This window comes from Poromitra crassiceps, assembly GCF_964638095.1.
Source record: "Poromitra crassiceps genome assembly, chromosome: 13".
In the NCBI taxonomy this organism is placed as follows: domain Eukaryota; kingdom Metazoa; phylum Chordata; class Actinopteri; order Beryciformes; family Melamphaidae; genus Poromitra; species Poromitra crassiceps.
In genome coordinates this window covers 22,764,807-22,908,985 of record NC_139644.1, presented here as the reverse complement: position 1 = coordinate 22,908,985, position 144,179 = coordinate 22,764,807, and the positions used below count along the sequence as shown (strand labels likewise).

Genomic DNA, 144,179 nt, shown 5'->3' with positions numbered 1-144,179 from the left:
CTTGATGTGAGAGGTCAAGGGGCCTATTTGAAATAGTCATGCCCATTTACCTTTGTCAAAAACTGCAGAATTCGTAGCCATTTTACACCAACTTGCCAGTGAGCTAGTATAACATGGTTGATAGCTCCGCGTGTTTTTCTGGATTTCTACAGTAGTTTCCGCCAATACCAGAATCTTCACTGTACCTTAAAAATTTAGCACGCTAGACCTCATCAAACACGGACTCACTGCCCACAAATTTTCTGAGCTTGCCTGAAACTTGGAAGTATTTCGCGGCCCACTCGAGGGCGCTCAACACCGGGCTAGAGAGAGAGAGACAGTAGGTGGGACCGTGGGGTTGCATCATCATGACACCGAGAAAGTAGTGCGGTTGTTTTTGGGAGATGCGTCTGTTTGTCTGCCTGTCTGTCTTCAGGGGGTTCTCTGGTGAGATTAATGTCCCACCATCAAATCCTGGACTCCCTCCTGTCAAACACGCGCTCCAAAGCCTATTTATAACCAGACGCCCACTCACAACCACTAATGAGTCTCAGGCTGACAAATGGATTTGGAGGACACCTTGCACACCCTGTTTCCCTCTCTCCACTCGCTCCTCTCTCATCGCTCATCCGGCCTCTGGCTCCAATGCCTGTTCCTTCTGCTTTTTAGGCACTCTTATCCCCGACCAAGCCCACGCCTCCTCCTGGCCCACTTCTCCCTGCTCCTGCTCCTCCTCCACCTCCCCTTTTCACCTGCTTTTCATCACTTCAACTAGCCTATCAATTTCTTTCCTCTGTCTCCACCAACCTCTGTATTTCCGTTTTAGTCTGTTGCTCTCTCATTTTTATCCACCTACATGCTTTCCATCCTCTGTTTCTTAATAGACTCTTTCTAGCTGTCTCTCTCTCTCTCTCTCTCTTTCATTGTCTCTCAATCTGTCTCTATCTCCCTCTGTCTCTCAGCTAGTTGTGAGTCAGCGCTACTGCTAGCTAGATTAGCCGTGGGCTGCTCTGCCAAGTGCTACGGGGCTCTGGGGCAGAACGTTCACGATTGTCGGGATCACAGCTTCGGTCGGCCAGCAGGGGGGCAAGACGTAAGAGGAGGAACAAAATGGAGAAGCTCTTGATGCCTCTTTTTCCAAATAGTAGGAAATGAGAGGTATTGTACCACCCTCACTCATTAAAGAGAGTAGGCCCCACAAGGATTTCGCTCCAAAAGGGTGATGGCATCTAGGCATGTGTGTCCTCCCCCAGAGAGAGGCAGCTTTCCTGTGGGTGTGATTGGCAGCATGGCTCCCTGAAGGGAATGCGTCCATATTGTCCTTCCGACTCATCAGAAATGTCACTTTTACTTGGGTAAATATGTTGCGCAGTGTTCATAATAATGGACGACTTGTTAGCTTGGCTGCCTCAAAGCCCGACGCCATTCAGCTTCATACAATATGTGACTCAGAATGAAAAGAAAGAGGAAGAAAGCACATTGTGTGAGAGATTCTTGAGGTTTAAAATTGTTACATAAAAAGTGTCAGTAGATTATTTGCATTTTGCTCCAACTTCTTTGTGATATTCTGATGGGTTTCCGCCTATAACGTTCAATCTGGGGTCATGGTGGTCGGTCACATGTATTTTTTTTTTTTTTTTTTTATACAGGGAAGGCTCTTGAGCAAGCTCTCATTTTCAAGAGTGCCCTGTTACAATGAACATATACAAGGGTTTACAGACAGACAAGATAAGAGCAATAAGAACAGATGATAATCAGCTAAAACATGTGCATTCCTCATGCAGTGTGCTCTCGAGGAGAACTCTAAATGAGTCCAGAGAGATCCATTTCTCCAGCTTCAGAGTGTCCTGGAGTATATTCCACTTGTTAGGGGCATAAAATGAAAAAGCAGTCTTTCTTTGTTCGGATCTCACTCGTGGAATACGCAGCCTGAGGTGAGATTGCGAGCGTGTACAATAACTGGTGTTGATGTGATTAAGAAGTGAAGACAGATACAGTGGAAGCTGTCCAATCAAGGCTTTGTAAATAAATAAGAGACAGTGCTGTTCTCTTCTAGCTGTCAGAGAGGAGCCAGCTCACTTTTTCATACAAAATACAATGATGAGTAAGAAAACAATCACCTATTATGAAGCGCAGGGCGCTGTGATACACAGTGTCAAGCGACTTCAAAGCAGTTGATGAGGCATGCATATATACAATATCTCCATAATCAAAAACAGACAATATTAGAGATTGAACAATCGATCTTCTAGTGCAGAATGAAAAACAAGATCTATTTCTATACAGGAAACCAATTTTCCTCCTTAGTTTCTGTACAAGGTGATCTATATGCACGGTAAAGGACAATTTGGCATCTAGCCAGATGCCTAGGTATTTATATGAATTAACACGTTCAATTGGATCATTTTGCAAGGTAATTACACTCAAGAGGAGATCTCGAGAAACGCATCCATTTTGTTTTATTTTAATTTAGGACCAATTTAAGGACAAACAAGGACCGCTGTAGAGTATTGAATGCGGCTTGTAATCTCTCAACAGCCTGAGCAGGGGTGTCCCCGACACAATATAGGATTGTGTCATCCATGTAGAAATGTACGCTACAATGCTCTATTCACCTTATGTAGCCACGCCCATTTGACCCGGTTCTGTGGCCGTCCTACGACTTCCGGCTAAAAATAATAATAAAAATAAATAAAAAATGGCTGCGCTGCTCCAATATCATCTAACTCTGAATTAACTAATAATTTAGCCAATTGTATGTAACATACCAAATAAAAGCAAACGGCAATGTCTAAGAATGCAACGCCATGTAACTGGCTCGTTAAGTCTCGCATTCCAGGCTGCGTATGGAGTCACTCTCCGCTAAACCTGCCTCATTAACGGCTCTCATTCATTGCCCCCTTAATTTTTCCTCCTCTCCCTATTCTAAAAATGTATTAGTTAAGTCTACTTTGAGGATCTGGAAGCAATTCCGACGCCATTTCGGTCTGCAGACCTTTTCATTTTTAGCTCCAATAACGGCTAACCCGATCTTTCATCCATCTCTGGTGGATAAGGCCTTCTCCTTGTGGTCCAACTCAGGAATTAAGACTTTTAGTGATCTATACATTGACAATACCTTCGCATCCCTTCAGCAGCTCTCTGAGAAGTTTCCTCTACCGAGACATTCTTTTTTTAGATATTTACAGATCCGCAGTTTTGTTCGTAATTTAAGCCCTCATTTTCCCAACCTCCCGGAGCCCTCACCTATTGACTCTTTTTTAACTCCATTTTCTTTTGTAAAGGGCTTGATTTCTTGTCTGTATCAACATATTCATTCATTGCGCCCAGCCTTACTACATAATATAAAGACCCAGTGGGAGGAAGATCTGGGTGAGGAGATTTCCGAGGAACTGTGGGAGGACATTCTGCATCGGGTTCACTCCTCATCTATTTGCGCTAGATTCGGTCTGACCCAATGCAAAATCCTTCACCGTGTTCACTTCACTAAGGTCAGACTTTCTAGGATTTATAAGGATGTTGACCCTACATGTGACCGATGTCGCCGGGCTCCTGCTACATATATTCACATGTTTTGGACTTGCCCTTCCCTGTACAGTTATTGGCTGGACATTTTTAAATCAATTTCAGACTGTACTGGGACCCAATTTGAACCAACAGCTATTACAGCACTGTTTGGGGTTCTGCCTCACACTCTGCCGCTTCCAAAATATAAAGCAAACTTTGTTGCTTTTGTAACTTTATTAGCTAGACGTCTGATTTTGCTTAGGTGGAAGTCAACTGCACCCCCCTCTCATCCCGCATGGATCAGAGACATTCTGTATTTTGTTAAAGTTGAAAAAATCAGGTGCTCTGTAAATGGCTCACTTGCCAAATTTGATCAAACCTGGGGCCCCTTTTTTACACACGTTAAAAAGTTGGAGTTTACTGTCATTCCAGAGTAACAGTCTCTCATGCACAGATGGTGGATTTGGAATGTATCATTCTGTATTATGTAAATTTAGTATAGATTTTTTTTTCTTTTCTTCTTGGTGACCAATAGGTACGTTTTGTGTTGTTTTTGTGTTGGTGTTGTTTTTTATGTTTCTGTCATTGGATTGTGCAAGATCTTGTTCTTTTGCATACTATATTTGACACAATATCAAAGCGTGACAAATTACGTTTTGAACACCTGTATGTTGTTGAAAAAACTAATAAACAAATCTGAGAAAAAAAAAAAAAAGTCTCGCATTCCAGGGAATTACGTTAACGTCTGCGGGTCTTTATTGACGTTGATGGCTCGCGCTGCTATCGCGCTGCCTCGGAGGAGAGAAAACTATCCGAAGCTTGCTTTGTTGAGTCCAGGTATGTTTTACAAGAAAGTGCTCGTCATTGTCGACGATAACGTTATCTGACCTGGCTAACAGTGGATACTCGCTTGCTTGCTGTGTACCAGCTCATAGGGGTGTCAAAAATAATCGATTATAAGATGCATCGCGATGCGGACGTGCACGATTCTGCATCGATTAACAAATATCAAAAATCGATTATTTAAAAAAAAAAAAATATATATATATATATATATATATATAATCAAATAAAATAGAATGTAAGTACATGCAGTTGTTTATTTTAATTATGGATCATAATACAATGCAATTCCAAATGCACTTTTATTTTAAAAGTAGCCACACAGTGAGAAAAAAGAAAGTGAGAAAAAATAAATCATGTATTGCGGAAAAAGTGATGCATCGATTTAAGATGCATCGCGATGCATCGTGATGCATCGTTTAATCGAATCGAATCGAATCGTTGACAGATGAATCGTAATCGAATCGAATCGTGAGGCCAGTGAAGATTCACAGCCCTACCGGCTCAAAGTAGTAGGCTACGTTATTTATTTTACCCCTTCACTGTCCGCTCCAAAAACAACTCTTTTATTTTGCGCCGTGACCGCCGGAAGTGTTAGAAGGACCCGGAAGAATTTGGTCCACTGTTAGGTCTGAACATAAGGTGAATAGGGAAAAAAATATTGTTTACGTAAAGGGTGAACAGTATTGGTCCAGAAATGGATCCTTGGGGGACCCCCTTACCAATAGATAGGGAGCTGGATCTTATGTTGTCAACGTCAATAGATTGTTTTCTACCGGAAAGATAGTTTGAGAACCATTTGAGTGAGTGGTCGTCCAGTATTCCAGTATTCTGAGGATAGGAAATGTGGACATAGTATATGGACGTTGGATGTCTCCAAGATTAGAATATTTTATGAGATACACTATAAAAAGACTAAGCGAATTGGGCTATGCTTTAGGGTGTGTGTGTGTGAGAGAGAGAGAGAGAGAGAGAGAGAGTGGGGAAAGGGATGTGTTTATCGCTTCGCTGAACACACCCCCAGTGAATGTGATTTCCTGACAACACCAATAAAAGTCACAAACAGACTAAAGTAATAACTAAATTGTCACAGAATATATTTGAGCTTGAGTACATTTTAACCGGCGTGATTGATTGCAGCCGCTGCAGTTTTAAGGAGGAAAGTTTTGATGCAGCATTCTCTAATCCGTGGCCTGCTGCGGTAAGCTTCTGTGTCGCGGTCACTTCTCCCACTGCATTTTCAGCCATTTGGGAGTGAGATGATAGATCGAGGCTAGTCTGGAAGGTTGACAGTGAACAAGTAAAACCGCTCATAATTTACAGCACAGCCTTCCTTGCCCTCCTTTGGAAAAGATACAGGTTTCATTAATCCCCCCCCCCCCCCAGACACATTAATTTTAAATTAGCTGAGTGCCCTGTGGTTTGTACCTATCGTTTCTGGGTGGGACAATGGTGGTTGTTTATAATAGCAGGCTTGTCAGGGGGTTGTCATCACTGTTGTTGTTGTTGCGGTGGGTGCTGTCTGTGTGCTGTGTTGCCAGTGACAGCTTGTTAACATCTAACTCGTCATCACTCCTCCCACGCATCCATCTGTACGCCTGCCCCGCCCCTTCCTCCTTCCACACAGCAACCACAGTGAGACGCCCGCAACTCATGTGATACTGATGGAAGGAAGGAAGGAAGGGAGAGAGACGGAGAGGGAAGGATGAAGGACAGGAAGAGAAGGGAGAGAGACGGAGAGGGAAGGATGAAGGACAGGAAGAGAAGGACGTAGCTGCGGTGCTCCAAGCAGAATGAGCTAATACCATTTATGCCTGTGTGTGCCAAGATCAATAGCCCTGTGATCAATGAAAGGGAAAAAAAACCTGCATCCAAACATAGATACACACGCTATGTATGGTGTGGTATACATTACTGCATGCCCATTAGCGTCTGGACTAATGTAGTGGATACAAGGACATAATGACCAGGCTGTCAACGATACAATCACAACACACACACACACACACACACACACACACACACACACACACACACACACACACACACACACACACACACACACACACACACACACACACACGTCACATACACACACACACACACACACACACACACACACACACACACGTCACATACACACACACACACACACACACACACACACACACACACACACACACACACACACACAGATGTGACGGAGGGAGAAGTGATGAATGGGCAGGATTAACCTGACGCTGCTAGATGCACTAGAACAGGCACTTTCAAAAAATACCTGGCTGGTGATTGGATGAACCATCTGTCCATCACGTCTATCACGGGCTCGCTCTCGCTGGCGTCACACCCAAAGCCCGCCCGTACTGTAGCTGCTGATTGGTCCAAACCACTGATGGTTTAGATTCAAACCAATAGATTGGAGTTTGGTAAGCTGGATTTGCCATGTGGGAATCATAGACATAAATAATCTGGACGTAGCTATCCCATTATATTTCTTCTTCCTGGCGGAGTTCAAACGTTGGCCGTCACCATCTTGATTTTTCATCAGCAGAGTGGGTTGAGTCCTTCCGCACCTCACGTGAGATGGGAGTTTCCCAGAGCTGCAGCTCCACCTGCTATTGGTCCAGTGATCGGCAAGCTGCGTGATCACTGGACAGGTGATCTGTCAATCACCCCCTTTTCTATCATCTATTTTACTCCAAACGGGCGAGTTATATAAGATATGACCCCCCTACAGTTGTTATGAAAAGGTGAAATTAGCTATATAGACAAAAACCGTGTTTCGGTCCAGGCTGTAAAGATGTTTAATTACTGTTACAAAGTGGGGCATTTTAACAGGAATGACGGGACTTCTGACTCCTGCCTCAAGTGGCCATTTGAGGAATTACAGCTTAAACAAAGACTTCCGCATCTTCAGGCGAAAGGGGGTGGGCTTGCCCACTGTTGCGAATCCAGCTGCCTCACAGCAAGGTTAGGGCAGGATGTGCAAACCAAGCAAATTTCTCAGAGTCTGGTCATTAGGGTCAAGGCATTACAATAGCCTAAAGGCATTACAATAGCCTATAATACAATAGCTACATAGACATTTTACAAACAAAAGGACATGGAGAAATGGTGCATATACTGTAGCAGAAAATGCAGGATATTAAATCGGGGGGGGGGGGGGGGGGGATGCTAGAGGTTGCAGTTTTTCATCAGAGGGAAAAAATGTGTTGCCTCTAATGCCTCTAAACAAGCTATTGTGCTGCTCTGTGGATCCTCACAGGCCCAGAGCACTTCACTATTGAAAGAGAGCAAACACATTATGCTGTTGTTGTTTTTTCAACTGCTGAGAAAGAATGGTAGAAGTCTAGATATTGCATTGATATTGTTCACATTTATCACAATCCGCACAGCACAATCACAATATTCAGGAACATTCATAAGATAGAAGACGTTTCGCCTGTATTATGCAACCCTACCAAACATTAAGCCAAAGGCAAATAATTAAATCATTGTGAAATCGTCTGACAAACCATATTTTCACAATGCATATATAATGATCCAGATAATACTGATGATAATGATAGTGATTTTTGTGCAGAAACAGGGGGGAAAAGCAAAAACAAAAAAGACGATTGACATGCAGCATAACATACATTTGCCAGACTTTTGCCTTCAAGTTTTTGTTTTGAGTTTTCTTGAACTTAACACTCGTCTTCTCCCAGAGTGGTTGAACATCTTTTGCTCACGCAGAGTGTCAAGAGAGAGACAGGCAGGGAGGGAGGAGACGGTGATGGGAGATGGGAGATGTAAGGCAGGGGGCGGGGTTGCTGTTTTGCAGGCTGTTGCCAAGCTCTGCTGCAGCCCATTTTGTGGTACTCTCTGGGGACCAGTGGAACAAGCAATTACAGCAACACCCCACTAGGGACTGCTGTGTGCCGCTCAGTTCAACAACCCCCCTCTCATACTGGGATGACAACATGCGTGACAAGCCGGCAGAAATACTCCTTAACAGGCTACAATACTAGACCTCAGATTTTTTCTCTTTTTGACATTTTGACATTGTTTCAATATGTGTAGCAAGCAAATGCAATGGTCTATCTGGATTTATGTTGGACAAGAGTTGTTTTTTCATTAACACAAAAGAAAATGTGTTTTTGTAAATCTCACAGCGTTCTCACAGCGTTCTCTGACTCTGACTCTGACTCTGCGCGAGAAAAGCCACAACCTTTCCTCTGGAGCATACTTCTCCTCTGTACTCTCCATCTCCTCCCCCCCGAGCCCGGTTAACATAGAGCATTTTGTAGAGTGACACTTACTATGTGCATCATAACACAGAGCGGTGTCATGTAGAGTGACACTTGACTATGTGCATCATAACACAGAGTGGTGTCATGTAGAGTGACACTTTTACTATGTGCATCATAACACAGAGTGGTGGCATGTAGAGTGACACTTGACTATGTGCATCATAACACAGAGCGGTGTCATGTAGAGTGACACTTGACTATGTGCATCATAACACAGAGCGGTGTCATGTAGAGTGACACTTGACTATGTGCATCATAACACAGAGTGGTGTCATGTAGAGTGACACTTACTATGTGCATCATAACACAGAGTGGTGGCATGTAGAGTGACACTTGACTATGTGCATCTTAACACAGAGCGGTGTCATGTAGAGTGACCACTTGACTATGTGCATCATAATAACGCAGAGCGGTGTCATGTAGAGTGACACTTGACTATGTGCATCATAACACAGAGCGGTGGCATGTAGAGCGGTGGCATGTAGAGTTGACAACTTGTAATCTCTCCTGTACTGCTTGAGCCACATCTGTCACTAGCTGTGTCTTGCCATAATGCCTGTGCAACCTTCAGCTGTATGCATGTTCTTTATGTGTGCGTGTGTGTGTGTGTGTGTGTGTGTGTGTGTGTGTGTGTGTGTCTGTGTCTGTGTGTGTGCGCGTGTGTGTGTGTGTGTGTGTGTGTGTGTGTGTGTGTGTGTGTGTGTGTGTGTGTGTGTGTGTGTGTGTGACATGTGTGTGCACGTGCCCGCCCACGACTAGCGACTGTGAGGAAGCTGACTGCAGACAGCTTTGTATAACAGCTGACCTGTTGCCAAGGCGACCGATGTTCAGTGACAACCACTGTCATGCTCGTCTCTCCTAATGACCGACTGGCTGTTTTGATTGATCCTTTTTTTAATTTCTTTTCTTTTTCTTGCCACCCGCTCTTTTAATTATTGGCAGCCAGCATTCCAATTAAACTGTCAAGGTAATTCCCGCCGAAGAGGAAAATTGCTGCTGTTATTCTCCTGATTAAAGTACTTCTGCAACTCCTGCTGTCCTCCCCCTCCAGGGAGCGCAGGAGAGACTCATTTATGTGAACCCAACTTCTCTCCGGGGGCGGGGGGGGGGGGGGGGGGGGGCTAAAAACTCCTGTACTATTGCAGCAATGAGGACGACTGTGCTAAAGCAGAGTTGTAAACGGAACGTTTTGCTTCTAACAGTGCGCCCCCAGGATCTCCACTCATTCATCTTCCCCCGCTCTATTCTGACTCCGTCAAACTACAGTATCATCCCCATTTGTTCTCGTCAATTTTGTCTTCCCTGCTCTCCCTGAGGTCCTGGTGTCTGTCTTCCCTGCTCTCCCTGAGGTCCTCGTGTCTGTCTTCCCTGCTCTCCCTGAGGTCCTCGTGTCTCGCCTTGCTCCATTGCCTCAGCTGGTGTTGTGTAGTTTGAAGTGCTAATCACATGTACCCCCGTTATACCTTTGCAGCCCACCCTCCCTCCCCACCACACCTGTCACAGATAGCTCCCTGCCTCCACCGGAAAGCTACCTCTCAACATGCTCGTTAGTTGGCTACGCACAAACGCACATATTAGTAACTGCTTATGGGCATTTTAAAGCTCAAAGGTCACATGACTTGCTTTGATTGCTTTGATTTGAATATTGAGTAAAACTTACACCCATAAATGCTGTAAACCCCTTAAATGATAATGCTAATAATTAATATGCTGTGCAAAGAATACTTTGGTCACACCCGGAGATCAACTTTGAAGTGATTTTTGTCAATTTGACTGTTCACGCAGTCGGTGCCGTTTGGCTCGCGGAGCATAATTTGTCCTCCCTTTTACATTCCCCTTGTCTTTCAGTGCCTCTCCATCGCCCTCGCCCGCATCTGCTCTGCTAAATCATTTAATCAGCTGATGTAAGTGATGAATTTCACTGTGTAATGTAATTCAGCATTGTGATTGATAGCCCCTGGCTAGAGCCCAGCTAGTCTGACGACAGATGTTCCAGTGGGAGAGCGCTTGTTAAGTTAGCCCGTTGTAGCTCTGTCTGGAATGAGAATGGCAACACGCTAATGCTACGGCGTGCTTGGCAGCGGGTCTGCAGGGAGAGGAACTACATGTCAGAGCCCGCTCAATAATCCCACCCCGTAAGAAGTAGCCTAAACAGTGCTGCTCACCCGGCTGAGATCGCCTTTAACTAGCAGCGACGACAAGATTTACTGCCAAATAATTACACGCCATTACACAATCATTAGGAAACCTCAAGCTCCCATACTTAGCAGTGCAAATTGGGTTTTGGCTCTCACTCCAGTCCACTCAAATGATATTAGAATAATAATAATCTTGTTAAGGGCATTATTTTGGTGCTTTAGTAGGTCAACAAAAAATAATACAAAGGTACATCTCATTTTCAATTAACATGCACTTCTACTTCAGTGCTGTGTGTTTGACTTTGGCAGTGGAACCTGACTGGATGGTGTGTTGAATCCACCTGGGTAACAGTAGCCTCATTTTCATGAGGTCTATAGAGAAAAAACAAGCCCAAAATGGGTCAGTTGTTCGGTGTTCCATGTTGGCAGTTAGCCTGTAAACTTAAAGGGATATGCTGCATTCATTTGTTTGACCTGACAGACCAGACAAGCAGTTGTTGTTGGAGGATGGAGGAGAGGAGGAGGAGGGCGTTTCAGCTTCAGGACACTGTCACTAAAAACGAATGTGCTTTTTGGCTGCGCCACCTTGAAGCATGGATGATATTTGCTTTGTTATTGTTTAACAGCAGCAATTGAATCTCTCAGTGTCTCCACCCTGTCACAGCAGCAAAATAAGACGAGTTTTGTCTGCTGTCTCTTCTGAGTGCCCTCAAGGCATTTTCCCACCGCAGAGACTTAACAATTCCATTCTCTACGCCAGTCTCGATTCTTCAACGTACGACCTCTTTTATTCCACTTGACTCTCCTCATTATTTACTTGTTGGCAGAGGGTTGGCCCGAGGTAGCATTTAAAGAGACTTAGAAGTTGGAAGTTGTTCTTTGCGATATCTCATTAAAAAGCCATTGCGGCTCTCACTCTCATACCTGGAAGGTTTGACACCTCTAGTTTCCTGTTGACGGGCTGTGGCCTTGGCAGCGCGCCAGCAGAAGGGCTGTTGCGTAATCAGCTTGACGCTGTCAGTACATCGGCCTCTGGGGCCGCGCAGGAGAGAAACAGACCTTAAACACATCCTGGCCTGTTCAGAGTCAACTCAAATTTAATGAACCCACAGTATATATTTCAGGCACAGGCCCACTCACGCACGCACACACGCACACACACAGACGCACGCACGCACACAGACACACGCACGCACCCACGCACGCACGCACACACACACACACACACACACACACACACAGCAGAAGCACAATTGCGAGAAGATTTATAGCTCCCCCGCTGGCTGCCTTCATCCTCTGGCTTTGCCCCCGCCCTCATAATAACCCTGCTCACCTCATGAATATGCAGTGTTCATATCAGCGCAGAGATGGAACGCTCCTTAAATCCTCCGTTTATGGCCTCAGATTTTCTTTGCTGTTTAAGTTACTAGAGCAAAATTCACTCAGATTTCAGCTACTGGGTACTTTGAACATTTCCATGCACCGACAGGCGTGTGGGAGATGTAATGACCTATTACACTTGAATGATTGATTATGGACTCCTTGGCAGCCGTCACAGGTGCATCTCTATTAACAGTGACCTCCACCTCAGTGTTTTTCTTCTCTCATTTCTCACCGGCAGCTGTGGCAGTTCTTATTATCTGTGTCTCCCCCTATCTGCCACGCGCGGAGGTGCACTTTCAAGAGGCAGTGCTTTCCAAGCGCTTCTCCATTGCTTTGTTATGCTGTGATCTGAGGCAGTGATCCCCAACCAGGGGTACGCCCTAGGGGTACTTGAGCAATTTATTTACAAAATGATTAAAAAAACAATATTCAAAGTAATTTCATAGGCCCATCTTGGTAAAACTAATGACTTCTTCAATTGAAAACTGTCAGAATTGTATTTTCATTTAATAATCGATGTGTTAGAGAAGCCAACTAAAAGTTTAATAGAACACATTTAGGAGATCATGAGTGAGGGGGTATTATTGGCCTGGGCCGTACATAGCACAAAAACAGCTCAAGGGATACATAGCACAAAAAGGGTTGGGGACCACTGATCTGAGGCACACATGCATGGATGTGTAGAGTAGAGAATAGAGATAATAGCAGCATAATCTGTCATTGTGAGGGTACAGCTGGCAGTGTCCTGATTGGACGGGTGTTTTTATCCACCTGCCTCCACCAGACCGGCCTGTTGGCATGAGAAACAGTTCATGTTCAACACCCCTCAGGAAAGCCTATCCTTAGTTTGCTTCTCAACCACCCCGCCCCCTCTCTCTTTTCTCTCTCTCTCTCTCTCTGACTCTCTCTCTCTCTGTCTCTCTCTCTGACTCTCTCTCTCTCTGTCTCTGTCTCTCTCTCTGTCTCTCTTTCTGACTCTCTCTCTCTCTGGCTCTCTCTCTGACTCTCTCTCTCTCTGTCTCTCTCTCTGACTCTCTCTCTCTCTGTCTCTGTCTCTGCAACCAAATTAACTTCTTTGCTCATCCGCAGACCGCAGTAATCATTTCATTATAATTAACAGCTGCTTGTCGGGTGTTTGTTGTGTTTAGTTTGGTCAGAATAAATTAATATTTTGTGATGTAGGAAAGCGATTTTTAAGCTTTAAAGCCCCAATCCAGAATGCTATTGAGAATATAATTTATTGATACATACATAAAGGTTCCAACTTTAAGTGGAAGGACTTACCAGTAGAAAACACACTTGCCATTTTCATATCACACTGTAATTCAAAACGCAGGCCTATAATTCTTAATTAAAATGATGCAACAAAACAAAATGTGCATGCAAGCATAAGAAGGTCCTACAAATAAATAGAGTTGCAATGCAAACAAAACATTTGATACCTAACTTCCAGTGAAGTTACTCTAATGTGTCACTAAAAAGTCTACTGAGTTTCAAGTGTTGATACTCATAGTATGAAAAGCAGGCTTTCAGACTGGGCTAGGCTTCATCTAAAGTGACACTTCTACTTTTTGTCACCTGGCCCAAATAAAGTATTACCAAAATCATCAAAACACATTTAAATTGTACTTAAATGTATTTATCCGTCACACACTGTCAGTCTACGGTCTCAAGAGTTCAGTGAATCCATTAAGGGGAGTAGACTTAAGGAAAGCTGGTTGGATGGGGTGACCGTGGCAGCACAGGTGATGCTATTCTCCGATTCCGAACGGGTCTTTTAATGCTTTGTTTCGTTAGCGCTTTCATGGCTTGGCTGACTGGCTCACTAGTGTTCTGTGTCGTGCTGCTCCACTGACTCCATTCAGATTAGCTGGAAAACACACAGTGTGCTCTTTCTCTCTCTTCTCTCACCAGCTCTTCTTTCGCTCTCTATCTCTCTCTCTCTCTTGCATGCACACCTGCTGAGACAGACAGACAGACAGACAGACAGAGACACACACACACGCACACACACACACACACACACACACACACACACACACACACACACACACACACACACACACACACACACACACTGGAGCAATACCTGCCTGTGTGTGACCGAGGCAGGATTAATTAATTTGATCTGTACAGATACATATTAATGTGTGTTAATCTTTCTCTGTGCATATTGTTGTTTTCGTGTGCTCAAATGTGAATGTGTGTGTGTGTGAGTGTGTGTGTGTGTGTGTGTGTGTGTGTGTGTGTGTGTGCGTGTGTGTGTGTGTGTGTGTGTGTGTGTGTGTGTGTGTGTGTGTGTGTGTGGAGCACTTTCAGAGTGTAAGGAACACCGAGTGAAATGAGCTAGAGATAAATCAATGCAGCTTCTCATTTATCCAGCCAGGTATAGTCGACACAATTACCCACCTGTCTCCACTCTTTCAGCCACACTTTGTTTCAGACCGTGTAGTGATTAGTCAGAAAGGCCTTGAAATTGAACTAGAGGATCTGAATTGGAGCCTCTGTGTCGGCCGGGACCCGCCCTTCTAAAGTGTCTTGATGCCGGGGGGGCGGTTTGGTTCCCACCCTGTACTCCCTGTCCTCCCTGTGGGAGGGGCCAGTCAGAAAGAGAATATATTCTAATACATATATTCTAAAACATATTGTATTAGTATTGTAATGGTATTGTATTGGTATTGTAATGATTACCAATAATTAGAACTCTGTCAATAATATGGGATGGTCATTTAGCATGTGATTCGGCAGGTACAGTTTCGAGAAAAATATTGATGTTTGCAAATTTCTATGTCGAGCTCTGTGTGTGTGTGTGTGTGTGTGTGTGTGTGTTCACTTTGGAATTGGATACACAGGGCAGTGGGCCAAGCATATTATTACAATAATAGCCTATGTGGTTTGTAGTGTCAGCAGCAGCGTTCTCACGTTATTGTGATGACTCAGCCCTGGAAAGCCCAGCGTCTCTGCTCTTAGCGCTTAACGCCGACCCTGTTGTCATTCAGGTGCGCCTAACATTCACAGCATAGGAAGCAAAGCTTAGAACCACGCACAGTGAATGAAGAGGTGGGGGAACCCTGAAATGCAGGTGCTCATCACCATCACCACAACACTGTATGACCAACCACTACATCAGAACTTATGTATTCATCTAATGTGTTGTTTCCTCTTTTCAAGTAACAGTTATCTGCCAGATGGTAGCCTACTTACCAGAGTGTATAATATGACTTTATAACATAACAGGTGGAAAAGGTGGGCGAGCTGAGATGAGGTTGATTCTACAGTAGTACACCGTGTTACGATCCATTCCTCACCATGCATGCACCACACGGCTCTTCCACTAAGGCACCCTGCATCTGCGCCTGCCGCTCAGTGATGCCCCCCTGTGGAGTTCAGAGGTGCAGGCCCCGCTGTCAAAGGAGGCGGGGCTCTTTTGAAGTAGTGCTCGCTCGCTCCGCACTCTCTCTGTATGCAGGCCGGCGTGGAGCCCCCCCTCGCTTCCTGAACATTCCCCTAGCGACCATCTCTTAAACTCTTATTACCTCTGTCGGTCCCCATCCAGCATCTTATTGAAGGTAGCCTCTGCCTCCCCTGTGTGCTAAAGTGAGCAGCGCTGATGTAATGAGGTGTGGCCGGAGTGTCTTGTTCACACCCAGTGGCAGTGCAGTGTAGTGGGCCGACTGACCTGGATCAGCAACAGGCTGTAATTAAAAGGCCTTCTCACCCGCTGTCAGACTGCTGTTATTAGAGAGACAGAGACAGCCGGCTGCTACCGGGATGACTAGTGAAACAAGGAGATGCATTATGCTCACTGCCTCTCTCTCTCTCTCTCTCTCTCTTCTTCTTCTCTCTCTCTCTCTCCCGCTCTCTCTCCCTCCCTCTCTCTCCCTCTCTCTCTCTCTCTTTGTCTCTCTCCCTCCCTCCCTCTCTCTCTCTCTCTCTCTCTCTCTCTCTCTCTCCTTCTCTCTCTCTCTCTGTCTCTCTGTCTCCCTCTCTCTCTCTGTATACACTATACGGCATTTTTTGCAGTCCTCCAGTTGGGTACACACACACACACACACACACACACACACACACACACACACACACACACACACGTGTGTTGTTTGCAGCTCCAGCAGGGCCCTGAGGAAGGCACCGGGGGGCTGTAGCTTGCTCTAATTGTCTGAGCGCAGGCCGTGGAGTATTAACAGGTGCTGGGATGGATCCGCACTACTGACGCATTTTTAACTCAACTGCCTCCACAGAATTCCCCAGCTTTACCCAGGGAACCAAAGTTGTGTGTGTGTGGGGGGGTTGTGTGTGTGTGTGTGTGTGAGAGAGGCAGATGATGGATAGACTGAGGCAGAGGAGAAGGTGAAAAGAGGGGTGCGTCATCATAATGAGATTGTTCTTGTTTTAATGAAAGAGGAGGCGTCTCCCACACCTTGCACGTTGCACTTGTCTCTGTCAGTTTTGGGTGAGGCCGCCATGGAGCCCTCCTCCTGAGCCCTCTCAGCTATCATCAAGTCCAGCAGCACAGACCTCTTCTTCTGACCTGCTGCTGATGGCCAGCTCTCACTGCCCCTTTTAGCTCTCCTCTCCTCGGCCCGCAGCACTCAAAGATCACCTGAACGGAGAGAGGGAAGTAGAGTGCACATGCCTGCTGGCTTACAGCATGTGTCTTTTTTACCCAGAGATTCATTGTTTACGTTTTGAAGTTGTAAGTAGAGTGATAGTACACGCAGCACAGGTGACCGTGCTAAAAGAGGGAGAAAACACAGATGGAAACCAAACTGTCTGTTTGGAGTTGAAAGCACTGGCTATCTATAACAAGACCATATTTGCTTGAATGCAAATGTCTGCCTTAATAGATCTGCAGAATGTACAGGTCTGTGTGTCAGCTCTAGCAGCCAGTAGGAAGAAAGTCGCTGGCCAGGCACTTGTTCCTGTTGGAGGGTTGGTAATTACTGTATGCAGCAGCAGCAGCAGCAGCAGCAGCAGCAGCAGCAGAGAAGCTCTTTGTATCAGCGCTAACACCGAGACAATAGCCAGCACACGAGCTCGGTTCAGCTTATTAACCTAACAGGCTTTGTACAGTAACTATACCCATATGCCCGCAGGAAATATGGCTCATAGCTGTCAACTTAGGGTTTAATATATGTTTAACTGCGGTCCCCTGGTTGGCTCTTATGTTGTGACCTGCAGTGATTTGAGCTTATTTAACTCTGCCGTGCCCCTGCTCTGCTCCTGGTTATTTGTGTTAACTGTTCCCACAGGAGCGTAGAGTAACACGTGCTGTAGGCCTGGCCAATTGGCTCATTTCCTGTTTCCTGTAGATGTGCCGGATTTGTATTTTGCCCTTTTCACTTATTTCCACTTGATTGTGCCTCTTCCACGTCTTGTTAGTATTCAGCTGCTCTGTCCCCCTCTGTGCTGTCACAGCCTCTGTGCTGTCACAGCCGGCATCCCACAAGGAGCTGTGCCGAGCTGGCAGTAAATTAGCCTGTGTGCGCTGGGAGAAGGTATCAGAGGGGAGAGCTTGCAGGGCAACGCCACAATGAACAATACAGTAAATACAAATGAAATGGAACAGAGACAGCTTTGCGGTGATGTCCGATAAGATTACGATTATGTAGGTTTTTTTATTTGAAAAAGTTTTATCAACTGATTGCAATAATGTAAAAAAAAAAAAAAAAAGTACACACAAAGGCTAAACTTGCACATATAAAAACTTCTTAGTATTTCTGAGTTATCAGTGACTTTAAGAAAACTAAGTTAAAGTAATACAAAAAAAGGAAAAAGTATAGATTCTTGGAAGTTTTGAATCAATTCCGAATTGTGGAAGAAGAATCACGATTCTTACATAAATGGATTTTCTTTCCTGACACCCCTATCTGACAGCCTCCACCCACTCTGACCCTCTTGTTTAATATAATATAAGAGCGGCTGCCTCTTCCAACATCCATCTGCAGTGCGCAGCACAGCACACACCACCCCCCTTCACCTCCCCCTCATCCCTGCCTTATGCCCATGCATGCATATGAGGATCAGGAGGACCTTGTCCTCCACAGGTTGAAAGCACCACTCAAAGGATAGCTGGAAAAAAAGAGACAGGATTCAGCTGTGAGGATGCAGAAGAAGATGCTTGTGTGCGTCTTGGTACTTGTTGTGGGTGGGCTGGAAAAGGCGGTGCGTCATAGATAGAATCTGACTTAACATAAATAACACTGAAGGCAGTCGAGCCCAGGGACTCGAAAAGCAAATGAGCTGAGGAGGACAGGACTTTGGTCAAATGCAGGACAGGGATCGGGAATTTCGCTGTAAAATGATACAGCCCAGAATTGTATGGCTGTGTTTGTTTACTGGACGTAATACTAAACAATCACATAGAATAAGTTTTCAGGATTATTGTCCCTATATGGATCATCTTCCCTCTATGGACCAGCCTCCTCTGACTGAAGGAGTGTTCGCTTTGGGGGTGTAGAGAGTCAGTTATGTTCTGCAACAGCTCAGTCTACTTGTACATAAGGCCAAAGATACAATGAGAGTCGGGACTATTTAACCAGGCTGCATTGAATGCTAGAGGTTGTGCTTTTGTTTTGTTTGTTTCTGTTTGCACACAGTAGCCTTTTCTCTCCAGGTTATTTGTCTACTTCCTGTATTTGTCTTGTCTTATCTCTCACTGCCTACCACAGAGAGGACCCTTTTTATTTAGGCGGGTTAATGCTCTTGAATGTGTCCTCTATCTTGGTGGTGCAGCCGACGCCTCATTGGCTGTGCTCAGAGATCTTATCCGCTCTGATTGCAGGCTCCCGCTGCCATTCAGCTCCTGTATTATTTAGCTGACCAACGTGCCGCACCTTTGCCGCACCTTTGTAGTGGCAATTTGGCGCGCTGCAGACGCACACTTGCTGACAGACATTGCTTTCTCATGATAAAGTATTCATCAGAAATCTGCCCCATCGTGGCTCTTTTATGTAGGTTTAAATGGCGCTGGCGGCGCGTGGGCTAGCACAGATTGTTTTGGCTGTCAGGGTTATTGTCTGCCACCTCATGTGGAAATATATTTGCTGTGTGAATGACAAGTAAAGATTAATAACCTGTTCCCATTTTCTATTCTTATTCTCCTGCCACCACAACTCTTAGCTTGCTGTGTTCAAGATGAGTGCTTTGTGTACAGCTTTGCAAAGTATATAAATCCACCAACTGCAGTTTGTCAAGTTTTTTTAGGTGTCGCTCCAGCCCAGTGGTATGGAGAGTTGCAGGATAACCAGCCCAGTGGTATGGAGAGTTGCAGGGCTCCAGCCCAGTGGTATAGAGACACTGCGTAACGCGTCATCATTCAGAAACCACGCCCAAGACGGGGGAAAACAGAACCCCCCCTCCAATCCTGGCGTTCCCCTATGTCACGTGCATGGTTGCGTGTTGCACACAAAGATCGTATATACAGAAGATGAACACTCCAACTTACTTCCTTGACAGCTAAATCCACATTTTCTTCTCGCCAATTCTCAATGGCTTCCTTGTTTTGCTCGGGAGTACAAAAAAACTTTAATTGGCGATTTTTTACATTTGTTGTCTGCGCAGCCCACCACACAACAGCTTTTAGCTATGTTTAATTCAAGGAAAATGACGCTGGTGAATGGGAGTGAACGGACCGATTTCCCCCGTGATGGGCGTTGCCTATTTCTTGCAGTGTCTCTATGGAGAGTTGCAGGGCTCCAGCCCAGTGGTATGGAGAGTTGCAGGGCTCCAGCCCAGTGGTATGGAGAGTTGCAGAATAACGCAAAGTTGAATTCAGTTCAGTCCTTTTGCCAGTTATTTTGCCAATTGTTAGCAAGCCATTACCATTATGGATCATTATTTATTATATATACTGTATATATTTTTAATGTTGTGTTGGTCTGGAGGCAGTGCCTACTCAGCTTTTTACTGTTGTTGTGGATGCTCAGTCATAATAATAGGCCATAGTACATAGGCCCAGATTGGCCAGGCATTGTAATGGGGCCAGGGACCTAGAGTAAGCTCCAGTTTAATGAAGTGTAAAGCAGAGATCTGGGAGGCTGAGGAGGGGCCAGATGAATACATCCAATGGCCTTGTTCTCAATGCTAATGCTATTAGCCAGGAGGTCAGTCCATTTAGCCTCGCCCCGGGGCAGTCTATCAGCGCTTTATAGCATGGTGCATGTAAGGGCAGGGTGTTAAAACGGCTAATCACACTTGTGTGCGATATCGCTTCTAGAAGGAATAGAGCGAGAAAGAGAGAGCTTCATTGCCGCTACGTTGGAATGATCACAGACGTTCTGCCCCTGACAGCCTTCCTCTGTGTTATGGGTTGTAGTTGTAGCGCTGGTCTTTTGGGGCCTCCATCTGGCCAGCTTCCTCCTGTCTTCCTCTACGTTCATTAACAAAGCTGCCCTGAGGAGCCTTCCTCTGCTGATTCACTCTCAGCTCCTCCTCATGATGCTGAGGAGCCTCTTCATTCCATTCAGCCCTCTGAAGCCTCAGCACTTTTGATACTTTCACTTCAATCCTTCTTTTTTCTGTTCTTTTGCTGCTCATATCTGAATTGATTATTTTTCTACCTGCTTGAAGTCCAAAGTTAACTGGGAGTTAATTTGCCATTTGTTCAAATGGGATCAATGAGTAATTGATTTAAATTTAAAGGAACATTGTCTATGAGATTTGTGTTGTTGTATATGAGCCTTTTTTTTTAAAGCACATTGAACATTTTCAAATACACGTTTACCATTCCTTGTAAGACACTGTTAGCATTCATAGCAAACCACTGCCCCATGTGTAAACCTTTATGAACACATTATAATGCATACACATAATGCATTAACCAACAGTGATTCACAGAAAGTGTTATCATTTGATGATAGCTCTGTTCTGGTGGGCACGTGACGTGTCATGTGACGTGTCCGGGTGTGTTTTCAACACACAAATTAACCCTGGGCATGTTTCTCTTCTAGCCAACGCCGGGGCCTGTTTTCCTAAGCAAGGTAACTCAGTGGGCGAATGGCTCCGCCATGTGTTCACGCTTTCAGTTCATTCGTTTTCCTGTCACACATTCTCCGTGTCACCATGCTGTCTCCTCTGTCCCCCTTCCCTCCCTGTGTGCCCTCCTCCTCGGGCTGTGTTGTCTGTGTCACTTTAGAGGGCCGATAAAAGGCCACGGGGCTGTCACAGGGACGTGCCTCCTTAAAGCTGGTCTTCTGCAGCAGCATCATCACCCTCCAGATGTGAGACAGACAGAATATACAGAGAGCACAGGGTCAGCAGCAGCATCAGTACCCTCCAGATGTGAGACAGACAGAATATACAGAGAGCACAGGGTCTGCAGCAGCATCAGTACCCTCCAGATGTGAGACAGACAGAATATACAGAGAGCACAGGGTCTGCAGCAGCATCACCCTCCAGATGTGAGACAGACAGAATATACAGAGAGCACAGGGTCTGCAGCAGCATCAGTAACCTCCAGATATGAGACAGACAGAATATACAGAGAGCACAGGGTCTGCAGCAGCATCAGTAACCTCCAGATATGAGACAGACAGAATATACAGAGAGCACAGGGTCTGCAGCAGCATCAGTAACCTCCAGATATGAGACAGACAGAATATGCAGAGAGCACAGGGTCTGCAGCAGCATCAGTACCCTCCAGATGTGAGACAGACAGAATATACAGAGAGCACAGGGTCTGCAGCAGCATCAGTACCCTCCAGATATGAGACAGACAGAATATGCAACACAGTCTCACAGAAAATTGTATAATACCAACGATATGGACCAACGTTGCTATTTTACAATTTCGGCTCGAAAATTGTAAAATAGTAACGTTCTGAGATTTTAGGGTTAGGATTAGAGTAGGGGGAGGGGTTAGAAACAGAAAATCTCCGTAAAACACGCCCAAACCACGCCCACCGCTGTAGACGCATACGTTCCCATTTTACAATTTCTTAGCCGACATTGTAAAATACCAACGTTTGTCCACAAACGTTGCTATTTTACAATTTGTTTGGAGATCGGGTTGGAATATGCAGAGAGCACAGGGTCTGCAGCAGCATCAGTAACCTCCAGATGTGAGACAGACAGAATATGCAGAGAGCACAGGGTCAGCAGCAGCATCATCACCCTCCAGATGTGAGACAGACAGAATATACAGAGAGCACAGGGTCTGCAGCAGCATCACCCTCCAGATATGAGACAGACAGAATATACAGAGAGCACAGGGTCTGCAGCAGCATCATCAGTACCCTCCAGATGTGAGACAGACAGAATATACAGAGAGCACAGGGTCTGCAGCAGCATCAGTAACCTCCAGATATGAGACAGACAGAATATGCAGAGAGCACAGGGTCTGCAGCAGCATCAGCACCCTCCAGATGTGAGACAGACAGAATATGCAGAGAACACAGGGTCTGCAGCAGCATCACCCTCCAGATATGAGACAGACAGAATATGCAGAGAGCACAGGGTCTGCAGCAGCATCACCCTCCAGATATGAGACAGACAGAATATACAGAGAGCACAGGGTCTGCAGCAGCATCACCCTCCAGATGTGAGACAGACAGAATATACAGAGAGCACAGGGTCTGCAGCAGCATCACCCTCCAGATATGAGACAGACAGAATATGCAGAGAGCACAGGGTCAGCAGCAGCATCACCCTCCAGATATGAGACAGACAGAATATGCAGAGAGCACAGGGTCAGCAGCAGCATCATCACCCTCCAGATGTGAGACAGACAGAATATGCAGAGAGCACAGGGTCAGCAGCAGCATCACCCTCCAGATATGAGACAGACAGAATATGCAGAGAGCACAGGGTCTGCAGCAGCATCACCCTCCAGATATGAGACAGACAGAATATGCAGAGAGCACAGGGTCTGCAGCAGCATCAGCACCCTCCAGATGTGAGACAGACAGAATATACAGAGAGCACAGGGTCAGCAGCAGCATCAGTACCCTCCAGATGTGAGACAGACAGAATATACAGAGAGCACAGGGTCAGCAGCAGCATCAGTACCCTCCAGATGTGAGACAGACAGAATATACAGAGAGCACAGGGTCTGCAGCAGCATCAGCACCCTCCAGATGTGAGACAGACAGAATATACAGAGAGCACAGGGTCTGCAGCAGCATCAGTACCCTCCAGATGTGAGACAGACAGAATATACAGAGAGCACAGGGTCTGCAGCAGCATCAGTACCCTCCAGATGTGAGACAGACAGAATATACAGAGAGCACAGGGTCTGCAGCAGCATCAGTACCCTCCAGATGTGAGACAGACAGAATATACAGAGAGCACAGGGTCTGCAGCAGCATCAGTACCCTCCAGATGTGAGACAGACAGAATATACAGAGAGCACAGGGTCTGCAGCAGCATCAGTACCCTCCAGATGTGAGACAGACAGAATATGCAGAGAGCACAGGGGAGGGTGACGAGCGATGGAGGGAAGGCTCAGATAGATGGGAAAGAGTTGGTGAGGGAATAAGAGAAACCAGGACGTGTTTGTTCGTGTTCCCACCTGACTTTCAATCACCTCAATTTTTTTTTTTTTTTTCTCCGCTGTGCTTCCTCAGAAAACAATGAAAGCCATTTTAGATGACAAACAGGCATATAGCGATGGAATATCCAACAAGACAACACTTTTCCCTTGATATATTGCAGAAGCATTGTACTTTTCTCATTTCCTCCCTCAGAACTTGAGATCAATAATTCTGCAGGGAACTACTTTTTTCCCTCTGTCCTGTTGGCAAATAGTCTAACATTACATTCCATCCCATGCTCTCTCTCTCTCTCTCTCTCTCTCTCTCTCTCTCTCTCTCTCTCTCTCTCTCTCTCTCTCTCTCTCTCTCTCTCTCTCTCTGTCACTGTCACTCTCTCTCGCTCTTCCACTCTTCCGCTCTCTCTCTCTTGTCCTCTCCTCGCCTCTCTCTCCCCTGCTGTTTGTTCCCACCTATGTGTGCCTGCTGTGTGTGTGTGTATGTCTCCGCCGTGACTCTGTGCGTCTGCGTCTGCACGCTCGCGTCGGCGACGATGATTCACGTCCTCCTTGCACCACTTTCCCACGCCCACCTCACCGCCCCTTCCTCCTCCCCTCCCTTCATTCTCCCTCCATGCTCGTCCCTCAGATCCCGAGCGCGGTGGCGGTCACATGATCTCGACGGATGACCTGGAGTATCCGCGGGAGTACCGCACGCTGGGGAACGGCACGCGGCGCTTCTCCAACGTGGGGCTGGTGCACACGTCGGAGCACCGCCACACCGTCATCGCCGCCCAGAGCCTGGAGGCCCTGACCAACCTGCACAAGGCCGACATGGAGCGCAAGAGGGACGCCTTCATGGACCACCTGAAGAGCAAGTACCAGCAGCAGCACCCGCACCACAGCCCCCACCACAACCCGCCCTCGCCCTCTCCCTCCCACGCCAGCATGAGGGGGACCTCGGAGCGATCTGCACGCGAACAGGTAACGTTACATGGCACGCCGCCTCGTGACCGTTTCGGAATTGTGTGCACTGGCAAAATGTGCAAAGATTTTAAAGCCACTCCCCCTACCCATCACTCGAACTCCGACACTCTACGACCTTCCTATCTCTAGGTATGGCCCCTTTTCCCTAGCCCCACCCACTTTCCTGATGATAATCCCCCCACAACCCACATACATCTACACAACTCCCCCTACCCACCCCTCGAACCCTGAATCTATACCCTCCTATCCCTAGCTACAGCCCCTTTTCCCTAATCCCCCTTCCTGACCACACCCCCTCCCAACACCCACACCCCCCTAGCCACTCCCCCTAACCACCCCTCAAATCCCAACTCTCTACGACCTTCCTATTCCATAATTTTCCCCTAGTCCCACCCCCTTCCTTGACCCAAATCCGATCGGATCTGCACCAAAATTTTATGGGTTCTTCATGGGTCGACCCAGTAGTTTTCTATAATTCTGCTAACAGACAGACAGACAGACATAGAGACAGACAGACATAGAGACAGACAGACAGACAGACAGACAGACAGACAGACAGACAGACAGACAGACAGACAGACATAGAGACAGACAGACAGACAGACAGACAGACAGACAGACAGACAGACAGACAGACAGACATAGAGACAGACAGACAGACAGACAGACAGACAGAGAGACAGACATAGAGACAGACAGACAGACAGACAGACAGACATAGAGACAGACAGACAGACAGACAGACAGACAGACAGACAGACAGACAGACAGACAGACATAGAAACAGACAGACAGACAGACAGAGAGACAGACAGACATAGAGACAGACAGACAGACATAGAGACAGATAGACAGACAGACAGACATAGAGACAGACAGACAGACAGACAGACAGACAGACAGACAGACAGACATAGAGACAGACAGACATAGAGACAGATAGACAGACAGACAGACAGACAGACATAGAGACAGACAGACAGACAGACAGACATAGAGACAGACAGACAGACAGACAGACAGACATAGAGACAGACAGACAGACAGACAGACATAGAGACAGACAGACATAGAGACAGACAGACAGACAGACAGACATAGAGACAGACAGACAGACAGACAGAGCTCTTTGGCAGAGGCAATTAGCAGAAGCAGAAGAAGAGTCTCCCACTCTACTTGTTGATTGTCTTGTTTGTTTACAGTATGATACTAATGTCTCAACATGAATGTGATAATCATGTATTGATGTTAAAATGTGACACATAATTTAACCTGTACTTGAACAGATTAGTTCCACTGAAATTAAGAATCTCTTTCACTGGAGAGCAGCCAAGAAAGCAGCATCAAGACAAAAAGTGTGAGGTCAGTGTCTTGTTGACACTGCTAGATATTGACTCTCAAACAGCGTTCCATAAAAACAACACACAACACTATGCAACAGTCACCATGAGCAAGCAACCATCTCCCCTGGTGTCATAAGACTCTGCCAACATCGCTGACACCACTCATGTCTGCAGATACACTCCCCGATCTGTTGTTTCATTTATAATTACAAACCTGCTACTTTATTCATTATCTGTCTCCGTATTCTAGTGAAATCCTTAAGGCTTACAAAAGCACTCGTGCATTTTGGTAATTCACTTCAGGGTAGGTGAAACTAAAAATACTTAAAAATAGAGAACAAGTTGTTCCTGATTACCGGGGGTAAGATAATGTTATGTTTATAAATTGTTCCTCCTGTGTCACGTCTCAAACAATGAGTTTTTATCTCCTTTCATCCCAACAGCATTATTGCAACTAACGACTCAACATACATACATCAGGCATTTTAATTACTATCCAGTATCCAGCAGAGCAATCTAGTAAGAGAGTGGTGTCAGCGGAGGTCCAAAACACGTGACTCAGTACTGGTAGCCAATGACAGCCAGGAAGGAGGCTCGCGCTACTTTTGATTTCTAAAATAAAGCTGATAATGTACACTTTGATTCTTTAAACATCGGACCCTTTCAAAGTACATCACAAACTGTTCATTTTGCTGCAACTCGACAGCGCTGCTTAATCCAGAACCTTACTTCCGGGAACTCTTGAGAGTAAAAAACTGGTCCATTGGAGTGAACGGAGATGTCGTGACTCTTCTATATAGATGGCTCTGGTATCCAGTAAGTAAAGTGTGTTGATTCATAATAGTGGGGATAGACGCATTCTCTCACTAGCTGTGAACATGTTGTTTTGGGAGTCAAATTGGGAGTCAATATTGTGACGTCACTACAAGTCATAGATAGAAAGAAGGGGTGCATTGCATACACACTGTTGTTTTCCACTGCATTGTGTGGGTGGAGTCACATATATATAGCCAGGCATCTCTGGGTCTTTGTCAGATAATGGTCCAGGGTGAAAGCGCTATAGATGAAGCAGTCAGATGCAGCTCAGTCAGATGATTGAGGGAGAGAGAATACATGAGAGAACGATGTCAGGTGGCCTTTGTATCTGATTGTTAGAGGTCTTCATTAAACTGTCACACCCCAGCATCTCTCCCTTCTCTCTGCTGCTACTCTAGTAGTCACCGTGCCTGCAGACCGTCAGATAGAGGGGCAAGGCTGGTGCCATTCAGGCATGAAGGAAAGCACACGCACGCACACACATACTGTACACACACACGCGTGCGCGCGCACACACACACACACACACACACACACACACACACACACACACACACACACACACACACACACACACACACACACACACACACACACACACGTTTTCCTTTTCTCTTCATCACTTCATCAATCTCTTTCTCCCTTCCTTTTTTTATGCTAAGTTTATGCTTCATCAGCTAATTCACAAATTTCAACTCTGTTTTGCCTTTTACCTTTTTCACAACCTTGTGATCCTACTCTCTCTGTCTCTCTCTCTCTCTCTCTCACACACACACACACACACACACACACACACACACACACACACACACACACACACACACACACACACACACACACACTCTCTCTCTCTCTCTTCCTTGTCGTCTGTGTGAACACTGCTGCTCTGTGTATAAAAAGGCTAAATCCAATGTAATCACATGACAGAAGCGCATCAAGGGAGATGGGAGAGAATGAAAGGAAGAGAGAGAGAGAGAGAGAGAGAGAGAGAGAGAAAGGGGGAGGGTGGGTGAAAGACAGGTGGAGTCCATAGTTGCCGTGGCAACCTCTCCCATATATGGCAGTTGGGGATATCACATTGCAAAGGTCAGGCTGTAGAGAAGGAGGAATCGTGGAACAAGGAAGACAGAAGAGAGGGAGAAAGAACGTCCGAAGGAAAATAAAATAAGAGGCGTCAGAGAAATAGTCCAAATCCAAGTGACAGGGCATTTTGGCTGCACGGGGGAGGAAGCAGCGAAGCCGTCTCTTGGCTGTGAGCATGGACAGTGGGGAAGGAGGGGGACGGAGGCGGGGAGGAGGAGGAGGAGCACAGCAGCCGGTCAAGCCGCCCGCTAGTCAATTAGCCAGCAGCAGCAGGAGGCAGCCACCCATCTGCGAAGGAGTTAATCGCCTGATGTTGTAATGAATTAAATAAAGAGTTTCCGCTGCATGTGCTACCAGGGAGAGAGACACAGAGAGTAAGAGAGAGAGAGAGAGAGAGAGAGAGGGACAGAGGGAGAGAGAGGTAGTGAAGCAGAGGTGTGAGGGAGAGACGGGCAAAAACACTATGAGGATTCGCCGCACCTGACGGACAGCCTGGGATGACTGGAGTGCTGGACAGGCACAGGTGCACTGCAGGTGAGACTGGACTGGAGGCTGGAGGCGATTCCAGAGAGGTGTGTGTGTGTGTGCGTGTGTGTGTGTGTGTGTGTGTGTGTGTGTGTGTGTGTGTGTGTGTGTGTGTGTGTGTGTGTGTGTGTGTGTGTGTGTGTGTGTGTGTGTGTGTGTGTGTGTGTGTGTGTGTGTGTGTGTGTGTGTGTGTGTGCCAGCTGGGATTAGACTCTGGTGTGGTGGTTGTGGTGGCCGTGTGCATATGCTCCGGAACAGGCAGAAGCCCAGGCTAGACAAGGCTCTGAGTGTACGGTTAGATATACTGTGACAGCGTTTCCGTATCTGTGTGTGCGTGTGTCTGTCTGTGTGAGTCTGTCTGCCATGCAGGTTAGCATGGCTGTTTAGGAGAGAGAAATAGCGGCGACGCCGAGACGTGAACTGGACCTGAGACAGATGGAGGGGGGAGAGAGTAAGAGTGATGGAGGTTGGGGAGGGGCGGGGTGGGGAGAGGAGAGGAGAGGAGAGGAGAGGGGCGGGGGCAGAGCGGAGAGGATGACGGCATGAAAAGGAGCTGGGGATGGATGGAGGAGGGGTGCTGGGGGGGAGGAGGAGGAGAGGAGAGTGCAGCCTGCTTTACATGCAGGTCAGGTAATGCCAGCGCTCCACTCTGTGAGGCTCCGTCCTTCTGTCGGAGCGCCTGCGGCCAACTCCTGCACAGGAGGAGGGGGGCGTGTGCACGTACGCATGCATGTGTGCGCATATATATATATATATATATATATATATATATATATATATATATATGTATATATATGTATGTACATGAGGGGGGCGTGTGCACGTATGCATGCATGTGTGGTGTGCATATATTATTATGTACATGGGTGTGTGCACTTTGCATCACCTAGGCATGCCGTCAGGAATGCGTTCAGGTCCAATCTGAAAAGCATCTGTAGCCCTCTCTCTCTCTCTCTCTCTCTCTCTCTCTCTCTCTCTCTCTCTCTCTCTCTCTCTCTCTCTCTCTCTCTCTCTCCCCCCCTGGGGTTCATTCACATGTGTAATTCAACAGGAGGGTTTGCTAGAAATGACAAGACGCCCATTCAGCTAAATACTTGGAGGATCAGCAGGAGTGTCATGTACCATCTGGTTTCCATGGTTGAATGGGTGGCCATGATAATGATTGGGCTGACGGATAGACCTGTGGCTTTCTAGGGATAAAGCGATGCACTGTGTATGGATGTGTAGATCAATGCTTCTAGCACTTCTAGGAATGCATTGATTGCATTGATTATGGACAGGATGTAGAATTGTCAAGGGGAAATGATATATCATATGCGTAATAATACTGAGATGGGTGATGGTAAATCAAGGCCAAGGCAAAGGAGCTGTCGATTGCTCACGCTGACTTCATGATCAGTGGGTTGTATATGCAGCCTGTGTTACTACACTATTAGTGTCCCAGCTCAAAGTCCAAACAGTATATCTGTTGTCTGGCAGTGGAGCAACAGTTAAAACAACACAAGGAGAGAAATGTTTACTTTAGCCGAGAACTGTGAAAAACACACGCACACACAGACGGACACGTAAGACCACAAATCACTTGAGCACCATTAAAGCCCTCAGAGTCATTTTGCTTGGAGGCGAAACAAAATCATTAACGTTGTCTGAACAAGGAAACAGCAATTATTTATGACGTGGCAACGGCGTCCTTGGGCCGCTGTCGAGGGCCGACCCACAGCTCCAGCTACACTGAATGCATGAGTGACACGTGATCAGGTAGACGGACCTGACCTACTTTACACATGGCCTCACACCTCCAAGTCCCACTGACAAGAAGCACTTTTTGCACACATTTCCCTTCAGAAGTGGGAGCTGCGGTATATATATATATATATATATATATATATATATATGTAGAAAAGGCTCCGTAATGGCCCACCATCAGGCCTGTTCGTGGGGCAATTAACGGCCACGAACCGGGGGAGCCCACGACGCAATGATGACGTCACCGGTGATGATGTCAGAGTTCACCTTGTGAGGTCATCGGTGATGTCAGAGTTTCCCCCGTGAGGTCATCGGTGATGTCAGACGGTCTAGGCTGTCTCCAGACTGTGTGAGGTGACTTTGTGTCATCGATGAGTCATACCTCCCAGGACGTTGTGACATCACCAATGATGTCATACCTCGAATGTGGGAGGTATAAAAGTGTTGTTCTATTATGTTTAATTAGGTCCTGTTCCCTTTCTGCAATCTGTAAGCTATCTATCTATCTGCTAGCTACTCTGTATATTGCTTCTGCCTGATATCTCAAATAAATTGCCTGAAAGACATCTCTGTGGTTCTAACCGATCACTGCCCGTGAGCTCTTACCTAAGATCCAGCAAACTTCACACAAACTTCCTTACAATATATATATATATATATTACATTTTTAAACATCCAAATGAAATGAGAGTGCGGCATTCAAAAGCCAGCTCAAAATATGGCTTAAAACAAACCAAATTTGTGAACACTAGCTTAATAGCTGCCTTCCAAATCTTCTTCTCTTCCTGCACTAGGCACTTCACCACTTAAGTGTAACACTTAAGAGAGAGTAGAGTAGCCTTCATATTGTTTCTATGTATTGTTATCTTGTAACCTGTCGAATGGAAGGTGTAGTATTCTTCTTTTAGCACTGACATGCTGCATGTACATCCTGTCTGTGTTTTGCTGTAATTTTGATGTCTGTAATGTGTGGTATCTCTTGCGATGACACGCTACAGGTATATCAGTTTGTTGCGTACATCCTGTCTGTGTTTTGCTGTAATTTTGATGTCTGTAATGCTGTGGTATCTTTTGCGATGACACGTTACATGTATATTTCAGTCTGTGCGTTGAATGAATGAAATGAGTGACTGTTTTGATATTTATTGGGGACAACGGATGTAAATTAGCATTAGCTAACTCCGGCATATTTACATGTTTTTGTATATAGAGGCTTCTGTATCTCTGAACATGTCCATTAATGTGCATTGTCCCGTCACAATAAACCAATAAAGAAAGAAAGAAAGAAAGAGTAACTAAGAGATAGGAATTCTTCTCAGTGTCACATCAAAGAGCTGATTTGTAATGATAATCATTTTGATGATGATCGCTGGCGCTATGGGAAGAAGGGTGCGTGGGTTGAGCTTGCTCTCCGTATCAGTTTGAGTCACACTTGTGACTTGTCACAGCAGCAGCAATGCTAGCAAACTCTCTTTTCTATCCATTGCAGCGTGTGTGTCTCATTGCGTCATCATAATGATTGCTTTACGCGGACCAATAGTATACTTATTAGTGTAGTGCACCACTGCATGTTATAGGAAATCGTGTAGCTAATGCTGCGGATGCCTGTGTCATCACTGACCCCTCTCTGCTTTATTGAGACCACACCACTTCCTGGAGAGAGAGAGAGAGAGAGAGAGAGAGATACTTTTCTAAAAAAAAAAAAAGACTCAGGTAAAAGTAGAAGTTCTGATTCAACTTGTTTACTCAAGTACAATTTAAAAATGACAGGCTCTGAAATGTAACCAAGTATAAAAGTACAAAGTATTTCTACCAGTTGTTTCTATGCAAAGCTGACTGCACGTCATACTGTATTAAGATAAACAGAATTCCCGCGTGCCCAATTGTGAGGTGGGGACCCTGGAGACGATGAACCGAGCAGCACACAGGGACACGCTCCAATTGCACTTATAATGTAGTAGTAGGATTGGCTACAGGTGGTGTAAGATGATGGTATTTAATCTCTGGTCCTGGATTTGTTTGAAACACAGTCACTGAAGAACTAAATCTAGGAATTTAAAATAAATACACACAGTTCTTCAAGTCAGTTTTGGTGGAGCACAAAGTCCTTCATCACTTGTGTTAGTGGTAGGGAGTGCACTTGGTTCAAGCGATGTGTGCCCAGCGCTTGGCGGATTCGAATCCGACACATGTGGGCCAGACTGCGAGGACATCTCTTGGCCTCCAGAAAGACCCTGACCGCCTCAGAATCTCCTATCTCCTTCAGCTGTGCCTGCTCCCTCTCCAGCGTCGGGTCGGCGCCGTGGTCCAGGAGCAGCTGGGCGAAGGCCGGGTCGCACCTGTGATGCAGCACCATCAGCAGCAGGAAAGAAGCCACGTCACGGGTCAGAACGCCAGCGGCCTGGAGCAGCAGGTGGAAGCAGTCCAGGTGTTCGCGGACGGCGCTGGTGAAGAGGAGACATAGCATGGCACCTGATATCACAATCTCCAGCCTTCCCGTGTTGTGGGCAGTCCAGTAGAACGAACTGCCCAACTGTATGCTTCTGTTGGGGTCGGCCCCGGCTTTCAGAAGGATCCGGACACAGTCCAGGTGACCGTGGTCCGTGGCCCAGTAGAGAGGCGTCAAGTCACTCTCATCAGCTAGGTTTACCTGGGCTCCCTGGGTGATCAGGTATTCCACACAGGCAGCATGACCCCGAAAGGCTGCGAGCCCCAGAGGGGTCCCCAACTCACCGCAAACCGAACAATAATCAACAACATTGATCCACCTTCTGAAGCACTCTTCCTGCAGCAGGGTTCTCACTTTGTCCAGGTCTCCTGCACAAACGGCATGGTGGAGCCGCCTGACGCCATACCCTGCTCGAACAGCCATTCCTTCAGATCTGTAACTGTACCACACAGACTTGTTTATGAAGGGAATGAGTGTGGATATTATGACATCATAACATTATGACATCATGGCATTATGGCATCATAACATGACATCATAACATGATGACATAACATGATTACATCATGACATTGTGATGACATCACTCACTGATGACATTGTTTATTGTTTATTGTTTATAAACACAATTGCTCGAGTGACATCACTGAAGACATCAATCACTGATGACATCACTGTGCTCGAGTTGCATCACTGATGACATCGCAATTGCTTGAGCGACATCACTGATGACATCAGTGATTTATTTGTGACATCATCAAAAGCAGCAACTATCTTGAATCAAAACTTCTCTGTCATTTTCTTTTCTTCTATTTTTTTATCCTTGTGTTAGGAGAGTAATGTGGTTCCTGCAGAAGGGAGGGTGAAGGAGAGTAATGTGGTTCCTGCAGAAGGGAGGGTGTTAGGAGAGTAATGTGGTTCCTGCAGAAGGGAGGGTGCTAGGAGTGTAATGTGGTTCCTGCAGAAGGGAGGGTGTTATGAGAGTAATATGGTTCCTGCAGAAGGGAGGGTGAAGGAGAGTAATGTGGTTCCTGCAGAAGGGAGGGTGAATGAGAGTAATGTGGTTCCTGCAGAAGGGAGGGTGAAGGAGAGTAATGTGGTTCCTGCAGAAGGGAGGGTGAAGGAGAGTAATGTGGTTCCTGCAGAAGGGAGGGTGAAGGAGAGTAATGTGGTTCCTGCAGAAGGGAGGGTGAAGGAGAGTAATGTGGTTCCTGCAGAAGGGAGGGTGTGTTAGGAGAGTAATGTGGTTCCTGCAGAAGGGAGGGTGAATGGACTAAAAATTGCCTGCAGATAAGAATAAGAACTAGAATAAGAGTTTGGATTAGAATTAAAATTCATGAACTCTACCCAATCTTTTTTTTTATTTCCATGTCACTTTGAGGTATTCCTGGGCCATCGGTGTCTTGGCCCGGTTTCGACGGTGGTTTAATTATGTATTAATGGAAAGCTCTACTTCCTGAGGCCTCAACCAACATGTGAGCGCCTTTTCATTGGTGGTCGAGCGGGGAGGGGGGGGGGGGGGGGGGGACAGTGGAGAGAGAGAGACAGTGGAGAGAGAGAGAGAGAGAGAGAGGAGGAGATCTGTCTGGCCGTGAAGGAGAAGTCTGGGAGAACAGAGTGGGCTGCTGCGTAACTCAATTTCACTCTTTTCATTTCCTCACCTCATAAGTTACAGACAAACGGCTTGATCTCGTTTCAAGAAGTACGCTGCAACCAGACACCTGCAAAACACAGCTGCCCCCCCCCACACACACACACACACACGCACGCACGCACGCACACACACACACACACACACACACACACACACACACACACCGCATTAACACCAATCAAACGTAATAATGATTATAGTTCAGATTGCCACATTTGGAGAAGGCCTCACAAAGATGAATGGGTTTAACGAAGAGCTTGTCAGAAAAGGGGTAGATTGCACCAAAACCATTCAGGTATTCTACAGTAGCTTATACGGCGGAGGACATGGTCATATTTCAAATGGACAATGATGTGGTTTCTCATACATTTACAAAAGCATTTGATTTTGTGTCATGAGCCCGCAGTCGGCCTCTATCTCCTCTACTCTTCTTTTTCCCATTTGTCCCACTGGCCCACATGTGATTTTGTTGTTATTGTTGTCGTTGCAATACCTGCTTTTTGTCACTGAAGTTGTTTTGCCATTATTGAGAGGCAAAGTGAACGTCACTTTTATGAAATGTCTATGGGAAAATAAATGGCGGATGAAAATCTCTGCTACAGTGCTGAAGCAGGAAGTGACGTTCCACTTTGGCTCTCTATTGGAGAGGTGAATGTCTGACTTTTCTCTTTTTTCTCTTTCTCTTGTCCTTCACCTAACTCCACAGCAACAGCCCAACTACTGGAGCTTTAAGGTCAGTGCTGCATGTCAAAGTGTCTCTGTGCGTTTGTCACCCTCCTGTCCTGTCCTGTGGGTGCGTGCGTGTGCGCTCCTGTCTATCACTTCACACTCCTCGGGCATCCTCAGTCTGTCGCCCGTATTCTCCAGGCCACTCCAATGCCCCGTTGGCACCCAGCTCAGTTGCCATCTCTAGGGTCCTGAGGGCTCTTTGTGTGTGTGTGTGTGTGTGTGTGTGTGTGGGGGGGGGGGGGGGTGATCTTAAACAGCTCAAGCTCCATTTAATCTGCAGGAGACGATTCTCTGGGGATTTATGATACCTCAGTCAGCTAGCGCTAATGGCTAGCAGTCACGTGACCTTGCTGAAGTATTACTCAGACTGACTGAGACATTAAGAAGACATTTCAGACGTGTCACTGAGGCATTACTGAAATAATGCTTTGACATTAGCACAGAGGCTTGAGTCATGACCAGCCTGCTGAATGTGTGTTATTCACAAGTTGTAATCGAGAGGAAATATGGGTTGTTTATATTGGAGCAGGCCAGCATCAAGATCTATGTGTGGTGGCCTGCAAAAACCCTTCACAGGATGACAATCTGACATTTTCCTTTTTTGACATTTCCATACATTAGAAACTCCCCTATAGTGTATATAGCTTTTTGAAGGACTGAGATAGCTCTCTCAGATCAAACGTTATGAGTATTTTAATCTGTTATGTGTAAGCCCATGGCACACCAAACGAACATTCTCAAACAAACACAAACAAACACGAACAAACACGAACAAAGACAAATGTTCGTTTGGTGTGCCATAGCTGTCTGTCCTTGTCTGTTCGTGTTCGGCGATGTTCTGTCATGTTTGCCAGGATTCGACTTGTTCAATCCGGCGTTGTTCGCTGTTCGCTGTTGTCTGGTAACTTCCCATGTTTTCAGTCGCGTATCCATGGAAACGGAGCCGGTCAGAGGCAGAGCCTCTAAATTAACGTTACACGCGACGCAGCAAACATACGTTTCTCTGCCAACCATGTGCCATCACACTGGGCATCAACAACACTAGCGGGAGACTTCTCCCATGCACTCCCGCAAATAAGTAATGTTATGCGCAGCAAGGTTACATAATGAGGGAGAGAGAGAACATCCATGACGGCTAACAGCGAGCTATGCTAATAACTAGCTAGCCGTTCAGAAACACATGTAAACAGCCGTGTGATCACTGAGAACGTCAGTAAAATAAGGAGAGAGCTGCAGGTGCTTATGCAGAACTAGTGCACGATTAAGTGCACAGTGGGTAATGACCCGCTGTGGTGAAGAATATAGCGAGATTAACCAGGTTGATAGCAGAGAAAACACTGTTGCAGCGGCCATCAGCAGGACCTCCAGGCTTTAACTAGCGTTGCCTGTCACATGACGCCTTCAAGGTCCCTCGATAAAGTCTGCAGAAAGATGCAGTTACCTCACCTCTCTCTCAAGAAGCGTCACGTGAGTGTGGCGTTTATGGCCATCTGTCGCTACAAAATAAATAAACTGGGTGTATCATTGTATTACTCGACAGATGTATAACTAACTTTGTCAGTCTGAGCCATCTTCTATGTGCTGTAACACAGTGCAGTTTCTATTTTTCTGGTGTTTCTTTTTTACATGTTTGGGACTGTTGTGCTGAATATGTTTGGTCGGTGTGCCATGCTTTCAAACAATCTCCAACATCTGCCAACATTCACAGACAATTGTCTGTTGGTGTTTGTTGGTGTTTGTTTGAGAATGTTTGATTGGTGTGCCATGGCCTTAAGTAAAACGTGGGGACGTTTCTACAGTGGCATTCCACCGAAACCATAACAATAAACACTTTCCCTTTTGTTTTATGAAAATAAGGATTCACTATGATGTACTACAGAGAGATGAAAGTGACCAAATCACTCAAAATCTCAAAAAACCTACAAAACTCATTTTCATCCTTCTTTGGCTCATTGCCAACAATGTGTAGCAGCGACATGTGAAAGGTTCTCCCAGACCAGCAGTCATATATTGGGAGTACCTACTGTATCATTTTGTGCTGAATTTAAATTGTGTTTAGCATATTTGTTAGCTGCCATGCTTTACAATATTATGTGTATGAGTTCTTTGGATCATTATACTTCACTGAGGCGGGCTGGACGGTGTGCTATCTATTTTCACTTCCAGATGTCTGGATGTGTGTGGAGCTTATCTGTGGTGTAGTCTTGCCTCAATCGCAATATTATTTGGATGGGGTTGAAATGTCACTGAACATCAATAGCCATATTCCCTGACCCATGTGGTACGCTAAGCAATTCATCCCATAGCCTGGTAATTACATTACCGTCACATAAGTGTGCAATGAAATAGAACTGGGAGCCTCTTCACCTGCATGCGTTAACCTCCAAAAAATGATGTTAGCTTTGGCACTTGCTCAGGACACACACCTCGGTCTTGCAACACGTTTCACTTTGAAATGATGTAGGACAACCAAGTCAGCTACAAATAACATGGAAAATGAAACTTTAAACATCAGACAAATGCACAACATGCATGTTATGCATTCGGTTGATGTTTATTAAAGCCTCATTTGATCAGAAAAAAACGGATCATGCTGCTGGTCTCTTTCAAGGCAATACCTTTCTAGACCTGAAGAACACGTTTCTGACTGTGGTGCATTACACTGCCTAGTATAATAAGTCGGCTATCTGTCAGTTTATGTGGTTGTGCAACAACCGAAAAATTAATTAAGCCAGGTGGCTTAATGACAGCAGTGAGAGTGGGAGTCTGAATTTATTTATTGGTTGCACAAGGCACTTGTAGAGGCAACACATAGAATGAAACAACCAACAGATCTACGCTAACCAGTCAGCTGTTTGCTTTCAGTGCTGTGTTGACACATGTTGACACTTCATCCTCCAGTCCACAGTGGTTCTGTGAGATGTAGCTGCCCAGTTTTCTTCATTTCATTTTACATGAAAGCTTAATGAAAGCTCGTTCTCACTTCCTCTTCCAACCAGCTCTAATCTGACGGTAACTGTTCAACACTAATTAAACGACCACCAGGAAATGTACAACTTGCTATTTCCTCCCACTTGTGAGAGAATATTTATTTTACCGATTTGATTAAGTTGTTGCATATACTTACAACCGTACGGTAATGGATATCGCTGTATAATCTTACTGACTACAATTACAGCTATTGGAGAAGGAACTTTGCACAGTTAAATGAAAGATGAGAACATGCAATAAAAACATAGATGTGAATTAGGTACCTACAATGCTTTGGGGTTTCTTTCTCTTTTTTTTTGGCTGCCGTTTTCTCCCATCCATCAGAAAGGACAACCACCACCACCAGTGAGCCATCATCCCCCCTCCCCAGGAGCACGCCATTTTCCTCACTCTCCCTCCGAGCGAGCCGATCGCACCAGTGAACAATCCACAGCCATTTCGCAGAGCAATTTTTTCCATGCATTGATGAGTCCCAGTATGACAGTATACAGAGACAGGGCTCTTGGGGGTAGGGGGGTAGGGGGGAGTGTGGGATGAGGCAGAAGAGTGGCCTGAGAGTTTGAAGGATGGAGAGAAATCAGGATAGAGGCGAAGAGCAAATGAGAGAGAGAGACGGATGTGAGAGATACAAAAAAAAAAATCGATACAGTATAGTATCGCGATATTTTGTGGGCATTGGGCAATGTATCGTATTGTATCGAATGCCAAATATCGTGATATTTTATAATAAAAATGTCAAGTGGATGCAACATTTATGACAGGCTATTATGCCAGTGTCGCTCAATCTGTCTGCTTGACAATCCCATTTTGCTGCAATAAAAATGAGTGAAGTGAGATGAACTTCATCCCATTAGGTTTTTTTTCCCTTTGGGGACATAATTTGTAGATGAAAAAAGGTAATAAATCACAATATATCGCAATACTCATTATATCGCAATACTAGCATATCACAATACTATCGTATCGTGACTTAAGTATCGTGATAATATCATATCGTGGGGCATCTGGTGATTCCCACCCCTAGTGTGCCCAATGTCTTTTTGGTGCAAAGGCAGCCGAGCTGGATAGAGAGAGGCACTCGGAATGAAGCTGCTCCAACGCTGACAGCAACAACAGAAGCCAGATGCCTGGGCAGCGCTGTGGGCGCTGCACCTGAGACTGAGGCTGAAACACACAAAGCCACTCGCCTGGACTCAGAACAGAAGCCAGTTCTGTTCTGAGAGCAGTGGAAACAGACGTGTGAGTGACAGTGGATAGAAAGCCAGGCAAGAAATACTGGAGGCAAAGCCAGAGATGAGGCTCTAAGGAAGGGGGAATCTTTAGGGGGAGATTGACAAGAAAAGCTCAAGAAATGGAGGGTGGAAGGTGTGAGAGAGCGAGATAGGGAAGAGGTGTGTGATGATTGTAATCTTAACCACTTAGCACCTGTCAAGTACATACCCTGGAGCCAAGCACTCCATTCTCATTTCGCAAGCATCAAGCTATCTTTGACATTTCTTTCACTAACAAATATTCTCTCGCTCAAGCCCAGAAGAACAACACCACCATGATTACACTAGGGGAGAGGAGGGAAAGGGATTACATGGGCTGTCTTTGGTAGTGTAGTGGTAAAGCACTTTCCTACCACCGCAGAGACCCGGGTTCAATTCCCGTGTAGCGGTACCTCCGGCTTGGTAAGATGTTCCGACAGGGTATGAGTCGTGGTCGCTGTGCTGGCGCCTCCTCTGGTCGGTAAAGTGCAGTTGAAAAAAAAAGGTTAAAAAAAATCACATATAGCAATATATGTTACCTCACAGAATGTGACTTGAGCCATTTTCTAAAATGTCCACCCATAAGTTTGGCATACGCTTGATCCACAAAGCATCAGTGTTTCAATAATACCGGTATGTCAACTTTTAAAACAAATTTCCCTGTTATTGCTTTCCATCTTCTTCCACTGAAATATACTGCGGGGGGGTTGGCAGCGCACGGTGCAAATCAATTTTAAAAGTTGACATTTTGTTGAAGCCAAATAAAGTCTTCCATTTCTATTCTGCGTATACTGCGAGGTACATACTGTATATACTGTAGCTTTATACTGCGAGGTACATACTGTATATACTGTAGCTTTATACTGTGAGGTACATACTGTATATACTGTAGCTTTATACTGCAAGGTACATACTGTATATACTGTAGCTTTATACTGCGAGGTACATACTGTATATACTGTAGCTTTATACTGCGAGGTACATACTGTATATACTGTAGCTTTATACTGCAAGGTACACACTGTATATACTGTAGCTTTATACTGCGAGGTACATACTGTATATACTGTTGCTTTGATACTGCGAGGTACATACTGTATATACTGTAGCTTTATACTGTGAGGTACATACTGTATATACTGTAGCTTTATACTGCGAGGTACATACTGTATATACTGTAGCTTTATACAGCGAGGTACATACTGTATATACAGTAGCTTTATGCTGCGAGGTACATGCTGTATATACTGTAGCTTTATACTGCGAGGTACATACTGTATATACTGTAGCTTTATACTGCGAGGTACATACTGTATATACTGTAGCTTTATACAGCGAGGTACATACTGTATATACTGTAGCTTTATACTGCGAGGTACATACTGTATATACTGTAGCTTTATACTGCGAGGTACATACTGTATATACTGTAGCTTTGCCGGCTAAGCAAGTAACATTGAAGTACTAGTTGAGTTCGATGTGATGTCCTCTCCCAAATAGAGGAATAAAGAGATAAATCTTAGCAGAGCTGCTACTACCCTGAGCTGCCCTGTGTCTAAGTGTGTGCGAGTACACCAAACAAGAAAAGACCGGGTGGAGGTTGTGTAGGGTTTCATGCAGTCTGTACAGGTTGGAGGTTGTGTAGGGTTTCATGCAGTCTGTACAGGTTGGAGGTTGTGTAGGGTTTCATGCAGTCTGTACAGGGTGGAGGTTGTGCGTAGGGTTTCATGCAGTCTGTACAGGGTGGAGGTTGTGCGTAGGGTTTCATAAAGTCTGTACAGGGTGGAGGTTGCGTAGGGTTTCATGCAGTCTGTACAGGGTGGAGGTTGCGTAGGGTTTAATGCAGACTGTACAGGGTGGAGGTTGCCAATGGTTTCATGCAGTCTGTACAGGGTGGAGGTTGCATAGGGTTTCATAAAGTCTGTACAGGGTGGAGGTTGCCAATGGTTTCATGCAGTCTGTACAGGGTGGAGGTTGTGTAGGGTTTCATGCAGTCTGTACAGGGTGGAGGTTGCCAATGGTTTCATGCAGTCTGTACAGGGTGGAGGTTGCATAGGGTTTCATGCAGGCTGTACAGGGTGGAGGTTGTGTAGGGTTTCATGCAGTCTGTACAGGGTGGAGGTTGTGCGTAGGGTTTCATGCAGTCTGTACAGGGTGGAGGTTGTGCGTAGGGTTTCATGCAGTCTGTACAGGGTGGAGGTTGCGTAGGGTTTCATGCAGTCTGTACAGGGTGGAGGTTGTGCGTAGGGTTTCATGCAGTCTGTACAGGGTGGAGATTGCGTAGGGTTTAATGCAGTCTGTACAGGGTGGAGGTTGCGTAGGGTTTCATGCAGTCTGTACAGGGTGGAGGTTGCGTAGGGTTTCGTGCAGGCTGTACAGGGTGGAGGTTGCGTAGGGTTTAATGCAGTCTGTACAGGGTGGAGGTTGCGTAGGGTTTCATGCAGTCTGTACAGGGTGGAGGTTGCGTAGGGTTTCGTGCAGGCTGTACAGGGTGGAGGTTGCGTAGGGTTTAATGCAGTCTGTACAGGGTGGAGGTTGCGTAGGGTTTAATGCAGTCTGTACAGGGTGGAGGTTGCGTAGGGTTTAATGCAGTCTGTACAGGGTGGAGGTTGCGTAGGGTTTAATGCAGTCTGTAGCCTAAGGTGTGCTTGAGGCAGCTGTGTCCTGCTTCCCTTTCCTGTTCCTCGTAACATCATCTTGTTCCCCTCTTTGTTCGGCTCTTCTGATGTGTCTTTATAACAGTGTAGGCTTCTCAGTCATCTTCTGCTGTGTCTTTATAACAGTGTAGGCTTCTCAGTCATCTTCTGCTGTGTCTTTATAACAGTGTAGGCTTCTCAGGCATCTTCTGATGTGTCTTTATAACAGTGTAGGCTTCTCAGGCATCTTCTGCTGTGTCTTTATAACAGTGTAGGCTTCTCATGCATCTTCTGCTGTGTCTTTATAACAGTGTAGGCTTCTCAGGCATCTTCTGCTGTGTCTTTATAACAGTGTAGGCTTCTCAGTCCTCTTCTGTTGTGTCTTCATAACAGTGTAGGCTTCTCAGTCCTCTTCTGCTGTGTCTTTATAACAGTGTAGGCTTCTCAGTCCTCTTCTGCTGTGTCTTTATAACAGTGTAGGCTTCTCAGTCCTCTTCTGCTGTGTCTTTATAACAGTGTAGGCTTCTCAGGCATCTTCTGCTGTGTCTTTATAACAGTGTAGGCTTCTCAGTCCTCTTCTGCTGTGTCTTTATAACAGTGTAGGCTTCTCAGGCATTAGGAGCTGTTGAGAAGTCTGGATTGATGGCTCTAGATGAAATGATGAATGTGGGTGGGAGGGAGGGGAGGGAGGGGTCCTGCAGACTCAGAGGAAAGCAAAGGAGGTGGAACCAGTTTTTCTCAAAGGAGAGACTGTCAGCAACACCATGCCTAGCACGCTGCAACATGATCAGGTGGTGTACTCGCTTATTATACTTACACGGCAAAATGTGTACAGAAAGATGTCGTCAGTTAAGATCACTTTACACTACCGGTAAACAAGAACACGGGGTTCATTGCAAGGCGGCCGTCCATTGTCTTCTTCAATGGCATATTGATAGTAGTTGTTGAGAGTGAGGAGAGCATTTTTGCTCACTCGCTTCCCCCACATTGATCTTCTCAGCCGGGTCGTGGGATTTGAACTGGTGTGTTTCCAGTCACAAAAGCACTTCACCAACCTGCAGGCTGCCGACAACCCCCGACAGGCTGTGCAGTGTGCACACACTGTGAGAGGAGCTCAGTTGTTATGCAGCACACTCCAAAAATGACAGCTACTCTCAAAAAGGCAAAGTCACTGCCATTCATCTCATACAGACTGCTACCGCATTCCTACGCCGAGTCAAGCTTTGCTTTTCCCTAGTCTGTCTGTCCTCGGTGTATCTGCTTGGCCTGTCCCGCTCGAGCTGACCAGGACATGACAGACTGCAGTCCTATGTTGTTGTGGTGCGGCTGTTGCTGTGTGCTCCTCTGTGCTGCTATTGGCTGTGTCGTTGTTGAGTGTGGTCACAGCCTAGATAAATGACCCTATTAGAGCGCACAGAGGGGGTTATCTGTCAGCATCACCGTCTCCCTGCGTACACACCACCACTATCATCCTGTGATGCTGCGGGTGTGTGTGTGTGTGTGTGTGTGTGTGTGTGTGTGTGTGTGTGTGTGTGTGTGTGTGTGTGTGTGTGTGTGTGTGTGTGTGTGTGTGTGTGTGTGTGTGTGTGTGTGTGTGTGTGTGTGTGTGTGTGTGTGTGTGTGTGACTGGATTATGTATGGAATTACTAGTCTCGCGAGAGAGAGAAATAGTGCATTGTAAAACGGATACTCAGTCAGAACACATCCCCAGTTCGGATTGGCTGAGACGTGTTCAAAGCTGTTGCACACCTGTGAGCGCAAACGTTTATTTAAATATTAATGCACCAACCGAGAATCTACACTGATACTGATATTTATGTGTTGCTTAGCAACTATGAAGTTTAGCTACTGTTTACTGTAAAGCATGGCCTATGGTAGGCCTGGGCAATATAGTGATATTGTGATGTGAGTTTAGATATCGTAATATGGGGATATATGGCATAAGTGTTGTCTTTTCCTGGTTTTAAAGGCTTAATTACAGTGTACAGTGTCCAGTAAAGTGATGTGATTTTGTGAACTGACCAGGCTGTTCTATCTGATCTATTATTTATTTGCCTTTACCCGCTTAGTATATCCACATTACTGATGATTATTCATCAAAAAAATCACATGGTGTAAATATTTTGTGAAAGCGTGAATGTCTCTGGATGTCTGAGTGTGTTTTGTGTTTGTGGATGAAGGAAATCAAACAGCTCACCGCTGAGAGTTGATGAGCACACAGTGATGGCCCTCTGTGTGGCTTCTCTCTAACATGGATAACTCTAACTCTCTAACATAAATACTGCATTAGTGACAGCCACAGTAAACACATGCTGAACCCAACAAAGGCAGAGAAAGGAAAAAAGAAAGGTTGTGTTGTAAAAGGAGGAGGAGATGGGGCCCAGGCACTGTCTGCCTCTGCCATCCAAACAGTCATCAGACAGCATTGTGGGAGCTCATTACAGCAGTCTCTGAGCTGCAGTGGTGGGGGATCGGGGAGTCAGTTGACTGAGCTCAGCCGCAGCTGCAGCAACAGTCATTCAGGACGAGATGCCTGGGCACAGGCCAGTAGGATAAGCCCACAGTGACAGCCCAGGATTTGCATCAGCGTCTCCTCCCATCCCACAAGCACTCATTTAAAGTTAGGCACAGCACAGTGACAATGAGGGCATGTGGGCGGTGTGCAAAGCCGAGCAAACATAACACAACTTGTGCCAAGCTGAAACACAGACTATGGCTTAATCGCACCACCCCCCCGCCACCACCCGCCTACCCGCCTCAGGTTATTCAGCAGACCGATGCCCTGAGGTGCTGTGCTATCTGAGTACAACGGGACTTGGGTTTGTCTTTCGCAGCATTCAGCCGATGTCAGATACTGTTACGCTAGTAATTGCTAGTGAATCAGTGGCTGCTAAATCATTATGACGGTCTCGTTAATCTTGTTACGTGGTTTCATTGTGCGGTGTCATTGTGTGTTCACTGTCTCTTCCACTCTGTCTTACTCCATCGACCCCGCCCGATCCATCCCCCCCCCCCTTCCTCTCTTACCTCTCAATGAATGACCTGTGTGTCTCTGTGTCTACCTCTCCTCCAGAGCCGTAGTCCACGGCACTCCCAGTCCACCCAGTCTGGGCTCGCCGACCAGGCCGCCAAGCTCTCCTTTGCCTCCGCTGAATCCTTGGAGACCATGTCAGAAGCCGACATCCCCCTCGGGTTCAACCGGATGAACCGATTCCGCCAGAGCCTCCCGCTGTCCCGCTCTGCCAGCCAGAATAAGCTTCGATCACCAGGTTAAGACCGGCCTATACATCGACACAGTGAAAACAACCATTCATTTGATGTACCGCAGGCAGGCTTGAACACAACCTGCCGGTTGGACTCAAGCAAGATGTGCAGCTTGCTTCCATCACTTGTTGAAGTGAAACACTGTGCGTAGAGAAGCACCGGAATGGGAGGAAATATGATATTCTCACCTTTAGCGTCGTCTATTTGCTCCAAGAGTTTGTTCTTGAGGGGGAAATAACTGTGGTCTTATTATTCAAGGTCTGAAGAAATGTGGCCTTGTGTCTTTTTACACATTAACAAGTCACAGCAGCCCGTCCCAAGATAACACAAACTGTCTTTCACGGTTAGACAATTCATAACAAGTGAATGTTTCACCAGTGTGGACACAATATTCAGCTATAATGCATCGGCAAACATCTCTTCATGAAATGAACTATCTAAGATACTGAGCAAGCTCACTCAAGCAGAGACATCGCTGGCGCATGTTTAGAATGGGAATATTAAGGCATACGATTTAGATTAGGAGGCTATTGTGGGAACTGTTTGTTTGTGTATTGAAGTGTTTTGTTAGCATAGTGTAGCATACAGGGACTGAGGAAGATAGGTTTGATATGGACTGCGTGAGTAAACAGCCGAGTCGAGGGCAAGTTTAGCACTAAAAGGCCTGGGGAGTAGAGAGAGGATTAGTGTGAAGGCTGGTCCAGACTCAGAAACAGCGAGGTGTGGGGTTACGCCAACGTGTCTGTAAAACAGTGAGTGATGAGGCCTCTCCTGCATAGGGAGTTTAGGCAGAGCGAGAACAGTCCACTGCATGTCTTTATACTAACTTCTCCCTTTGTTTTCTTCCCATCCTGCCCCACTTTTAATCACTGCTCTTTCTTTCTTTTTTTCTTTGTTTGTTTGTTTGTTTGTTCATTTTTCCCACGCTGTATCAAGATGCAATTTCAGGTCAGTCAGTCAGGCATCAGACACTTCACATCTCTATTCCTGTGCGCTATCGAATTTCATCATGGGTTATTGCCTGAAAAAGTATTTTTCTACAAATCACGTCTGCTCTTTATTTAACTTTTTTTTATTTCTTATTTCCAATTAATAGTTAATGCGAAATTAAAGTTCTATTATAGTGAAAATGTAACCATGACTATCAATCTTTGCACCTTAGCTGTTAATTTTCACGCAACTACCACAATCCTCTCTCATTCAGAAAGAACTACATTCCACGCTGTCTTTGGCAATGCATGCCAACATCTGAGGGCGGGGGGGAATCCATCCACCATCCTCTGTGGCCATCTTCTTCTGACTTCTTCTACCACCCCCTCTCTCTCCCACCACCTTCTTGCAGGCGTGCTGTTCCTGCAGTACGGGGATGAGACGCGACGGGTGCACATCACCCACGAGCTGAGCAGCCTGGACACGCTGCACGCGCTCATCGTGCACATGTTCCCCCAGAAGCTGACGGCGGGCATGCTCAAGTCGTCCAACACGGCCATCTTGATCAAGGACGAGGCGCGCAACGTCTTCTACGAGCTGGAGGACGTGCGGGACATCCAGGACCGCAGCATCATCAAGATTTACCGCAAAGAGCCCATCTACGCCTCCTACCCCGCCGCCCCGCACCTGGCTAACGGAGACCTGCGGGTGAGCAGAGGGGGGGAGGGGGAGAGGGTCCTGCAGCTAGAAGCGAGATTTTGGACAATTCTGTTTATTCATTTTCCATATTCACAGTATAACAAAACATAACGTACAACCAGTGCCACAATAATATACGTATATCACGTCTTACAATTATCAAATACTGTACATACACACCGCTTCACCCTCCAACACAGAGACAGGTCTTTCAGCATGACTCCCAACCCACAATATAAATGCAGAGATAGATTAGACAAAATTAAAATAAGTATTTGTAACATAATTAGTAAATTAAGTAGATTCAATGTAATTCAGCCATGAATCCCATGTCTTATGAAACAGCTGTGGGCTACCTAGTCTCTCCCCAGACTCAAATATTACGTTGATTCGCTGCGCTCCGCATACTACATAGAAGCCCACTGATCTTATGTTAAGTCTGATCCTTACAACCTATACTTAAGTGGGTTACATGATTATTCTGTTCTTCTAAATGGAGTCCTTTAACAGTGTAATAGTGATTTTTATATTTCCTCAGTAACTTTGACAGGCTTTTGCGATGTATGTGGGTTACTAATTTAACAGGTATTCCTCCTGGAAATGCATGTTCTTGTCTTCAAGTAGGCCATCTGTTGCTGTGCAGACACCAGTGAACAATGTTCCTCCTCTCTCATTTTATCACACAAAACACTGCTTACCATCTGCAATATTCACACAACACTGAGAGTGAGCCTGCCATTCACCATGCAAATAGCTAGTGAAAAATTACTGTTTGTGTGTGTGTGTGTGTGTGTGTGTGTGTGTGTGTGTGTGTGTGTGTGTGTGTGTGTGCGTGCGTGCGTGCATGCGTGCGTGCGTGCGCGTGTGTGTGCGCGCGTGCGTGTGCGTGCGCGTGCGCGCATGCATGTGCATGTGTGAGAGAGGGAGAACAAGACAGAGAGAGAGAGAGAGAATAAGAGGAAGAGAGGAGGTTGAAGTTAGATTTTTAAAACAACCCCAAACCAACACAGTTGTGATGGCAGGAAATCACACGGGCCTGATTTCAAGCAGCACTTGGATGGGACAAAAGCAGGAAACATCAAAGTTAGCCGTCAGCTTTGGTCTGCCACAGTAAGTGTGGATTGCACAGTCCGTTTCCTCCTCTGTGCTCCTGGCTGAGCTGGAGCGACTGAGCGCAGGCTGCACTGCATGTTAACAAGCATCTTGACATTCAGGTGCCTCTGTGCATGCTGTGTGTCCTCTGTAGCTCTCTAGTGGAGGAACTTTGGAGGTTTAAGCTAGGGTTTTTTGGTTTGTGGTGTTTGCTTGAATACTGTGCACGTACTGTATGTGAATTTGTCTCTGGGTATAAAGGTTGACAGTACAAATGCCTTTGTTATGCTCCAGTGTGGCCTGTCTATCACGTTGTGCTGCATGACAGGGTTAGCTAGGATGCTGAAAAACAAATGAGAAGAAAGACTGTGGATTCCTTAAGGAGTAGTTGCGAGAGGGAAAGGCAGTCAGTTTGGCTGTGGACAGCTGCAGAGATGAGGGAAAAAAATCACAATTGGAGTAAATCCAGAGAAGGAAAATGGAGGCAGATGTGGAGATTGTACCAGTCTTCACAAAGAAAGGCGAATGGAGGAAACAAACGCTAAGTCAAATATGAAGGACAGAGATATTACTTAGATGTCCTATGAATAAGGAGTAGCTTTGTCTCCTGCATCCTGTCACCGCTCTACAAAGGAGAAGATATGGATATGTTGAGACAGAGGTTGTTCTGAATAGCAGCTCATAGTAATCCAATGTTAAGCCAAGGGCTTTATGTCTACATGAAGAGAGAAGAAGAAAAGGAATAGAAGACAACATTGCAAGACTTCTTTTTTTTATCTTTCCTTAATCTTTTTTTCTTCTTCTAGTGAACGAAGATAATCATTGTCAAATAATGAATGAATTATTTACATGTTGAACATGTTCTGTCATTTCTGACAGGGTCTTGTTAAAAAAAGAGAGACAAGATCATTTTTGGAGACTAAATTGTGTCAGTGGGCAATTAATTGGTCTATGGAGAAATCCTTCCTCTAGTCTTGTCATTCCGCAGACTGTGACAGGCTGTCCAGTCAGTGTCGGTAAGATCTCTGTCATCCTCTTGTCAGCCTGAGATGCGGGGAACACAGTGCTCCTGTCCGCAGGTCTCCATAGTAACTTCTCCATAGTAAGTCTCCTCCCTGCTTGTTCTTTTCAGAGGGAGATGGTATACTCGTCCCGTGACTCCTCCCCCACTCGCCGCCTCAACACCTTGCCCTCCTCCTCGGCCTCGCCCCCCTCTGGCTCTCCGTCCCGCTCGCGCCTCTCCTACGCCGGGGGCCGGCCTCCCTCCCTCGCCGGGCCGGGGTCCCATCCCCAGCACCAGCACCAGCACCAGCACCAGCACCACCCCTCGGCCGGCCACGGCCCCAACGCCAGCTTGTCGCCCTCGCCCAGCGCCATCCTGGAGCGCCGCGACGTCAAGCCCGACGAAGAGGTGTCCGGCAAAAACATGGTGCTGATGAAGAACGAGGGGCTGTACGCCGATCCCTACAGCCTGATGCACGAAGGTCGCCTGAGCATCGCCTCCACCCAGTCGTTGGCCGCCATCGGAGACCCGTTCAGCTTCCCCGTTTCCAGCGGCCTGTACCGCCGTGGCTCCGTGCGCTCTCTCAGCACCTACTCCGCTGCTGCTCTTCAGGGGGACCTGGAGGACTCCCTTTACAAGCCTGGAGGTTCGCTGTACTCCGACACGTACTCCTCGGCCACGCTGGGCATGGGTTTCCGCATGCCGCCCTCGTCCCCGCAGAAAATCCCCGACATGCAGCTGAGGGACAGGGACTCGTACTCCAGCTCGCCCAGCAGAGCCTCCCCTGTCAGGCAGTCCTTCCGCAAGGACTCGGCCTCCTCCTCGGTGTTTGTGGAGAGCCCGAAGTCCAGGCCCAGCTCCGGTTCAGAACCTCTGTGTCTGACGGCCGGGCCTGGAGAGGGCGGCAGGGCCACGCCTGGTTTTGGCTCCTCAATGTCTGGACAGGATGCAGACACTAGCAGGTCAGTTTAAGTCCGTTTGATGTACTATGTACAAATGCAGCACGAATTACTCTATAGCACTCTGTGTACTGTGTTTTTACACAGCAGAATTTTTGTATTGTTCTTTTTGCAGGTTTTATTGGTTAGAAATGTATATTTACACCTGCTAGTGCATCATGAGGTCAACACGAAAGATGATACTCTTTTCCAGGAGGTAAAAGTCATGGGGGGCTCATGGGGACTTTCAACATTGTGTGACCTAGATGTGCGCTTTTATAGGGATCATCGTCTGGAGCGTATGGAGGCCATGGAGAAGCAGATAGCCAGCCTGACTGGCCTGGTCCAGAGCGTGCTGACCAGAGCGCCAGACAGCGACAGCACGTAAGACCTGTCCATTATGCCCCATCAACCTCCCCGCCGCCACAAACTCTCACACAGGCACCATTATGGACAGGAACCGTAGCAGGCTATTATCACAACCATTATCAGCTCCGTGGCAGTGAAGTGCTCCATTGCTTTGTGTGAGCGCAGAGCAAGCAGAGCTCTAAACATTAGCTGCATCCAGGACACCACACTATTGATCTAGAGCTGTCAATTTCCACTTACTCATTTGCATGGGACATTATTATCACAGCGGCCCATAAAGAAGAGTAGTAGACAGTGTTTACTGTTCACTGTCAGTGAACAGTAAACACTGAAATACTGCTCGTTTTGTGATATTAAAATGACCCAGCCACACAGGTTGGGTTGTGTGAACGATGTTAGTTAATGCTATATCCACAAAGCATGGTTATTTTGCCCCAGAGGTGGCTTTGCTTTCAATTATTTGCTGGGTTACTGTTAACTGTGTACATATTTTCCATTTCCTGCATAACAAATCCAGTCATTTCAATTATCAAAATATACAAACCGCTGAAGCAGTACAAATCAATTAAATGTTGAAATCTAAATCTAAAATGTTCTGCAATTGCTTTTGTCAATATTTCTTCATTGAGGTGCTGTATTGAGATCAATCCAGCAGCAGCAACACGATTTCAACACATGAAGTATAAGTGTCAAATAATATAAGGATAAATGGCAATTAAGTACATGGCAACCTACAGGGCAAGTGCTAGAGACATGATTGCATTCCACGCTGTCTTTGGCAATGCATGCCAACATGCAGATGAATACCATATTTCAGTCAAAGAACACTTCCTCATATGTTTAACGTGATGTTAAACAGCTACAAAGAAGATCTGTTACGTTACGTTTCGCACTAGGCCACAGCTCATCTCAGACATGAGCCCCCATATGTTACAACCTAGCTGCAGCGTTCCTTAGCTCAATCCCGCACGGGCCGACATAAGTTACAGGTTCGTATAAATGCATACAATTTCACTAATTAACTTTGCATAATTTGTTGTCTAGGGTTTTATAGTACTACACCAATAACTGTAACATGAAAACTGAACAAGATTACAGGAAGATTAGGCTGTTTTGACCATTGAAGTAGCTTGCTTACGGTACCTAGGCCCCAGGCGTTGGTAGGTACTACGTAGCACTCCTGACTACTACTAGCAACTGGTCCGTCACGGTGCTGGGACAGCACTGAGATAAGAGACCCGATCCAGGCCTCCTCAGTTCAACGGTGCCCAGTGAAAACTGGACTGAAAGCAAATATATCAAAAAGGAACACCAGGTCTTCCAACATGAAGTCCATTACTGGCTGTCCTCTCCTTGCTCCGCGGCTAGCACCGCCATAACCACACTCGTCCCTACTCTGAGGGCGGAAGGTCCCACCAGAAAAAGAGTCCGGTCTCATGCATGCACTGCGTGTGACCTATATCTAGCTGACGGAAGCCTCACATGGACAAACATGGCGAGCAAGCCATTCAATTAATCAAAAACAGACAGAAAGATATAGAAATAACATGATCATATCTACGCTAGAGGGATCCTGTCTACGCTGCCAAATGTGAACCGTAACAGTTCACACAACCCAGCTGTGTGGGCTATACTTAGACATAACCCATTACAGTGTAGGAGCTCTATTGACCCAGCGCGGCGTCCCTTGCAGTCTGTTAGGGTCCAGTAGTAGCACTGTTAGCATTAGCACTGTAATTGCCTTGCCCTGTGGCCGTTGATCCTCAGATGCGGCTTGCTGCGTCTCTGCATGATGGCGGGCTGCCCTCCGGACCAAGGGACGGAGTTCTCACGGCCATTACCTTTCTCTTCCAGTGACAAGACCGAAAGCAACAGTGACGGCTCCGCCACTGGAAGTGAGTACAGCAGCGTGATCGTAACCATGGGTACCCAATCTACCCATCCTGAAACACTGTTCAGTAGTGTACTAGCTACTAACACCACTGACATTCGGTCCCTGTGCTATTTAAAAAAAAGCTGCCATGTTTATGCACCTGGTTAGTTCAATTAGGGTTTCAGGTGAGACATTTCATTAAAGGTGATCTATCCTTTTTCAAACCTTTACATCTACACCCATGTCCCTCTCTCTCTCTCTCTCTCTCTCTCTCTCTCTCTCTCTCTCTCTCTCGCTCTCTCCCTTTCTTTCGTTCTTTCTTTCTTTCTTTTTTCTCCCTCTCTCTGTCACTCTTTCTTTATCTCAGTCATAATTGCTTCCTTTATTTCTTTCACCCCGCTCAATCCTGTATCGTCCCTGTTTCCTCTGCCTTTTGCATCATATCTAAAGTGCCTTTCTGGCAACGTCCTCGTCTCTTCTGCAGCCAGACCTTCACAGGGCGAGTGCACAGGTGCCTCTGAAGCTTCCTCACACATTGAAACACTGCCAAAACACTAAGCCATCATTTTCTCTGCTGTAGTCAATACAAAAGGCTTTCCAGGGTCCTCAATCTGTAAATATGAAGATTGAAGACCCCCCCCCCTCTCTCTCTCTATCTCTCTTTCTCACTCTCTCTCTCTCTCTCTCTCTCTCTCCCCCCTCCTCTCATTCATTTCTCGGTAACCAGCTCACTCTTTCTATATTCCAGCTGGACGGCTGAAGCAGAAAGGTAGTAGCTATCTTCTACTCTATCAGACATGTCCTCTGGCTCCCTGCCCTGTGTGTGGGTGTGTGGTGTTGCTGGGTAGCTGACGGTGTCTCTCCTCCTGTTTCCTCACTGGTTGCTTCCCCAGAGAACAGACCGCCATCTTGTCCTGTCTCTGCTCCTGTCTCTGCTCCTGTCGCAACTTTTCACAATTGCTGCTTGGTTGTGCACCCGTGAATTTCAGAAAGATGTTCTGTCACAGACTGGGCATTCCTGCTTGTGTGTGTGTACGTGCGTGTGTGTGTGTACGTGTGTGTTGTGTGGCTGACTGTGTGTGTGTGTGTGTGTGTGTGTGTGTGTGTGTGTGTGTGTGTGTGTGTGTGTGTGTGTGTGTGTGTGTATGTGTGTGTGTGTGTGTGTGTGTGTGTGTGTGCGTGCGTGTGTTAGGCGGTTGACTGTGTGTGTGTGTGTGTGTGTGTGTGTGTGTGTGTCTGTGTGTGTGTGTGTGTGTGTGTGTGTGTGCGTGTGCGTCTGTGTGTGTGTCTACGTGTGGGTTGGGAGGTTGTCTGGGGAGTTAATGGCCATAATCACAAACCCCCATGTTGAGATAAGAGCATGGTTATCCCCCTGTGTGTACGCCACACTACTGAATAGACTGATTGCGATCCTCTGTGGATTACTAATAGCATGAGCACACGTTTATACTCCCATGGGGCTGTTAGAGGTTTGTGAATATGGATTTTTACAAAATTACACACTTTATGCATTTCTGTGTGTGTGTGTGTGTGTGTGTGTGTGTGTGTGTGTGTGTGTGTGTGTGCGTGCGTGCGTGCGTGCGTGCGTGCGTGCGTGCGTGCGTGCGTGTGTGTGCGTGTGCGTGCGTGCCCAGGTTTTGTGTGTCGCCTATATGTTTCTATGGGCGTGCACTGTCACACGGCTATATGCTGTGTTACTGTCTGTACTGTACGTCAGGCTGGCTGACTGCAGAAAGCTGCCCGGGCCACAGCCCAGCACAGTGACCTATTTGTTTCCCGCTGACCTCTCGGTGACCCCCGTGTCCTGCTCTGTGATTGGCAGCTCTTACACCGTCGGCACCTCTTGCTCTGATGCCGCCGCCACCTTCTAACATGGGCCAGCCCAACAGCGTGGGCCGCTTGCAGATGCAGCTCCACCTGAACGACCTGCAGCAAAACGCCACCGACCTGCGCAAACAGCTGGCCCAGCTGCGCAAGACGCAGGTGAGATGCTGCACGCACACAGTCAGACACTAATGCTGCAAAAAATGTCCTTCTAAAAGGCAGTGAAGTTGCCTAATGTCACGCAATAATCACCATCATATATGAAACATAAGGTATGCTAATTAGGTTATTAATTAAACAAATTAATGCATTCGTTTGCACATAATGTCAGTATGCTTGTCTCTAGAGATGGTGTTAATATAAACTCTGTCTTAGCATTAAGGAGTTATAGTAGTTTCAAGCTCCTCATTAATATGCAAATGGATGGGATGAGATTTTCCTCACTCAGGTGACAATATATCACTTGATGCTGGCAGATGGTTTGTTACACACAACCATCTGGAACTTGTCTTGGAAAAACGATGCTTTCGAAAACGGCAAGCGCTTTAAAAAATACCGCGCAGGTGATTGGATGAACCATCTGTCTATCACCGTCCCTTCTCGCTGTCCTCACACCTAAATCCCGCCCCTAGCTGCCTCTGGACGCTGATTGGTCCGGCACACTGCTGAGATGGAGTTAAACCAATAGCTTGGAGCACGATAAGATGGATTTCTCACGCGATCGCGATCGTGATCCTGCTAATCCAGCTGCCTGGCGAGGTTAGACGTGGATACTAGTGATTATTTCAAGACTACAAACAACAGTGAAATGATCTGACCTTTTCACTTGTTTTCCTGAAAACGACTTAGTACTGGACCAAATGAATTGTTGAGGGCCGCTTTTGGTAGCAAATGTGTGGCATTAACTGGACAGTATACTGTATGAGAGAGTTCAATGGATTATAAAAAGTCACACAACATGATGTACTGTGTAACACCCAGGCCTCTAAATGCCTGATTACCTTCACTTGTGAGACTCTCCCTCTCCTGGTAATCAGCAGTGATCACACGCACCTGTTTTCAGACTATATAACTGTGTGTGAGTGTCAGGCTCATTGCTCATCCTAAAGCTGTCTGTTGCTGTGTTCCTGCTACTCCTGAGACTCTGTAGCTGTGCAAGCTGCCTGTGGTCTTTTCCCCTTTAGTTTAGATTGTCGGCCGTCCGACACCGTATTCACCTTATGTTCATACGTGGCAGTGGGCCAAATTCTTCCGGGTTGTTTTAACACTTCCGGCGGTCACGGCGCGAAATACAAAAGAACATCAGAAGAAGAGAGTTGTTTTTGTAGCAGGCAGTGCAGGGGGTAAAACAAAGAACGTAACCTACTACTTTGAGCTCGGTACACAGCAAGCAAGCGGAGTATACACTGTTAGCCAGGTTAGATAACGTTATCGTCGACAATGACGAGCACTTTCTTGTAAAACGTACCTGGACTCCAACAAAGAAAGCTTCAGATGGTTTTCTCTCCTCCGAGCGCAGCTCGAGCCACTTACGTCTATAAGACCTGCAGACGTTAATGTAATTCCCTAGAATGCGAGAATTAACGAGCCAGTTACTGTACATGGCGTTGCATTCTTAGACATTGACGTTTGCTTTTATTTGGTACTGTATGTTACATACAATTGGCTAAATTATTAGTTAATTCAGAGTTAGATGATATTGGAGCAGCCAGCCTTTTTCTTTTTCTTTTTTTAGCCGGAAGTCGTCACACGACCACACAATGGGGATCAAATGGGCATGGCTACATAAGGTGAATAGGCCAGGCCTTATTTACGCAGTTGTGCTTTTGTTGTTTGTTTTGTTAAACGTTTCAGTCCCAGTAAAAAAACGTTAAAACTGCTTCTGCCTCTGTCGTCTCTGCACTTGGGTCCACACACACAACGTTACAGTGTATCCCTGAAAAGAAAATATTTCCTTTTCCTTTGCATATAATTAGCTTTGTTGTAACATATTTATGATGTATAGCGTACATAATTCAATGCCGTACCTGCAATGATACCTACAGGTTCATAAAGCTGGCTGTATTGTGTGACACATTGTATCTTTTGATGATCAATAATGAAAGATACTGTGAGAAAGATACAAGTTGTCGTTCAGATGACGCTAGGTGACATTCTAGAAAGATACCAAATGTCTGTGTGAGGATAGTCTCGGCTCCCAGACGATTGGTAAGCGGAGCTCTCCAAGTCCTTGTGAAAAATTGTTTCTTGAACGGCCGCTAACAACCCTACGCCCCTTGGTCAAGATACCGGAAATTACGCGTTTGTTTGTTTTTCTTGTTTGTTTTAACTCGTGAAATCGTTTCCACCCAGTTTTCACAATGAAAGCTGGGAGAAGGTTCTCAGTCTCTCGTTGATGGACAGATGGACACAGAATCAGATAAAATATTACAAGAAAAGGTACAAAGAAAAGAAGTCATCCCTTGTTTCCGTTTATTTATGCTCCGTGCGCTACCATGGCTACCTCCAGGAGGAGCTAGGAGGCGATGATGACTTAAATGCTTTCAGTGGCAGAGGAGAGGATTCAAGTAATTTGCAGGGAGAGAGACAGACAGAAAGACAAAGAGAGAGAGAGACAGACAGACAGAAAGACAGAGAGAGAGAGACAGACAGAGACAGACAGAAAGAGAGAGAGAGAGAGAGACAGACAGACAGACAGACAGACAGACAGACAGACAGACAGACAGACAGAAAGAGAGAGACAGACAGACAGAAAGAGAGAGAGAGAGAGAGACAGACAGACAGAAAGAGAGAGAGAGAGAGGGGATAGGTATGCAGCACATGTATTTGTTCTGTACCAGTAAACACTAGATGGAGGGCAAATTGCAGTAGTCAGGGCTTCTTGAATTGTCAATGGAGCGAGATGGAGAACCAAATAACCTGCGCTCTCCTGTGCTGCTTAGAGAGGACCAATTGCCGTTTACCTGTCTGTCTACCCAAGGGTGACCCCTAACCTCTGACCCACACTGTTGCCCATGGAGATGGCCACTAGCCATTTAAATTATCCATGTGCCTCATGTATTATGCAGAGGGAGGGTGCAGGAGAGACAGGACACTAGGAGAGAGAGAGAGAGACAGACAGAGAGAGCACAATGCTGAGAGCTATAAAGAGAGAGACAGAAAGCATGATTCCTGTGTTTGGACTGCTGCACCTGCATCGCTATTAATGGCATTTTGAGGTAGCTAGCAGCTGTACAGTATGGGGGCAAACACTAGCTAATTTTTAAAGGTAGTGGTATTGTTGTCTTGTTTCATTTCCTGGAACATAAGGCTGATCAATTATTCATCTTTCTTGCTTAGCAAGTGCTTTCATCTCAGGGAGCTTGCATTACATGCAGCAGGCCTGTCAAAGATTCCATTCATAACACTGGCAGGGGAGTGGGTTCACGCTTAGTGCTTCTGTCATGGTCAGGAGAACAGCAGCGTTCAGCATTCTCCTCCGAGCGCTGCAGCCTGGGATCCCCACGGCTTTCTGTGTGAGAGCCAATGTTATGTGCACATGCAAACGCACACACCCAAACACGCGCACGCTGCGCGCACACACACACACGCACACACACATGCACACGCACACACACACACACACACACACACACCACAGACCAGCAGCTCTGACAGTAAACTGCTTGCTGCATTACACCACAGTGCTTTCAAGGACAGAGCAATTGGGATGAAGGCTACCACAGGCAAACACTCAGTGAAAATACATGTATTCAGTCAAGGGCAGGGCCGGAACGCTCTCCTCACGCAACGAGGCAGAAGGTCCTTCAGTAATACAGAAGAGGCCACAGCCCGGCCTCTCAGGGACGAGGCAGAGCCAAGCGTACAATTGCTGTGAATCACTGATGTCTATTTTGAAAAGCCTCTCCTCAGTGTCCTGTTGTTGTTATGCTGCGATGGCAGCGATAGCAGAGAATCGTGAATTCAACAAGCTATTCACCTTATGTGGCCACGCCCATTTTACCCGGTTGTGTGGTCGTGTCACGACTTCCGGCTAAGAAAAAGAAAAAGGCCGGCTGCTCCAATATCATCTAACTCTGAATTAACTAATAATTTAGCCAATTGTATGTAACATACCAAATAAAAGCAAACAGCAATGTCTAAGAATGCAATTTCATGTAACTGGCTCGTTAATTCTCGCATTCCAGGGAATTACGTTAACGTCTGCAGGTCTTATAGGCGTAAGTGGCTCGAGCTGCGCTCGGAGGAGAGAAAACCATCTGAAGCTTTCTTTGTTGGAGTCCAGGTATGTTTTACAAGAAAGTCCTCGTCATTGTCGACGATAACGTTATCTGACCTGGCTAACAGTGGATACTCCGCTTGCTTGCTGTGTACGGAGCTCAAAGTAGTAGGCTACGTTCTTTGTTTTACCCCCTGCACTGTCCGCTACAAAAACAGCTCTCTTCTTCTGACATTCTTTTGTATTTCGCGCCGTGACCGCCGGAAGTGTTAAAACAACCCGGAAGAATTTGGCCCACTGCCGCGTATGAACATAAGGTGAATAGACCCATTTCACAGCAACCGTTTTGAGGTGGTAAAGCAGGAAGTAAAGCAGCCGTAACCAATACCATGAATGATGGTTCCGTTTTCCAGTACCAGGGCCCTCATTAATGTTATTGTTACACCTGCTTTACTTCCTGCTTTACCACCGCAAAACGGTTGCTGTGAAAAGGGCTTATTCTCTCAAGGCCAGCGAGGCTAACGCTGATGCACTTCATTTCCAAACAGTCTGCGAGTTATGTTGTGCAACATGACTTGTCAAAGTAAGGGCAACAATGTATGCTATCTGTAACGTTCTGTGTGTTTGTGTCTGTGCAGCTCCAGAACCAGGACTCGGTGCGAACCCTGCTGAAGCGGACGGAGGCGGAGCTGAACGTGCGCGTGGCCGACGCCCTGAGGAAGCAGGAGGATCCTCTGCAGAGACAGCGCCTCCTGGTGGAGGAGGAGAGACTTAAATACCTCAACGAGGAGGAGCTCATCATCCAGCAGCTCCAGTCAGTAACGGTGCAAGTGGCTGATTTATTTAAGCAGTAGGGTCTGAGAGACTTTTTTCATTTTTAATCAATAATAATCCAATCTTCCGCCATGCGATACAGCTCTTCAGCTGCACCAGTGTTAGTGCTTCTTCAGACAGTGTATTGATATTTAAACTGACAGTTATGTGGTTAAAGGTGTATGTTTATCAGGTATTTTACAACGCCTTCAAACCTGACACACACGCAATGTACAGTATATCCATTTTATAATTAGCTGCCTCGTCGGCCAATGCAGTGTTCGACTGAGATAATTAATAATTTAATATAATTGGAATTAGGCATAGAGCAAGATGCTTATTAAGATCTGAAGTATGAGATGGTCCAGGGACTAATTGAAGTGACTGAAAAAGAAGAGTTACCTGGAGAGTTAATGATTAGATCGCTTACTTCAGTTTCATAAGTGGAAATATTCACTGTGGTAGTACTTCCGAAATTTAATTTGAGTGGCATTTTTATTGTGAGCTTAATTGCTTGGCTTGTTAGATGATCTCTCCTAATCGATGTCTGTTATTTGCCATTGCTAATAGCCATTTTCTTTCAGTTAATTATTCATAGAACTTTGATTCAGCACATGACTTGAGGCAGAGTTATTTGACACTTAGTTTGTCTTTCATTTGGAGGTCTCACTCATTCTGTAATTCTGTGTGTGTATGTTTATGCACGTTTGTGTATATGTCGCACTCGCACACACACACACACACACACACACACACACACACACACACACACACACACACACACACACACACACACTTGCTTGTGCAAACTAGCCTTTGTATACATTTACTGTACAGTTCCTCTGGATGTGTCGTGCACTGATTCCCATTTTCTACTGCTTGCAACATTGAAATATCCCTCCATGACTGCAGGTCCTTGACAGGATTTGTTAAATTTTGGTTCTCTTTACAACAACTGATCTAGCTGCCAGTTAATTGAGACACAATCTTTTCCTTTTCTTTTTTTTTTCTTGACTGAGTGTATAATTCTCAGGGAAATATTCAGTAAAAACTGTAGTGTAGCACAGGGATCTGTGGTGTTTAGCCTTCTGTCTGTTCCATCTCAGTGACCTGGAGAAGTCGGTGGAGGAGATCCAGAAGGAGTCGTCTGTCAACCACAAGCTGGTGACGGTGCAGGAGCTGGAGGAGAAGGCCACCGTGCTGAGGAAGCTGGGAGAAACACTCACCGAGCTGAAAAGTGAGTCCAATTCCGATTCCGATTCACTTGAATAGCCACAGTAAGTAATCAGATTACATAAGAGGAACTTGACGTGCAAGTATGCAGCGCAGCGGTCACATCAAAAGTAGAAGTCAATAACAATATAGAAAGACAACCACAAAAAAAGTGTCACACATAGCCTACACCAGTGATACTCAACTTGCGGCCCGCGGGCGCCCCTGGAATTGCAAAAGAAACACACACAAAAATTACAGTGCACCTGAACGCAACATGCAAGATACCCGCTGAATAAGTGTCCAAATGTTCATGTCATTCTGGCCAATACTCCACTTCTGTTATAGCATTTCAGTCTGGAATATGGAATATCTTTCAATAATCTATGATTTAGCTGCTAAATTGTCAAATACCGCCGTCTGCTCGCTACCCAGGCACTTATGTATGTACTTAACCTAACTAACCTAACCTAACTAACTATCCGGTGTGCACAACATTGTCAGACTAAACTCTGGCTGACACCCCAAAAACCTACAATCCGATACAGAAAAATGTATATTGTTTGTTTATTAACTGGCCCCTGGCCTTCTATCATTTCCCGAAAGTGGCCCCCGGGCAAAGCAAGTTGAGTATCCCTGGCCTACACTATGCATAGGCACCAACATACAACTTTATTTGGATAGTCCACCTACATTATTTGTAACATTTCAACAGCTCATTAGTTGACATTCAACTCTGTGCAGATGTTTAACAGATTATCTATAGATTATCTATGTTTAACAAATTATCTATATGGCCTGAACATACCTATTATTCTAGCAGCTTGTAGGTGGACTATCCAACACACACACACACACACACACACACACACACACACACACACACACACACACACACACACACACACACACACACACACACACACACACACACACACAAAAGTCTTTTACTCTGGCAGTTTCGTATGCACTACAGTAATTACTCACCAAGGCACTGAGTATCTGTCAGTCACTTGCAGCCAGTCTGTTGAACATTTCATCCATTTCAAATTGCTCAAAAACTCAATGTCTCACTATGAACCGCCTGACCAAGTAATTTACAGTACTTCCAAAAAATACTTTGAAAAGTGGTGTGGGCACCGTTGTTGGCTTCCTGCGTCACCTCGTCCTCTCTCCATCAGATCAGTTCCCCAGCCTGCAGAGCAAGATGCGGGTGGTGCTCAGGGTGGAGGTGGAGGCCGTGAAGTTCCTGAAAGAAGAGCCGCACAGGCTTGATGCCCTATTGAAACGCTGCAAGAGCATCACCGACACCCTCGCCACCATGCGCAAGTATGCAGCAGAGCAACAGCATCCGTGTCTGCATTGCCCTTCAAGTATCTGTCAATTATGATGTGTTGAATGCAGCACATTTTAAAGATATGCAGCATTTTCCTAAAAAACAATGTACTGTATACTGTATATAATATATATAATATATATAATATACTGTATATGATGTAATCGTTCTCAATCTCAACCATCACTGATGACCCACTAGAGGTGTGTGTCGGTGTGCTTATCTGTGGAGACCCTCTGGCTGTATTTTTATACTTTCTTATTGTTAGGGACTGTTCTGTGCAACTATCGTTGGGCAGTAGCACCCAGCCAATAGCCTGCTGCGGCCGATGTGTTTGCACAGCAGAGCCTACATTCAAACAATGCGGTCCGGGTTCGAAAATGGGTGTGATCCAAGCAAGCCCCGCCCAGTGACTTGATTCTAAATTAAAATTAATTTTATTTAACTAATTTAAGTGATTTGACTGATGTCTCTTCGTGTAACAGCAAGTTGGAGAATTGTTCAGCTTTGGCGGAGGTTTACGCTCTCTAAGTTTTCTAACATTCAACATGCATGATTATTCGCTTCAACCCAGCTGAGAGAAGTGCTCCTATTTTACATTTGAGTTGTAGCTTTTGGTGTGACAGCTGGATGGAAACAAGGTGATTCATGATTTGCTTCTCTGTGTGTTCTCAGACAAGCAAATGACGGCGTGTGGAAGAAGCAAGAGGACTTCTCTAATCCTTCAGCCAAGCACGGCGAGGACTTCCGAAAGACGTCAGACTTTGAGATCCCCACCAGCCCTCCGCTCACCATCAACGACCTGAGTGGAGGCAGCATCCTCTCCAACTGGAGCCCCCACGCCATCCACAGCCACAGTCACACCCGTAGTCACAGCCACGGCCATGGTAACCCCTCTGGTCTTCACAGGGACAATCACCCTCCTGTCCCCCACAAGGGCAGAGCCCTGGAGGAGCTGGAGCGCCGTGCCGCCGCTGACAAAGCATCGTCAGTGGAGGTCCGACTGGTAAGAAACATTGAACTCTCTTTACACCGCCTTCATGGTCTGAAACCTTTTTGTACGGCACCATTCTCATGTAACGAATCACATCACAACGTACATATAATGGGCGTGTCCGAGTAGTACAGTGGTAGATTCCCTGCCTATCGACACGAGGGTCGCAAGTTTGAGCCCCCGTGTCACCTCTGGCTTGGTGGGACGTCTATACAGGCATACTTGGCCGTGTCTGCGGGGGGGCTGCACTAGTGCCTCCTCTAGTCGGTCAGTGTGCCAGTTCGGGGGGCGAGGGGAACTGAGGGGAATAGCGTGAACCTCCCACATGCTCTGTCCTGCCGGTGAAACACCTCGCTGTCAGGTGAAAAGAAGCGGCTGGTGACTGCACATGTATCGGAGGAAGCATGTGCTAGATGACAACTCTCCCCAGATCGGCAGAGGGGGTGGAGCAACGACCCGGACAGCAAATTGGCCCAGTACAATTAGGGAGAAATCTGAAAAAAATATACATATAAAGTAAAAAGACAACATGCTTGTACATACAATACCACATATACCACCATATACAATAATGGCTACACCATTACAGTGACCGTGTGTTTATAAAGTGTCTAGACCCGTCTCTCCTCTCTCCAGGCAGCAGAGCGGGACTGGGAGGAGAAGCGGGCCACTCTGACCCAGTACAGCGCCCAGGACATCAACCGACTGCTGGAGGAGACCCAGGCCGAGCTAATGAAGGCCATCCCAGACCTGGACTTCGCTGCCAAGCAGCTCAAGCCCTTGTCCAACACACCGTCCTCCCAGAACCCCCAGAGCGCAACAGGGACCCCGGAGCACCGCCCCAACAAGCCCCAGCACAAGCTGTCTGGGAAAGAGACTGGATCCAGGCGGGGCTCTGGTAAAACCCAGAGTGCACTAGTGCTTCAGTCCATGTTTTATCATTGTGTTATCAAACGGATAGTTCATTGGTTGAGACAGACCAAAATGTCAGCTTTTAAGAATAACTGCCTTGTTTTTTCGATCAGCTAAGTGCAGTGCTGTAGTGGTTAAATAAAATGTGGGTAAACTATACTTTTGAGGCAGCTTTCTCACGCGGCACCGGCAGTGTTATAACGGCGGATAAACTATAAGCTTCCGTGACCAATATACAAGACAAAATATGAGAGTAGAACAACTTCATCTGAATCGTATAGCCCTATAAGGTATATCAGGGGGTTCCCCACATTTCTGAGTAGCCAGCCAGATAGGAAAAGTAGCTGGCTATGGGATGGGCCTTGGACCCTCAAGGGGGGTCCGGGGGGATTCTCTCCCGAAAGAAAATTTTCTACATTTGAAAGTAAAATTCATCAACCTGGTGCATTTGAGAGCAAAATGAAGAGGCTAAATCTATGAAGAACTACACACATCTCTAATGTGTTGTGACTTTACAAATAATTAGGCCTAAACAATCAATATAAAATGTATTTATTGAACATTCGTTGAATTTAACGTTGAATTATGTTTTGCAGCCTTGTGGAGGTTGTTACAACAGCTCATGTTGTTGTTTTTTACAGCGCTTCATCTTCACATGCTTTTAAATGGTCTTTCCCATAATCCATTGGTCTTCTTTTAAGCACTTCCCCACATAACAGACAAATTCTCCAGGTATGAAAAGTTAAATTATACAGTAGGTAATATAAAGGACCTTGTATGAACCCTGTTTTAATGACGTATTCAAGAATCTGTCTACATACTTTTAGCTATAAAGCTGAAGCTGACAATCACAGGTACAGTATGTGAGAGATATAACTATATGACTCTGATGATTCAGTTAATCAATGCCTAATTACGTTAGCCAGAGCAGTGCAAATTAATAACATTAGCTTGATTGAGCTCAGCACATCAAGCTTCAATCATTGCTACTCGACAACAAACAAACTGATTTAACAAGCAATTTACCATTTGCAACCTCTATTCTTCCTTTTTTCGGGTTATTTGTGAAAAACTGACGAATGTCCATTCTGCTTCTGCCTCAGAAATTGTCTCGTTGTTTTAATTGCGTGAAGAAGAAAATCACCTGCATGCCGTAGTTCGCCCTCTGGCGTTTCGCGAATAATAAAACATTTTGTGAATTTGCCGGCAGCCAGGCCAGGGGTACAGATCTCGGCATAAGTAACAAACACCAGTATGTTTCTAGATAGTTTTCAACATGGTCGTATTGGCTTTATACAGTAGCACCTGTATTCAAGTCGCACCTAATGTTACAAACGTTACTTGATCAGAGGGAAATCAATCATGTCTCTACACCAGTGATTCACTCTTCAGTTGTAAAACGGTAGGCCTATATGATTTTCCCCACTCCTGACACACATTTTTAACCAACTCACCATGAGCTGGTCTCCAAATGCGCGTCTCCAAATGCGCATTGCGCATCGCTGGCACAATGGCACCGTCAAGTTGTTTGAGGGGAGCGCTGTCTGGGCAGGCAAGCGCAGCTCGAGAAAGGCACCAACGTGACCGGGGCCGTGTACCTCTCCTACGGTTCGCAGAGCTCCTGGTCAGTGCCATGTGTCATCTTTTTTATTTTATTTTGGTGTGTGACGTGACGTGTGTGGTCTCCGCATCAACAGAGTTTACAGAGGTGCCTAAACGCTGCAGAGCATTGAAAAGGGTACCTAAACGGCATTTACGTGCGTTTAGCCACCACTACAGCCCTGGCTAAGTGGGTTATGAACACACGTGCCTCTTAGCTGTTCTAAAATCACTTTAAAGCGTAATGCATAATTATTACTCCTTTGTCCAAATGACACAATTGACTTCGTTTTCCAGATGAGCTGACGGTGGCGCGCTATCGCACTGAGAAGCCCTCCAAGTCTCCTCCTCCTCCGCCACCTCGACGCAGTTTCCCATCATCTCCAAGCTTGACCACCCGCAGCGGAGAGACCCTCATCCCCGGCAAGAGTATAAAGGTGACCGTACGTTTTCTCGTATGTAGCACGCTACATTTTCTCTGCTACTGTACCATATTCCATCTTTCTTAAAGACCCCCTAAAGTCAAAAATATGTTTTTATGCCTCCGCCCGCAATAGCCAGGCCAGAGGCATTATGGATAAGGGTTGTCCGTCCGTCTGATGTTCGTTAACGCGATATCTGAGGAATGCCTTGACGGAATTTCATCAAATTTGCCTCAAACGTCGACTTAGACTCGAGGATGAACTGATTAGATTTTGGTGGTCAAAGGTCAAAGTTCAAGCTCACTGTGACCTCACGAACACCATTTTCAAACCTGTTAACGCGATATCTTAACACATTGAATGCCAGCCATGTTTTCATTCCTGTAGGTAAGTTGTGCCAGGGGTGTTTTTGACGATTCTGGCTCATTTTAGAAGAGCCGAGGATTCTTTTCTGTTAAGAATTCATGAACACCAATCATCTAAAAATAACTAATAGAATGTGTGCTTTCTCTGTCTAAAAGAGTTAGTTTGCAGAGTTAGTAGTTATGTAGATATTAGCCGTTGAGTACAGCATGGTTTCAGCGTCTGGAAATTTATTCAGAGATAAATGGCTTTTTGTGAAACAGTCACTTTAACCATTCATTTTTGGCATCAGTAAGACCGTCAGACATTCTAAACAATAGTTTTGAACAGTAATTTCCTCCATAACAACAGGAAACACCCCTCTCATTCAAACTCCTCCCTCCGTGTGTCTTCTCCTCCTTCCTCCTGGCTCTAACAGCGGGCGTGTCAGAAGCGCGTTGCTGCTGCCTGCCTGCCTGTCTGCCTGTCGGGCAAGACGAGTCTGAAATGGATTACTGTAAAATCGCGTCGCCATTTCCTTGAATGGCTTGCTCCCGCGGTGTGTGTGTGTGTGTGTGTGTGTGTGTGTGTGTGTGTGTGTGTGTGTGTGTGTGTGTGTGTGTGTTCGCGCGTTGCTGCGCGGCTCTGGGGGGAAGGGATCTCTGTCCGTTCTGTGTGTGTGTGTCCGGGCTTCTGACTGTAAAATCGCCAAGCCATTTCCGCGGGAGGCGGCTGCTTTTGTGGCTTTTGGGTCCCGTGGCTGTGACTTCTCTCGGTCTCTGTCGCCACTTAGTGGTCGGTAAAATAGATTACACACATGCTCTTGCTCCAAATAGTTATCTCGAAGATGTAAAAGGGGTTGATTGATGTCCCACCGTCAAAAAAAAAAAATGTTTATGTAAGACGAGTTAGCTCGTCCTTGGCACTTAAGCGCTGGATTATGTAAGACGAGTTAGGTCGTCTATGGCACTTAATGAGTTAAGAACGCCTTCACGGAATTTCTTCAATTTGCCTCAAACGTCCACTTGGACTCAAGAATGAACTGATTCGATTTTGGTGGTCAAAGTTCAAGGTTACTATGACATCTTGACTGCTAGTTTCATGCTCGTTAACGTGAGATCTCAGCATTGCCTTGAGGGAATTTCATCTAATTTGCCCCAGATGTCCACTTGGACTCAAGGATGAACTGATTACATTTCGGTGGTCAAAGGTCAAGGTCAATGTGACCTTATGGACGCCATTTTCAAGCTCGGTAATGCCATATCTCAGTAACACTTTCACCAAATTTCTTCACATTTGGCTCAAAGTCTGGACAGACATGCATGTCGACTGCTGCACTCGTTCTAGTTCTTCTTGTTCCTTCAGTTTGATGTTTGAGCTTCACTGTGCAGAATGATGTCTGTGCAGAGTTTGACTAGAAGGTTCACATTAGTCTGCTGAAAGTGGAAAATTTCTCTGTACTCATTGAAAATCACATTTCCTACGAGCATGAGTTGTGACATCACAAATACTGTAGTTGTATCCAATCCCTGTCCAGTATTCAGAAGTTAAACTTTAAAATGCAACAATATTTGCATATTTACAGATTCTGGGAATCTTTTATGAGGGAGAAGGAGGGGAAGTCATTTTAAGGATTTTAACAAGATAATTTAACTGTTTTGTGTGGGGAAACCATCAGACACAAATTATTATTCAAAGTAGAGGATTTTATATACTGTACATCTTAAAGCATGACTTTAGGGGGGCTTTAAATAACCCTCATCTCTGTGTTTACACGTGTAGAAGTCTGAGTCTGAAGAGACAGAGGGCCAGAAGCCTCATGTGAAGCTGAGGAGGGCCGTGACTGAAAACACTCGTCCTGCGTCTACACCCCCCATCCTGGCCTCTGGGGACCAGGAGGAAGGAGAGGAGGAGAGAATTGCTGCCGAGCTGGAGGTACGACCATACTACAAACTCAACAGGGGTAGTGCATTATGTTGATCATATCCTTCCAAGGCAGGTGTTCAGCCAGTGGGAAAACGGCATCATTTTTATTATTTATGGTATCTTCACAACATGCCGCTGGCTGGCATTTGCAAACGCACGCACACACACACACACACACACACACACACACACACACGTGCGTGTGCGTGCGCATGCGCACACACACACACACACACACACACACACACACACACACACACACAGAGTTGTGCTCACCATTGTTAGGCTACCACATGTTGGAGCAGCAGGTGCCATATGTCCTTCTGCCCCTGGCACTGGGAGAGCCCAGAGATCACAGACACACACACACACACACACACAGAGCCCAGAGATCACACACACACACGCACACACACACACACACGCACACACACACACACACACACACACACACACACACACACACACACACACACACACACACACACACACACAGAGCCCAGAGATCACACACAGCTCAATCACACACATCATCACCCAGCGATCACAGATCAGGGCCAGACAGATGGACCTTGATGGCTGCTCGGGCTGCCTTTGAGACGGCCTGCCTGCAGTTTGATGGAAAACAGAGTGATCCAACACACAGTTTGGCTGTCTCTTACTTTCTTCAACCCAATTCTGATTATTCCATCACTGTGATCCTGTTTTTGACCCCCCCCCCCTGTCCCTCCCCAGCTGTTTGAGAGAGCCCCTCTCAGGCTAGCTCTGCCCCCTCCCTTCCCCCGTCCTGGTAGCCCTCGCAGCAGGAGCAGCGCGCCCCCTGGCAGCCTGGCCCTGTGGCCCTCTGAGGCCCCAGGCACCAAGGTAACAGGCTGGCTGACCCCGCCTGCTGTGGACTGCTGCCCTCTCAGGCCACTGTCCCGCTCCTTCTTAACACCCGTCTACAGCACACCTGCCACCGCCCACTCCAGACACACATACTCCTCCCCACAGACCCTGAGAATAACCCACAGCACACTCCACAGACTGTGCAAGCAACACTGTTTCCCTTCTGCAAATACGCTTGCTCACCAATGTCTCTCTTTGTTGTTGTTGATGTGCATGCATGCTGTGTTTACGGCGGAACCAGAAAGATATAAAACACACCATGGAGAGAATTTGTTTCTTCTTGAACATGAACACTTTTGCCTCAGGAAACACAACTAAAAGGTTTCTCCCAACCATCCTTCACACACAGGTGTTACACTTTGAACACAAACTCACTCACAGATGATTTGGAGTTCCTTTGTGCCGATGCAGCAATCCTTCACAAACACACGAAGACAATTTTGTTTGAGTGTTTGCAGTGGGTTTGCAGTTGATAGTGCAGTGGTGTGTGTGTGTGTGTGTGTGTGTGTGTGTGTGTGTGTGTGTGTGTGTGTGTGTGTGTGTTAGCATGTTGACCAGCTATTGAAACCTTTCACACTGTATCAATCAGTTGTCCAGCTGTGCTTTACTCAACTGCTCTGGCCTGGAGAGGGAGCAGCGCAGAGCAGGCCACACAGCCAGCTCTCTGGCATTGGTAAGAGGCCAACACACTTTTACACAGTCCTACGTAATTGGTGCTTAAGTCAATTATTGATACAGTACAGTAGTATTGATAAGTACATCCTGAAAACATCACTAAATCTTATTCTATTTCTCAGTGGTGCTTGTGTATCTCTTTATGCAGTAATCAGTTGCACACAGGTTGTTGGAGTGTGCCGAAGCTATGACCAATTGAATGTGTTTGGATTTAAATTTCAAGCCCTCTCCTCGTGTTACAGGGCAGGCGTGCGTCTCTCCCTCCCGTCCCACACATCGTGTTGACTGAGTGTTTGCCAGCTTCGCCCGCTCCCTCAGAGGATCCTGTCAGAGATTTAGCAACGGGCCCCACAGAAGAGAAGCCAACCCAAGACCGGGCCGGTCATCCCACGGTCCCCCAGAGTCAAGTCTCCAAGGAGAGCGTTCCGGTTAGACTGTCTCGGAGGAGCCCTCCTCAGTGGGAGCTAAGGGTCCAGCGGTGTTTTGAGGAAGACACGCAGTGCAGAGAGGAGCTGGCCCTGGTGCTGACTGAGCTGGAGGTGAGGGTGGTGTCTCCCCCGGAGGCCCAGGAGCTCGGCAGGATGGGAGGAGAGGTTCTGCAGACTCTGACGGTCCCACCGCAGACTGAGGAACCCTCTGAGGTGCAGCTGAGCAACCGGCCTCTCCTGGTGCTCTTCAGGCAGGAAGTGACAGTCACAGAGGCATACAGGCTGCTGAACTCACTCCTGGAGTCCAAGCCGGTGCCCAAACCAAGGGCAGGATCCTCCAGCAGCAGCTCCAGCCTCGGCGGGCCCAGGATCTCTCTCCACCCCGGCCAGCAGCTCTCTCTGGTGGAGGCTCTGAGGAGAGGAATAGAGACGGGGGACAGGACACTACCACTTCAGCACAATGCTGAATTTGAGATGATTCCTGAGGTCCAGCACCGCAAAGTAGATGATGTTCCTGAAGCCAATGGCTCAGCTACAGGTAGCTCCTGGAAGAGGGGAGAGGATATCCGGAGAAGCACCTACAGGAGGCTGGACAGCCTGGAGGAGACCATCCGTGAGCTGGAGAACACCCTGTTGGAGCTCGGTGGCCATCCCGCCACAGAGGACGTCTTCTCTGAGGAAACATCCACAAGCACACCTGTAAAGATGAGCAACACTCTGGCTTCAGAGACCAAGAAGCCACCAGTCCCACCCAAGCCATCGTCTTTCGTCCCTCCATCGATCCAGGTTCATTACTTACACCCGCCTATTCTCAAAGGGCATGCTCTTTTTTTCTTTCTTTACCTCTTCTCTGGGTGACTCAATGTTGGAATTTCACTTTCAAGCGTAATGTTCTGATGTCTGCTCCCTGATCAATTGGCATCTAATTGTATTTCAAATTGAAACTGTGTGGTGCCTTTTAAACTGTATTGAAGGGGACAGACAACAGACTCTGTCACCACTTATCTCTTCTGTGATTAGTGCTGGAGCTGCTCGCCTGCTGGGCACAGCGTTGTTAATTGTCTTTTCATCGACCTGTCCTGGCATCTGTCTTCTCTCTGTAAATCTGGCCAATTTAAACACAACAATAAAATATACATAATGCAAATGCTCTAATTTCTTCAGCTTTTCTTTTTCTGCTCTTTACTTCTCAACTTCATCAAGTTGTTTGCCTTCTTGTCTGTGTTCTGCACTTTTTCCAATCATTTGCCTGTTCATTGAAAACCGACTACAACGTCGGTCTGTATTTGAAAGAGACTTACGGCAATATTCCACTCTGGTGTAAGATTTAAATTTTTTAATACGCTGGCTTGCCTAGTGTCACATCATAATTACACATTAAATTACCTGGTGAAATCGTGATCCCAGAGCGCCAGAGAGAAATATCTTTCGAGTCAACCCAATTATCTTGGTCTACGTCTTAGAGGTAGGATTGTCGCTAAGAGGAAATCAAAAGTTAGCAAGCGATATCAGGACTGATCTGGGGACCCAGTAGCCTATTGGTAGTTGACTGCTCAGGAACTCCCATGAGGACAGGATTATTGAAAACCACCTCACCAAAGTGAAATATTACTTTTAATATATCCCTTGTTATTATCCATCATGTAATTAACTGTATTGCAAGTATCCAATTTTTTAATTTTTTACGTTTACCTCCAGCTGACCTCGGGGTAATAATACCTCAGAGAGTGCATAAAACAACAAAGATTTGCCATTATCGAAAGACTTCTTCCTCCGTCTACAACAATTTCAGTGTTTTGACAGCTTACAATGAAAAGGAAAGTGTTGCATGTTGCTCTATAGCCTCCCACTCAGGGCGGGGCTGCAGTAGGCTATAGCCTCCCATTCAGGGCGGGGCTGCGGTAGGCTACGTGACAGTCACACTGTCATGTGGCCTCCCACTCAGGGCGGGGCTGCGGTAGGCTATAGCCTCCCACTCAGGGCAGGCTGCAGTAGGCTATAGCCTCCCACTCAGGGCAGGCTGCAGTAGGCTATAGCCTCCTACTCAGGGCAGGGCTGCGGTAGGCTATAGCCTCCCACTCAGGGCAGGCTGCAGTAGGCTATAGCCTCCCACTCAGGGCAGGGCTGCAGTAGGCTATAGCCTCCTACTCAGGGCAGGGCTGCAGTAGGCTATAGCCTCCCACTCAGGGCAGGCTGCAGTAGGCTATAGCCTCCCACTCAGGGCAGGCTGCAGTAGGCTATAGCCTCCCACTCAGGGCAGGCTGCAGTAGGCTATAGCCTCCTACTCAGGGCAGGCTGCAGTAGGCTATAGCCTCCCACTCAGGGCAGGCTGCAGTAGGCTATAGCCTCCCACTCAGGGCAGGCTGCAGTAGGCTATAGCCTCCTACTCAGGGCAGGGCTGCAGTAGGCTATAGCCTCCCACTCAGGGCGGGCTGCAGTAGGCTATAGCCTCCCACTCAGGGCAGGGCTGCAGTAGGCTATAGCCTCCCACTCAGGGCGGGCTGCAGTAGGCTATAGCCTCCCACTCAGGGCGGGCTGCAGTAGGCTATAGCATCCTACTCAGGGCGGGGCTGCGGTAGGCTACTTGACAGTCACACTGTCATGTGGCCTCCCACTCAGGGCGGGGCTGCGGGAGGCTATAGCCTCCCACTCAGGGCAGGCTGCAGTAGGCTATAGCCTCCCACTCAGGGCGGGCTGCAGTAGGCTATAGCATCCTACTCAGGGCGGGGCTGCGGTAGGCTACTTGACAGTCACACTGTCATGTGGCCTCCCACTCAGGGCGGGGCTGCAGTAGGCTATAGCCTCCCACTCAGGGCGGGGCTGTGTTAGGCTATAGCCTCCCACTCAGGGCGGGCTGCAGTAGGCTATAGCCTCCCACTCAGGGCGGGGCTGCGGTAGGCTATAGAGAACCAAAGTGGAACGTCAATTGCTGCTTCAGCATTGTACCAGAGATTTACATCCGCCATTTATTTTCCCATAGACATTTCGTAAAACGCTTATAGGAATGCACAAAAAGGTGTGGACCAGAGCAACTCAGCAGGCAACTAGAATATCAAAGCGAAAAAAATGAGCTGCTTGGAGTTTAAAGATGGTCTTCATCAGGCTGTATGGCCTGATGAAGACCAACGGTTGAAACGCGTTGCATTTTTTGTTGCCCGTATCAATTGTTTGTGAAGATGTACTCTGTATGATAACTCTGTGAAGTACGCAGGTACAATTACTTCTTATTAAATTCATTCATCTTTAAACTCCAAGCAGCTCATTTTTTTCGCTTTGGTAAAATGCTTATAAAAATAGTTTTACTTGATCAAACCAAACGGTTCAGCTATATTTAGAATCGGGAGAGACCATAGAACATTTCATTCGGACCAAAACTTAAGAAAACAACATTGAAAAAATATTTTCTTTAAACCCGCATTTTGTTTTACATTTTGGACCGAGTGAAATGTTATGCGATCTCTCCTGTTTCTAAATATATCTGTACCGTTTGGTTTGAAACTATTTTTATAACCATTTTACGAAATGTCTATGGGAAAATAAATGCCAGATTAAAATCTCTGGTACAGTGCTGAAGCAGGAAGTGATGTTCCACTTTGGCTCTCTACTGTATAGCCTCCCACTCAGGGCAGGGCTGTGGTAGGCTACAGCCTCCCACTCAGGGCGGGGCTGCGGTAGGCGACTTGACAGTCACACTGTCGGGGCGAGTTTCAGCACTCTGATGTAGGCTAGAGCCATTCCCGTGGGCAAGGCAAGGGGATTACAGAGTCTTCACACATTATTTCATCACTCCGACTTGTCTTCAACCACATGCATCAATCCAAATATGATCCTATTTCCTACCCTTGTCCTAGGTTTGCATAATTTACTGACCAAATTCACGCTGACAAAATGATCTACTTTGGAGCCCCATTACAGTTAAGTTCTAATCATTAGACAGATGGGGATTTATTCATCATCAAGTATACTGTATATTTTATGTTCTATATTTCAAAACCCCGCTTCACATTGGGGGGTGGGGGAGTCGGTGCTGGAGGATGCACACACTTCCCAGGCTGTTTTGCACATTTCACATTAGCATAAGACTGGCTATTTGAGGCTATTAGTTTATGTTTTACCACTCCTCCTCGCAGCTAATGTGCAAAGGAGACACAGTGGGCAGGACACACGAGTGAATGCCTGTTTGTTTTTGTGCGCATTAGAGGCACTCGACAGAGGCACCCAACAGGAAAAATCATTAAGCGCACTGCCTCGTGGATCCCGCCGTGAAGCTAGGCTACGCAACGTCAGTTTTGACGTTGCATTTCTATATTCTTCTCTTTGTCATCTCTACTGATAGATGGTGAAACGCTGTGGCGTGGATAGTGCAGAATATCAGCAACGAGCGAGCGCTGCTCTTAAGAAGCTCATTGGTCTCGGGGGACAGACTTGCTCGCTGGAATCAGAGTCTGTATTGAGTTGATGTCTGTCTGATTTATATACTAGAGCCACTGAAGAGGAGAAATGAAATGTATGACATGTCCGTGGTGCGAATCACACTTCCTATCCTCTCTCTCTCCCTCTCTCTCCCCATCCCTTTCTGCCTCTCCATCTTTCCCCCATCGACCCGTCTATCCACACCTCCCTCCTCCCTCTTTCTTCTCCTCTCAGGGAGGGAACACTGCCAGCATAGGAAAGGTTCTCCACTCCTCGGCCGCCTCCAGACTGAAGCACCTGCAGCAGAACAGCACAGACAAGAGTAAGAGCGGCAAAAGGGAGGACTTCCTGAAGACCCAGGGCCAGCAGCAGGTATCAACTTAATCATCTCTACCATCACTCATCACCCGCACCTGGCCCTCTCTTTGCCCTAAGCACTTCTTCACCTCCCCATCACACCTCACTCAGGAGATCCCCAGGGTAAATCCGCTAGACTGCAACACTCCGGCCTCCTACTCTGTCGACAGCCGACGCGGCGTTAGCCTGACATCGCCAGACCAATTCGCAAATACGAACGAGTCTGGAAACTTCGATTTCCCAGGGGGCGTTATCAACGGGCACAGACCAGAGGAACAGAGCGTGTAACGTAGCTCACGTTTGAACAGCCATCCGAGTCGTCTCTGGCGCTCCTCTGTCAGTCATCGTATCAACCCCGCCTATATTAGATAAACGGTTGTGATTGGCCCGACCGTTTTCAGGTCAGGTGGAAATCTGTCTGAATGGGAGGCAGGACAAACCCATCTGTCAGAGCAAATAAAACACGAGTTCGCAAATTTGTCAGGTTCCCAGGCTAAGGCGGTGTAGGATTACTGTGACAGTTATCCAAACAGAGTGTCTGCAGGTTTGTGGGAAAAGTCTTCAGATGTCTAAAATTATATTTGCTAAACCCAAAGGCTTAAAAAGTGTTTAATGTAGCATTTCCCCCCAGTAAGAAATCAGCCTTGTCATGCAGACCTGCGTAAGCCCAGATCTTCATAAATCTTCTTTTTTTGCATGTCAGTTCTGAAATTGGTCTTCTAATTCATTGTAACTGGCATCAAAAACGTCTTAAAAAGTCTTACATTTAATTTTGTGAACCTTCAAGGTTCCCTGTTAAAACCTTTTCAAGGAACAATATGCATTGTCTGACATGGAGTGCTCTTGTTTTTCTCCCATACCTTCACAAATTGCATTGCCAGGAGATGTAATAGAGTCCCCTGATTATTGATTCTATTTCTTTTTGGGGTTGTTATTGGCAAACAGTGCAGTGGTTTGGAGTAGGGACTTGTATTGACTGAACTCGGGGATGCTAGATGGCCTCAGGAGGGGAGGAAATGGAACTGTTGAAGCATTTCAGTCCAGTAAAGCCCCCCCCCCCCCACCACCACCACCACCACCATGTACATGGGCATGGCGGGGGGGGAGGGGCCTTGTGGTCATTGTAATTTGAAAAATAACAGGAGCACTGAAGTGAACCTAAACCTCCGTTACCCCTGAAGAATTTGACAAGGAGTTCAGAGACAAATTCAGTTGTGAAGATTGGCAAGAAGTGAGTGAGTGAGCGAGGGAGAGATTGGAGAGACGAGGAGAGTAATGAAGCTTAGGTCACCTCAGAGCCACAGAAGATTGGGCGAGATCTCTTCAGTGGCGCCTATTAAGGGACCCATTGAGTCACTTGCAATCATTGATCATTCAATATGAAGAGGACATTTCTTCACCTCTCCCTGTCTCCCTCTTTCCCCCATCCTCTACTTTTCCTCCTTTTTATTTCTCTTTCCTTCTTCTGCTCTCTGTACCATCCAATTAAGACCCTCTGTCTCTCTCTCTCTCTGTTTTTCTCCTCTTGCTCTCTCTCTCTCTCCCTCTGTCTTTCTCCTCCTCTCTCTCTCTCTCCCTCTGTCTTTCTCCTCCTCTCTCTCTCTCTCCCTCTGTCTTTCTCCTCCTCTCGCTCTCTCTCTCCCCTTGTCTTTCTCCTCCTTCCTCTCTCTCTCTCTCTCTCTCTCCCTGTCTCTCGCTGTGTTCTCACCCTCACTCTCATTCCCTGTGCTGTGGAACCTGAGTGGCTTCCCTTTTCTTGTCTAATGAAAGCAAAATTAATCCCATTATTTCAGTGCTGACACTCGCTCACTTGATCCACAAACCGTTCCAAACAATGATGGTGGTATAATGTGAAAGAAGGACAGAAGATATTCAAAACAATCTGGCAGTTGGTGGCAAGCCGTTTAGGATGGCAACATACCTCAACTGCAAATAACCAAGAGAAATGAAGAATCATTAAAGATGCGGTTGAGCTGAACAAAGAGACGTAACAATCAACTGTTAGTCGATCTTCACACTTCCTCTTAGTAAGCTCATCTTGCAGCATGGTGAATTAGGGGGTGAGAGGTCAAGTAGTCGATTAGAGGGGAGGGAGGGGGGGGGGCTGGTTGTCAGTTGCCTGTAAAAACAGGCACGGGGAATCTGTTCTGGAAAGCAGAGTTCTCAACTGCACACAATATTGATGCTCCAGTTCTTTCTGCTGAGTGTCAAAATGGAGTTAAGTGAATATAAATGAAGCCTTAAAAACATAATTCAAGGCCATACACATCATTCAAAGCATTTCCTAAAAACTCCACTTGTGAATCTATTGCTCGTTGACCTTCTTACCCCTAGTCTCTTCAGGGAAATCACCTTAAATACCTGTAAAACCCACCTAAATAAACAAACCGCCGAGCACAGATTACACTCTACTGTAAATGGCTTGATCCTGGGTCTACTTGTAGATTTGTAAACCGATCGAATGTATGGAAGTGGTTGAGACGAGTGTTTATGAAATCTATACGCTAAAAATAACCTGGAACAACATTTCCTGGAAGCACAGTAGGGACGGGATCTCTGTATGGATCTGCAGATGAGCAGGGCCAGTGCGGTCACATCAGTCTCATGTTTGTCAGTGACAAAATTAGATGCTTTTTGCAGGGGGTTTTGTATGTTTGATTTCAAATCTCTCATAAAGCAAACTGGCCTTGTTTATTTTCAGGGGCTAAAAACTGTTCAGCAGATACACAATCCCAATATTAAGTTCTAACCCTATTAAACATACAATGCAACGTAGCCTATTCAAACCATAGTGAAGCCTAAGTACTGACAATTTAGCGAGGAGTTGTTGTTTCCCGTAAGTTCGTTTTGACTGCACTCATGTGAAGAATGTGAGGGAACGTGGGCAGGATTATCTGATGTGTGAAATCTGTCGACTAAGTCGTTTTCAGTTGAGCATAATGAAGCAGCTGAGCATGGACTGTGCCGTCCTCCAAAACACGCTGATTATCTGCATCTCATCTCATTAAATGATACAGTAAAGGCCGTACAGCAAAGGTGATTTGCATACAGCCTTTAAGAGTCAATTAAGGACTTTTGCCCACTCAATGTTCACCCCACCACATGCTTTTTAACCCATCGTTGACACGGGCCTTGTGATCAACACAAAGCAAAGTCCTAATTATAACGACTTACAAAAATAATGTGATGCATTCTGCTACTTTTTCCACAACTAAAAACTAAGAGGTACCCCATATTTTGAACTATATATTAATGGAGATTGTGTCACCCACCTTATTATTAAGATACCTTATTATACCTCACGTTAGATGCTGTAACCTACTGTAATATGTATCCCCCAAAATATTTGAGGTAAGCCTCCATGATATCCTGCACCCTCCAACTCACAGCCATTCATTCCACTCTTGACTGATGTTGTTGTTGTTCTGACTATCAGACATGCCCACCATGGGTGACCGCTCTGCTTGGGGCACAGCTAAAGGTAAAGTTGTCTCTTCTCTAACCCTGTTCCTGGAAAGCAACCCCTAAACATGACCCCCAAACTCTTGACCCTCTTGCCAGCTCCTGTTGATGTTTTAGATCATTCTCCTCCTTTTTGTCTCTTGTTTTCCTCCAGCTAAATAATGTCTTCTGAAGAGACATAAATGGCCTGGCTGGGGCTGCTGGCCGGGTCCAGCTATAAGATGTTATCTCTGTGTATGTTGGTCATGCGTGTTAAGATAAACTGGTCCTTTCTTTAGATGGTGATCTCATTGTGCTTGGGCTGGCTGTTAGCCTAGCTTTACTCAGAGATGTTAGAGCATTCCAGGCATGAGGATCCTTCAAATCAATGCGCTTGATAAGAACAGACAGTTCAAAGCCACAATTTCTCTCCGTTTGCTTTGGCACAGATCAAGAAGGGCATGACAATGTGAATCACTTTCATGCCGCAAAACTCTTTCCATTTCCCATTTGGCCTCTTATTACTTCTGGCTGTAAAACAGGGCAGTTAAAGGTGGTGGGCATGAGGTGGGGACCGGGGGTTGGGGTTGTGAAGACCTATCCCACGAGGTGGTCTCTTGGCAGGCGGCTCTGAGTCGGTGAGATGAAGGGAGGCTGCTTTGCCGCACTAACAGACCAGAATAAATGTGTCGGCCAGGCTTGAGAGGACTTCCTCAAGCAGAAGGAACAGCCCCGCTCTCTGGGGACGCTTGGCAGCACAGGCACTGGAACCGCAACAGAGCAGGTTCAAGCCTCCCAGCAGAGTCAACTAGCACACACCTGCTCATCTCCCATGCACAGCTAAATCCTGTAAACCCCTCACAAATGCCTTCAAAAATTTGGCAGGGACACAACAAAGACTTTACTCCTGTTGAAGAAAGCGTTAAAACGACGATTGAGAGCTATCACAAGGTGTAAACTCTTCAACTCTTGTATTGAAAATGTGTTTTATTTGGATTAGATTTGGAAGTATATTTGGGATTTCCTTTGTATTTACTTATCTAGGCTTGGTTCCTTGATATTATGTGACTTTAAGAAGGTTATATCGTTCCTGACCATGGCAGAGTCACACGTGATTGTGACAAAACTTTGGTCACAATGTGACAAATTGTCACTCGTCTCGCCCTGTGATCACTCACAGTCTGTCTTGTGCCCATACACGTTACTGGGTCTCTCAGCTGACTTCCCCCTGTCTCCAGCCAAGAAAGAGAGACAACTCCATGTTGTGAATGTGTTATCCAGAAGTCTCACACTGCTAGAACAGTGCCATCTACTGACTCATTCTAGCATCACACGAAGGCGTGATGCTGTCCATCGGGATATTTTGCATTTTTTTAATGAGTGACAATCATTAAAACAAGTGTCAAAATAGAGTGGACAACAACAGCGTAATTTGCATATTCACTTTTACTGTTGTGCCATATTACAGAAGTTGTGTGTATCAGTGGTTTGGTCATCATGTGTAGATGGCGAGCATCGCACATGCTGATATCGACCTGAATAACGGTCTCCTGTGTTTGTCTCTTGTTCTCATTCCACCCCTCCCTCACCCCCACACCTCTCACCCCTCCACCCCACTTGTTTCTCCCCACACTCCTTCCTGCGGCACGACCTCACCCACCCTGTGTCACCCTGTGTGAACCCGTGCCGCCCCGCGCTTCCCGGCCTGCCCCTCCACCTGCACCTCCTTGACCCTGTGGCAGTGAGAGACCTGTCCTTGCCTGACCTCCTCAACATCTTCCTCCTCCTATTCAGCACCACCCGACTACAGAGCTGCACGCATCCATCCGGCCCCTTACTTAATCAGTCAGCCCCCGTTCTGTCCCTGACGGTTCTTGGACCTTCACTTCTCCAATGATTACTCACACTGCAAAGTGTACGCTGTCTGTGCGTGTGTGTGTGCGTGTGCGTGTGCGTGTGCGTGTGCGTGTGCGTGTGCGTGTGTGTGTTCTGCTAAGTGAATGGGAAGGTGCTGCAGGGGACGGTCCCCAGCCACTACCAACCAACTCTAAGACTGTACTCTCTTCTATCATTCTCCCTTTATCCCCTGAACACCTCTAATCTCTTCATGTTCCTCGCCTCCCCTCTCCCTGCCCCTCATCTGTCCCGGGACCCTGCTGTACCCCAAGGCCTCGGGGACCAACGGCACCAGTGGCAGTATTGAGCCATACCTCTCTGGCACCAGAGCTGGCAACTTCTCAGGCCGGGTACCCACCGGTTCGGCGCTGTTCGCCCCCGGCCTGAGGAAGTATCCCCAGGAGGGGGCGCTGTCCTCCCTCACAGCCTCCTCCAGCCAGGCGAGGGCCCTGCTGGCGAGCCTGTCGGCCTCCAGCCTGAACGCCGAGGCTCTGCTCCTCTCCTCCACCTTCCGGCATCAGCGCCTGCTCCGCGAGCAGCAGGCCTCCTCCATGTCCCTGCCCAGCGGCCGCTCCTCCTCCTCCCCTTCCTCCTCCTCTTCCACTTCTCCCACCTCCACCACCCCGTCCCCCTCCCCCCCGACCCCCCTGAGCTCCCTCACCCTCTCCTCCCTGGGTCGGAAGCCCGGCGGTCGAACCCTCGAGAGCTCCGGCCTCAACAGCTATGTGGCATGTGGCAGCAAGGCTCCGCCTCGGGACCTCTCCACCCGGTGAGGAAGAGGAGGAGGACGACGATGAAGAATACAATTCAAGCAGCATCACATGCGAGACGTGAAGAGGAACCAAACACACTGGATTCAAGTAGATAGAGACGAGTGGTGTGAGCCACTGAACTTCCAGCATTTATTTCGTATTTTCCTCCCAGGACATCCTCAGCTGTTTTTACTTGTCTTTTTTTCTCTGACTTTGGCCTCACTCCAGTATGCAGAAGCATCACATACATATCCATGGCAAGAAGTTGTGTACTGTGAATTGAGTCATAGTCTCCTCCTTTGACACCTTTCACGGTTCCGAGCTCTGCAGCTCTCCCACACAGTCGTACTGCCAGTTCCCCAAAAAGAGAGCACACAAAACGGGGCCCCACTCCCACCAACAGGCTGGTCTAACCTGATGCGCTCTGGATGGATATAGTGACAGACAGCGCCAGTCTCACAATGTACCCCTCGCCCATCGCATCATTTGCCAAATCTAACTCGATGGGTTGTTAGTGGAGTAGATCAAATATCTAGACTGTGACTTATAACATAGAGAGTAGAGCTGCAATAATCACTAAGTGAGTACAATAATTGTGTGTGTTCAGAATAATATCGCTCTGACTCGTTCACTTGCATCACCTGGCAGAATGTGAGCCTGCTTCAGAAGTGGATGGTGGTAGCGAGCGTGGTTTCAAACTGTTCTGTGTTTAAAGGGCATCTGAGGTTTTTCTTGTGTCACCTGTGTTACTCTGAACTGGTGCTATATTTTCCTCCCTGTTTGTACACACTGTGTAACGAGTTTACATGAATGTCCCCATTCCCCCCCGAGCCTCTGACCCTCACTTTGTTGCAACTGTACATTCCACTGTCTAATAGTCGGGCTGAAGTGGGTCGAGGTTTAATTGCTTTTGTTTTCATTTTCATTTCACCCTGTTTATATGTGTCTTTAGAAAATGAAGTGGTGACGTAGAGAGAACATTATGAAGAACAGTTTTCCGAAAAATATGCTCTGATTTGAGAGTCTGCACAAGCACATTTCCTTTTGAATTTGATAATTATAATCACAAAAGCACATTGTAGGAAATTGTATTATAAGAGCACATCTCTATTGAAAATGCTTTGAAGGGACCAGAGGGGCAATTATTCCAACAAATGAAAACATACAAAAACATAAATGATGATTCATGCTCAAGTTGCTGTATATGTGTAATGAGTAGTGAATTATGACAATCAGGTTGTATCCACTGCAGCAGCTTACAGGTTGCCCTGGTATTCCAACATCACAGATCAAAACCCCGCCCAAAGTACACACACACACACACACACACACACACACACACACACACACACACACACACACACACACACACACACACACACACACACACACACACACACACACACACACACACACACACACACACGCCCTTCTAAAGCCAAGCTATTTGAAAAAGCACAGTCTCCAATTGTTTATTTTCCCCCATAATCTCTTGTCTACTGTAAAAAGAAATGTGACATCTGTTGCACCGCTGATAACTATAAATAGCACACTGGCATAAAATGCCACATGGACCAGGGAATTATGTATTGGTTTTCACAATTTCTGGAATCTGATCTACAGAATGATATACAGAATCAGATCTACAGAATGATATTATACAGTATCAGGTAACGCTGCCTGACTTTAAATTGAATTTGTTGGGAAACAGCTTCCTAGATTTCCAGCAATTTGCAGGTCGCTTTGTAAAACATAATACGTAGATTCTCTGAAGAAAACAAAACAATAACTTTTCTTATCTTTCACTTCAACAAATTGATTGCACACAAAAAGCTGTGACACTGCATTACAGTTGTGTCAATTCTGAAAAGCATTTAGAAGAGAAATAATCCTGACTAAATATCATTTAGTGCATATTTAAAGATCTCACACAGCTTGAGCCTTAAGGAGGCAGAGAAGAGAGGATGGAAAATATAAAGCCGGCACATTTTCCTCCCAAACAATTCACCCTTTTCCCCTCCAAAAAAATGTCACGAGAAGCACAAATCTACAAATGATTTAGGAGGAAAATCAGCAAACAGACCCAGGTATTGGGTATAAAATAGATCATTGATGTTACTCTTGCTTCACCCACTTTTACAAACAGGCATATCTTATATCTTATATCAAGCGTTTATGAATGTTAGGCCTTCAATGACCATGGTTGAGGTTGTGATTGTAGTTTAAAACACTCTCATCAAAGCTCCCAGTCCTCTGAGGGTGTCAAATCGATTCTTTGCGGCATTGAGATGAAAACAGTAGCTCGTATAAAGGGGGCGGGTGTCAAAGAGGAGGCAGCTGGAGGAGAGGGGATTAGTTTGGGGGCACGTGTTTGAAGGCTACGGTAATAAGGTGGGCTTTGACTGGCCTCCATTGAGAGTGCTTGTGATATGAAAGAGCCAAAGAGATGAGAGGAAGGGGTTTGTCGCATGTGAGCCATTTTATTGGCTGTTCTTTCCGAGCCCCTTTCACTTTGCTTTGTCTTTGCTGTGGGTCATCGGCGAATCAGACACCCCTCAAGTGAGGTTATCCTCATACAAAGTTTGATGGGCCTCAATTATGAACTGTGTGTGCAATATCTAATTAGCAGTCCTGCAACTTGACCACGGCAGTGCTCTTTGCCTCTGAAATAACCCCCTGCCTCTTTGCCTGCAAGGACCTTTTAACCATGTTATAACCCTGCCTCTTTGCCTGCAAGGACCTTTTAACCATGTTGTCCCCCCCCCCCAGTGCCTCTAAGACTTTGTTCTTGCAAGAATTCTCCAGTTGATCTAGAGTTGTTGTATTGCAGTATTAGATCAGCAGGTTGGACGGAATAACACTTTAGCCCAAAGACGGCGAAAACCTGGTTTTTCGCTCCCCCGGTCCAAACAAAGTGCAAAACTGCAACCTCGCAGCACAACAAGTGAAGCCTCATGCTGGGCACTCTGTAGCTATGCCAGGGTCAAGCCCTGGCTTTCATATTGAGTGAAGTCAAATGAAAGAAATTCGCTTACTCATAAATGTGCTGCATTTGCGTCTGGTGAGCGTTGGGGAGGAAGTATTCACGTTTTGCTGCTTTTCCCCCCCGAGTAAAGTCTGAGATGAAAACACCAGAGTTTGCTCTCTGGAGTGATTTTCAACACTAGTGTTATGGTACTGTGATGGCTGCAGGCTGCAGGCTCGGAGGGCTTGTCAAAGACACTCACAGTGAACGCCCCTGGCAATCAGAAAAACTCATGCAAACTTGAAATGAAATGAAACATAGAAGAATTATACATATATAAATATATCTTAAGTGAGATGTTTGTGTATGATATTATACTTGTGAAGAAAAGTGTGAGATATATATATATATATAGGGCCTAGATAAAATTATATACGGTACTGTAAAATGTCATCTCTTCAGTTTTATATATTAGTGACCATTTTGTACAGTTTTTTTTCCCTTTTTTTAATTCATCAAGAGAGATATTGCATTTCACATGGCAGATTATTTATTCATATGCAGAACATTTTTATATTTGTTTGAAAATATCTGTATAGATGACAGTTAATATACACTGGAGTTTTTTTTCCTATGGTTCTCTTTATGATCACTCTGAGTTTGATTTCGTTTAATTTTGATTTATGAAAAGCTTTTCCCTTAAAACTCTTGTCCAGCACACTATCTGCACCTTTGCCTCTATGTACAGTAAAGGGTCGCCTTGAGGTGTAAGAGCAATGCCTGTGCTTAGGGGGCTTCTCCTGCTACTACTCATTTGTTGTCAGCGGTTTTCTGTTCTTTTTGTCTGTTTTTGGTTCTGCCCCATGCTGTAGGCCTATTTGTGATTCAGTCATGTTGGAGATAGTGAGAAACACAGACGTTGTGGTAACTACTGTGAAAGGTGAGATGGTCGGCCCACCTGCTTCATGTAGAGACTTGCTGCTGCTGATAGATTGATGGATAGATTTATTTGGCTTTAAGTGTCCTCTGTGTGTTCTGGCTGCTTGTGAACAGCAGAGATGGAGTGTTGCCATGTGGAAAATCATTCACAGAGAGAACATAGAGAACAGGCTCTTTACCATTACAGAACAGGCTCTTTACCGTTACAACAGCTGGAAATGCATTGTTGTCACTCGTTCCGTTCCAGTGGTTGCACAAAGTGGCTTTAGGTAGCAGTGAAGCTAAACCACACAATCGATAAGTAAAACCAGAGATGGATCTATAAGGGAATTATATGGATTTATAGCTTTTTTTCTCTCTTATTTTGCCATTGTATCTTTTTTTTTGTATAATGAGCCTTCATTCTGTACTCTGTAGTATGTATATGAGATTTTTACATGAATGTGTGGATGTTCCAAAATCTTGGCATCAAAAATAGAAAACAAATCGATATGTAAATAGACCAAGTCATTCCTAGCGAGTTCAACAAATTGTTATGTCCAAAAGAAAATGTTTTATTAATAAAATATGATGGGTACAAAGGTATAAACAAAACAATGCATGTATACTCTCAAGCAATCGCACGGTGCAGTTGAAAAAATGTTGTCTACATGTTTTCTCAAAAAGTGAGAAAGAGAGAGAGAGAAAGAAGAGGTTCCATGTTAGAGGTTTACAACTGTAGAGAATGAAACATTATTTTGGTATCTGTGACACAGGCATGCTCAATCTTACTGTGATCTGTTATATGGTGATGATGACGATGATGATGTCGATGATGATGGTGGTGGTGGCTAAGAGTGATGAACGATTCAGGAGCTTGAACGCACCCCAACCAGAAAACCCACCAATAATGGTGTACTCTTTCCACAGAGTGATTCTCCCATTTGTAGAGTAGTGTGATATAAGAACAAAATAATACAGAAAATAGATCTATAATATATAATGATATATAAATTTAAAAGCCTACCGATACTGGAGATACTAATTTATCAGTGTGGATGCCATGATATTCTGTGAGAAATGTGTGTGTTTTTCCCGTGAGAAGACAGTAGGCAGTTGAACCTGCCTTCTTTTGTACATAATTTGCTGTGATTGTGTGTCTAATAAAGTGCAGCTCTCTTGTACAGTGGTGGAGTCTGGATCTTGCTTCATGCTGAGTAGTTACAGTGGGGTCAAAGGTTACAGGGGGGTCAAAGGTGTCTGGTTGTCTTTTATAGCAGTGGTTCCCAAATTTTCAGGGTTCCTACACATTTTCCATTTCAAAATGTCATACTTTTCCACAATTCTCTGTCAGACCATATTTGACATCTGAGTACACAAGTGTGTCATTTTGTGTTGAAAAGTGGTGGGGACATGTCCACATTGTAAATGACACCTATGGCCACACCACAATTTGGAGGTTTTGGGGTTGAGCCTCAGTGAAAGCTTGGACTTTGAAGAACTTCTCAAGTGAAGACTGAAAAGCTCTGAAAGAAATGACTTGACCTTGTGAGACTCAGTGGCTCACAGAGTGACTGACAGCTGCATGCCAGTTTTGAGCTTGAGTGTTCGAGCCTCAGTTAGAATTATGAAAATGGACACCCAGACGAAAGGCTGAAAAGCTCTGAGAAAACCTGTCCTAACAAGTGTGACACAGTGGCTCACAGAGTTGGATTGCTGCCCAGCAGTATTGAGCTTGTGGGTTCAAGTCTCCGTCAGTTTCGAGGTTGTGGGTTCGAGCCTCAGTCGATTTTGACCAGAGGAAAGACTGAAATGCTCAGAGAAAAACCTGTCTTAAGAAGTGTGACCCAGTGGCTCAGAGAGTTTGCTTGCTGGCCAGCAATATTGAGGTTGTGGGTTCAAACTTCAGTCAGTTTTGAGGTTGTAGGTTCGAGCCTCAGTCAGTTTTGAATGGAGACAGCCAGAGGAAAGAGTGAAATGCTCTGAGGGCCTGGTCTCCCCAAAGAGATAATGAGCAGAGGATTAGGAGAGAGGAAACCACAGACTGCTGAACTTTTACCGATATTGAAAGAGTAAATGCATCTTATGAGCACTGAACAGATGCAGCAGCCAGGCGTAAAACTACACAAAACACATTTAGACTGTTGGCATCTGATTTGAAAGTGGAAAGAGTGACACAGGTGGCATTTGAACCAGTGAACATACACACCAAGCAGTTTAGCTCACTGAGCTAGAGCCAGGGACTCTCTAGTCTCCATCAGCTTACCCTTCATGAAACCCATGACCAAAATAGTCATACATTCTGTCATTGTGTTACTCACACAATTGAACTTCTATCAAGAGTGGAGACAGAGTGCAATAAAGTAGGACTGCACCTCAATGCCAAGAAAACGGAATATATGGCCTACAACACACCGGACCATGCCCCTTTGAGGACCGTGGAAGGAGCCCCACTCATGCGAGTCTATGACTTTAAATATCTTGGCGCCCGCATGGAAAGCTCAGAGCGAGACATAAAGGTGCGACGAGCACTCGCATGGAAGGCGCTCAACGACACCAAGAAGATCTGGACCTCAAATTTATCCCGGGGGCTCAAGAAAAGGATCTTTGTCGCTACCATAGAGACCATACTGCTCTATGGGTGTGAGACATGGACCCTTTCCAAGGCCACATCAAGATCTATAGACGGATGCTACACGCGGATGCTGCGAATGGCATTTAACATCTGCTGGTCACAGCACATCACAAATAAGCAACTCTATGATGACTTACCATCCCTCACCAGTAAAATAAGAGACAGGCGACTACAGCTAGCTGGCCACTGCGCGAGACACCCTGAGCTGCCTGCTAGCCAAGTCATTCTGTGGGAACCAACTCATGGAAGGATGAACCCAGGAAGACCAATTAAGACCATGGTCAACACCCTAAAAGAGGACTGCGGAGCTGTAACAACTGGGGAGCTGCGGACCCTGATGGAAGGACGAGACGTGTGGAAGATCCGACATCGTGCCCGACGGCGGCCATCCTGGCCTGAGTCGATGCAGTGAGTGAGTGAGTTACTCACAGATGGAATTATAGTGGAAATAAATTATTCAAGTTGGGTACCCCCTGGAACCCCGTCAAGGACCCCTGGGGGTCCCCGGCCCGAACCCCACTTTGAGAACAACTGTGTTATGGCTCTTTGGAAACGTGTAAGGTGTGTATGTTCAGGTCCCAAAACTCACATTGATTGTAGAGGAAATGCAAATACTGAAATGATGGTAAAGAAAAGAGAAGAAACGAAAGTACAGTATGCCTATTAGGTCAAAATTAAGCTATGAGATCTTGTATTTTTAAAAGCTTTTTAAAAGGTATTACAACCTTGTTCTTCTTTCTTTTCTTTTCATTTTTTTTTTACATATAAAGCCATGTGAAGCCAGACAAAGTATTAAACATTTATTTGAGCAAGATTTGCAATCATAGTCTTGGACTGTTGCATTACAAATAATTTGTCTGTAATTATTTCAACTCAATTCTATTTACAGAGCAAACATGTTTTAGAGAAATTAAACCTGTTAAACCTAAATCAATTTTATATGTACAGAACGTTTTTTGTATGCTCATTCTCCTGTCTGTATGTTTAAGTGTCATCCCAGTTACATTGTGAAGAGTCTTGGAGCAGAAGCGGCTCATGTGTCCTGGCGCTGTGCCGGCCGCCGCCCGTCTGTCCGCCTGTATGGCGTGTTCCTCAAATCTGAGGCAGAACACAGGTTTAGTGAGTTTAAAGGAGCTGACAGCATGTAAAACATCAAACATGACAGACAACACACACACGTGTAATGCATCCCCATCTGGCCCCTCCGAGTCTGGGAAGTAAGGCATATGACATTACCTGTGATGATGTCCTCCAGAGCACCGTCCTTTACCTGGGGCTTCACCTGCCGCTTCTTCAGCTCTGCTATCAGGTCCATCTGGGGCATCTTGGGCATCATAGGTGACTGGCAATGGTCCAAAAATAACAGCCAATTATAATTCGCCATTTTTGGGCAACCCCTTGACAGTCCATTAGTTAAGTTGTGAGTCAAAGTTTTCGTGAAATGTTTGAGGGACCCTTATTTTAGATTTGGGTGATTTGGGTCAATATGAGCTATTTCCTGGCATCACAGCAATATTCAGAAATATGCATTTGATTTTGTTAAATGTTAGATTTACAATGGCTACTTTGTATGATTAAATTCATTTGCACAAGGATGGTTTTGCAAAATGTATTTCTATACATTTATAATAACATCACAACCAACAACAACAACCAATCAATAATAATCTCAAATATATTATTTAATATAGGGATTATATAAAGAGTGGATCTTAAATCTACCTTTTGTGCCCCAGCCATGTTGGGAGTCGGTGATTCTTTTTCCTTACTGATCTCAGTCTCCATTTTCTTTTTCTGCTCATTGTCCTGTTCTGCTTTCTGGGTTGAGTCAGGGACACAATGAAGAGTTGGGATCATTCAAGCATTGGAACACATTGTAAGGGATAAATATCAGAAACCTACCACACATCCTCACCTTGTAGGCCTTGATGAAGCGTACAAATGTAGGGAAAAACATGGAAGGCTGTGTGGTTTTGGGGTTCTCTCCGAAATACTCAACGACAGAGCCATATGCCTCCTGGAGGGAGAAGAGTGAGAGAGAAGATGTGACACATTTGTTCATAGAAGGTGTGAGAACACGTGTCAATGAAGGTTTGTTTTGGATTGCGCTCTAACCACTGCTGTCTTGCTGTCTTTGACTAAAGACTCCAACAGATCACAGTTGGCCTTGATGAATTCCTTCAGGACCGGGCTGTCGTCCTGCACCTGCAACTCTTTCTTGGTCATCTCCATTCCACGTTCTAATGAGCGGATGTCATGAAGAATACCATCCAAGGATACTGAAAAAGAACACAAATGCTCATGATAATAATAATAATTATTAATAATAATAATTTCATGAATGATCTACAGTAGCAAAACAACATGATTGTGTACATTTTGGGTTGTTTTTTTTCGGATTTCCCCCCAATTTTTTCCCAATTATACTTGGCCAATTTTCCCCCCATGCTGCCCTATTGGCTGCCCCGGTCACTGCTCCACCCTCTGCCGATCAAGGCCCGGACGCCCTATGATTGTGTACGTATTTACCGACGGCAGCCTTGTCCACAAAGTGTAGATCTGAGTAGAAGGAGACCAGGTCGGGGTATTTCTCCTGGACGATGCTGCTGATGAAGTGAAGCAGTGTCTGGGAGCGATCAGTGGACTTGGTCTCCAGCAGCTGAAAAGTAAAGACAATGATGGAGTGGATTTTTTTTAAATGATTTCAATGTGTTTGTCATTGTTTTTAAGGTACTCAGAATGTTTGTCTTGAAATGCAAGAGTCGGTATGTTAAATGAGTACTTACAAGGTCCAGACTCTGCAGACGAAAGCCGTAGGCTGTGCCCCTCTTGCTGCTGTTCATATAGTTACCAAATGCTAGAATGATCTGAAGGAGAACAGATGAGATGATTTATACACACACTCCCAGAGTTTGGATGCTTCATGAGCCTGCTGTAGTCTCTTTGACTTACTTCTAACATCTTCTTCAGTTTGTCGGAAGATTTTATGGACATGGAAGCAGAAATGATGGAGTTCAATTGCTGTGGATGAGGAAAAAACAAAAGAAATAAATTTTTTTTGGAACCTAAATCTCAAGTCACAACTGAAAAGTCACCTTCCCAATGGTTACAGTCCGCTTGACAAACTGACCGGCTGCAGACGCTTGACGGTCTCCGGGAAGTTGCCCATGAAAGTGAGGGTGTTTATTCGCTGGCACAGACGAGGAATCTTCCCGAAGCGAATCATAAATTGGTCTTCATCGCATAGGTCCTCCAGTGGACGGCCCTCCTTCTCGTAGTTGAGCAGCAGCTTCACTTCATAGTCTGATGGTACGAACCTCTCCAGTAACTCCAAGAAGTCTAAGCTCAAATTCTGCTGGTCATACCTGGAGAGAGAGTGGTAAATATAGAACATTTTGATAGATAGAAAGCACAAAGTCTAAAAAATGTCAGGTGGAACACAGAGAGAATGAAGACATGTGGATGGAACAATACAGCAGATGGTCAAAGTTCATACGTCTCTATGGCGGTGCAGATGTCAGGCGGGCTCATTCCGCCCTTGCGCAGTGTGATGGCCAGATTCTTGGCCTTGTTGGCATCGATCAGTGACACCTTGCTGGGGGTCTTCTGGACCACCTTCTTCTTTACAGAGGACCGGTCTTTTCCGGCAACCTGGGCCTTGGTCTTAAACTGTTCCTCAAACATCTCCATGTTCAACTCCTGATGTACACAGAGAGCGAGATGTGGATGGTAAGAGATGGGAAGCAGAGAGGGTTAAGGGGAGGAACAAATCATTGTTGGATATTCTCAGTGCTTGCAGAGAACGGAGAGTGGTCCCTCTTACCCCTAAGATGTGCTCGTCATCCAGCTCATTGAAGACAGTGCCTGACACCTGGTTGGGTTTTAGCGCCTGCCAGTTTAGCAATGGCATCCTGAACTTGGTCTGGATGGGCTTCCTGCTTTTAAACCCTGAGGAAAGAGGGAGTGATACAAAGAGAGAGAGAGAGAGCATGAGTGAGAGGACATTGCCGAATGGTGTTCTTTGTTAATCCAACACATGACAGCCAGGTGATTGTTTTCCAACTTATGATGCTTGTCAGTACATCTTAGGGCCTATCATCAACCCTTTCCTTCTCCATCAGTCTCCTTACCAAGCTGAGCGTTGGGTGCGCCAGGCGGCGGTGGGGGTCCACCGCCAGGTGGGGGAGGGGGAGGTGGTGGACCTACTCCAGGAGGAGGCGGGGGTGGAGGTGGGACAGCTCCGCCAGCCCCTAGTGGTGGTGGAGGTGGAGGCGGTGGCGGTGGCGGAGGTGGAACAGCTGCGCCAGCCGCTGGAGGTGGTGGGGGTGCTGGTGGTGGAGGAGATAGAATCTCCCCAGGACAACCAGGCAGGGGAGGGGGTGGAGGAGGAGCGGGCGGAGCAGCGGAGGCAGAGGCGGGGAGGCTGGACGCTGAGGAGGCAGAATCAGGAACGTCGTGGCCCGGGGCTTTGGTCCGGGGGGGGTCAGAAGCAGGCGCCGGGACATATTCCACCACGGTGATGGGCACCACCTGGATGTCCAGGCCCCCCGAGGCGGTGCGTCCCAGCCGGAGCAGACCTTTGTCCTGCAGCTCCTTGACCTTCTGCTCCAGCTCTGAGGAGCTCTGAGTGGACGTCTGGCTCAAACGCTCCCTGTCCCGCTCCCTCTCCCTGTCCAACTCCCGCTCCCTCGCCCTCTGCTGCAGGGTGCTGACCTGGGAACAGGACTCTCGCAGGCTTTCCTGGAAAACACACACACACACACACACACACACACACACACACACACACACACACACACACACACACACACACACAGATTCATATTAAGTTATCTCCACAAGAAGGAGGTTTTGTGGTTTTGTATTTAAACAGAGATTCACCTGAGAAGATAGGTGCAAATACTCTTATCTTATCTCAGAAATTTTTAATTAAAAAGATAATTTATTGAAATAAAGTCAACTGCCATAACCTGATGTCAGTAAATCATTCCAAGAGTGGTACACCTCTCTTGGCTAATTAATCTCATTAGACCATGTACAGGTCATGGGGCAGTGTACTTACCTTGAGCAGCTCAGTCTCCTTGGTGGCCTGCATAAGCTCAGTTTCCAGCTCAGTCATTCTCTCTGCAGTCTCACTCTCAATCTCCTCTAGCCTGGCACTCAGCTGCAACACAACACATCATCCACAGCATTTAACAACTCTCCTTTATGTTCATTTTCTTATTTTCTTCATTTTGCCTGTGCATTCACGGCCGACCTGTGCGTTGTGCTCCTGCAGTTCATCCACATGTTCCAGCACCCCTCCTCTGCTCTCAGCATCCTCCAGCAGGGCTCCGACATCAAACACATTGTCCAGGTAGGCTTGGATCTGGACCTGCAGCTTCTCACTCTCTGTCATCTTCAGACTCTAACACACACACACACACACACACTTTAAGTATCGTGTGTACGAGTCAAGTCAATAAGGGACATGAGCACTCAACCATCTCGTGAAAAAGCAAAAAACCCTGCTTACCTCCAGATACTGGTCTAATCCGTGGTGAGTAAACTCATACTGCAGATGGACCCGGAAGTTCATGTTCTCAACTGAATGGACCACGATGTTTATGAACTGCATGCAAGCCACCTGAAGATGGATGCAATCACATATGAGCATTAATGACCAGTCAGCCTCTCAGTATATGGGAAAGTATCAGGCAGATTTGTTTGCTTTGAGACCTACCATGAAATCAATGTTGCTGTCATCGTTGGTGAAGTACTCCATCAGTTTCTCAAAGCGGTTCTTTTCTCTGCTCACCTAAGATAAGAGGATGAGGCATATCTCAGTGTTTACAGCAATATTCATTTACACTTGCTGCCCACATGGGGGCGTGAGTAGCCAGGTCGCCTGACTTACTCTGACCATAAACGTGATGTAAACGTAGATGTGGCAATTTTTTCAACGATGCATGCATCAGGTATATTTTGTAATTCGTCATTGTACTTGTGTTTAGAATTCCAACATGCACGTACACACAACACACACACACACACACACACACACACACACACACACACACACACACACACACACACACACACACACAGGACCTTTGCACAAACATTTCTCGCTATATTGTACATAATGTTCTTTGGATATTTATTATTATTCTCTCTTGTCTCTTTCTTTCTTTTTTTAACTGTGCATTTGACTTGGACACAGTGACTCACAGAAACACGCTACTGAGTTGTACACAATTCTAAACATGACCAGAGTGCATGTGAGGGGTGGATGGTGCCAGTCATAAGATGAGTAATAATAGGAGAGGGGAAGTCTGGAACAATGGTCTGACTGAATCAGCAACAGTCAAATGGGAACATGTAATGTGATGAAATGATGAACACAAACTCCTCTCACCTCTTTGAAATTGTCAAAGGCAGAGAGAATGATGTCATGTCCCCCTCTGACGAGGCACACGGCAGCCAGCAGCTCCAGCACGAGGGCTTTGGTCCTGTCACAGAGGAGGGGGGGGTGAGACATGGATCTATCGATCGATAACACACGGACGCACGCAACACAAATGCACTTACCTGGGATTCCTGCTGTTGAGACTGAGGGTGATCTCGTTGACACAGCGTGGATGAATCATGACCAGGTTAAAACCAGACTGCAAGCAAAAGAACATATGAAGCAGCTGACCCATGAGAGCTGATGTATTGTGTGTTGTGTTTCTGTGTGTAGTCTAGAGTGTAGGCTTGTGATTTAATCTGGTATTAAGTCTTAAAAATCTGATTTTTCCAGCAAACAAGTGAAAATAATATACTGAAAATGGAAACAAAGTGGACTTAGTATGTCACAAGAATCAAATTTCATGGCTGAATATGAGATGAATGGCTTGTTCAGATGGACTGGTTTTGCAGTCCAGGTGTAACACTCTACCTGGTAGTTCATGATGGCTCGCAGGCACATTATGCATACATGCACATCGTCTCTCTGGGTGGCTAAATGGGGCTTTTTATGAATCTTGTTCACCAGAGTGGTACTTAACCTGCAGAGGGAATACAAGAATAGGGAGACGTGAGCTAATAGCCTACTTCTAGAGAAGAAAAACGACATGCAAATGGTTACATGCTGAGGCCCGCATCTGCTAAGAGCGGTGCAAGTTATTACCACATACAAAAATAACACTTGTAACTGTCTGCAATTCTGTCATACAAATGAGTTTGACCACAGTAGTTAGCCAATTATAACAAGACCGCAGGCTGTTATGGTCCTCCACTGCGTGTCTGACAGCTGAGACGTGGCATCAGGTGGAGGGGGGAGTCAACTTCTCAACAAATGAGCAAAGAATATGTGTAAAGGAGGCTGCAAAATATTAATATATTCTTTCTTCGTGATGTCTCCATGTCAAGAGGGACTGCTGTCTAGCACCCGTGAAATTTAATGAGATAGGGAGAAATAAAAAAGTGTCATATAATTAATCTCTGTAACACTGAAACACCTGAAAAATAATCTTGATTAGGTTAAAAACACATTTAGTGGGTGCCCCAATTTGCTGCATATTTTATAGTAGCCTGAAAAAGCTTCTACATTTGGTTAATTAATCAGAGAAATCACTTTTTATGAGTGCATTTTTCATTAGTGAAGCCACACATATTTAGTAGATCTGGGTCTGAATATGCAATTAAAAAGACTGATTTGCAGAAAGACAGAGATCAGGTCAATTAAAAGTTCTGTTCTTTCACTAAGTTGAAAGTTCCCTTTATATCAGAATTCCTAATGTAGAGTTCACTATGTATACAATCTCATCAGATTAGATAATGAGATTCTACAGTATAGTGAACTCTACATTAGAACCCTAATGTTGTATAGATGTAAAGATGTAACATCTCAGGGTTCTTATGATCATTTGTGAATGATCAGTCTAACTCATATTGTATTGACTCAGCTGGTCCTTGCTGCTGCACCTGACTCTTCATGTCAGGAGGTTCCTACCTTACAGTCAGGGCTCGAGCCGCTCTGGTCATGCCATGTGATTGGGTGCTGCTGGTGCTCTTATGCAAGTCTTCCAATGACCTCTCTGAAGGCTTTCCTCTGTCCGACAGTGTGCCACCATTCTCAATTGCCTCCATGTCAAAACTGTGGAAACATTTATCCACACAAGATGAACATACCGTACATACAGATATGTATCATTTTAGTGGAGAGCTCACATGCTGCTGGCACTCACGCGGCATCGCACTGTGCATGGGACAGGTACTCCACCAAAATATCCAGACCTCTATTCTCATCATTGAGAAATTCCTGGGCCCATCTAGAGAGAAAACAAGATAATGGATTGAGCACAGAAAGAGACATTTTTGTTATGTACTGTAGCTATATTCTATGCTCAGGTTGGTTCTCAGCACCAGTAGCTCCTGCATTACAGTACATTACTAGCTTTCCTGGGGAAGCTAAGTCAAGCTACTCCTTGGATGGAAGACTGGTGCTGAAAGTGGTGTTGGAGGACCAGTGGGAGGTGCTCTTCCCTCTGGTCTCATGAATAATCTCCCCAATGCCACAGGGCAGAGACAGGGACTCTGTCCTCCTGAGTGAGCACTGTCCTTCAGATGAGACATTAAACCAATGGTCATTAAATATCTCATTGGCACTGTTGGCAAGAGTAGGGGTGTAACCCCGGTGCCCTGGCTAAATTACCACACAGGCCTTCCTTCAATCATGGCCACCTAATCATCCCTCGTTACTTAATTGGCACATTCAGTCCCCAACTCTCCACCGTGATAGCTGATGTGTGGTGAGCGTTCTGGCGCAAACTGGCTGCCGTGCATCACCCAGGTGGCTGCTACACATCGTGGTGGTTTAGTTCAGTCCCCCCTCTGATATGTGAAGCGCTTTGAGTATCTAGAAAGGCACTATATTAATGCAACCAATTATTCTTTGCTCTGCTGCACATTGGACTCAAACTGCCTATTAAGCTTCAAACCATCCTGACTTCACATGCTTACCCGATGTGATTGGTGCGAAGGGAAATCTCCAAGTCTTTAAGGACCTGGGTGGCATCCTGGATCCGCTTCTTCAGCTGGAACAAGAGAGATAGTCAGTATTCATGAGGCTTTGTGGACTGAGAAGACTTCAAATGTGTTAAATATGAAAAGTAGGGGAGGTTCTGCACCCACCCTGCGCGGCACCCCTCCTTGGTCGTGGTAGAAGCTCTTGATCTTGGTCAGATAGGTGGAGGGGGGGCTCTTCACCTGGAAGCGCTCCTGGGACAGACGGCGTCACAGAGGACGGGGTCAAAGTTGGCTAGAACTAGCACGCTAGCAGCACACAGCGTCTATAGTTATACACACAACGGCCACAAACCGCGCTCTGTTTCCATGCCGACGCCTCTAAGCCATCCGTTGCCACCACAAAACCCTTGTTGCAGGGTTTTACACTGCACTGTGCTCTGTAGCATTTGGGAGGTTTATGTAAATGTACTGTACTACTGTACTACTGTACTGTACCACTGTACTACTGTACAGTACTGTACACTATTTCAATTACCGTGCTCCAGTGAACAGAAGTGTAACGCTTAATAAGATATCAGTATGTTAAGGTCTAAATGTGAAACCAGCTCATAATGCTTTACGTGTAAAGTGCTCTTACCTGATCACAGACCAGCTCCCACTTCTTCTCATTGTCGTACTGACTCAATAGCTTCAGTTTATCTGGGGGCAAGTTCATGTAGCTCTGAAAGAGAAGAGAGGCTGGTAAAAAAAACTACAGAAACTGAAGAGATCCGCTGGATAATGTACTTGAGAATGTGATTTTGGGAGGATGCAGCAGGAATATTATACAGTATGTATTTATAATTTCTGTCACATAATTGTCAGGTTGTAGCTGCATTTCATGTTAAGACGTCTACTGCATGTAATTGTTCCACATCGTCATTTGAGCGTCACTGCCTGTTGCATAGCTGTGATGTCAAATGCTATCAGACCACAATGTGTCTTCAGAGTAGAGCAGAAGGTTGAAACTGCCAGGTCGAACCACAAGATGACTCAGTGTTTACATGTATTGATGGTTGCCAACGGGTATGATCTGCTGCAGAACACTGTACTGGTCTGGTACATAACGTTTTGAGAAATGAGTGAATCCACCCTTTCAGAGCCCATACTGAAGATTGTCCTGTGTTAATGAAACAAGGCACATACAGTGGCATGAAAATCTATGTGAACGCACTCCACTACAGTAGGTCTACTATTCAATTCATTATTTTTTCAATATTTTATTTAAGATTTTTCAGAACAATGCACAGACAAGACAAACGAACACGCTCAGACAGGAAAAGAAAAACATAAAAGGAAAAAAACACATTATCGACATTCAATATTACAACGTAATTACCAGCCGCATAAGGTGCTTATGTGCTTGTGGGAGATATTGTGCCTGGGATCCCACGCAAGGGGTCCATGAGGAACCAGTCATGCGAGTCACCCGTCACCTCTAACCTCACCGAGGTAGGCTAGAAATGGATCCGAAATGGTTGAAAACGTTTTAAGTGAATTGGTCCTCAGGAACCTACAGTAAACTCTCCATTCATAAAACAGGTCATGTCCGTCAACCACAGTTGGAAAGAAGGTGAAGAGGAGGACTTCCATTCCTTCAGAATGTTTTTTTTTTTTTTTGCAACAGTTGTCCACTGTGTCAGAGACTGTTGCACAGCTGTAGGGAAGTTCAGAGAGGACTCCGAGCAGCCGAAGATGGCGAGTTCTGCCTCTGGCTGAAGGGTTATTTTGTAGGCCTTAGGGCCTGTGTCCACCTAGCGTCTTTTCCTCAGGTCCAGTGTCTTTTTTCAGTTGTTTCCAATGGGGGGAGAGCGTATGCGAGCGCACACGGACGTCTATAGAAAGTGCACTGCACCCAGCGTCTATTTTCAGAGCGCTCCGGCGTTTTTGTGCGCCGGCTCCCAGCGCTCCCAGCTGAGAATAATTTAACTTTTCAGAAAGACGCTGGTGTCGGGTGCTCCTTTTCTGGCAACTAATCATATGGAGAAACTATCGCAACAGAGACAGAAAGGCTCAATTGTGGGAGCAGATTGGCTAGACACTTAATATTTCTGGTGAGTGTTGTGCTTACTGCTTTTAATAGCGTAGCCTACCTGTGTTGTTAGCTTGCTAGCTGTCAGCTATCAGCTCCTACCGCACTGAACTAACGTTGCTTCCTTGTATATTGTGCGCTGGGATCAGCGCTCCCCAGCGCACTCCCAGCGTTTAACGTCGGAAAAAGACGCTAGGTGGACACAGGCCCAAGGAGTACCAGTCAAATATTTTGGCCCAGAATCCTGTTAGTGAAGGGCAAAACCAGAAGGCATGAGTGTGCCCTCTGACACTTGACACCTGTCACACAGTGGTGAGACAGAAGGGAAGATCCTGTGTAATTTATGCTTGGAATAGTGAAGACAGTGAGTGACTTTAAATTTGATCAACTGGTTTCTGCTATTAACTGAGCAGAGTTGTACCACAGACAGACCTCTGACATAAAATGTCAGATAACAGTTCCCTCTGCCATGCTTCTCTAATCCTCTCAGTAGAGGCCATGTTGTAGTTGTCAAACAGACATACAAACCTAGAAACAAGATGCTTGGAGTGAGGAGGGCTTAGCAAAAAATCAAGAAAAGCATGTTCGTTTGAGAGAGCTTCAAAGGTATGAATCTTGAATCGAACATAATCTCTGATTTGCATGTATCTGAACCACTGCGTGCTGGGCAACTCAAACTTCCTTTTCAGTAGATCAATGGATGCAAAATGACCATCTATGTATAGGTCTCTGATGGAAACCAGCTCCTTTCGACTCTAGGCATGGTAGTTTTTGTCTGACCATGGAGGTAAAAAAGAGTGGTTGAAACAAATTGGTGTGTGGATAGAAACATCCTGTAGACTCAAAACACTCCTAACTTGGTTTAGAATTCGGACAATGTGTTTCACAATAAAACTTAAGTTTTCTAAAGTCCCAGGCCTCTCTAGCTTAGAAAATAACATGGCTGGCAGGGAGGAGTTGGCAATAGAGCTGGCCTCAATTTTCAGCCACAGGGGTGCCCCAAGAGTTAAATTGCCAGGAGTCCCTTGCCACCAAAACATTAGAGCCCTAACATTGGCAGCCCATAGTAGTGCCTAAACACAGGTAAGGCCAGCCCTCCTTCAGACTTGGGTTTTTGCAAGTGAATTTTCCAAATTCTACGATTCTTATAATTCCAGATGTAGGATAGAATTATGGAGAGAAGAAAAGCCGATGTAAGGAAGATGGGAAGGTTTTGACACAGATAGAGAAACCTGGGAAGTGAAACCATCTTAACTGAGTTTATATGGCCGATCATGGACAAAGACAGGATTTTCCAATTCCTTCTTTTTTAACAAATTTGAATTAAAGAGAGATCAAAAGTTCTAACACTCAAATAATGCAGAAGTCAAAACCTCATCATTCACTCATCAAAATACTGTAGTCAAAGTCAATGACCTACATTTAACTAAAATACTCTCACATGTTTTTTTAGTTTGTGCTGTCACGCACATTTCTGTAAGCAGCTGATCTCCACTTTACAGTATGAAGCACTTTGCACAGATCTTAGGAACGCCCAACCTTCACTCTCTCTCTCTCTCTCTCTCTCTCTCTCTCTCTCTCTCTCTCTCTCTCTCACACACACACACACACACACACACAGGCGATTCTAGGCTTTCCAACCAGGGAGTGTATCCCGATTGTCATTTTAAAGTAAAATGTATTCATCTGGTGCACTCTGAGCGCAAAATGAAGAGGCTAGTAGATCTATGACATCACATTATATATATATGACATCACATTATATCCTCTTCACTACGTAAGCTCCCTCGGTTTTGAAGTCATGGTTCGGTTCATTTTCAGTACAGTAAGGGAAAAAATTGCAAAACATAAAATCGCTTGCTTATTATGGACTTTTGTAAACAACAGAATAAATATATGTATTTTTAAATTAACACTTTATGTGGCAGTCGCTGGTGAAGCTGGGGTTCCAGTCAGTCTCAGTCTGACAAAATATATTTTAGTGTACAGCCAGCAAAACCCAAAGGAACTGATACAGGTACAAACCCCTTAAACTACCAGTAGGCTACACACACACAATACTACCAGTACACACGCAATACAGTTTCAACTAGCAAGCAATAAACACACCACAGCAAAATCCAATGTTCCCCACAGTGTATTAGCCTAGCCCAGGGGCCCACTTTGAAATCTTCCAGGGCCCACCCAACCCTTTAATCACAACTCTGATGTATTTCCCTATATGTTTTTTTATATTATATATTTTTTATCGTTAACAGAACACACACACACGCACACACACACACACACACACACACACACACACACACACACACACACACACACACACACACACATGCACGTGCACACACACACACACACACACACACACACACACACACACACACACACTCACTCACTCACTCACTCACACATACACACACACACACACACACACACACACACTCACACACACACACACACACACACACACATACACACACACAAACAAGGCAAACATTTTCAGCACTATGCAAATATGCAAGCTATGCAAATTAATAGTTTTCTTGAGCAGCTATACTGAACGTGGGTGCGGTGATTTCGTGGGTTTAGCTCAACTCAACCTCTGCCTATAAATGCCATTTCTGAGTAATCGCTCTGTTTCTATGGTGAGGCGTGACACGTGTGTAATGTATTTAGAGACAGTGCTCCATCCAAAGAGCTTGAGTCATTGAATGTGGAAACAATATCAATCGTACTAATGGCTCTCCTATTCACCAGAGATCAACCCAATCGAGCAATTATAGAAGATTCTGGACCAAATTAAGGAATTTCTCTGGGAAGTAAGATGTTACATCCTTCAAAAAGACTTAAAATCTATCTCAAATGTCACGCAAGCTGTTCTGCTTTGAGCCAAACACCCTAATGAGACATTCACTGTTGGTGTTAATAATTGTGATAATTACATGTAATCTCAACTGTATGCCTACATAGGTTTGAGACTAAATTAAGACAAAAGCATAGCCTATGCATGGTCATGAACTGCTACCCAGCATTATGAGGGACTGAGCTACACTAACATGTTTATTAGGTACGGCCAGCAGCTCTATAAGCCACTCTGTTGTTTGGTTGTTCCACAAAAAGTGCATTTCAGAAATTCGCACATCTGGTCGCAGCTATAGCGAATTTCTGGTTGTTGAATAATAAACAATAATGAATAATCATCATCATCATCATCATAATCTAAAATATAATTATTAATATTTTATCTTATTTATCATAATTTTGTGTGTGAATCTGTTACTAAAAGTTGCTGTTCTTGGTAATTAGTATTTGATGATTTTCTGGTGAGTAACTTCAGGATTATTATATACAGTTTGGATTTTAAATAAAACAAATGTTGAAATCTCTTTGGCTCGATGTGCATAGAGCATGTGGCCTAATCCTATTGTTCATTGGGTGTTGTTCTTAAAAGGCATGTTTGAATCTTGACTCCACCAATGAGGGTGTGGTTGTAGGCTGCAGTGTACATTGTCAAGCAGCAGTTTGTGGTTTCGTTTTTCACACAGAAGAAAAAATAAAGAAAAACGGAAATGGCCTCTTGCTTTGCTTTGGGGAGTGCCAGGCTTGGGTTTGATGAGGGGGTGAGGGAGGGGTCTCGTGGTTTTTGTGGGACATTTAGTTACAACAGAAAAAACAGACTTGTGTACATGTTCATTTGCATTGACAGGTGTCACAATTTCAGTGTAGAAACATAAGGGGAAGGCTAGTTCTCAGGTCCTGACTGAGTTACTTGAAATGTGACATCACCCCTCTCTCTCTTCCTGTGCCTCTCTCTTATAGAGAGATAGCGACAGATGGCAAAGGACAATGTGTTAGATTAGATTAGATTAGATTTTAGATTGAATTGATGATTGAATTTGGTAAAGGGGGAAGTGAGGTCATACACTCACCAAACACAGGGACTGCAGAGCAGCAAACAGGCCGCCGTGGTTTAGTTTCAGAGAGAATCCACACAATCTGTCACACACCTAAATAGTTTCCCCAAAAACTATAATGATGATGATGACACAACCATTACAAAAATGAAATGGCTTTGTGGCTCGTGTCTTCAGGCATGATGACGTGCAGGCTCAGAGAGGAACAAAGCGTTTGTCGTCCGAGTGTACATGAAAAGCTTGGTGGATTATATTTAGGAGAAGAGTGCGTAATTTTTAGGTACATTTTAGTTTTAATTATGGACACTTTTGGAATGTATATATTACTTTAAAATATTTTAAAGGGGGCCTATTATGCTAATTTCTAGTTCTATATTTTATTATTATTTTATTCTGGGACACCACTAGAGTAGCTTTGCATGATTCACAGTTAAACTCCTTATTTATCTTGTACTGTCCCTTTATGCAGCCCCTCGTTTTTGTTTTAGCTGCTGTCTCTTTATCTGACAGCAGAAACTACTGTGAAAAGGAGTGGAACACTAGCAGTGTTGGGCAAGTTACTTTCAAAATGTAATATACTACATATTATTAGTTACTTTCATTTGAAAGTAATAAGTTACTTTACAATATTACTTTCTGTGTAGAGTAACTCGTTACTTGTTACACTACTTTTGCATTACTTTTACCAAAACAACAGCAGCAGCAGAATGACATCGCCGCCACGGAACCATCCCGAAAAATTATTTAAACCGCCTTGAAGTCAGTGTAAACAATCCAAAATTCTAAATGTTTATTCTTTTCCTTTGTTATTGTCATCTATAGTGGTTATTTGCATAAAAACACACAGTTTGATTAGGAAATTATTGTATCTTTTTTAAATATGTGCTTTGATTTAATCAAATGTAACTCAATTTGTAACTTGAGTTACTTGACAAAGTAACTGGTATAATATTACTGAAATCCTATAAGTAATAAGTTATATTACTGAGTTACTGCTAAACGTAATATATTACATGTAATATGTTACTTTTGTAATGAGTTACCCCCAACACTGAACACTATTGTCAAACAAATATTAATATCTCAAAAACTATACATCACATCACTTATATTTTGACATGAGTGAGAGCAGAAGGGCTTGATGTACTGTATAATACATGTATGTAGTGTTAACGTTGTATGAACTGTCACAGTTTTAAATATGTGCATTTAGTAAAAAGGATAGCCTGTAACTGCTAGAGTGCATTATGACACTACATGCTCCATAGGAGCTAATGGGGATAACTTTCACATACATTTACCACATTATTTGAAACTTTGGCCACATTTAGAACATCCAACATTGTAACATTACCTATGACCCAAAACATGGAAAAGCATAATAGGTCCCTTTAACATTGTTATTGATTGTCTATGTATCTATATTATTATTATTAGAAAGCAGAAAAATACTTAATGAGGGAGAATCCTGAGACGGCGTGATGCTGTTTTAAAACTTTTAGCCAACTTTTTATTTACTTTTACAGCAAAAGTCACTACTAGTTTAAATAATGATCATTTCTCAGCAAAGGGATTCTCACACTCAGAAAAGGTTACTAAGATTAAAAAAAGAAAAAGTAAAGTTGTTGGCCATATTCTTTCTGGTTGCCATCCTCTGAGGAGGAAACATTTTGATGGGCTGTTGTGTTTCCAGGCATTGGCAACAACCTGCTGATGTCACTAATTAGTTCTCCTGGGTTGAACTGATCAGCTAGCTAACACTTGAAGTCAGCTAAAGGTGAATTTGAGTTTGAGCGTGCAAGTGGGAGCTAACCTTTAAAGATCAGTTTTGTCTGAGATAAATGTTTTATACAGTTCATCCTGTGTGTCTCCTTTTGAAAACGTTCAGTATTGTCTCGCATAGCCAATAGGCAAAAGAGATTTCACACCAAAGCACCGTTATGGAAAGATGGTGACGTTTTATGTATCTGCAAGAGAGCAGATAGCAGCACGACAGCAGCACCATATAAAATAAAATCTATCTATAAATCTCATGTTGATATAAAACTTCAGACAAACTTTGTACGAGTTCACCTTCTCAAATTTCTAATCTGTGTTAATGGAACAGCTGCAGGCTATTTGTCAGCCTGACATTAACAGCCTAGACTGTTGGTTCTCTTGGTTATTTATGTTTGTTAATATGACATCCTAAACCATAAAATTCTTAAATTGATTGCTATTCCACTCGATTTGGTGTTATTTCCACCACGTCTACAAAATAATGAATCAAACATAACGTCATATTCAAGTGCTTTGTCATCCCTGACACTAAATAACATAGGCTTTGATAGTCTGCCTCATTTTGAATACTTAAAAATACTCATCACCTTCATCAGGCTGCATGTTTTTCCAAGTTGTTGCAAACATGTTGAAATAATGACGAAACATTTTGCCTTCCGGTCTGACATGTAACCTGTGTTGCTCAACTTCCTCTTGGGGCCAGCTGCCCCAGGCAGCTCCAACAGACACTTTCAAATGAACCATGGTGGATGAAACAAGGCAGTTTGATGAGGCCGACCACAATTGTTGGCCAGTTTGTTGATGACTTGTCTCCACTACTCTCCATTGACTCCACTTTTGTGTGAACACCAATGGGCAAAGTGACAGGTCAAATCACTCCTTGCTAGATCTTGTGCCATTTGGATGGCTAATTAAGTCTAGCTCTCTAAGCCCACCAGACACACCGCCCTCTGGATCCAAGTTGCAAATGGGGGACAAGGCCAGCATAATTATCCAGTGTTCTGTTAAATTGCTGTTTGGCAGCACAAACCACTATAGTCAGAGTGCAAAACTGCTCAAAACATAAGCTGTAAACTGATAAATGTTTTTTTTCTTAGCCTCTTCGCCATGTGTACCTTCAATCATAATCGTCTTAGCCTCCACATGTAAATAAATACCTAACAGGCATTGCATTACACAAGAAATGTAGCAAGTGTATGACGTCTGTATTGCCATGTGCTCTGTGCGTGTCCTCTGCCCTCCTCTCTGCCCACTCACCAGCACTACGTTGAAGCGCTGGTCCAGCTCATCCTCCGGGGGTATGGGCAGCTTGGGGGGAGCGGGCTGCCTCTTCTGCAGGGTCGCCGTGGGGTCGCTCGTCACCGAGGTCCTGCTGGCCTCCCGGCCCTCTGCCTGCTCCTGCTCCGTGCCTGCGGCACCCGCATTCCCCATCACTAATCTCCACAAGTAATCCAGGAGGAAATGTTGAGGCAAACTCCCTCGCCTGAGAATTTGTGTGTATTCCGAAACGAGAGCGACCCCGCGACTCCACAGACACTCAAATAAGTCAGCGAGGAAAAAAATCGTAAAAAGAGCAAACAGGCCTAAATCAAACCACGTCTTTTTGTCCTTTGACCTTTCAGTGAGAGCAACATCAAGCCACCGGGGCCTAGTGCATCTGCCTGGGTCCTGAGGAGAGGGAGGCGGACGAAACAAGGCTGCTCACCATCATGATCTGTCTCCTCTTCAACCTGTCCCTGTCTCTCACAACCCCACAAACCTTGAAAGTGCTGGCTGTTAGGGCACACTCTGAAAGCCACCCGCCTATACGCTGCTCTTTACACAAGTTGCCTGAGGACTCCTCTGGTGAATTCAGCGCAACACAGGGTAGTGAGAGGAAGGAGCGGGGGACTTTGACACACACTGCAGCACAGACAGAAACCGCAGAAGCAAAAAAGCAGAAGAGCAACTTCCTGTATGTGGCAGCAGCAAACACACAGACTGGGGCAGAACCCGGTATACAGGCAGGGACGATGGATGATGGAGGCGAGGTGTGGGGACAGGAGAGAGCAGTGACAGTGTCCGAGGAAGAGAGACACAAGGTATGCAGGCGTTACACAAATGCAAGTTCAAAAAGAGCAACTCACTGAGACAACTTTTACCCCTTTTACCATGAATCCACCTGCTTTGAAATAATAAGAGATTAATTTTCTTGGAGCCAACTTCCTTTCCATTTAGATTAAGCTCAGATTATTCTGACCGTTTGCATTCACATGTGACTGAATCATTTGTTTGTGTGTTGTTTTGTATCAGGTGAGGTGCACTTTGGGTGAGACAGACAGGGTTGTCCAATAGCGTCCCTCTGTGTTTGAAGCTGACTCCTACAGGGAGTGCTGTTGCCTTCATAGTCTGCTCGTGAATTCCTGTTTCTGAGCTTGGAAATGGTGAATGAAAACAGCAGCAGATGGAAGAGGAGAAAGTTTGCACCAGGCATGTCATTGGTATTTTAATTAGCTAAATAGAAAAAAGCTACATATTGTAAAATACATTAATTTTGTCATCAGTTGCTGACATAGCTTCTGTGCTTGCCAGAATGATGTCCCATAAACATCATCTCTGCAACTTGGATATCACATAGATAACTACAACTTTCCCAGTTGTATTTACCACTTTGATGTATCATTCATGTGCACTTTAACTCATACTTTAACAACCCTTTCAGGCAACATATCATCTCAGGGTGTGCCAGTAGCCCAGTACGTAGTTGGTATTATTTTTTCCAGGTCTAGCTGTGAGAGTAACAAATTATTAATTAACTTGACGGCACGGTTAACACTGTTGCCTCACAGCAAGAAGGTCCCGGGTTCGAACCCCGGTCCGTCCCAGGTCCTTTCTGTGTGGAGTTTGCATGTTCTCCCCGTGTCCGTGTGGGTTTTCTCCGGGTGCTCCGGTTTCCTCCCACCATCAAAGAAAGACATGTATGTTAGGGTTAATACTCCTGTCAGTGCCCCTGACCAAGGTACTGGCAAAAGAACTGGAGTTGGTCCCCGGGCGCTGCACTGCGGCTGCCCACTGCTCCTAGTTCTAGGAAGGTTCCTAGTAGAGGATGGGTCAAATGCAGAGGATGAATTTCCCCAAGGGGATAAATAAAGGATAACTTTCTTTCTTTCTTTCTTTGACCATTACCAACAGGAATATATGACAGCTATTCGAATTAATATACTGTATTTGCCTTATACACTGTCTTAGCCCTATCTACTGTGTGTCTTATTGCCTTATTTAATTACATATTAACTGTTGTGACTTTGTACCTACCTACAGTATCTATGCCTTGTAATGGAGCCCCCTAACATACAAATTTCATATGTGCGTACTTGTACAACGGAGTGACAATAAATATCTTAAATCTTGAATATATCAATTCAAACATCGGCGCGGCCTGGGGTCCTCCAGGCTAGAGCGAGGTGCTCGGCGCAGCCGGATGACGTGCAGCGCACAGGCCTTCTTGAGGCATCCATTTTGCCACTGGATGCCTGTGCCCCGGGGGGGCCTGGTGAGACGAAGGAGGTGAGCGGCTGGGAGACAACCCATAATGCCTTAGAGCCTCCATGCACCGAAGGGTCTTGCAATGCTGCGGCGTAGCACTAGCTTTATTGCAGCGGATTGGGCGCGTGATCGGCCCTTCCGCGGGCAACGTTGCAGATAGAGTAGGAGGGCCGATCCGTGTGCCGCTGCTTCTGGGATGCGGGTCGGGGTCTTAATCGGCCTCGGCTGGGTCTACTGGGCGAGGGTGTATGATGTTGAACAGGCCCGAAACACCTTACGACCCCAGCCAACATCACTGATGACGCGTCCCAGCGCATGCTGAAGTATGTTTTATGTAACTATAGAGTTCTGGGTTCTCTGACCAGTGACAACTAGGAATAGACTAGGTGACAACCAGGTATAGATTGGTGACAAGCTGGAGAGACAGTTGACGGTCGGAGAGACGGCAACCCGGTACGGGATGGGTTTAGCACCCCAGACTGGCTCTCTCGTGAGGGAGAAATCCACAAACGCTACGGATTAGTCTCCCGAAAATCTGTGTAAACATCGGCGCGGCCTGGGGTCCTCCAGGCTAGAGCGAGGTGCTCGGCGCAGCCGGATGACGTGCAGCGCACAGGCCTTCTTGAGGCATCCGTTTTGCCACTGGATGCCTGTGCCCCGGGAGGGCCTGGTGAGACGAAGGAGGTGAGCGGCTGGGAGACAACCCATAATGCCTTAGAGCCTCCATGCACCGAAGGGTCTTGCAATGCTGCGGCGTAGCACTAGCTTTATTGCAGCGGATTGGGCGTGATCGGCCCTTCCGCGGGCAACGTTGCAGATAGAGTAGGAGGGCTGATCCGTGTGCGGCTGCTTCTGGGATGCGGGTCGGGGTCTTAATCGGCCTCGACTGGGTCTACTGGGCGAGGGTGTATGATGTTGAACAGACCCGAAACACCTTACGACCCCAGTCAACATCACTGATGACGCGTCCCAGCGCATGCTGAAGTATGTTTTATGTAACTATTCAAGCACTTTCAATGACCCATGTCTATGTCTATTTTCAAAAACTTTCAACGCCTTGATTTTCCTCTCTCAAATTCACAAACTTCCAAGGATTTCAATGACCTGTGGGAACCCTGCAAACAGCATATTACTGTAGGCATTAATTACAGTTGGGGTGGTTAGGCAGGTAGGCGATAAGAAGATTGGAAATCCAGTGTACGTTGTTTTACCTCCTGTTTAGCCATTCCAGATGTGATCAAACTCCTTCTCTGCTGCCTTCTTCACCTCCATCTGATAAATATGGAGAGCATGTCATCATCATTATACACTTCATCTATATCTTATTATAATTAGAGAAGTGTCCGTGTGTGTTTTTGTGTGTGTGTGTGTGTGTGTGTGTGTGTGTGTGTGTGTGTGTGTGTGTGTGTGTGTGTGTGTGTGTGTGTGTGTGTGTGTGTGTGTGTGTGTGTGTGTGTGCAGAATTTCAGCCGGCCATGGCTATGCCGTTTTACGTGCGATCGGGCTGAAACTTTCAGGGGTTGTAAAGGGCACCAGTGCGGGTGACCTGACAGAGCCAGCTTTTTTAATTAGGCTAATTAGCTAATGATGTGATGTCATCAGTGTCATCAGTGCGTGCGCGCACACACACACACACACACACACACACACACTAGGGTTGGCACGATGGACGATGGCATCGACCATCGTCGATGGGCCAACCCCCATCAACCTCTGACCCTCCTACATCGGACCATCGTGATTAATTATCTGTCCTAACCCTCTGTTCAAATTTAAATTTTGCAGATTTAATAATAAAAAAGGCCAACTCCACTCAGCCGCGACGCACGGGGGACACGCGCAAGCGTACCCTATCCCCAGTTCAGAGAAGCGGTAGAGCGGAGTCAGTTGTGTTGTTGTGAAAGTGTTAAGACAAAGAAGAAACTTCACGTTCTTTCCTGTTTTCAACCAAATGTGAGTAATGTTACAAGTCTTCAACTGTGAATTGAACTCGGCTGTTTCCATGAAGTCGCTCCATTACATATTGTAGGCTACTGCTGCTGTGTTTCTATCTCTCCTTAACGTAAAGTTAGGTTAAAAACTGAGCCCACACAAATCTAACGTTATCCACCAGTAATTCTGTCAGTTTTCTGGCAGCTAGTTAAATTCAACACACACACAAGTTGTTGGTCAGGATCTGTAACGTTAACGTTATTTGTTTTGTGCCTCTCAATATTGCTGGTAGTGATAGCCTACTGTATGAGTCGCCTGGCTCTGTGCTGGAGTAGTAGCCTATCCAAGCCCGCTGGTCTCTCATGACATGTGAGCTCAGCTGTCCTGTTGTAAACATGAACTTGCATTGTAGTGGCGCAGCCAAACAGCACCATGACGACTTCAATCATTACATATTACATCACATATAAATTAATCCCCCCCCCCCCCCCCCCCCCCCCCCGTCAACGGCGATGCCATCGTCCATCGCGATGTTTTACTGTGGAACCATCACGATGGCTAGTGACATCGCACAACCCTAACACACACACACACACACACACACACACACACACACACACACACACACACACAAGACAAGACTGTGACAAGACTGGTCAGTGATGTCACACACACACACAAGGAGGCATTGTGACAAGACTGATCGGTGATGTCATAGGGACATGATTATGTCATCAGTGATATCATAATGGGACACACACACAAGGAGGCATTGTGACATCACTGATGCAATAACATTTAGTGAGCAACACTATATAGTATACTCCTGAGTCCCCCAGGGTTCCTGCGAGGACATCACATTTTGACATTTCTATACTATAATACTTATTTCTGCTGAACTCAGACCTCTTATCCTCGCTTGGGGACACCTAAGCTACAATTTTGTCATAGTAGAAGAAGAAAAATCTACTTCCTGTCAATACAAGATGGCTAGCGAATCAACCAAATCCTCCTACCAGCACTCCCGAGACAAACGTGGCCAAGGTAATAAACCTGATCAAATTGTATGGATGAAACTTGTTGATTTATGTTTAGGACCCTTTGAAGTTTGTAAAGACATGCAGGTTTGATTTTTTTTTTTTTTTTTTTTTGCATTAGTAACAAAGTTAGGCTACAGTGTTGCTAAAGTTGAAGCACTTGTACAAGGACAGTGGGTTAATCTTTCCTCAATTGAAGCACTTGTGTGAGGACAGTGGGTTAATCTTTTCGTTTTCTGAGGTGAAGATGTAGCCTAATGAGAAAACATTATTTGGGGAGATAAGGGAAGACACTATACTAGTTTACAAGAGTCTAAATAGTTATTGGGTGTGGTATACAATATAAATATAAACCTTAAATATCAATTATAAATCATAAATACTATAAATCATATTTTTACGTGTTTTTTGGGTGTTTCCAGGGCATGTTGATCTGACAGCAGCTGAAAAATTGCTGTATCGGATAACAGGCAACCTCTCTGAGCTGGAGGATGTTTTTCTGCAGATATTTTATTTTTGCACAGCCATGATAGGCATTCAAATAAAGAGAAATACTTTATTACAGTTGGTGACTTTATTGTGTTAACAGAAAGATTGCACCAGTGACCTGTTTTCCGAAGTAATCCCAAATAGCAAAGAGAAATCAAAAATCCAATGCAGCTAATGGTGTCGGGACTCAGGAGGATAGGGCAGGTGAGGCCACGCAGCAGCCGAGCTACGTACGCTCGATGCCTAGTAAAAAAAAAAGTACTGATTATAGTGGCATCTCATGCCCTAAAATCAGCATTCCCTGGCAGTTGTGATGGTACTGATTCAGCTGAGCAGAATGTTGCTGACACCTGCTGGTCACAAGAAAACACACGCATCTGTATGAGGATATGGACACTCACGCCTTCTTCAGAGGTTTGGGCCTCTCTGCGTTCCTAATGGCCGTCTCCAACTCAGTTACTTTACAGGTTCTCCTGAACAGCATTTCCTGCATTGAATAAATAAATTGAATAAGAGACATAGCTGTGATGATACTCAACAAAATGTCATCAAAAGTACAGAAATACTAGTATAGTGGTCAGATGTTTGAATATGGCCTGTCACAAATTAAGAGAAGTCCAAGATTATATAAGTAGTAGTTTATGAAGAGAGAGCGTATGAAATGATTCGAGCTGGGAAGCACAAACTTTTTCTTTTATTGCTTTTTGTGTGTGTGTGTGTGTGTGTGTGTGTGTGTGGGGGGGGGGGGGTGATACATAACACAGCACAGCACAACAAAGCACAAAAACATCCAGATCCATACATACTCACCCCCCCCCCTCCACCACAGATAGCAATTAACAGTTCCCACACACATGTTCATGGATACAATTTAAAAACTTTTTCATAACTGTAACCAGGTGAACAACACAGCCCACCTTAAAAATCCCATTCCACCTTAAATGGCCAATTGCCTCCTGATTAGTCTCTCCCCAGACTCAAATATTACGTTGAATCGCTGCGCTCCGCATACTACATAGAGCTCTGCAGCATGCAGTAACATAGTGTATCAGCGTAAGAACTCTCATGGGTCTGGCGTCGAGACTACCTCCTGATAAGCTCCAGGTGCGTTCTCCCAGGCACAGTATAAAGCCAGCAGGCTTGGGGAGACAAATAGGTCTGGCTTCTCCCTCAAACCTACTCTGGGCTATTGTGAAGGTAACTAAGTTTGGTGTTTAAAATCTGTTTTATATTGTGGTTGCATGTTTCACTGAATGTTGTGATCCTTTTTTAGGCTGTTTTGGTCTTGACAGTAACCAAGCTGTAGGAATAGAGGTGGATCAGCCCAGCCACAGCCCAGACTATCTGTCACAGAGAAGGGTTTGACGGTTATTGAGAGTTTGGAGGTAAAATAATGATTGATGTCAGCCCTTCCATGTTTGTTTTATTTTAATTTACAGTAAATAATCATTCTGTTTTGCATCAGTTCCTGGCCCAGAGTACCGGTTTCCAAGGAGCCACCTCCACCTGGCCCTTAAGCACCTATTTTAAATTGAGGTAAAAACCAGGCTTTCAGCTATTATGTTGTGAATCAAATGGTGATTTTAACTCCGGTGTAATTGTTTTATTTTCTTTACAGCCTAAAACTGCTGTTTTGCCCAGTCTTTTTGTTGCCTTTGATTATTTTTTGTATTCAATTTTATTGTTGTTTTAACCATCTGCCTTGTCTTTTATTGTTGGTTATAGATTTGGGTTTTAACAAACCTCCAAGGCTGGTGGCGGCCTGGGCCGGGGCCAACAACGCAGATAGCCTCGTTTTTTATCCACTGGCATGTCGCTGTGTGAGTGCCACTTTTATACTTGCCTGATTCACTGTGCACTGTTTTAACTCGTACCATTGTGTGTGTGATTGCAGTAGATTCGATTTTTATCCTATTGGCTCGGCCCCAGCTTGCCGCCGCCTTGGATGGTAAGTATAGCCCTATTTATGAGTTCATTATTGCCACTGCGGATGGCTTCATTTTAACTTGGCAATTAATACAATTTTAACTTTCTGCCACTAAACCGTTTTCTTCTTCTTGCAGTGCATTTATCTTACTCCATTAATAAATAAATGTTCTGTTTGTTAAACTTGGAAACCTGGTCTCTGCTCATCCTTTGAACTTGTGTGTCCTCTTATACGAGGCGGTTGGGTTGAGTTTAACTATTTCCCTGGGCGCAACTCCCAGGGTGGCGTTGTCTGGCTGCACCACACCACCAGGTCACATAACCTTTCAAGGATCAATAGTAGAATTTCCATGTAATGTGAGGCGGTGACTCTGAATCAATAACAGAAATTATTACCTAGGACAAATAGGACATACAGCTGTTCTTTATATGGGCGTTTAGTGCTTTAGTGTCACTACATCATCGAAGCTATTGAACTAAAACAGGAATTTTCCATAAAAATATTAATATAAAATACAAGAAGCACAAAAAATCGACGCATATTAGAGCTACGTTACATCAACAGCTACAGAGAATAAATTTGCTCTTATGTTACATTATGTGGAAGGTTATCCACGGGAAGATTACATAACAATTTCATTACACACAACAAAATTTCATGACTTTTCCTAAACTTTCAAGGGTTTTACTAATTCCATTACTTTTTCAGGCCTGGAAAACAATATTTTGAAATCCCATGACTTTTCCAGGTTTTTCCATGGCTGTGGGAACCCTGAATTAAATGTTTACTCTCCTGTGTGGATTTTCATGTGTTTCTTCAAGGATCCTTTACGACCAAAACCTTTACCACAGACTGAGCAATTAAATTGTTTATCTCCTGTGTGGACTATCATGTGTGTCTTCAAGTTTCCTTTATGACCAAAACTTTTACCACAGATTGAGCAATTAAATTGTTTATCTCCTGTGTGGATTATCATGTGTGTCTTCAAGGATCCTTTTTGACCAAAACCTTTACCACAAACTGAGCAATTAAATTGTTTATCTCCTGTGTGGACTATCATGTGTCTCTTCAAGTCTCTTTTCCATCCAAAACCTTTACCACAGACTGAGCAATTAAATTGTTTATCGCCTGTGTGGACTACCATGTGTGTCTTCAAGTCTGCTTTACGACCAAAACCTTTACCACAGACTGAGCAATTAAATTGTTTCTCTCCTGTGTGGACTACCATGTGTGCCTTCAAGTCTGCTTTACGACCAAAACCTTTACCACAGACTGAGCAAATTTGTTTCTCTCCTGTGTGGACTATCATGTGTGTCTTCAACTGTCCTTTTAGAGCAAAACCTTGACCACAGACTGAGCAATTCAATTGTTTATCTCCTGTGTGGACTATCATGTGTGTCTTCAAGTTTCCTTTATGACCAAAACTTTTACCACAGATTGAGCAATTAAATTGTTTATCTCCTGTGTGGATTATCATGTGTGTCTTCAAGGATCCTTTTTGACCAAAACCTTTACCACAAACTGAGCAATTAAATTGTTTATCTCCTGTGTGGACTATCATGTGTCTCTTCAAGTCTCTTTTCCATCCAAAACCTTTACCACAGACTGAGCAATTAAATTGTTTATCTCCTGTGTGGACTACCATGTGTGTCTTCAAGTCTGCTTTACGACCAAACCCTTTACCACAGACTGAGCAATTAAATTGTTTCTCTCCTGTGTGGACTACCATGTGTGTCTTCAAGTCTGCTTGACGACCAAAACCTTTACCACAGACTGAGCAAATAAATTGTTTCTCTCCTGTGTGGACTATCATGTGTGTCTTCAACTGTCCTTTTAGAGCAAACCCTTGACCACAGACTGAGCAATGAAATGGTTTGTCACTTGTGTGGACTATCATGTGTGTCTTCAAGTGTGCTTCATTACAAAATCGTTTACCACAAACTGAGCAGCTGAAGTGTTTCTTTCCAAGAACTTCACTGTTTTTCTGTGAGTATAAACCCGACTGAGGTTCACTAGTTTCCATCCATTCATCACTGTCTTCAGTCTCTGAATAGTCTGAAGTCTTGTCATCACTAGTTGGTTGTGAATTACTAGCTGGATACAAGTATATAAGATATAAGTTCCTGGCTGGTTCTGATACTCCACAGTCCTCTTCATCAGCTTCTGTTTTCATCTGTTCAGTTGAGCTGCTGGCTAGAGGCTCTGTCTCTCTGTTCTCCTCAGTTTGGCTTTGATGAAGCTGTGAAGACTGAGGTTTCTCTTCCTCTTCCTCATCTTTACTCTTTAAAGGAACAGCAGTGAATGGGAACTTGGTGATATCAGCCTCTTCCAGCCCTTCCTCCTGAAGCTGCTCTCCCTCCTGACTGCTCCAGAGTTCCTCCTGTTCCTCTTTAATGTGTGCGGGCTCTGGATCCTCCTGGTTCAGACTGGGGCTCCACTCCTGCCGCTCAGTAGGAAACCCCTCCCCAATGACCAACAGCTGCTGGAGATCTGGAGGAAAGGCTTCTCTGTGTAACCGCACAGCGTCCAGCAGTTTTCCTTGGTCCATCTCCCCTGGTGAACGAGCTTCCTCCTCGTACTCTGCTATACTTATTTCAAACAGTCCAAATATATCTAAAACAGATGCAGTTAGGTGCTGCTTCACTATCGCTCTCAGCTTCTAGACTTTAGATATTTTCATTTTGATCAGACAGAGTCTGTTTCAATTTTTATATCATCAGTGATGTGACAAATGTGATGTCACTGATGATGTCACAATGTCTATGAGATCATCAGTGATGTCACAATGTCTATGACATCATCATTGATGTAGTTAGGCGCCGCTTCTGGACTTGAGAGATATTTTCATTTTCATCAGACTGACTTAATAGTCTGTTTACATTTTTGTATCATCACTGAATTCATGCATGGAAAATAGGACTGAATCCTGAACAATCGCTTGAGTGCGGCTTGAGCGTGCCTTGAGCAAGGCATGAACGACTTCGCCTGTTAACAAGGACGCCGAAATTAAACTTGTGGGTTCAGCGTAGGTTGAGCGTTGCTTCGGCGTATAGTGGTAGGAATCGAGCGCGCGAGATTTATAGTCCTTCAGCAGGTCGTCTGGGTAGTGTAGAGGCAAAAAGCACTCGCCTACCACCGCACAGACCCGGGCCCAATTCCTATGCAGAGTTCTGCATCAGAATTCAGGGAAACACTTTACAATAACGTACACAAATAATGCAGTAGTTACTAGTAAACTAATCATTAACTAATAGTTAGTTAATGAGTAACTAATGAATAATTTGTCAGTCAATCACTAGTTAATTAATGAGTAGGTAGTCATTAGTTAATTATTAGTATCTAAGTTCCATGAGTAGAGTAGTTAATCGTTCGTTAATGATTAATAAATGTCAGTTCGTGAATATATTAGTTCATCATTAGTTACTGATTAGTCGGTCAATTCCTGAATAGATGGTTAATGGTAGCCTAAATGTGAGTTTGTGAATATATAGAGTAGTTAATCATTAGTTAATGATTAGTTAATTATTATTTTGTAGGTATATCAAAGCTGTTCACTCCAAAGAGTGACTCATTCATTATTACTTAACACCACTTACCTTTATCGTTCCCGCCTTAAGTGCTCCTCCAGAGTTGTTACTGCACGAGTACCGAATCATTACTTACTTATTACCTGACCATTAGTTATTCTTTTTGTGTACCTTAATGTAAAGTGATGCATCATACTGAGTAGTCAACAGTGTTGGGGAGTAGTGAACTATAGGTAGTTGAACTATGTAGTTGAACTACATTTTGTAGTAGCTTGCTGGTAGTACATTCTCATACGCCACACTTAAACTGGTTATCTGTTCAATAAAGTTTATTAATCCTGCCTACAAGTCTCTCGTGATTGAACTACATTCATATTTGCGTAGTGAGTCAAGTAGTTTAACTACTTTGACTACAAACTACAATTTTGGGCAATAAAATGAAAGGAACAGGCACGGCTCCAGGATATTTTCTAAGGGGGGGATTGGGGGAGGCTAGACCAATCTGTGGGGTGCTAAGAAAATAGTCGATTTTCATGACTTCAAAGTTACTTTATAATGAAGTCCCCCCGCCCGTCCCCAAATAAACCCAGATATGACACGAAGCACGTTAGCCATCATTCAAAATAAATGTAGTTTTTAAATTAATTTGGCCAAAGAATATAAAAAATATATAGCTATAATACTACAAGTGACCAAAAGGCAATGGCAGAAACTTTCACATGCAAAGGTTTAGGCATGAGTGATGATTGCTTAGGTTTAGGCATGAGGAGTGATGATTGGTTAGGTTAATATCAGGATAAGAAGTAGTCCACAATTGAAATAAGCCTTTTGATTGATTGATTGTTTGATTGATTGAATTGATTTGATAATTGATGAAAAGATACGTATACAACTGCCCAGCAGGAATACATACAGTACATTTAAAAAACCATCGAGGTTGAGAACACAAGAGAACACAATAAAACATCAGGGACCATGTTTGAAATAATGTAAGTGTTTACACTTTTACATGTTATCCCTTGGATCTTTTATTGTCTCTATATCCATGAATAAATTCAATCAAAAGGTTTATTTTCATTGTGGACTTTTTCTTACCCTGATATTAACCTAACCAATGTATGTTTTACCCCCACAAAACACACATAATGCGTGAAAGTTCAGTGATGTCACTGGTCCACACTTTAACACTCAATAACTGTCAAATTAAATGACAGACTTCAAAACAGTTTACAGTTTTCTGATATACTACTGATGTTCTAATGATACAAAGCTGGTTGAAAATGGGCGGAGTGTTCCTTTAAGTAATGAGTAACTAACAATTAACTACTATACTCACAAACTGACCATTGACTAACCATTAATGAGTAATTACTCTACTAAGGAACTAACAACTAATCATGAACTAATGATTAACTACTATACTCACAATGTGACTTTAACTAATATATATTCATGAACTGACATTTATTAATCATTAACGAACGATTAACTACTTTACTCATGGAACTGACCGACTAATCAGTAACTAATGATTAACTACTATATTCAGGAACTTAGATACTAATCATTAACTACCTACTCATTAACTATGATTAACTAGTGATTGACTAATGATGAATTATTAATTATTTTTACTAATTAAATTAAAATTAATTTAATTTAATTATAATCACTACTACATTATTTGTGTACGTTATTGTAAAGTGTTAGCGAATTCAGTTGGGTAGACATAAATAATACCCAACCCATTGCCAACGAGATACAGTGCACTGTATAAACTGTCATTTGATACAATAATTCCATGTTGTGCCCAGCAGTGGGCGCACTTCAGTCTTTCGAATTATTGTTTATGATGCCTTCCTTTGTTGTCGAAAATATTTAACTAAAAGGAGAGTGCACGTTACAGACCCAACACAGTTGTCCGGCGGTGATGTCCAAGTATCGTCTGTGACGTTTAGGGGGCGAGGAGCATGGATGGTGTGCCAGAATGTGCTGGTTAAAGTTATGTTTACAACAGATTTTGGTAATAATTGTAATATCAAGTGCATGCCCGATGTGAATTTATCTTCTTCATTTTGCCACTGCAACTCGGTGCCACTTGAGTTCTGAAATTATTTTTCTCTTTCTCGTTTTTTTAGTACTTTTAGTAGGCTACTTTCGACCAAAAACACTTTAATCCCGAGAAGTCTTTCAAGTATGAGTTTATGAGGAGCACGTGAAGGCAGCACAAGTATTTTAGAATTTAACTAGATAGCGTTTCAAGATGACTGCTCCAACATCGCCGGAGGACCACTGGAAAGTAAGTAACCTTAGCTTGATAATGTGATAATATCTTTAAATGTTATGTTCTCTTGATGTGTGGCAGCGGTGATTTGTGATGAACACTGTGTCGGCGATTCACAGCTGAAGTTCTATCGATCAGATTAGCTTTGTTAGCTTGTCAGCTCGTTAGCTAGCTAACTTTCGCTAACGTTGCAGTGCTGTAACATCAACTTTGTAAAGGACAGCAACAGTAAAGTTAGGTGTATATTATGAGGTAGCGTTAAGAACGTGGCTTGGTAAACTTTGCCTTCTCAAGAGCATTGACTGAAACATTACGTCCTCATCTTCGTAACGTTAGTTGACCACAAATTAGCTAACGTTAGGAAAATGCAGCTGTCACAAAGAGGTGTCAGTGTGCCTTAGCTTGGTGGTGAGGTGTTGGTGGTGTACCCCCATAGTGATGCTGTAGACCTCCAATCTGGGAACCCATTGGCACCGTACACCTCAGACCCCCATTTGATAAAACGTTTTGCCTCAGGGACCCTCATCTGAGACGTTGTATGTTTCAATCTGCTGTATGTAGGGAGATGGGGGGGGGGGGCTATGATCATAATAGTGGGGCAAGCCCTCGATTTATGCCATGTTTACAAAATGGTAATAATTGATTAATTAATTGATTGGTTGATTAATACAATAATACTATGATGATAGAAGGAAATAACACACACGCACCTAACCCCTCTCTCATATAGACACATAGGCCTAACAGAAAAGTGTTTTTTTTAATACACTGTGTATGTTACATTATTACAATACATCATGCCATTGAGCTTCTAGTGAATTGCATAAGTATGCAATTCATCTATTCAGTATTTTTCTGGGGACCCCCTGGAACCCCTCAGGGACCTGACTTTGGGAAGCACTGTGTGTTGTGTGGTGTGTCCTACAATATTAGACAAAGGGACTATGCTGAAAGCACAGGTAATTCCCGAATTAGCCAAATCAGGACAATTGTCCGTGGGGGTTTACACTACCTGTCGTCAGGCTGGCTGTTGGTCTATTGTTGAGGTAGTTAAGGCAGCATCATTTCCCCCTTTATTCCACTCTGTCTCTCTGTTTCCTCCTCTCTACATCTTCTACTGTCTGGTGATGGCTCGGCAGACTGACGGTGCTTTCAGCGACAATGGCTTTGACCACAGTGAGTATTTAATTCAACTACCAATGTTGTCATTCAATATTTATACTATGTGATGTTAACCTTTTCTGGTCTCAGGGATCTGTATGTCAAACTATGTCTGGTTTTGCATCTCATAAAGAAATTATTATTTTGGACATCTTCCTTCCCCTTTAGGTTTCTTTGCTGAGACAAGAAAGGGTACCGTTGTCTCCAGAGCCAACAGCATCGGCTCGACAAGTGCCTCTTCAGTACCAAATACAGGTAGAATTGTTGCTCCTTTTAGATAGTGATGAAAATGTTGAAAATAAATCAGTGTCTGTGCGACTGCCTGAAGAAATTGCGTGATTTTATAAAAATGCATACACTTGTAGACTTTATTATGCGTCTTTCACACTTTTATTATTATTCTATTTAATTTGTTATGATCTTTTTTAATGCCTTTAAATTAAATTTCCAAGTGTCCCAGTTCAGTTTGCCCTTTAAGTTTGAATGTGCTTTTGTTTCTTATCTCTGGTGCAGATGATGAAGACAGCGACTACAGGCATGAGGCATCATATAAAGACTCCTATAAAGACCGGCGGAGGCAAGCGCACACACAGGCTGAGCAGAAACGTAGGGATGCTATCAAGGTAAGGCTACAATAGACAGCGATGGGATGTAGGTCTCTGTGACTTACTGGATTGTATTTTTAGATTTTCCTTTTTCTCTATAGTCATGAATGGATTTCTCTCTTATTCTAGAAAGGTTATGATGACCTCCAGTCAATAGTACCAACCTGCCAGCAGCAGTCTGAATTTGCTGTGGGAGGAGCACAGAAGATCAGCAAGGCTACCATTCTGCAGAAAAGTAAGATTAGGTGTCTTTCTACGTACATTAAGATCCATAAGCATCAGGGCAGTGACGTGGTTTGAAGCTTTGGCTACCTAAAATGATTACTTTGGATGTTAAGTAACTCCGTGAGTGACTATAAGGTTAGAATGAAGATTGACAGCTTTAGTTTGGTGAGAATTTTTCTGCCGTATGGATGAACCGATAAAGGACTACAGCCTTTTTTGTTCATAGCCCATCTTATTTCAGGGTGCTAAAACATTTTGATGGATAAATATTAACCTTTACAAATACATCTCTCAGGACTTCATCTTGTAAATTGGATTGGGTACACTGATGAAGCACAATTTATACAATAACAGTGCTATAAAAGGACTATAATAATGTTCCCACAAACGTGGGAAATGATTGTGGAGAGATCACGCCTCTAGGAAAATAGAAAATTGCCACAAAGTCATTTTTAATGCTTGTGTAAGTAAGTAAATCCCTAACTGGTGCTTTTCTTCTTCTTTCTTTTTTTACAGCCATTGATTACATCCATTTTCTTCACAAAGAGAAGAAGAAGCAAGAGGAGGAAGTGTCCATGCTGAGGAAAGAAGTGATGGCGTTGAAGATCATGAAAACGTAAGACAGTTGGCTGACAAACTTTGGGTCTTTACTGGTGTAAAACATGTATGCCCATTGGCTGGTGAAATAGGCTCTCCCTGCTTTAAGACAAAACCCATAAAGACATTTAGCTTAATTTGCTTTCTAAAGTGATCTACAGTATGTCCAACATTCATAGACTGATGAATAGATACATGGAAAAGGAAATTCTGGTGCCAGACAAGCAAAGCGTTTCTTACTGATGATGGCCTAATAATGTTACTGAGTTTGGTGCCGGTCCTAGCACAGAACATAGTAGAGGCAATATCAGATCTGCTGTTCCACGTATGAAACTCACAAGCTGAGGGAACTTTAAAATTGTTAGGATATGGTATGCCATCAAAATGCACTTAAAAGGGCTAGTTCAGTTTTTAGTTTAGTTTATTTGTTTATTTGGACGGGACAGTGCAAAATTAATGGACACAAAGAACATAATCAGAGTGTAAAAATTGCCGGATTTAGCACGAGGCTCGAACATTGCACATGGCACGAGGCTAATTTCCATCCGTTGTCCCCGAAACAAACAAGACATACATGGACATACCTACATACAATACAAACATACATACATACATATATACAGCCAGCAGTAATGGTTTCAAAATATACTCAGATTTTTGATGAATTGAGCTATTTTTCCTACTTACCCAGGGTCAGATGAACTTGTGGACGCCTTTTTTTTTGGACTGTGTAGTTTGAAGTTATGGGAACGGTTAGCCTAGTGCAATTGCTGGAAGTGTAGGGGATCAAGTACAGTAGCATCTCATCTGAAATGTAGGGAAGCTGCAGAGGCCAGCCAATACATTTAGGATGTATTTACTGAAAAGATGTGGCCACTACTCCCATTCTGTGGACCAGTAGCAGCTAAAATGGAAACATTTGCAGCATTTCGATAATGCCAGTGCCTTGTGGTTTATCACAGGAACTATGAGCACATAGTGAAGGCCCACCAGAACAACCCACAGCAGGGAGAGGAGCAGGTATCTGACCACGTCAAGTTCAGCATCTTTCAGAGCATCATGGACTCGCTGTTCCAGTCTTTCAGCAACTCCGTTTCAACGAGCAGCTTCCAAGAGCTCTCAGCCTGCGTCTTCAGCTGGATCGAAGAGCACTGCAAGCCCCAGGTAAGGACAGCAGACCAAACACCAGAATAACGTGTACGGAAGCTAGTGGCCAGCATTGATTTGTCCATGTTGAGCTGTTGAAAGACTCCGGCTGTGGTTAACCTGTGCCTCCCCTGTTCCTTCCTAGACGCTGAGAGAGTTTGTTGTTGGAGTGCTCCGGCAGCTCAATGCCCGGCTGTATTGAACCTGTACAACCTCTGGACCCAGCTCACTCCCAGAAATTGATTCTGGTTTACTCTGGCCACTCGGGGTGCGGTAGAAACTTCACTCAGCCAGTTCTGTCGCCCCCAGGCCACATTGCAGTATTTACACTCACTTCAGTCCATCAGTGTCTTGCAGGCTGCAATTGGATTGCCTCAACTCAAACCATTGGCGGAGACGAAACATTGCATTTCATTGAGTGGTTATATGTGTGAGAAAGATCCCATGACAGTTTACGTAAACGCATAGCCTGATCATATTTCAGCCTCTGCTGACTAGTCATATTCCCTATTACTGTTCTCAAGCTTTCTCATCCAACACAAAATATTGTCAAAATGACATCAAGGGTTTGCAACTGAATGCTTTAGATGCACTGGGGAGACAAAATACAACTGTAGCCTGCATCTTAATGTATTTACTGTCTGCAGGAGCCACAGTGCTGCCTCTCTTCAGACAAATCAAAGCCATAGCCAATGGGAGGTTTTGTAACCAAGAGTAGATTCAGTTCAAGGACAATTTATTGACAGTTTTGCTTCTGAAATGTAGGGGGTATAAAGGTTTAAAATGATAACGATCATTGACAAAATAATTCAAACATTTGTCAAATGTAAAGTGTTTAAATATGGACAGCCACTTGTAAAAAATAGAAAGGGAGAAAAAAAGTCTAGCCTACATGGAGAGAAAAAAAATTGTTGAGCTCGTACCAGTTGCTGTGTTGAACATGTAATTTTCAGTGTCTGGTTCAGTGAATGACTCTTGCATTGTTGTTTGAACCAAGACTTTAGTATCGGCTGACTTTGCAGCCATGGCTTGTGCTCTGTCATTTTATGCACCTGCTTTGTGCACATTTTCTATTGCTCCAGTTGACACTGCTCATAGGAGTCAGTTATCAAGCACAGGCAGGGTAACTCTGGCTGTACACTGATAGTGTGCCCTGTTTTCCTGCAAAATTAAGATTGACATAACGTAATCTCTGATCAGAGGGCGATGTTTAATGTGGCATTGTTGAGATGTCAAGAACACACCTTTCATATTGCAGTTTGCTCATCAGTGGGCAGAAAATTATTTATTTTAATCAACACATTTATTCTGCTGATGCACTGGTTTTTAATGCCAACATCCTAAATGACAGCATTTGTGTCACCGTCTGGCTGACTGTTATCCTTTTAATCTAAAATAAATGCCTAGTATATCACCATCCCAACTAAGAGTGAAGTTGACACTATATGAAGAAATGTATGAAGCTGTTTAAGTTTCCTAAAATAAAATGTGGAAATAAGTAAGAAAACAAGACCGGGTAAAAATCCAAGAGCTGGACAAGGTCTCAGGTCTCCTTTACAGCAAGTGTTCCTGTGAAACCTGACGTGTTTTAATAATGGAGGGAAATGATTTTGTGATTTTATTGGAGCAACATTTTGTTCACAGTTCAGTGCCAAAAGGTATCATCAGGAAAAGTTAGTCTTTACAACTCTGACTGTTAGAAATATTCAATGACAGAATGGGATGATTAACACACTGTGAAGTGAAAATGGGACAGACTCAAAGTAACGACTGTCCATGCATTGTGCAGTTTTAGAACATTGGCAGACAGACTTGAAACGTTACATTTCAATGACATGTTAAGTAAGCAGAACAACAAAGGATGTAAAGCTGTTAAAGTTGTAATGAATCATTTGCTGAGATTTTCGCCATGAGCTCAGGACATCATTGGTTCTATGTTCCGGCTTTAAAAAGGGAATGTTTTGAGAATATATTTGGGATATATTTGGGAGATGACAATCTCTGTGCTGTCTAATGCTGTAACGTAGTGTTGGTGTCTTTCAAATAGAGTCAAAAGATGGTCATTGAGTTATTTTTGTATACATGTACTTTCAACTACAAAAATAATGTATTGTTTTTCCATGTCTTGACTTTTTGTAAACATTGTTCAGAAAGATATTAAAGATATTTGTTCAAAAAAAATCTTGAACGCTATAAATAAAGTACTTGCTCTGGCTTATTATAGATAATTCAAACATGTAATCTATTTTCTCAGCTTAACACAACATAGGCTTACATTAAACTAAAAACAAGTATTTTCCTGTTCTGTCAAGTACTTGGTACAGCCACCTTACAGTCCTCATCCGTCTCCACACCGACTTCTTCCTGTAAGCAGAGCACAAGAAACAGTACATTGCAACCAAAAATGCTAGCCTACATATAGCGTAACCACATCTATGATATCATTATATTCTAACATAACCACATCTATGATACTATTATCATTCCACCTGCTTGCTTCATAGAATATAATATATATACGGTACTATGAAGCAAGCAGATGGCATGGTGTTGTGACTTGGATGATTTCATCAAGCATTTCAACTCACTAGGAACTCCTTCTTGCTCTTGGGATATCCCTCCAGAATTGAATTCATCATGTCTGATGCCTAAGCGAAGCAAAGCATAAAGGAGTTTGAGGATTTGGTTGTGAGAAAAAGTATATAAACATTTGTCTTAAGTTCGTGTCAGAAGGACATTGTAATCATGGAAATTATTGCATACTAAGGTCTATGCCAAATACAATAACTCATATCTCACATTAGTCTTGATTTGAAGAACAAAATATGTACTGCATTTTATATCAACATCTGGCATCCTGAATATTAACTTCCTATAATATTACCAATATTCTGCAATAATGAATTGTCAAAACTAAAATTGCTAAATTATTGTATGCACAATTTATCGTTTCGCACTCATTTTAATAATGTAATTGGGTAGTCAGAATATACATCACCATTCGCTTCCTCTTTTTCCACTCCTTCACGTAAACATTGCGATCTTTGTAAACCTGAAAAAATGGGGAAATTCTAGAAGCCTTGCAGTAAACTTTATGAATTAGAAAATTCCAACAATTAATTTCTAGATTTCTGAGATGATGGTTCACTCTAATTGACAAGCAGGAGAGCGTTCGCCTACCTTCTCTTTCTCTTCTGGTGTGACGTGGTTTGTGGCCGACCTGATGTTCTCCAGACGCTCTCTGTACCCAGAACCCTCTGCTTTCAGCTCGCCCATCTCCAACACCATTTCCTCTGTAGTCAGGGAGCTGTTGAGCTCCTTCAGCTCTGTTAAACAATATGTCACAACAGCCCGTTAAAAAAAGGCAGTAGAACCAAAACAACATGTTGCCTTCAGGCTCAGAAAAGTCCCATCCAAAATATGTATTGTACTCATTCATGAAACTGCAACAACTCGTGGCCTACGACAATGTGGACTGCAAACATCTTGACTTTGTGTAAGTGTTGACAAAGATAAGCCAAAAAAAGTTAGAAGAATAATTTTGTCTATCTGGAAAGTAAATAGGTGAAAGTGGGCCGGTGAAAAAGGCGGATAGTACCGGCAAGAACTTCAATCCACTCACCCCTGGGAAAATATCACAGAAAACAGTGTAACCTACCTGCATCCAGCTGTCTGCAGCTCTGGCTGATGGTCTGCACCTCTGTGTTGAGCTCGGAGATCTGACTGTCCAATGCCTTCAGATCTGCTTCATTCACATCTTTGAACTGAGCCTGTGGGGCCATTTGTGGTCCGTTTGAATTTAGATTAAATACATTAGTCTAAGGATCCATCTGTACAAACGGGATGTGCTATTTCAGAGCCGACTCACACTAAGCTACAGTATGTATGGACGGACTAACCTGATCAGCGAAATAAATCTTTTGCTTGCCGTACAGTTTCTCCTTGATCTTGCCCTCCAGAGCCAGCTGCTCCATGGCTTTGACCACTGCCTGGTAAAAGAGGAATTGGCAAATTCATCATTAACTGTAGCTCAACGTATCACAGCATTTTGACAGAATACTTTGAACCTCACCGTTTTGCCAAAGCCATGCTGCTTTTGTAAATTACAGTAGACATCTTGAGCACTGTAGGGGCGGTTCTTGTCATTCAGGTAGGCAAGGATGAGCGTCGCGCCTGTGGATGACAACAGCATAATCAAATATGAGCATAAACAACAACAAAGTACTGTTAAGTAGGCCATGACATTAAGGCTTGTTCAGGACAAGTGGGGGTTTTTTAGGAAGAGAAATTTACTTCCCACACTGGACAAGTTAAAAGTCCAGTGTCCACCCACCCAAGTATATTTGGCAACCCATTTTAGCATTTTTTTAAATTCTGCTTTGTGAAAATGTATCAGAAGAACTGAGTGGATTGTGAAAAGTTTGTTTGACAAGTTAATTTACATTTTAAATTACTCATGGCGAGGCAAATAGTCTTCAACTGTCAAGAGAAAAACCTCCTTTGCAAAAAAAAATAAAGAAAAATAAAAAAAGTGAAAGACAAGTGAAAGTTAAATGTACTTGTCTGAAGGACATCTCAAGCCCTGGTTAAACAAATGCAATTGCAAGAGAAGAGAGCTGCTCTCCAATAGTAAATGCCATGGAGGTACCACTTGTCGCAACTTGCAAGAGTTGGTTTTTAGATTACATCATGAATCCAAGTGCTCTATGCTGATGTACATGCTGTCTAGGCCAAACAAATTTAATGCACTTGTTTTAAATTAGCTGATTTTTCTAACTTAACCTTTTTTACTTGCTATCAATGTTCATACTAACTTAAATTCATCCTGTTACCCGTTGACAGACATTACGTTTACATTTTAAAGGTTCCATTTCATGCTATTTTAACCGTTTAAAACATATCTCATGGGTCTTTAACACAAGGTTACACACACACACACACACACACACACACACACACACACACACACACACACACACACACACACACACACACACACACACACACACACACACACACACACACACACACACACACACACACACACACACACACACACACACACACACACACACACACACACACACACACACAGTCTCTTAGTTGGAACTGCTGGGACTTTGGTTCTTTGACAGATCTGGCTCCGTGCCGTGGTGACATGTGATGTGGATAACCTGTGCCCCAATACCTGAGGAGCTAACGTTAGCTTACCTTATTTGCTGTCTGGCTAGCGAGTATCTTCATTCAGAGAATAACGTTACGTTACTGTCTGCTAGCTGTCAAATCTAACGAACGTTGTTAGATGGATAACAGAACCTAACTAACTAGCTAGGTTAGTTAATTTGAGACGTACCGTTATCCTTCTTACTCATTTTTCCTCAACTTGACTTGTTCTGGTCTCGAACTGAACGGAGTTCCGCGCGGAATATGCGTCACAGGAAAGATCGTTTGTTTTAGGATGACACACCCGGTAGTACAAAAAATAACCCAGTTTTAGGTCGGCGCCCCCCTCCGTGATTTGTGGTTCCCGGAAATCGTGGCGGAGTGAGAACTCTTCATTTTTCCTCCTCTCATGGCACAGTAGGTAAAAACTGAGCCTGGCCTGAATTGACAGATACGTGTATAAAACAAGCTTAATCCAGTGTCCAAGTGTAAATGACCCCCCTGTGGCGTTTTTCTTTCAATTCTCTAGCTCAGTGGCTGGTTTATTGTTCCTATTCACACTAGGATTTTATCTATTCATTTTTCTGAGGCAGTTTTAGAAGACAATAAATGTCAAATCATTTTTAATTTGAGTCTTCTCTGTTCCTGCAGTCTAGTAGCTCCAACATCATTATCCCAAACCACAAACACAATTATACGTTTTTAAATAAAGTATAATCCACAAACCTAATTGCAAACATTTTATTTAATAGGATTTGCACATCAAAACATATCAAAACCAATTATACAGAGGAAAATTCACTACTGTGCACATTACATTATACTGACTATAGATCACTCATATTTAGGAACAGACTGTTCATGGAGCAACAATGAGCAACATTCTTGTTAAAACTGAAATGATTGAAGCAAGTCATCGGCCTTGCCCTTGTTCAGACCTGGTATTAACATGTGCCTTAACGTGTAACGTGTATTAACAATGTGGTCTGGTGATTGGATCCCGATGAGTCCTCAATACATCTTGGGTGCGTTCACACCTATATGATCACCCAAAATGCATGTTAATACCAGGTCGGAACTCTTCTTCAGTCTCAAAATCCAACAATTTCCCATCAATTCACATTTTTTCTAGTCCATCTCCATAAACGTGGATCCAGCAGTTCTATCTATTGTACTAAATCCCCCACAGCTATGATTTCCTTTTAAAAATGACAATGAAATGGAGCAATTTGTTTTTCTCTATTAAAAGCCAGCATTCTCAGTCTGATTGTTTGAAATACGTATTTCAGTAAATCCCAGCTGCAGCTCATTTAAGTCTGAATGGCCAATTGCCGTTCCCATTTTAACGTTTTGACATAAAAACATAATAGATGGCTTTGTTTGTCCAGGGAAATCAGGCTGACCAGCAGAAAATAATGTTTACGGCACCCCTGTTTTCATTTCGTATACAATAACAAGCTGATTTTAAACCTGTGCAAACTCGCACATGGGAGAAGTTAGCCCTGGATACTTTCCGTCAGAAAGCCATGACGCACGACAGAAATACGACACGATAAAAATAAAAATGCAATGAAACATGTTTGAAGAGTTGTATGGCGATTCCTCTGTTCTGCGTCATGGTTTTCTGACAGAAAGCCTCCAAGGCTAACTTCTCCCATGTGCTACAAGCACACACTTTTTTAAATAGGCTATCAGGAAAAGTTTCTATACCAGCTTTTCATGTAAACACGTTTTCCGCTAGCCTGGTATCCAGCCCCTAACTGTGATAGGGGTCTGGACACCAGGCTAGTTTCCCCCTACAACAGTAAATGGATTGAAGAATATTAGATTTTTCTCTTTAAAAGATCAGCATGGCTGTCTAACTACATGAGATACAAAAATGGGGACAAAGATGAAGCTGAAATATTCCTATTGAACAAGAACAAAACAAATAAACCTGTGAGGGCTCATCCAACATGGACACAATATGTTCATTGAGCTGTACTGAAGAAAATGAAACTTATTTAACTCCTCATTCACACAAAGAAAAACAGGATGCATACCTGGCATTGAAGTACACATCCATAATGCAATGAGCATCAAACATCTCAACATATCATCCTAAATTCCTCTGGGTCTGGTACCTTAAGACGAAGGCTGGGTATTGTTTACAAAATTGCAATACCAGTACCCTTAAAGTGATACCGATACTTCATTCAATACGCTTTTTGAACGCTTTGGTGGCATCTCAGTACGCTGAACTGTCAACTCCATCACATACACCGCACTCGACCTCACCACCACAGACTGTAGGTTGTAGTGGGTCAATCACAGCAAAATAGCAAAATAGTATTTTTCCAGCCTAGATCTGTGTACAAAAATGATCGAATGCAGGTATCATTTGACTGGAGAGTTTCAATACTACTTGGTCGATACCTTAAAGGTTTCGAGTACAGATACCCAGCCCTACTTAAGACTATACTGTCACATTCTCTCTGTAAAATAGATCAAATAAGCTTTCGAAAATGTGTGACGATGTCTTCAAAAGGATAAACACAGGAAGAAAAATGGAAAACAGAAATGAAAAATGCACGAGCAGTAATTGAAGCTTCAATCAAAATAGTACACCGTGCTTCATCATCGAAGACCATGCTATTCAGATCCACAGCTACTGACAAGTGCTTAAAAAAAGATGTGAATGAATCTCCGTAAACAATTCACATGAAATGCAGCAGGTTGTCTTCAAATAGAGCAGAGCCGCATGCTACCTGAGAAGACAGGAAGTGCACTAAATGTCAGCAGCAGCCTGGTGAACCGCTGCTTCTGAAAGAGTGCCGGGGAAGATTAACAATCGGGCTCTTCTTGATCGTTTCGCCTTGTAAACACCAATATCAGCTTCATTGCCATTTTTCCCAATCACTAAATAAACTTGAACACAAAATGATGTCAATACCGAAGAGATAGTGCTCAAACTTTTCAGTTGGAGGTTGTGTAAATCTGTAAAACAATTTGTCAATGCAAACCAACAGGAATGTCATATTTGGTCCCATGTTAAATAGCCCTGTATGTCTGTCTACACCTCCAGGCAGAGAACGGTTTCATTCCTAGTGATCAACAAAGGACCCTTTTAACCTACAGGCGCGTAAAATCACATGACTGCAACAAGGCTCAATAATGCTGGTTCATTTAATGTTTCGAGATGGTTTTGTTGTCGTTCAATTTCCTATTGCTCAGCCTACAAAATAAAAGTTTTCGGGATGGTTTACATTTACATTAACCTTGCGAGGCAGCTGGATTCACGTGAGATCATGAGATCCTGATCACATGACAAATCCATCTTGCCACGCTCCAATCTATTTGTTTTGAATCCAAACCACCAGGGGTCCGCACCAATCAGCATGCTATGAGGAGGGAGGCGAGCCGAGCAATGGTCGGTTCAACCAATCACCTGCCAGGTATTTTTTGAAAGTGCCTGCCCTTTGAAACGTTTTCCTGACAACTCGTTCCCAGATAGTTACATGAAAACAAACCATCTGGCAGCGTCAGGTGAGGTTTACGTTAAAAGCACGAGAAAGAGGTTGAAAAGTAAAATAGAAAAAAAGTACTTCACAGTGTGATATCAACTGATGCCAATGATAAGTAGGGCTGCTGGAACCTAAAATCATCTCTCGTGTGTACACACCACACACAGCTCATCAACATATATACTGATCATTAAGATGCACATGTACACACGCACACACGTAGTTCATCAACATATACACTGTTCATTAAGATCCATGCATGCACACACACACACACACCCTCACTGCGGTTTCCCCAGGAGGCTGGACAGGAAATTGGACCCCTGGCTATCTCCCCGTCTAGCGCCCCCTGCTCCCCCAAAGGGATCCATCTGGTTCAGTTCAGACTGATCCAGCATTTCAAAGTCCTCTCCATCCAAGTCTGTGTCCAGCTCAGAGCTGGACTGCTTGCGGTAGCTGCGGTGGGCCCCGGCCCTGGGGGGGGCCTCTCTGCGTTGCCGAGGCTGCAGGGCCCCGGCCAGCGCCGCCTGGATCATGTTGCTGGCGATGACTCCGGCGATTTCGCCCGCAAAATCAGAGGCGAGCGGCAGGCCGCTGAGGGAGAGCTCCGTATCCAGATCCTCCTGGTCCGAGTCCAGGTGAGCGTCCATGTCCAGCACCGAAGCCCGGTGACCGGCCATCCCGGACAGACCCAGACTAGGCAGCCCGATGCTGGTGTCATCGTCGTCGTCCATCAGAGTGGCATCTGGGTTTATGGAGGGGAAGTCTGGGAGGTCCCGAGCAAAGGATTCCTCACCATCACTGTGTCTGTCAAGATCTGACCAAGGAGACAGACAGGGGTACGGTCAGGAACAAGACATCTCCAACAACAACAACCCACATCAGCATTAAGTGTGTATGCCTTCAGAGTCCTCTGTGAGCAGTCAGTGTACACTTGCCTTCAGAGTCCTCTGTGAGCAGTCAGTGTGTACTTGCCTTCAGAGCCCTCTGTGAGCAGTCAGTGTGTACTTGCCTTCAGAGTCCTCTGTGAGCAGTCAGTGTACACTTGCCTTCAGAGTCCTCTGTGAGCACTGAGCAGTCAGTGTGTAGTTGCCTTCAGAGTCCTCTGTGAGCAGTCAGTGTGTACTTGCCTTCAGAATCCTGTGAGCAGTCAGTGTACACTTGCCTTCAGAGTCCTCTGTGAGCAGTCAGTGTACACTTGCCTTCAGAGCCCTCTGTGAGCAGTCAGTGTGTACTTGCCTTCAGAGCCCTCTGTGAGCAGTCAGTGTGTACTTGCCTTCAGAGTCCTCTGTGAGCAGTCAGTGTACACTTGCCTTCAGAGCCCTCTGTGAGCAGTCAGTGTACACTTGCCTTCAGAGCCCTCTGTGAGCAGTCAGTGTATACTTGCCTTCAGAGCCCTCTGTGAGCAGTCAGTGTGTACTTGCCTTCAGAGCCCTCTGTGAGCAGTCAGTGTGTACTTGCCTTCAGAGTCCTCTGTGAGCAGTCAGTGTGTACTTGCCTTCAGAGTCCTCTGTGAGCAGTCAGTGTAAACTTGCCTTCAGAGCCCTCTGTGAGCAGTCAGTGTGTACTTGCCTTCAGAGTCCTCTGTGAGCAGTCAGTGTAAACTTGCCTTCAGAGCCCTCTGTGAGCAGTCACTGTGTACTTGCCTTCAGAGCCCTCTGTGAGCAGTCAGTGTGTACTTGCCTTCAGAGCCCTCTGTGAGCAGTCAGTGTGTACTTGCCTTCACAGCCCTCTGTGAGCAGTCAGTGTGTACTTGCCTTCAGAGCCCTCTGTGAGCAGTCAGTGTGTACTTGCCTTCAGAGCCCTCTGTGAGCAGTCAGTGTGTACTTGCCTTCAGAGTCCTCTGTGAGCAGTCAGTGTGTACTTGCCTTCAGACCCCTCTGTGAGCAGTCAGTGTGTACTTGCCTTCAGAGCCCTCTGTGAGCAGTCAGTGTGTACTTGCCTTCAGAGCCCTCTGTGAGCAGTCAGTGTGTACTTTCCTTCAGAGCCCTCTGTGAGCAGTCAGTGTGTACTTGCCTTCAGACCCCTCTGTGAGCAGTCAGTGTGTACTTGCCTTCAGAGCCCTCTGTGAGCAGTCAGTGTGTACTTGCCTTCAGAGCCCTCTGTGAGTAGTCACTGTATACTTGCCTTCAGAGCCCTATGTGAGCAGTCAGTGTGTACTTGCCTTCAGAGCCCTCTGTGAGCAGTCAGTGTGTACTTGCCTTCAGAGCCCTCTGTGAGCAGTCAGTGTGTACTTGCCTTCAGAGCCCTCTGTGAGCAGTCAGTGTACACTTGCCTTCAGAGCCCTCTGTGAGCAGTCAGTGTACACTTGCCTTCAGAGCCCTCTGTGAGCAGTCAGTGTACACTTGCCTTCAGAGCCCTCTGTGAGCGGAGTCTGGCCGCGGGACAGGTTGAATGTCCCATTATCAGTGTAGGACACCTCAGCATCAGAGTGCTCAGAGTCGGTCAGCGCAAGTTCCTTGGCAACAACAGCATCGTCAAACTAGGAGAGACAAAAAGGTTGATTAGATTTTAAATTGTAATCATGATGTGTGATGGATATTTGTGTATCTATGTTGTGCAAGGACAACAGATGTTCTTTATATCAGATGTCTATCCATCTGTTGTGCTGTCAGATTGTTTATGTGTTTATTGTGGAGCATGTGATGCAAGACAAACGCTTGTGTAAACGGACAAGAAAGTGTTCAATCTTATCTTAATTCAAATGTTAGTCCACACTACACTATAAACTTTCAGCACCCTGCGTTGCCACCTTTCTCTCTTTAAGTGTCTTTTCTCCCTCACTGACACTCTGCAGGCTTCATTACAAACACACTACTCATGAACTCGTATCAATGATGAGTTTGCCTGAGTACTGGCTACAGTCAGATATACAGGAGCAACAGTCTCTCAAGAATCACACAATTATTGGCTTTTCAAAATAGTAACAATTCAAGTATGACAAAAGAGGAATAACATATAAGTTAAAATCAAAGAAAACACTGGATTCAGTCAAAAAATAATAATTGTCAACTATTGAAATATTTGAAAATTGCAACCAATGTCAATGTCTGCATCCACCATTAGCATTATCATGTACTGTATTTAATTGAGAAAAACGACACAGGAAAAACTAATATTAGTATCACTACAGGATACTGCTGCTGCTCACTGCTTCCCCAGGGGATGGGTCAAATGCGGAGAACAAATTTCGCACACTCAGGTGTGTGACAATCGTTGGGACTTTACTTTACCTTTTGGGAAAACCCTTGAAAAGCATGGCTATCTTTAAAGCTCCAATAGAATAGCGAAATGGAAGTTATCGCTATATTGACATGAATGATTCCAGTGAATAATTTCCAATGAGAAAAATACTGTCTTCACTTAGAATGAGTACAGACGACTGATGGAGAGCTTTGTCACATGGTGCAACGACAATCACCTGAAGCTCAATATCAGCAAAACCAATGAGCTTGTGGTGGACTACCAGAGGAACAGGAGGCCCTCTGTCCTGGTTGTCATCCCGGGAGAGGACGTGATGAGGGTGGACTCAGACAAGTATCTTTGGAACCAAATCAATATAACTAGAAATATTGCGCGCTTTGCACTCATTTCTAGCTGCTCGCAGTTGATCAACTGAGCGCCGTGGAGCAGAGTGGAACCCCTGCCGCCTTATTATAGTAGTGAGATTAATGTGACCACCGGTACAGTATTAGCTTTTGGTGTCTGCAGAAGTGACAGCAATGTTTTTGTAGAATGACCCAATATCGTTTTCTCAGCTACAGTGGTAAGCAAATTATAGACCCTTCTCATGGGGGCCATTTTGTGTCGAAAAGGCAGGGTAAACACAGGTGCAAGCAAAACACTAATGAGGGTTTCAAACTTCCATGATTGGAATTTGGAAACCCTCATTAGTGTTTTGCTTGCACCTGTGTTTATTCTGCCTTTTTGACACAAAATGGCCCCCGTGAAAGTGTCTATTGTGATCACTTCATCATTTTATCCTATTAGACATTTGTATGAAATTCTATCCTTATTAGCGTATGAATTCTTGATTTATGGCCAAAACATCTTTTGTGTGGTTACAGTGACCTTTGACCACAAAATTGTAATCAGTTCATCCTTGAGTCCAAGTGGACGTTTGTGCTAAATTTGAAGAAACTCCCTCCTGAGATATCACGTTAACGAGAATAGGACGTACGTACATACGGACAGATGAACAATCCGAAATCATAACACCCCCGGCTATACGGCTGTCACCGGCGGAGGCATAAAAAATGCTCATTGGCCGAGATATTTTAGATTTATTATGTGTAATGTTTCCACACCTAAAAGGCCATGTAAGTCGGGCCCTAACACTTACAAATTCTGGCAACAGAAAACAATGATGTCAACGGAAACAGTGACAGCTTAACTAAAATACTGAGCAGCTTTTGAAATGAAACGGACGTACCGCCGGGCAGAAAGCAGCCAACTCCTCCTCACTGTCACTGGCTTCACCAGAGGCTGTGCCGCGAATGGGTTTACGCAAGACTGCAGAGAAAAACGACAAACACATACAGACCAAAGTTCATATAGATTAAGGTACGCACTTGAGACAGACAGATTAAAGTGGGAGAGAGAAAATTGCCACTAATTCAAATTGAAATTCCAGTATACGGGATAACTGGTTTAGGGAGAAATTTACATTAGTGATGCCAAGACAGGCTGTGATATGGTCAAACATGCTTACAACTACCGGGGTATTCAACTCATGATCATCTCCACTGACTCAAAACTGCATTCAATGATCATGTATCTTACTTACACTGATTATCAACAGGCTTTGACATAATGTATCTTACTTACACTGATTATCAACAGGCTTTGACATAATGTATCTTACTTACACTGATTATCAACAGGCTTTGACATAATGTATCTTACTTACACTGATTATCAACAGGCTTTGACATAATGTATCTTACTTACACTGATTATCAATAGGCTTTGACGTCATGTATCTTACTGACACTGATTATAATATCAATGGGCTTTGACCTAATGTATCTTACTTACACTGATTATCAGTAGGCTTTGACCTAATGTATCTTACTTACACTGATTATCAGTAGGCTTTGACATCATGTATCTTACTGACACGGATTATAACATCAATGGGCTTTGACATCATGTATCTTACTTACACTGATCATCAACAGGCTTTGACATCATGTATCTTACACTGATTATCAACAGGCTTTGACATCATGTATCTTACACTGATTATCAACAGGCTTTGACATCATGTATCTTACTTACACTGATCATCAACAGGCTTTGACATCATGTATCTTACACTGATTATCAATAGGCTTTGACATAATGTATCTTACTTACACTGATTATCAATAGGCTTTGATGTCATGTATCTTACTGACACTGATTATCAGTAGGCTTTGACATCATGTATCTTACTGACACTGATTATCAGTAGGCTTTGACATCATGTATCTTACACTGATTATCAGTAGGCTTTGACACTGTATCTTACTGACACTGATTATCAGTAGGCTTTGACATCATGTATCTTACTGACACTGATTATAATATCAATGGGCTTTGACATCATGTATCTTACTGACACGGATTATCAGTAGGCTTTGACATCATGTATCTTACTGACACTGATTATAATATCAATGGGCTTTGACATCATGTATCTTACTGACACTGATTATCAGTAGGCTTTGACATCATGTATCTTACTGACACTGATTATAATATCAATGGGCTTTGACATAATGTATCTTACTGACACGGATTATCAACAGGCTTTGACATCATGTATCTTACTCACACTGATTATCAACAGGCTTTGACATCATGTATCTTACTCACACTGATTATCAACAGGCTTTGACATCATGTATCTTACTCACACTGATTATCAACAGGCTTTGACATCATGTATCTTACTCACACTGATTATCAATAGGCTTTGACATAATGTATCTTACTTACACTGATTATCAATAGGCTTTGACATCATGTATCCGCGGACACTGAAGTCCAGCCGCTGCAGGACTGGCTCCAGCTTCACACACACATGCTGCAAAACCCTGTGGTAGGCTGCCAGAGGAGCCAGGAGAACAACTAACACTAGAGGAGAGGGAAAGAAAGAATAGCTGTTTTGTTGTTTGGGACAAGGGATAAACACATGAATTTGTGGTTTATACAGACTTAACTCAATATATGAAGTTTGAGTCACTCTCCTCACAGAGAGTCCATGTAAGATTGAACAGCGAGGCAGACAGAGTGAAGCAGAGGGAGCCACAGGGAGTTAACATGCTGTGTACTGTTATAGACGACGGAGATTAGCTCTTTCTCAGCCTGACCTCCTTAGCATCTAACTGGCTCCCTCCCTCATTCTCTCCCTCCTTGTGTGTCTCACCCTGGCTTTAATCACCTCTCAGGCTAGGCCCTGGTACCAACGCCCCAGAGATCTGGTTTCACCACCCATGCATTTTTAAAAGGACCAGTCAGGCTGAGGTTCCCTGCCAATATAGTCCTCTGAATGGGCCGGGCCTGTAGTTAGGACCGGATAAAACTACTTGGACTCACCAGCAGAGTAGGAGAGCACCAATCCAGGAATGTAGCGTCCAACCACAGCCAGACAGGCGAGTACTCCACAGGTCAGGATGCAAAACTGACACACACAAAAACAAAATGCATGTGCAATTAACTACTGCAAGTACCTACAATGTCAACTATGGTGTACTTAGGCAATGCTGACATGTGAAACTGGCAAGATTATTCATTAATTGTATTGGCTTGTGCCATGTCAAATAAATGCACGTGTGAGTTTGCGGCGGGTCTTTACCTTGCCTGGGTTCAGTTGTTTGTACTGCACCATGCTGGAGGCGAAGGCCGCTCCGCTGACCCAGGCCTCAGCAAGGTGGTGGCACAGTTCAGGCACACTGAGGATGCCGGGCTGCACCAGACCCCAGCTACAGAGACAGACACACCGATAACATCGTTATCCTCATCATCATCAGTCATCGTCATGACAACACTGGCAGGTGGTTACAGTAGGGGAAGGATGGTAGCATACCTTTCATTTTCTGATTCATCCAATATTTTGACTGTGGAGGGAAAGAATATATATCACCTTGAGAAACCTCAAAGAGCACAATGCACCTCAATATTATATATCAACATACACAATATTACAAATAACCTCATCAAGTTTCACCTGTCAAGTTTCACCTGTACAGTGTCTCAATTGCTTTACCTTGTCTCCTCCTATTCATTTACGATCTCTGAAGTATGAAAACGAAATTTATATGTGAAATCAATAACTTTCACCTGGATTCAGCCGGTCAATCGACTATACACTCAGTGTGTAACAAAAGCTCAATGGGAAGATTAATTGTATCGAGCAGATTATGTTGGCCCCTATCACTTGTAATGTCTAGAGCGAGTGCTGACAGCAGATTACACATCTACCCTGATAGTAAAAGTGTGTTAATTTTCAATTACAGAAAACAGAGGAATGGCAAACTAGACCTTTGGTACCATTAACAGAAGGAAGCCAAGAAGACAGCAGGTGCTGTTAACAGCACAGAGCAGGGGAGAGAAGACAGCAGGTGCTGTAACAGCACAGAGCAGGGGAGAGAAGACAGCAGGTGCTGTAACAGCACAGAGCAGGGGAGAGAAGACAGCAGGTGCTGTAACAGCACAGAGCAGGGGAGAGAAGACAGAAGACAGCAGGTGCTGTAACAGCACAGAGCAGGGGAGAGAAGACAGCAGGTGCTGTAACGGCACAGAGCAGGGGAGAGAAGACAGCAGGTGCTGTAACAGCGGAGATAAGACAGCAGGTGCTGTAACGGCACAGAGCAGGGGAGAGAAGACAGCAGGTGCTGTAACAGCACAGAGCAGCGGAGAGAAGACAGCAGGTGCTGTAACAGCACAGGGCAGGGGAGAGACCTGTGAACCTAACAACACAGAAACAAAGAAAGCCCACGGGAGGAACTTGTGGCACCTCTTATCTCAGGCCAGATCTTATTCCTCCAGGTATCAACACAGAGCACCACGGCCAGACCAGAAGCCAGCAGGAACAGCAGGCGGAATGAGGTCAACGCAAAGAACCTACAGAGACACAACAAAGGGAGCAGTCAGCACACATATGAACATGCAGTAGTATTCCCAATGTCTGTTAAAATAACAACTTTCTGCTTGTCAGTATTGGAATATCAGCTAAATTATTAAATTATTCATAAAACTCTGTCTTAAATACTTGCTGATGTATCTTTAACCAAAAACCTTTTGAGTGATGATAAAAAGTCTTGCCAAAACAATTACATGTCGTTAGTAACTAATATCACATGTTCATCTTTCCTCCATATTAGACAAGGACCCTCTCCTATACCTGAACACTGTACAAAGGACAATAGACAAGATTTCACTCCCGTTGAACATGCTCACACACTTTCAACAGTACCATACCACTAATATTCAGTATTACAGTATCATTCCTATGTGCGTACAGTGAGTAGTCTGGTCTGTATTTGTGATCCACTGTTTCAATCAGAAATGAGAAAGAAGCGTTTATCCCACTCCCTGGTGTGTGTTATGCTCATGAGTAACCCATAGAAGATGAATTACAAAAGGTACCAAAAGTGAGTTGGACAGGATAAGAAGAGAAAATCTTCTGGTTCAGACCTGATATTACTGTTCGAATGTAAATTACACCATCCTCCTTTATTATTATTATTATTATAAAAGGGAGCATGTGGGCAAGCTCTGTTCTCTCTCTGTTTCCATTTTTGTCCCACTGATGATGTCATCAGTGATGTCATAAATCACTGATGATGTCATCAGTGATGTCATAAGACTGATGGACGTAAACTTTAAGTCGCGCACACACCCATGCGCATGTAAACTTAAGGGCAATAACATTTTGTGAGCAACACACATACGTGCGCGCGCCATAGAGCAGGCGAGGCCATGCAGCAGCCGAGCTGCTTATGCGAGCTGCAGGGCGAGCGAGCCTAGGAATCGAGATGCCTGGTTTATATTAAATGATGTATTTATAGTAAATATAATTTATATTAAATATAAATTACGACATTTGGATGAAACGAGTGTTCCATTTGCTCTGTGGCCCATTCACTAACACTGGAGCAGCTGCAGACTGTACATCTTGATATCAGTACTACAGATAACAGGTTCATATTGATATCAGTACAGATAATAACAGGCTTAATTTCTCTGGTTCAGATCTTTGGGAGAGTTGTGTGTGTTCACACAATAGGAATAATTCAGGCACAGAGTGGTGCTCCACTTGAACATCACAAGATTTCAGTTTCATGGCCACAACAATGGAAGTTGGAACATGATTCTGCCATCAGCCGTTAGAAGAGATTAACCTAAAATAATTTGTTGGTAGAACAAGGCCTATTAGTACTTGGGATAGCAGTGCATATTATGCACCGCTATTAGCCAGTATGCACTGCATAATCAGCTACAGTGAGGAAAGTAAATCAGTAAACAAAGGCAAAATGTCTAAGTAGAACAGGGTTTCCACTCTTTTCTAGAGATCATTTTCCAGGACATTTTCAGTGATGATCTAGTCTGATTCAAGACATGGCTATAACTTATCTATGAGATCATCTCCTACATGATTAGAAATAACATGACAAATTATGACAAATAGATGCAAACACATCTGCAGATGTACATGTATGGCGATGGAACATACTTTTAAGATTGGATATGTTCTTGTGTAAAACTAACAAAAACTACCAGTTACCACTTACCAGCCAGAAGTGACTACCGGTAATATTTACATTTGAAGGATAATGTAACTTACATTATTCAGTTTCAGCCAGTTAAGTTGCAATGTCATCCAACCTGCATGGGCTACCATGTGACGTGACTTCAGGGTGCATTCACAACATAACTGAGAGGAGCCTATTAATACTCTTGTCCACAAACCATTTGAACGTTAATATGATCCTGAACATAACTTAGCCCTTTCAGATAGCAATGTTATCCATTTTGCTGAGCTCTGATAGATAGCCTAAGCCTAGTAGTTAATTCTCAGAATCTCAGATAAAGGAAAATAGGAGAATGTTGAAATTATTTTCCAGGACACAATATTTTCCATGACATTTGATTATTTCTCTCATTTTCCATGTGTTTTCCATGACTGGAAAATTGGTCAACTGCTTTCCAGGTTTTCAGTATGCGTGGGAACCCGGTAATACTAATGGATTGTGCTTTCAGAGTGAAAACCAAGACAGGGAATTTCCCACTGTGCAGCCTGGGCCACACCAGCTACTCTCATAAAGGTTACCCATATCACCTCCCCATCTCCATACTACATGTGACTTGCCTTTTCCACTCACTCCAGGCATTAGTCTGGGCATCTCTATGGACTGAAAGTAGCCTCTGCACCTTAGTGTGTGCTGAAAGTAGTCTGTGCAGCTGAGTTTGTGCTGAAAGTAGCATGTGCAGCTGAGTGTGTGTGCTGAAAGTAGCATGTGCAGCTGAGTTTGTGCTGAAAGTAGCATGTGCAGCTGAGTGTGTGGCTGTGTGCTGAAAGTAGCCTGTGCAGCTGAGTGTGTGTGCTGAAAGTAGCCTGTGCAGCTGAGTTTGTGCTGAAAGTAGCATGTGCAGCTGGGTGTGTGCTGAAAGTAGCATGTGCAGCTGAGTGTGTGCTGAAGCACAAGTAAAAGGGGAGAGAGGACGAATGGCCTGACATGCCCACCGGTTTAATCAAATAAAGCCTGCATGCCTGAGCCGAGGGAACAGGGTGACCGACCTCTCTCTCCCCCCAGGCCTCAGGTCACTGGTTCCTGGCACACAACAACCTCAAGGCCATCAGATTTAGGCAACAACTCTGATGTTTATTATACATGTCCCACACTTTCTACCGTTACAGTCTTCTCTACTACATGTTGTTTAACAGGGTGTTTTTCTTGTTTGTACAGTATACTAATGGTTTCGGCCTAATGTGAAGGTGCCTGTAGGTATAGGGTATACATGACAACAGGACAGACTGAAACTCATTATATCTTGTGTCAATACTTGTTGTTATATAAAGAGCTAGTTAACCCTATGCCACATTCAACGAGAAACATCAATAATCAAATTCTTGTTACTTATCTTCTGAAAACACAATTGACTTCTTATAAACTATAGATCCAGCCAAAAACATTCAGCCTCTCAAACACAAGCATCAACAATCAAATTAGCAAATAGGATAATCAACACCAACACACTGAGGTTAGGATTAAGGAAATGACAATCACCAGTTAGATCAGTCTTATTAGTATTTTTGACTTACTATAGTCTGCTTTGCCCGTCTATAAATAGCAATACGAGCACGCCATCTGCCTTGTCTTGAATTGACGGTGAAACGTTTGCATTGTGGAAAAGCAGTCACGTGGCCTTTGGCATAACGGCCTGCCTGTGTTTATCTTACCATAACACTGTGTACAGTAAAACAATAATGAAAAAGCAACCTCGGTATCAAGTAGCACTAACCTTACAGTTACCAAACGGAAACTTACCAGAACACAACGTTGGCCACTGTGTACAGAAGTATACACTGAAAGGGTCGTTCCCACACCAGGACGGACTGCAGGTAGGTGAGGACGGGCTCGTACGGTCCTAAGCTCGCCTGGAGAGAGGCTTTGACAGTCCGCACCTGGCCGTCTCTCTCGCTGGAGCACGGTCGGCTTCGCAGGCACACATTTGACCCCTGTTTTGCAGAACCATCCCCCTTGGGTGCGTCTTCCCCAGTGTGCGCCATCTTAGTGTCTAGCATCGATTAAGAAAACCTGTAAAATAAAGACTTTAGTGTACCGGTAACGAGCTTGAGGGACAAAACAGCACCGCAGGACAGCTGAGCTGAGAAGATCGGAGAAGATCGGCTACCGCTAACACACGTATGCTAACAGATGCTAGTAAGCTAGCGCGACTAGCTGAATCATCGTGCTAGCGTCTAACACTAGCTGTCTGGTTATGTAATAAGCAGGCTTGTCGCCGTAACTGTGATAACATTGTAAGAACACCTGGCACTCACTATATTGTCATTTTGCAGAAGTGTAGCGCTCTCGATATGACAATATGGCGCAACCTGTTTTTCTGTTTAGGGTGGCTGTGAACACATGTGGACCTCAGTCGTCCAATCAGAATCCGCAGGCCATCTCTGTCATGCTGCATTCAGGTCGAATGGGAAAAACGATACCAACCAGCCAACGAAACTAGGCTGGCTAGCACTAAACCAGACATGTCAATCACAATGAAAATCCAACAATTAATTGGCCTTTTGCACAGCAGCCATTTTATGTGTAAAAGGTAGGCTGAACACGGGTGCAACCAAAACATTAATGAGAGCCCAGGCCAGCACTGGAACACGTAAATGGATTGAGGTTGGCCCTCATTAATGTTTTGGTTGCACCTGTGTTGTTTACCCTGCCTTTTAGACACAAAAATGGCTGCTGTGGAAAAAAAAGGTAAATTTAAATTGTTACCAATTGTACCAGCATGCCCTAGCATGCCTTAACTTGACTACAGAGATATGCCATACATACATACATTATTATAATTATGATGATGATGATCATGATGATTTAAATCTAATTTTTAAAATCACAACACAACATTCAACCTTCCATTTTAAGTTATGTGCTTTTTGCTTTTAAAGTACATTTTACACCAGTAAGTACTTCCACTGAGGTAAAGGAACAGCAAAATCATAATACTACTTGAGTCGGAATTTCCAGCACTCCATCTACCACGGAACTAAAATTACTTTGTCCTAGGGGGCATGAATGCATGAATGGCTGCAAAGATGTGAGAAGACATGTAAGTATAAACAGACAGACATAATGTAGGATCCATATTGATTACAACTAAGTGTCACATGACCAAATGATCGTACATTATGGGAATTTTGGCATTATTGATTGTATGAGGGCAAAATTATCCTACAAATGTGATAATTATCGTACACCTGGCAATGCTGTTCGAAGGTCTGGACCCAGGCAACATAAGATCGACCCACGACACCCCAAAATGGGTGGGCAGGATAGCGCATGACATGTATGCGTATTATTTCCTTGGGAGGCAGAGGGAGTTTATTTATCTAACTTCTACTGCTGCATTGTAGGAAACATACTGACTGGGTTGATCAATCATAGGGTTTCATAGCATATGGCAGCTGCTCTGTTCAGGACCTCCAAGTACTGCAGCGGGTGGTGAAGATGACCCATTCCATCACTGGGACCTCTCTCCCATCCATAGGACATCAAGTACCGTAAGCATTGCCTGAGTAAGGCCAACAGACCCACACATCCCAGCCATTATAGCCATTAT

At 44.7% G+C, this 144,179-nt stretch overlaps 6 protein-coding genes across 6 annotated transcripts; 3 read left to right on the top strand and 3 right to left on the bottom strand.

Moving 5' to 3' along the window:
* The first annotated feature begins 24,266 nt into the window (after window positions 1-24,266).
* On the top strand, window positions 24,267-79,651 carry srcin1a (SRC kinase signaling inhibitor 1a). The gene is made up of 20 exons (XM_083648600.1): window positions 24,267-24,593; window positions 34,919-34,945; window positions 44,892-45,087; window positions 46,425-46,720; window positions 48,936-49,768; window positions 50,027-50,128; window positions 51,881-52,008; window positions 52,735-52,755; window positions 53,809-53,969; window positions 58,668-58,843; window positions 59,949-60,079; window positions 61,236-61,383; window positions 62,066-62,396; window positions 63,021-63,282; window positions 65,193-65,332; window positions 67,442-67,594; window positions 68,321-68,449; window positions 69,391-70,362; window positions 74,224-74,361; window positions 79,530-79,651. The coding sequence occupies exons 1-20, from the start codon at window positions 24,282-24,284 to the stop codon at window positions 79,530-79,532; spliced, it is 4,659 nt and encodes a 1,552-aa protein (XP_083504726.1). The 5' UTR covers window positions 24,267-24,281; the 3' UTR covers window positions 79,533-79,651.
* Window positions 79,652-79,680: 29 nt separating this feature from the next.
* Window positions 79,681-80,456, top strand: LOC310788424 (uncharacterized protein; the record flags this gene model as incomplete). Its single annotated transcript, XM_083649982.1, has 2 exons — window positions 79,681-79,713; window positions 79,956-80,456. 2 exons carry the CDS (start codon window positions 79,681-79,683, stop codon window positions 80,454-80,456), a joined length of 534 nt encoding a protein of 177 aa, XP_083506108.1.
* Window positions 80,457-87,740: 7,284 nt separating this feature from the next.
* On the bottom strand, window positions 87,741-105,527 carry fmnl1a (formin-like 1a). The gene is made up of 25 exons (XM_083648605.1): window positions 104,969-105,527; window positions 96,582-96,665; window positions 96,110-96,196; window positions 95,939-96,012; window positions 95,164-95,247; window positions 94,929-95,072; window positions 93,873-93,981; window positions 93,524-93,600; window positions 93,351-93,444; window positions 92,676-92,750; window positions 92,469-92,579; window positions 92,211-92,360; window positions 92,016-92,117; window positions 91,084-91,693; window positions 90,777-90,901; window positions 90,450-90,652; window positions 90,084-90,318; window positions 89,906-89,974; window positions 89,740-89,820; window positions 89,483-89,612; window positions 89,069-89,232; window positions 88,869-88,970; window positions 88,676-88,771; window positions 88,190-88,295; window positions 87,741-88,051 (listed from the first exon to the last, which is right to left on the bottom strand). Exons 1-25 carry the CDS (start codon window positions 105,140-105,142, stop codon window positions 87,987-87,989), a joined length of 3,351 nt encoding a protein of 1,116 aa, XP_083504731.1. The 5' UTR covers window positions 105,143-105,527; the 3' UTR covers window positions 87,741-87,986.
* A 12,800-nt stretch (window positions 105,528-118,327) lies between these two features.
* Window positions 118,328-124,403, top strand: mlx (MAX dimerization protein MLX). Its single transcript, XM_083648624.1, has 8 exons — window positions 118,328-118,447; window positions 119,572-119,608; window positions 119,762-119,848; window positions 120,107-120,216; window positions 120,328-120,433; window positions 120,940-121,039; window positions 121,983-122,184; window positions 122,312-124,403. Exons 1-8 carry the CDS (start codon window positions 118,412-118,414, stop codon window positions 122,366-122,368), a joined length of 735 nt encoding a protein of 244 aa, XP_083504750.1. The 5' UTR covers window positions 118,328-118,411; the 3' UTR covers window positions 122,369-124,403.
* Window positions 124,404-124,465: 62 nt separating this feature from the next.
* On the bottom strand, window positions 124,466-127,538 carry psmc3ip (PSMC3 interacting protein; the record flags this gene model as incomplete). The annotated part of the gene is made up of 8 exons (XM_083649981.1): window positions 124,466-124,530; window positions 124,755-124,814; window positions 125,165-125,218; window positions 125,347-125,492; window positions 125,825-125,936; window positions 126,066-126,155; window positions 126,239-126,339; window positions 127,520-127,538. 8 exons carry the CDS (start codon window positions 127,536-127,538, stop codon window positions 124,474-124,476), a joined length of 639 nt encoding a protein of 212 aa, XP_083506107.1. The 3' UTR covers window positions 124,466-124,473.
* A 553-nt stretch (window positions 127,539-128,091) lies between these two features.
* On the bottom strand, window positions 128,092-142,937 carry retreg3 (reticulophagy regulator family member 3). The gene is made up of 10 exons (XM_083648634.1): window positions 142,885-142,937; window positions 142,370-142,639; window positions 138,835-138,941; window positions 137,905-137,935; window positions 137,674-137,800; window positions 137,415-137,499; window positions 136,815-136,952; window positions 135,265-135,344; window positions 133,176-133,314; window positions 128,092-131,649 (listed from the first exon to the last, which is right to left on the bottom strand). Exons 2-10 carry the CDS (start codon window positions 142,624-142,626, stop codon window positions 131,114-131,116), a joined length of 1,500 nt encoding a protein of 499 aa, XP_083504760.1. The 5' UTR covers window positions 142,627-142,639; window positions 142,885-142,937; the 3' UTR covers window positions 128,092-131,113.
* Window positions 142,938-144,179: the final 1,242 nt, after the last annotated feature.

Bases quoted from the DNA above. Each gene is read 5' to 3' on its own strand.
- mlx (XM_083648624.1), top strand. From the start codon at position 118,412: ATGACTGCTCCAACATCGCCGGAGGACCACTGGAAA. The intron at 118,448-119,571 runs GTAAGTAACCTT...ATGGCTCGGCAG, and splicing joins CGCCGGAGGACCACTGGAAA to ACTGACGGTGCTTTCAGCGA. The intron at 119,609-119,761 runs GTGAGTATTTAA...CTTCCCCTTTAG, and splicing joins CGACAATGGCTTTGACCACA to GTTTCTTTGCTGAGACAAGA.
- retreg3 (XM_083648634.1), bottom strand. From the start codon at position 142,626: ATGCTAGACACTAAGATGGCGCACACTGGGGAAGACGCACCCAAGGGG. The intron at 137,936-138,834 runs GTGCCACAAGTT...TTCCCTCCACAG, and splicing joins GATCTGGCCTGAGATAAGAG to TCAAAATATTGGATGAATCA. The intron at 137,801-137,904 runs GTATGCTACCAT...CTGTCTCTGTAG, and splicing joins GATGAATCAGAAAATGAAAG to CTGGGGTCTGGTGCAGCCCG.
- fmnl1a (XM_083648605.1), bottom strand. From the start codon at position 105,142: ATGGGGAATGCGGGTGCCGCAGGCACGGAGCAGGAGCAGGCAGAGGGC. The intron at 90,319-90,449 runs GTATGAACTTTG...CTCTCTCTCCAG, and splicing joins ATCTGCACCGCCATAGAGAC to GTATGACCAGCAGAATTTGA. The intron at 88,772-88,868 runs GTGAGGATGTGT...GACTCAACCCAG, and splicing joins GCTTCATCAAGGCCTACAAG to AAAGCAGAACAGGACAATGA.
- srcin1a (XM_083648600.1), top strand. From the start codon at position 24,282: ATGATCTCGACGGATGACCTGGAGTATCCGCGGGAGTACCGCACGCTG. The intron at 34,946-44,891 runs GTCAGTGCTGCA...CCTCTCCTCCAG, and splicing joins CCAACTACTGGAGCTTTAAG to AGCCGTAGTCCACGGCACTC. The intron at 62,397-63,020 runs GTAAGAAACATT...TCCTCTCTCCAG, and splicing joins CGTCAGTGGAGGTCCGACTG to GCAGCAGAGCGGGACTGGGA.